Source organism: Phycodurus eques, chromosome 3, assembly GCF_024500275.1.
Source record: "Phycodurus eques isolate BA_2022a chromosome 3, UOR_Pequ_1.1, whole genome shotgun sequence".
Taxonomy (NCBI): Eukaryota; Metazoa; Chordata; class Actinopteri; order Syngnathiformes; family Syngnathidae; genus Phycodurus; species Phycodurus eques.
The window spans coordinates 33,610,430-33,729,298 of NC_084527.1; the positions used below are offsets into that span (position 1 = coordinate 33,610,430).

The following is a 118,869-nucleotide window of genomic DNA, read 5'->3' on the forward strand; positions in this document are numbered from 1 at the left end:
GGATGTGCAGCAGGTTAGGGTGATTAAGGATGGAGATGGAAACTGACTGGTGCCAGCAGTGTGCTAGCTAGATGGAAAGAATACTTCGAGGAGTTGATGAATGAGGAAAATGAGAGAGAAGGGAGAGTAGAAGAGGCAAGTGTGGTGGACCAGGAAGTGGCAATGATTAGTAAGGGGGAAGTTAAAAAGGCATTAAAGAGGATGAAAATGGTCAGGAAGTGAAGAAAACGGGTCCAAGCACATTGGAACGGGTGACGGAAGGTGTGAGGTGTGTTATGTGACAAAAGAGTCTCTGCTCGGATGAAGGGCAAAGTTTATAAAACAGTGGTGAGGCCAGCGGAAATGAAGATGTTGAGGTTCGCTCTCGGAGTGACCAGGTTGGATAAAATTAGAAATGAGCTCAGAGGTCCTCAGAGGGACAGCCAAGGTTCGATGTTTTGGAGACAGTTAGAGAGAGCAGACTTGGATGGTTTGGACACATCCAGAGGAGAAATACTGAGTATATTGGTCGAAGGATGATGAGGATGGAGCTGCCAGGCAAGAGAGCTAGAGGAAGACCAAAGAGAAGTTTGATGGATGTCGTGAGGGAAGACATGAGGGCCGTTGGTGTTCGAGAGGAGGACGCAGGAGATAGGCTTACATGGACAAGGATGGCGCGCTGTGGCGACCCCTAACGGGACAAGCCGAAAGGAAAAGAAGAAGGTGACGTCAAGGTGATTTGAAACCCAGGACTGATTGAGAATCTTGTACAAAACTTTTTTGGATACAGTACTAAAGTCAGTAATAAAGACATCCGTATATCTCCACCAACTACCTCGAGTCTCCTCTCTCAGTTCAGATGTCTCTCGTAGACTGACCTGTGAGAGGCCAATTCATGCAACAGAGCATCCAGACTGCCGGAAAATACATCGATGAGGGAAGAGGCGTCGTAAAATAAACCGGTAGCTTGGTTATCTGTTTGCTTATCTGGTTACTACATACACTTTTCTTGTCATTTTTATTATGCTGAATGACTTTCATATTACAGTCAATATTTCATATTACAGTCACTGAATCTGTGATGCATCCACATTTTTAATTTATGTATTTATTTGATGAAGTATTTGGACTGTGTACACACAAATTACATTAATCAATATCAGAAGACACGAAGAGATTGCTTGCACCAGATCTAGCAGGAAGCTCATTTCCATCTCTAGTCCAGACTTCGGTGTTGACCTCGCACATAATGGATTGCAATTGTCAATATTCAACAAGTTTAACATTTATAATTGTCGGTCTTAACCTCACTCTTTTTTTTTTTTTTTTTTTTGTTACTTTGAGAAGCGGGCCTCGCTCTCTAAACACCCCCACCGTAACATAATCAGTCAGCATAATCTTTTGGAGACGACCGACTTGCGTGCTTTTTGTGGCTTTGATCGGAACAGAGGAAAACTGCTACAATTTGTGCGTCCCGTTTCAAAGAATGAAGAACTGATTGATCCGACGATATATTTGAAATGCCATTTTCACCCCGCATTATATTGTTACTAAATCAATAAACATTTCATAAAATGGAGTCACATGATAGATCGGGGAGATTCAAATACAACAAAACACTGCAAGCAGCAGAGTGTGTTGCAGTAAAGTGAAACAAACTAATGAGGGGGAAGTATCAAGTAAAGAAGGAAGGAAGCAATTTCTTCCATAGCTGAAAGGGAATGCATTCCAGTGGTTGCAGATTGTCAGCTTGGCGATGTAGAGTGTGAGCATTCTATCTGATAAAAGGTTTTTGACGTCATTCCAATCAACGGACGACGGCCAGATGGATACTGTCCAAATCAGCATTCACCAAACGACTTTCTGATTGGGTTCCAGGGAAAGGAACAAAATATGAGAGTTATTTTTTGAAGCTTACGCTGAGTGACTGCTTCTCTAATGCACCCATTCCAATCAATCTAACGTGTAAACGGAGATCTGTCGCTTCCCTGCCCCTTCATGGCGTTGTGCCAATTTTGCCAAGTTTACTGCTGAGCGGTGCCATGTGTAACCCATGTACTTTTTCTTCTGCGTTGTGTTCTGGTTTATCAATCAAGGCGTGTCATATTTGGTCTCATAGTGTCTATATTAATGCTCAGCCACATCAAAAGTTGGCATTTGTGTGCAGAAAACATTAATGAGCGTGGTGTGCGACCTTGTCGTCCTCGCTGGGTCTCGAAAACGACACGAATAGGCCGCGTTCTAAAGAACCGCGTGGTTTTTTAGAACGACAACCTAAAAAAATGATAGTAACTTGTAACCTCTTACACATGCACAGTTATTTACTTGAGGCAGGTGAATTTACTTCAGCCTCTCTTCCTTCTACTCCTTGCATTCATGGTGTGGTGGTATGCCGGGGCTATGTTGGCATTTTGTGATTCATGGTGGTCTCTTACAGGTAACACAACTGGACACGTTTCACAATTTGAAAACCGTCTTGCCCCGTGGTTTCGGAGTCTTCACTATTACTATTGTTGTAAGTATTAATCATCTAAAAATGCCCTCTGATACCACTGTTTCAAATGTCAGGATTCTGTAGTGATGGTGAAAAAAAAAATGAGGACCCCAATGTAGGGAAGCACTGAGGCAAGACAGGATGAATCTCAACGAAAGGATTTATTTTCAAAAACAAAAACGCCAAACAAGAAATGTGGACAATCTAAATAACTAAAATAAGAAAAGTCCCCAAAATCCAATTAACAAAGTACCAAAGGAACACAAGGAAATAAAACCCTCACCTGTCAAGATGTGAGTTGGATTGGCACAGGGTAAGGATAACAGAGGTGGGGTGGTGGACACCGGTTACCACAATAAACTGGTACTGGTGGACACCGGTTTAAGCAGAGACACGTGGAATGTTGGATGGATTTTGAGGGATTGGGGGAGTTTTAACTGAACCGAGGTGGAATTAATGAGTTTGGTGATAGGGAATGGACCAGTGTAGCGAGGAGTGATCTTACGGGATTCTGTTGGGAGTGGAAGGTCATGGAAGGAGAGCTAAACCATCTGACCCACCTTGTATTCTGGAGTAGGAGATCGATGAAGATCTGCCAGCCACTTATTTTTCACCATCGACCGAGTTAAACCATCCCTGACGTCCTTCCACACAGACTGGACCCGACGAAGATGCTCCCTCACCACGGGAACCGCCACTGTATTCTTTGAACAATGGAGGTTGGAAACCATAACATGCCATAAATGGAGTCATAACTGTGGCGGAGCTGGTGAGGGAGTTGTGGGCATATTCCACCCATAGGAGGAAGGCGCACCAGGAGGCAGGATAGCGAGCAGCAACGCAACGAAGAGCAGATTCCAGGTTTTTATTTGCTCGCTCTGTCTGTCCGTTGGTTTGGGGATGGTAGCCAGACGACAAACTGGCTGCTGCGCCCTCCGCCTTGCAGAACTCTTTCCAGACCTGGTCTGAGAACTGAGAACACCGGTCCGATACTATCTCAACAGGGATACCATGAAGTCTGAAAACATGGAGGACAAGAAGGTTAGCAGTCTCAAAGGCAGAGGGCAATTTGGGAAGGGGTACATAGTGAACACACTTGGAGAACCGGTCAATAATGTTGGGAATGACAGTGTTAACTTCAGATGGGGGTAGGCCGGTGACAAAGTCCAGGGAGATGTGGGACCAAGGGCGGCTCGGAATGGGTAAGGGCAGACCAGCTGGGTGTTAATGTGAAGCCTTGCCTCGGACACAGACTGAGCAGGCTACGACAAACTCTTGGGTGTTTTTGACTAGGCTGGGCCTTCAGAGGTGTTGCTGGATAACATGGATGGTGCGGGTGATGCCGGGTTGACAGGTGAGCTTGGATTTATGGGCCCACTGATGGACGTCAGAGCGTGCGGAATTGGGTACGAACAGTCGGTTAGGAGGTCAGGTCTTGGGATCCAGCTGAGTCTTCTGAGCCTCTTAAACCACCTGTTCGATTTTCCAAGTGGCTGCTGCAACTAAGCACGAGGAAGGAAAGATGGGTTTTGGTTCAGTCGGGCTGGAGGGGGGTGCATACATCCAGGAGAGGGCATCAGGCTTGCCATTCTGTGAACTAGGGCGGGAGGAGAGGCAGAAATTAAATCGGCTAAGAAATAAAGCCGAGACGAGCCGCTTGGCGGAACGGAGATAAGGTTCTTGTGACCAGTCCATATTATAAAGGGTGTAACGGTCCCCTCCAACCAATGTCTCTACTTCTCTAGGGCCCAAACGATGGCTAGCAGCTCATGGTTTTCAACATCATAATTTCGCTCGGATGTGGACAGGCGATGTGAGAAAAAGGCACAAGGATGAAGTTTTTGGGCGCCGCTGGGAGAGGACAGCTCCCGCTCCTGTTTCAGATGCGTCAACCTCCACCACGAAATGGAGGGAAGGTTCTGGGAGTCGCAGGTTGGGAGCACTGGCGAACAGTTCTTGGAGGCGTTTGAATGCTTGCAATCCAGCGGGGGTCCATTGGAAAGGTGAGCTGGTAGAGGTGAGACTGGTGAGAGGTACGGCAACCTTGTTGTAGTCACGGATGAAATGTCGATAAGACATTTTCGAAACCGAGAAAGCATTGAAGCTCATCGCGGGTGGAGGGAATGGGCCAGTTGATCACTGCTTGGATTTTTGACGGGTCGGGTCGGGTTGTAACAGTGATTAAAGCAAAGGGATTCCCAACCAAGTGTGGAAGATTTACCATATCGTTTTGAAAGTACCATATTTTGATTGATTTAATGTGACCCCCATTTCTTTCTTTCTTCTTTTTTAAAAAAACTGAGAAGTAAAATGGTGCTTACTTCACAGTATTACATTTTTTGAATTCGTGATTATGAGCTGTAAGCCCCAATTATGTAAAAATAAACACATAAATACTTGAAATTGTTTCAATTGCTGGCCCTGAATCTATAATCTATGGGAGTTTAACTTTTTGAATGGAATTATGGAAATAACCATCAGCACCACAATTTCGTGATGGTGAGATGAAGCTTCATGAGGCATCACAGTAATGGTTCATGTCCACACGAAACCACCTGCTGGCCATGAGTATAATCACAGGCAGCTGTCGCTTGCTCACATATTAATTATGTATAATTATTAATGACAATGTATTCCAAAACAATGTTTGACCAAATGATTTCTCAACATAAAAGTGTATAATCAATTAGTTTTTAATGTATTCCGTGTGAGCGACACGGTTCGCAACTGGCTAGGACATCTGCCACACAGTTCTGAGGACCCGGGTTCAAATCCAGCCTTGCCTGTGTGGAGTTTGCATGTTTTCCCCGTGCCTGCGTGGGTTTTCTCCGGGCACTGCGGTTTCCTCCCACATCCCAAAAAACATGCGTGGTAGGTTGATTGAAGACTCTAAATTGCCCGTAGGTGTGAATGTGTGCGCGAATGGTTGTTTGTTTTTTTATGTGCCCTGCGATTGGCTGGCGACCAGTTCAGGGTGTACCCCGCCTCTTGCCCAGAGTCAGCTGGGATTGGCTCAGAGCACGCCTAGTGAGGATAAGCGGTATGGAAAATGAATGAGTGAATGAATGAATTCTTCTTTGTGTGTCCACACGATGCCAAAGGTTTGGTGCCGCCTGATAGGCTCGGAGGTTCAGGTCATTTTGCAATGTTACAGTTTCAGTCTCCAAGATGAACGTTGCACGCAGTTGCTCAGTAATGTACAGTATGTTGTGTCCACGTTCATTAAAGGGTTGCAAATGAACAAAGCGCAAGGTTCAAGCTGACAAAGGTCACAAAACCTGTTCTCAAACTTTTGCCCAAGTCTGTTTATGACTACTTTTCCACAACTTTGTCAGAAGTCTGATTAAGCGTGGTCTTTAAGCACCATCTGCACCTTTTCTCTCTATGAATTCATTCATTTACAGTGGTAAAAATAAATTGTTGTCCCATTCACTCTGAAAGTTATGTGTTTTGTCTGACATGTTTTTTTGGAGGGGGTTATCTCAATGTCATTCTCTCCGGGAACGGTCATGCGCTACAATATGACCTTTGATTTATTTTTATTTTTTTAAATATTTAGCAAATTTAAAAAGAATAGCAACAAAAATGCTAAGTGTTTTTAATTTTTTTTTTTATTTTTTTTTATTTTTTTATAAAGAATAGCGACACACACAAAAATAAGAAGCATCGCACTGGTGAACTATTTTTAGAACAGGCTCACGGGTGATTCACAGGGTCCCACGGGCACCGCGTTGGTGACCCCTGGTTTACAGTATATCTGCCCTGCGATTGGCTGGCGAGCAGTTCAGGGGATGTACAACGCCTCTCGCCCCAAGTCAGCTGGGATTGTCTCTAGCACAGTTGTGTCCAACTAATTTTTGTCACGGTTTCCCTCAGAGGGCCGTTGACTGTGAAACCATAAAAATGTTTAGTCACCTGATAATATTATTACATCCACACAACAAATTGATGGATACCTAGTTTTGAAATCAGAAGTCAAGGATAAAAGTTTGTTCAACTATTGTTCAAGCTACTGTAAACAGAAAATGCTCGCAATGCCTCAACGATACCATTTACTGTTGTTATTTCATGAGAATTTGAGCAAGAATCATGGAAGTGGACACAGATGATTTGCTTTCGCGGGCCACATGAAATGACTTGGCGGGCCGGATTTGGCCCCCGGGCCTTGGGTTTGACAGCTTTGCTCCAGCACACCTGCAAGCAGTGCAGGTAATGGGTGGCTGCCAAGTCATGGGCAGGGAAACTCAGCGCAGGGGGGGGCGGTGTACTGGCAATGTTAATGAGCAGAATTGGGGCGTCACAATTTTCGGAACTGTATGTACGATTTGCTCACCGATGCATTTTGGGAAATGGACTGCTTTTAAAAAGAGAAACTTGAGCAGGCATTCTGTATGCTAGCAATTCAAATATGGAATTTCAAATATATGTTCCCTTTCAATAATGTTGACACTATACATATACTGTATAAACGTACATATGTATTGTGCCTATTAGCTAACAAATATGTTTTTTTTAAAAAAAAAAAGTTTTATGCCACAACGTCCCTAAATAAACAGCAGATACATTTGATATCTTAATGTAATTCATTATTTACAGCCACAACGACCATTTTTATACAGTGTACAGTATAATTGACAAAAACAAAATCTTTATAAAAATCCTCCAGAATAAAATGGACACCCATACAAATCTTTACCTGTGAAGAGAAATATCCAAGTGGTGCTTTGAGACAGTTACAGTTGTCCTGAGTTATAATATGTTTTAAAGTGAAACATTTAACAGTTAAAAACAACACCACCCCAAAACAAAACAAAAAAATCATTTCATTTCGAAAAGCATTTCCCCACTGACAGTGATGATAATCTCCAGCCACAGGGATGTAAGTTTGTGGCGACAGTTTTGCTGCCGTTGCAGACTAAGCAGCTGACAAGTTTGATCTGATGGAGTCCTCTCGTAACTGGCGGTGCTTCCTGGTGGTACACTCTTCACTGTGTGCTCGACGCTCAATGGTAATCCTGTAATGTTTTCTGCAAAAGAGTCGATCGTATTAGAGGAGCCTTGCTTTGTTTATCTGTTGCTAAAATTCAATTGTCAACAAATGTGGCTGAATAAGTACTGTATTTAACACGTCACCGGTTTTCTCATGAAATATATTTCCGCAGGCGCTATTGAGATTTTACCATATGTTGGGAACAACCCAAGTAATCTATACATACAAAGAAAGTAGAACAAATAAGACCAGAAATTAAGTTGTGTGTAGTAATGTGAAATGACACAGGGGGAAAGTATTGAACACGCCAACTGGTATTTATTTAAGCCTTTGTTTGCAATGACAGCTTCAAGACACCTCCTGTATGGAGAAACTAGTCGCATGCATTGCTCTGGTGTGATTTTGGCCCATTACGCCACACAAGCAGTCTTCAAATCTTGAAGGTTCCGTGGGCTTCTTTTATGGACCTTGAGTTTCAGTTCTTTCTATAGATTTTCGATGGATTCAAGTCAGGTGATTGGCTGGGCCATTCTAGCAGCTTTATTTTCTTTCTTTGAAACCAATTGAGAGTTTCCTTGGCAGGATGTTTTGGATCATTATCCTGCTGAAATGTCCACCCTCGTTTCATTTTCATCATCCTCGAAGATGGCAGCAGATTTTTGTTCAAGAATGTCTCGGTACATTTACCCACTGTTCCTTCCTTCAATAATGTGAAGTTTACCAGTACCATTTGCTGAAAAGCAGCCCCACACCATCATGTTCCCACCTGCGAACTTCACTGTTGGTGTGGTGTTTTTAGAGTGATGTGCAGTGCCATTTCTCCTCCAAAAGTGGTGTGCATTATGCCATCCAAAGAGTTAATTTTTGCTCATATCTGACCAGACAATATTCTCCCAGTATTTAACTGGTTTGTCCAAATGTTGTTCAGCAAACTTTAAACAAGCTTTGACATGCTTTTTCTTCAGCAATAGGGTCTTGCGTGGTGAGCATGCATACAGGCCATGGCAGCGGAGTGCATTACTCACAGTTTTCCTTGTGACAACAGTACCTGCTAATTCCAAGTCCTTTTGAAGCTCTCCACGGGTGCTCCTTGGCTCTTGTGATTATTCTTTGCACTCCTCTATTATAAATCTTGCAAGGAGCACCTGATGGAGGCACATTTATGGTGGTCTGACTGGCTTTCCACTTGCACATTATGGCCCCAACCGTGCTCACTGGAATGTTCCGAAGCTTAGATATGCACCTGTAACCAATGCCATCGCATGTTTTAGAACAATTAGTTTGCGATGGTCTTGAGACAGCTCTTTCCTCCTACCCATCATGAGATGTATCTTGACTCACACCTTGGCAATAAGACCTTTTTGTAGGTCACCAATTAGGACTGATAGCTAACAGCTGATATTCATTTGCACTGACAAGGGGCTGTTTGATTATTGATAGATTTTACATGTTGTCTTGGCTTTCAATGCTTTTTTCACCTCCTTTTTTTCATGTGTTCAATACTTTTTCCCTGTGTCATTTCACGTTTTTACACACAACTTAATTTCTGAGATTATTTGGTCTACGTTCTTTGTATGTATGGATTACCTGGGCTGTTCCCAACATCTGGTGAAATTTTCAGGTCAATAGCACCTTTGGAAGTATCTTTCGTGAGATTTGTGTTAAATACTTATTTCAGCTGCTGTAGGTGGAGAGGCCCCCGGTGGGCACAACTGAAGACCACACTTTTTTTGTTCCTCCTGTCTTGCAACCATGTCCCGAATACGTGACTTGTGAGCCCAAACGAGAGAAACGAGTGCTTTAGAAATGCTTTAAGTTTTGGAGCCGACCTACAATGCCTCGTCTATGACAATGCTATGCTATCGAACGCAAGATAAGCCAGACCGGCGCACATGCCATCATCGCGTCACTTATGTGTACGACACACGACGCTTTTTCACACTAATGTCAGTGTGTACGTCCGGATGAATGCTATCGGCGTGTGAAGATATTTGACCAATAATGAAACTGGAAGAAAGTCTATCCTCAAATACAACAAAAAGTAAGATAGAAACACAGAACAGATAGAAACAGAGAATATTGTAAAATATCAGTCAACAGCTTCAGTTAAAAAAAAGGATGGTTTGGTGGAACCCTTTTAGGATTTTTTTTCATGCGCTGCCACAACTTGTATGTTTTTGTAGGTATACATTTACAAGACAGGGAGACACCTGCACCCCTCATTCTGAAAAGTTGTAGCTTGTATGGTATGCTGAGTCAGTTGAAGTTGTCCAGATTTCCAGATGGACCTGAAAATGTATGTATGGAAATTTAAAATATTCATACCTCCTAAAAAGTCGTTTTATAAAAGCTTCATACAGTCGGGGGCGAGTCAGTGGTGACATTCTATGTCCCCGCCCCCATATACGAAGGGATTATCAGTGTCGAGTTGCATCTCACGCTCTTATGGTAGACTGCTGGTGTTGACGTCGTCATGTATTTGTCAGGATGAAACCGTTTACGATTGATCAATAAAGTGTGAGAACATTTCAAACGGTTAGTATTACATTTCCGAATTGTCATTTTCGTGAAAACCGAATTTAGTTTTTCGGAGAAGAAACCACTCTGCATCTTCTCATTGATGCGGTATGTGCACAGTTAGCACAACAAAATGAAGCAATAGCTTTGGCAGAAAAACAGGACGAAGGGAGGTGTTATTGTTCCCACCATGCTCGAAAATCATTGTGTGGACTTAACTGCAGATGGCATATTATATATAATATATGACAGATTAGACCATTGATTTACTTTTTCGGTTTAGCATGCTAGTGTCTTCTTTTCACCTTGCGAATAAAGATAATGTTCGAGTTGTGCTTTTAAAGCTGTGTTGTAGCCGGTTATCAACAAATGTCAGTTTTACTACTTTTGGTGATTATTTGTACTGCTTTACTTGCTATTTCATGATAAATGCCTTGTTTAAAATATTTTAAAGAAGAGTGGAAACTACTTTTAGTTATTTTCTATTTTGACTAACTATTTACAATTTTTGTAAGGGCCCCAGCACTTTTGGCCGTATTGTCTGCTGAGGCGTCACGACAGGTTAACCTGGAATTACCTGAAAAAATAGAATGCTGCAAGCATTGCGGTTCCAAGAACAGCTCCCACTATGACTCCAGTCAAAGCTGACACTCCTATTCCACCTGGTTAGAAGAACAGTAATTGGCCACACCATGTTACATACATACAAGTTCACAAAAATATGGCAGCCAGTGAGGTAGTGTTTCTTTACATGATGTGTCTGATATCTCTGTTTGTGTTATCTGGAGTCCTTGCAGAGTGAAATGGTCACAGTTGAAGGCTGACAGCAGTTGAAAGCTTCCATTCACACCAAAGTAATTGGCCACGACCTGAAATTACGTGATAGAAATTTTACAGGCACACATACTGATTTCAAACCTGCAAAATGTTGTTTTTATTTGATTTTGTGTCTTACCTCATATGTTCCTGTATTAACATTGGTCATTGCCATCAAAGAGAAATCTCCATTTCTGTCACCATTGACATCCATGGATACCTGGCCAGCGATTCCTGTGCACCACAATAAAAACAATCTACATTTGAGGTTGAAGACTACACACATTTAGCTGTTAGGGGTGTCCCGATCCGATCTTTGAGATTGGAAATTGGTCCTATGTCAGTAAAACAACGAGTATCGGATTGGACCCGACTGGATCTAAAATCTCAGATTTTACCACTCTTAAAAAAGCAGTCCATTCCATTCTCTGCTCTAGCACTTTTATCCAGCAGCGCCCGGACGGCTTGCAGATCCAACAATAGGTTGCTAAGGTGCTAATATACGGTACGTTCGGAAATTCTATCTGACGCTCTCAGTGCGCTCTAAGTGTGCAGCGTTCAGAGTGGCAGGGTGCGCTGCATTTTCTATGAATTTACCAACGAGCTTGTTGGCCACTGGCAGGGCAACGTCAGTGCGTCCGGCATACTGAATGTGTCGGTTTTGCCTGTAAACATCTCGTCCTGCTTGTAAACTCCAGCCGCTCTGCCTCCTCACTCAGAGCAGTGGGAGTGCGCTCCAGCACTCCCAAAGTGTGGCGCTCTGAATCGCCGAACGGCAGACTCCAACAACGGTCTGAATTTCCGAACATTCCGGAGTGTAGCGAGCGCGCTTGGAGTGAATTTACGAACGTACCCATAGTAGCAAGGAGTAAGACTGAATGTTGCTTGCTTAAAGTCGTTTAGTGACACTCCGGTTTAAGTTCATTGTAAAACTAAACTCGCATAACAAAATAATTACACCTATTCAATGTTCAAATAAATCACAAAATCGCTAGCTCAAAGCTAACACATGATGAATGAAAAACACCATTGACGAGCTAACGCAAATTAGCATTGAACTTGCGGTACTTCCATCCATCCATTTTCTGCACAGCTTCTCCTCACTAGAGTCGTGGGAGTGCTGGATGGAGCCTACCCCAGCTATCTTCGGGCGAGAGGCTGGGTGAAATGCACTATACAAATACATTTGCTTTGCTTTATGGGCAAAATTTCTCGGCGCAGCGGAGGTGTTGAGGGGGTCCAGTTTGGTGGCCTCAGCATTCCGTCTCTGCTTTTTGCAGGTGATGTGGTTCTGATGGCTTCATCAAGCCGTGACCTTCAACTCTCACTGGAGCGGTTCGCAGCCGAGTGTGAAGGGATGGGATGAAAATCAGCACCTCCAAATCTGAGACCATGGTCCTCAGTCGGAAAAGAGTGGTGTGCCCTCTCCGGGTCGGGGATGAGATCCTGCCCAAGTGGAGGAGTTCAAGTATCTTGGGGTCTTGTTAACAAGTGAGGGAAGAATGGAACGGGAGATTGACAGGCGGACCGGTGCAGTGTCTGCAGTGATGCGGACTTTTTATCGGTCCGTTGTGGTGAAGAAGGAGCTAAGCCGAAAGGCGAAGCGCTCTCTCTATTTACGGGTCGATCAATGGATGGATGAATGGATGGATGGATTATTTCTGATATCGGCTGGTACCGATATCGGTATCGGCCCAAATTCAAGGCTGCAATATCGGTATCAGATCGGAAGTGAAAAGGTTGGATCGGGACATCCCTATAAGATATACTGGTGCTTATCTCCAACTCTTTTCCGGTACATTCCTCTGGGAGTTTGGTAGCTTTTCTCACAAGAATTATATAATATGGTTTGTAAACGTCCTGGGATAATTTGTCTTAAATGAAAGTGCAATGTCATTGTGGGATGGTAAACTAATGATCATTGAGGTCAAGATAGGAGGCCAAGAAATTCAGATTTTCAAAATCAGGCTCTTTTATGATGTAAGCAACAGCTAAATCGCCATTATCAACAATTTTATGAAATTCTAACTTTGCACACCTGAACTATAATTAAAATTTTCACTGTAAAGATCGATATCACCATGTAATCTGAGACTAATTGCTAATGTAAACAATTGTAGCACCAGTTTTGTTAATTTATATTCTCAACACCGAGCTGTGGACTCCCTGCTATCTCTGTGAACCCCCCCAAATTACCATGACCCTCCACTCAGTCTCCACGGCAACCTTCACAATTGCTGTCTGGCATCCTACAACGGATCTTTCACCTAAGTCTGATGAAAGTTGCCGTTGCTATGGAAAACCTCTTGAATAGTGGCAAAGAAAGCCGCCTCATCTGGCTTCAATGACTACAACCTGTTGTGCTGACGTAACGTCATGAACATAATGGAGAGACTGGTTCTCGCCCATCTATGAAAAGCTGAAACATGCCCTAGACCCTCTGCATGCTGCCACCTAACTGATGCATCGTGCTCACTCACACCTGGATCATAGCGGAGGTACTGTGAGAGTTAGGTTCTTTGAGTTCTCTATTGCCTTCAATACCATAAAACCTTTTCTGCTGGGTGGGAAGCTGCTTCAGACGGGTGTCTCATCATCCAGCATCTACTGGATCACTGACTACCTATCAAACAGGCCCCAGTTTGTGCGTTTGGGGAGCAGCCTGTCGGATGTGGTGATCGGTGATGTTGGAGCACCACATTTACCATCTACTGTACTTTGTTGTTGTCTGCTTGGGGAGCAGTATCAGTGCCAGGTAGGGCTGAACAATTTATCATTTTTACATCGAAATCGTGATTTCAGACAACACGATCATGTGATCGCCAAAGCTGCATTTTTTTCCTTTTCTTTATTTACAGCGCTACCATTTGTCAACTATAGTATCCCGCTTGCCAATCAGAAACGGCCTGCTGCTGGTGGACAGGTCATGTGAAGCAGTCTACACCGAGCTGCTCACAGTGCTTCGCAGCGAGCCGCTCAGATAACTTGTTAAGAGTCCACACCAGCTACAGTGGGTACGGAAAGTATTCAGACCCCCTTAAATTTTTCACTCTTTGTTATATTGCAGCCATGTGCTAAAATCATTTAATTTATTACCCCCCCCCCTCCATTAATGTGCACACAGCACCCCATATTGACAGAAAAAAACAGACTTGTTGAAATTTTTGCAGTTTTATTAAAAAAGAAAAACTGAAATATCACACAGCCATAAGTATTCAGACCCTTTGCTCAGTATTTAGTAGAAGCCCCCTTTTGCGCTAATACAGCCATGAGTCTTTTTGGGAATGATCCAATAGGTTTATCACACCTGGATTTGGGGATCCTCTGCCATTCCTCCTTGAAGATCCTCTCCAGTTCTGTCAGGTTGGATGGCCCATTCAAGAACAGTTACGGAGTTTTTTCTGAAGCCACTCCTTTGTTAATATAGCTGTGTGCTTTGAGTCATTGTCTTGTTGGAAGGTGAACCTTCGGCCCAGTCTGAGGTCCTGAGCACTCTGGAGAAGGTTTTCGTCCAGGATATCCCTGTACTTGGCCGCGTTAATCTTTCCTTCGATTGCAACCAGTCGTCCTGTCCCTGCAGCTGCAAAACACCCCCACAGCATGATGCTGCCACCACCATGCTTCACTGTTGGGACTGTATTGGACAGGTGATGAGCAGTGCCTGGTTTTCTCCACACATGCCGCTTAAAATTAAGGCCAAAAAGTTCTATCTTGGTCTCATCAGACCAGAGAATCTTATTTCTCACCATCTTGGAGTCCTTCAGGTTTTTTTTAAATTTATTTTTTTTAAGCAAACTCCATGCGGGCTTTCACGTGTCTTGCACTGAGGAGAGACTTCCGTCGGACCACTCTGCCATAAAGCCCCGACTGGTGGAGGGCTGCAGTGATGGTTGACTTTCTAGAACTTTCTCCCATCTCCTGACTGCATCTCTGGAGCTCAGCCACAGTGATCTTTGGGTTCTTCTTGACCTCTCTCACCAAGGCTCTTCTCCCCCGATTGCTCAGTTTGGCCGGACGGAAAGCTCTTGGAAGGGTTCTGATCATCCCAAACGTCTTCCATTTAAGGATTATGGAGGCCACTCTGCTCTTAGGAACCTTAAGTGCAGCAGAATTTCTTTTTTAATCTTGGCCAGATCTGTGCCTTGCCACAAATCTGTTTCTGAGTTCTTCAGGCAGTTCCTTTGACCTCATGATTCTCATTTGCTCTGACATGCACGTGAGCTGTAAGGTCTTATGTAGACAGGGGGTGTGGCTTTCCTAATCAAGTCCAATCAGTATAATCAAACACAGCTGGACTCCAATGAAGGTGTAGAAGCATTTCAAGGATGATCAGAAGAAATGGACAGTACCCGAGTTAAATATATGAGTGTCACAGCAAAGGGTCTGAATACTTCTGGCTGTGTGATATTTCGTTTTCTTTTTTATTAAATCTCTCTTTTTTTCCTGTCAATATGGGGTGCTCTGTGTACATTAATGAGGAAAAAAATGAACTTAAATGATTTGAGCAAATGGCTACAACATAACAAAGAGTGAAAAGTTTAAGGGGGTCTGAATACTTTCCGTACCCACTGTACGAGCGCTTACTGGCGCGGCGGTGCAGATCCTCTCATCTAAGCAACTAATCCTCTCCTCAATGCCGCCGAACATGTTACACTTGTAACACGTACCGTTATCACTAAAGGTGGACGAGATGTAGCTAAGCATACGACACGACGTCCAAGAAGAGATAACATGCTAATCGCGAAGCTAACGTGAAATGTTGAGTATGAAACATCAGAATAAGTGCTTCGGTGTACAGTGCACTTTTAACATAACTCTGGCGGCAACCGCGTTGCAACACGGAGCAACCTGAACAGCAAATTAGCAGGTAAATTAAAAAGTGTCAAGAGAGTCACAACCAATACTCCTTGTGTTAGCTACCGTTAAGAAAACAATTTGACTAAACTGAAAAAATAAACAATCCATCAATATTAATCACTCGATAAATCCCCTCAGTGAATTTATTGCATTAGACAAAATATCTATAGAACGGAAAAATCAATGACATACACAGGTAGCTGGTCACCCTTCTTCAACATGCTGAACCTAAAGCTTTGATTCCTTTGCTTGGGTAGAGTGCCATCTGACAATAACAAGATTGTAAATGTAAAGTTTTGCTTTCTGTATACTTTGTTATTGTTGTTTTCTTTCCTTTGTTCTTTTGTCTTTATTTACTTTTTCTTTTTCTAACACTTTACACATGCATGGATTGGGATCTTCTCTTCTTGACCCTGTGCTTGTGGTGCCGGCGTCTGCGGGGGCGGGATTTTCTTTACTCCTTCCCGGTCTTTGAAGGGGGGGTGGGGGTGGGGAGTTAGGGAACGGACGACTGGGCGGGCCTCCAGGCGTGCACTGGTGGTGAATTCGCTCATCTTCCGCGAGTGCTGAGGTGGTGCCAACTGTCGTCCGCTTTGGTTCCTCATTCTGGCTGCTGGTGGTTTGTGGTAGGGCCCCCTGTCACTCCTCCAGCCGCCTCCCCCTCTTTCGTTGGGAGTGGGGGGTGGGTAGGTGATCGCTCCCTGGTCTAGGGGCACCTCCACCTCCCGCACTCTGGGGAAGGTAGTGGGTGCTGGCTGGAATAGGGTGGGGGGAGGCGGGTGTGGTGGTCCGCTCTCCCTGTGGTAGTCCCGCCGGATGGGCTCGGCCTGCAGGAGCCATGCCTCTTAATCACTCACTTAGCACACTCTCACACCATTCAGCGTAAATATCTTTTCACTAGTCACACCCCAGACCCCGTCTCTTGGGTTGGTGGGGTGGGGTCCTCAGCCCCCGCGATGGAGGCGCAGCAATTACAGGACATTTCTGAAGGTTATTGTGCATGCGAGACGGTGTCAATTCACTTGCACGTGTCCGCAGATACACACCCCTGGGACTTATTCGCTTAGCGTGGGGCCCACTCACACACTTCAGTTCTACAGCTGCCTCTTTCACACTTCAGTTCTACACTACCTCTTTCCTGCATGCTTCCCACTCCACTGTGGCACAGTAAAACTGCTCCGGCATAAAAGGGATACAGATCCTCCTTTCTGCTGCTGAACGGGACAAAAAAAAAAAAAAAAAAAAAGTGCCAAGAGGAAAAAAAACAGAACAGCTAATGCACACATCCGTAAACCAGGAATGAATCGGTTACAGCCAGGATGAGGACCTTTTAAGGTCAAAACTACATTGGTATATTAAATATTTCTATTATTTGTATTTGTTTGTAATCTTTTGCACCACAGAGTGGTCTACTTTTGCGATCTACACAATGGTAAGTCTCAAAATTACATATTTGGTTGATGGTTTGTTTGTTTTTAATCAATTTAGCATTGCTAAAGGACTATTGTTTGTAATGTTTTTTTTTTTTTATTTGTTAACAATATTTCATTCCATAAAAGAAAAACAAGACATTCACATGAAAATGGAAAAAAATAATAAATCTGCTAGTTTTGCCTGTTTTAACAGAAGGTAGCATTTCACATTTCAATAATCCATTCAGAAACATTATTATAATTTTTTACACTTAAGTAAATTAAGACTGGCATGGCCGCCGCTCCCGAAACGCAGACCACTCACTGTGCACGGGGCCTCATCCTCCATGAGGGGCCACATTTTGCTCGAGGTGACGCAATTGGTATACCCAACAATGGATGCAAATATGTGCTCCTGTGAAGTGTGCTCTGCACACGGCACAAGAGCCCGAAATTAACATGAGGAGGCAGCGAAAACAATGATCGCTGCAATGACGGCGCTCAAAATCTGACCAATCAGAGGGATGCACCTTGCACGGCACTTGCGAACTCCAGACCAAAGAGTCGTGATGGGAATTCTGGCTCTTTGTAGAGAACCAACTCTTTTGGATCGGCTCACTATAAAGAGCCGGCTCTTTCAGCTCCAGAACGGCTCTTCGGATTTTATGTTACTTAATTTATTACGCAAAAAGAATGTACAATTATGCATAATAATGTAAAAACATGCACAATATTTTCCATTATATTTATTATAAAAATATGGCTTTATTTCTTCATGCTAATACAAAAACAAACATAACTATTTAGTGTTGAACTAATCAATATTTTAAGCTTTTATTTTTTGTTCTGTTAAACAAATTCAAAGTGAAACAGCACATCATCACAACACAACAAAATAAAAATATGTCAAACAAAAAAAAAACATCTGCATTCAGATAACTTATCTATAGTTAAGATTGGCAATGAGAAGACAAGTTGAGGAGCTGACCTAGTTTCTTCTGTCGTAAATTGTTTGTCGTCTCCTGTTTTGGAGAAGTTTGTCTCAGGAAGGGACTGACATTGCTACAATGTGCAATAGTTGCATTAGACACACTGGAACCTTCATTAATACCAGGTTCAAATGCTTGTCTTTTATTCTTCTCATTGCACAGATGGGTGCCTAAAGCAGGTTGTGCAGCCAGCCCGATAGGAGATCTTTTTTTCTCCTGCAGAATTTACACTGCCTTTGTATTGTCAATAAATGTCTCCAGAGTTTACTCATTTTCCTAGCTACTCCTTACCAGCACGTTTGGGTTTTCACTGCACTGTAATTGATCCAAATGATGTTTTATTCAGTTGACGTCAGGACTATGGCCAGGCCAGTCAACTTTATCCACACCAAAGTCTCATGGTTTTCATGGACCTTGCTTTGTGCATTGGTGCACAGTCATGTTGGAACTTGTGGGCGGCGTGACTCAGAGGGTAAGAGTACACGCCCTGCAACCGGAGGGTCGACGGTTCGTAACCCCGCCCAAAGTGCATGTCGTCGTCGTGGCCCTGGGCAAGACACTTAACCCTCATTGCCTCGTGGTGGTCGGAGGGGCCGTAGGTGCGGAACGGCATCCACACTTCAGTCAGACTGCCCCAGGGAAGCTGTGGCTACACAGGTAGGTTTGACTGAGGAGTGATTGAATAATGCATGAAATTGTAAAGCGTCTTTGAGTGCCAAGAAAAGCGCTATGTACCCGTAAGTGTAATGTATTATTATTATTAACAGAAAGGGGCCTGGGGTTCAAATCCCAGCCTCTGCCTGTGTGGCGTTTGCGTGGGTTTTCTCCGGGTACTCCGGTTTCCGCTACTGTGCAATAATGTGTACATTTTCCACATGAACAAACGTTTGTACAACAAATATTATTGAATGCGCAATATCGTGCATACACACAATGCATATTAAGAGTTCATTTGCATGCTAAATGCATACCAGTTGCATTTAAATCAAGATGTACATTTTTTCCACTGGTACTACAACACATTTATATTTCACATCTATTAGGTGCCCAGACAATGTAGAAATGTAATGTAATGAAATGTTGTCAATGAAAGTGCATTTTACCTTCAAATGTTCTGTTCCACATTTGTGATGTGATTTCTGATCCATTTTTCTTACTGTATCCACTTTTCATAGCTTCCTTCAAAGCAATGGCATAAAGCAGCAAGGCGTCATGGAATCCCTCAACGAACACGTTGACCTAAAATGGAAAATCCAGGCAAAAATTAAAATGAGAGAGAAAGATTTAGAATCGGGATTTCTAATTTATTGTTTGGGTTGTCAGTGGGGCCCACGAGGACAAGACTATCCCATTTAAGTATAGGAAGTTGTATAAATGTTATTGCAGAGATGACATCAATATGCATCCTCCTTTTTTCCCCAACTGAGCAATAGGAAACCCTGTCAAGTTTCCAGGGAGCAACTGCACTTCTTTCTGCCAGTGCCCAAGTCCCTAATATACAGTATTTCGAAACTTAAGATTCAGTCCATTTTATGAGAATAAAAAGCGACTTCAACAAGGCTCTAAAGACTCTCAAGCAGGCTGGCCCAAAATGCTTGTTGGACAAGTGCTAACTAGAACTAGTACCGGTTCTAGTTTCTCGCTGACAAGTTGAAATGAAACACAGCACTGGCCACATACATTTATTGTCTGCCATTTTTTTACATTTTTTTTTTATTTCTGGCTGTCAGGGGTGTGTGAGCCTACCCGAGCTTACTTTGCTCCCTAGTCTGGTCGACAGCGAATCACAGGGCACAACAATTGACTTATTTCTAACAGTCTCTCGTATTCATTTCGTAGCATGTGTCTTGGCTGAGCAGCCTCCAGTCGTGTGTGGCTTAATTGTTTTGTTTTTTTTGAGGGGGGGGATCAGATTTCAGTTTCTATGGGTGTTGCATAGGAACGTAATCTTCTTCATTGTTTCGCCCAAGATAATCCTATTTCTTTTCAGATTACTTTGTCGGCGGGACGGCGTACGACCGGTTAGCACGTCTGCCTCACAGTTCTGAGGACCCGGATTCAAATCCGGCCTCCGTGGGGTTTCGCCGGGTACTCCGGTTTCCTCCCACATCCCAAAGAAAAACAGCTTAATTGACGATGAAATTGCTCATCGTTTGTTTATATGTGCTGTGCGATTGGGTGGCGACCAGTTCAGGGTGTACCCCGCCTCTCGTCCAGAGTCAGCTGGGATAGGCTCCAGCACGCCCGTAACCTTAAGTTTAAGTATTGTAGTATTGTAACACAAAGGCAAAATGTACACTCTATTGATCCAAGTGGCTATTTCAATATCAAAATCACAGATTCCGCGATGTGGCCAAATGCAGACATACATCGTGGCCACATAAAGTAAAGAAATGCATGGAATTTAGGTCTCTTCCAAGTGTGGATGAAAGCAGATACAGTATGAACTGCACGCTGTGTAAAACAAATAAAAATAGAATACAATGACTTGCAAAACCTTTTCAACCTATATTCAGTTGAATACACGACAAGGACGAGCTATTTAATATTCAAATTGACGAACATTAGTTTATTTTGGTTTCTTTGTTTGTTGTTGCTTTTTTTTTTTTTTTTTAAATGTTATTGATTTAATTTTGTTGTTGTTGCAAATATTCCCTTATTTTGTTCCAAAAAAAGCTGGGACATGACTGCGTATCAAAAGACCATCCTAGAAAACGGTTTAAGAACAGCGTTGCTCAACGTACAATTGCAAGGAATTCAGGCATTTTCTCATCTCCGGTCCACAATATAATCAAAATATTCCGAGAATCTGGAGAAAAGCAGCAAGGCTTGAATACAACATTGAATGCCCGTGATCTGTGAAAGAGGAAAGGACAGTCTGCATTGCTCTCAGCGCAAAGTTCAAAAGCCAGCATCTATGATGGTATGGGAGTGTGTCAGTGTCCAGGTACATACAGGTTGAGGAGCAATATATGCATATTCTCCCCGTGCCTGTGCGGGTTTTGTTTCCGGTTTCCTCCCACATCCCCAAAACACACACGGTAGATTAATTGAAGAGTCTAAATTGCCCATAGGTATGAATGTGAGTGCCCTGCGATTGGCTGGCGACCGGTTCGGGGTGTACCCCGCCTCTCGCCCGGAGATAGCCGGAACGGCTAGGACATCATACCCGCGACCCCAGCGAGGATATGCGGTGTAGAAAATGGATGGATTGATGAATATGATACCATCCAAGCCAAGTCCTAATTATTTCAGCAAGTCAATGACAGGCCACATTCTGCACGTTACAGCAGCGTGGATTCATAGTAAAACAGAACGAGATACTAGACTGGCCTGCCTGCAGTCCAGACCTGTCTCCCATTGAAAATGTGTGCAGGCGCATTATGAAGAACAAAATTGGACAACGGAGACCCCAGACTGTTGAGCAACTGAAGTCGTCCATCAAGCAAGAATGGGAAATAATTCCAGCTATAAGCTTCAACAATTGGTGTCCTCAGTTCCCAAACGCTTATTGAGTGTTATTAAAACGAAAGGGGATGTAATGTGGTGATAAATATGTCTTTTTTTGGAATGTGGTCCCAAGCATCAAATTCAGAATTTGTGAATATTTGCAAAAAAAAAAAAAAAAAACACGCTTATCAATTTGAACATTAAAAAATCTTGTCTTTGTAGCGTATTCAATTTAATATAAGTTTAAAAAAGGATTTGCAAATCACTGTATTCTGTTTTTATTTACATTTTACACAATGTCCCGACTTCATTCGATTTGGGGTTTGTACATGAAAAATATGTATTCTCTTGTAGATATACGTACACTTCCACAGTCTTTGCAGTTGTGCAGTCCCATACTTTCACTGGCCGCTTTAATTTCCATTGAGAAGTTTTCAAATTCCGGTTTGACTGTTCGAAGCAGTGTCACAGTGTTCAAATATGCATAGGCTTGCCTTGCTTCATTGTCAAATTTGTCTCCTCTCCTCCAAGAGCCATTGCCTGAAATGCAGTTTAATGACATGCACAAAACAATCTAAATTCAGATCAACATAAATTGGAAATTTAATTCATCACACAAACACTGGTCTCGAAAATGAACTGCGTGAATCACTCAGACAAGATGTTATAGTTGTTATATTACCATAAGAGGATGCATTGAAGAGTTCAATATTGAAGAACATGTGAGTTCCACTGGTCAATTGATGCCTGTGTGCAGCGAGCATAATTTCTCGAATTTTGCTGGCTTCCATACACATGATCACCACTGCAAGAAAATACAAAGTCAGAGACATTGATAATGTGTGGGGAGTCTATTATTTGGTGGGGTTATAATAACATTTATCTGTCTGGTGCTACTGACAGTAAACACGGCGGCACATGTTATTCAGCCCGTGGCTGACACAACAGACATTTGAGCACATACTTCCTGCCAGTTCTACAACCCCAATTCCAATGAAGTTGGGACGTGGCGTTAAACATAAAGAAAAACAGAATACAATGATTTGCAAATCATGTTCAACCTATATTTAATAGAATACACTACAAAGACATGATATTTAACGTTCAAACTGATCAACTTTATTATTTTTTAGCAAATAATCATTCACTTTGAATTTTGTGGCTGCAACATGTTCCAACAAGGCTGGGACAGGTGGCAAAAAAGGCTGAGAAAGTGGAGGAATGCTCATCAAACACCTGTTTGGAACATCGCACAGGTGAACAGGCTCATTGGGAACAGGTGGGTGCCATGATTGCTTCCCTGAATTGCTCAGTCATTCACAAGCAAAGATGGGGCGAGGTTCACCTCTGTGTGAACAAGTGCGTGAGAAAATAGTCCAACAGTTTCAAGACAATGTTCCTCAACGTACAATTGCAAGGAATTCAGGGATTTCATCATCTCCGGTCCATAATATCATCAAAAGGTTCAGAGAATCTGGAGAAGTCACTGCATGGAAGCGGCAAGGCCGAAAACCAACATTGAATGCCCGTGACCTTCGATCCCTCAGGCGGCACTGCATCAAAAACCGACATCAATGTGTAAAGGAGATCACCACGTGGGCTCAGGAACACTTCAGAAAACCAATGTCAGTAAATACAGTTCGGCGCTACATCCGGAAGTGCAACTTGAAACCCTACGATGCAAAGCAAAAGCCATTCATCAACAACACCCAGAAACGCCGCCGGCTTCTCTGGTTTCGTAGTGAAAGAGTGCGGGTACTGGACTGGCCTGCCTTTAGTCCATACCGGTCTCCCATTGAAAATGTCTGGTGCATTAAGAAGTATAAAATACGACAACAGAGACCCCGGACTGTTGAACTGCTGAAGCTGTACATTGAGCAAGAATGGGAAAGAATTCCACCTACAAAGCTTCAACAATTCGTGTCCTCAGTTCCCAAACGTTTCTTGAATGTTGTTCAAAGAAAAGGTGATGTAGTGCTAAACGTGACCCTGTCCCAGCTTTTTTGGAACGTGTTGCAGCCACAAAATTCTAAGTTAATGATTATTTGTTAAAAACAATCAAGTTCATCAGTTTGAACATTAAATAGCTTGTCTTTGTTGCGTATTCAATTAAATATACACAAAATACAAAACACTTGCGAAATGAAATGACGACAGAGAGATTTTCTGTAAATTGTCGCATCTTGGGAAGATGCACGCCGTAGTGGTAAAATAGGCCAAACAATTTCAACTAAAGTAACTCGCAATTGTGCCGGATAGCCACAGATGGAACAAAGCCACTGAGTTCTTATATCATGGGTGGATGGGTGACTCATGCTGGATGTCCAAGTACGTCACTGGGCGTTGTTTTAGCCATGCCCCCAAACATCAGGAAAACTGAAATGGTAGAAAACAGTTTAACGCTCTATCTCTACAGATAAGTACTACATAGTTCTCGGTCTTTGCACGTTTTAAGCAATTATCTAGTATGTCTAATGCATTTAGAAGCAAACTCAGAATTCACTTGACAGGGTCTTTAAGTTTCTTTGGATGTTGAGAAAAGCGCTACAGTAATCCTCTGCTAAAGTATATCACGATTCATGCTTTGCGGTCCTGCTGTATCGCAGAGTTTAGTGTTAGTACAGTTCTTACTCAATCTTATAGACTGTTTGTACACAATTTTTGTGTTATCGATTGCTCTTGCTGTGTTTGTATTGTTTTAAATGTCTTTAGAGACTGTAGAAAAAAAATAAGTGCCATAAATACTATAAAAACATGCCCAGGGTGCATTTAAATGGGGTGTTTCTATTTCGCAGATTTAATTTACTGTGGGGGTGATCCGGAAGGTAACCCCAGCGATGGAGGGAGGATTACTTGATACAAATTTGGTTTTATACATTTTCTTTACCGCTTATCCTCACTAGGGTCGCGGGCTGCTGGAGCCTATCCCAGCTACCTGAACTGGTCGCCAGCCAATCGCAGGGCACATAATTATTATTATTATTATTATTATAGATTATCTTATGACATTGCAAATAGAAAATAGTATGTGCAGTTAAATGAAGTCAAAACAGATTCAACGCAAATAACTGATGGAGTTCCTCAGAGATCAATCCTTGGACCAATATTATTTATTTTGTACATACATGATATAAGTGAGGCATCAATGTCCCTAAAATGTGTACTTTTTGCTCATGACACTGCTCTGCTTAGCTCTGGAAAAGATCTAACTGAGCTTCTGCACACAGTTCAAGAGGAACTGACCATCTTGAAACGATGGTTTGACATTAACAAATTATCTTTAAATGTAAATAAAACTACATTCATATTATTTGGATACCGTCAGAATATCAACGAGGCTCAAATTGAGATCAATAATATCAATCTGGGCAGCATGGTGGACGACTGGTTAGCACATCTGCCTCAAATTTCTGAGGACCCAGGTTCAAATCCGGCCTCGCCTGTATGGAGTTCGCATGTTCTCCCCTGTGGCTGCGTGGGTTTTCCGGCCTCCTCCCACATCCCAAAAACATGCATGGTAGATTAATCGAGGACTCTAAATTGTCCGTATGTCATGATCCGTTTCCCGCAACTCCTCTGCGAGGCGTGGGTGGCGCCTTGTGCCTCTTTTTTCCCCCTCTCTCTCGCTCCACCACTTATTATCTCCTTGTCTCCGCACCTGGTCCCAATCAGCACTCATCACAGCCTGTCCTTAAGCCTGCCTGTTCCTGTGTTCCAGCGCCAGAGTATTCTTGCTCCAACGCGCTACACCGGCCGAAGCACTGCTCTCGATCGTAAGAATAGATTCTCTGATAGTCGTGCTTGAACTTACTCCCTGGTATTCCTCCTCGTCCAGTGCCCTCCTGTGTCTCCTGCCACGAAGCTCGCTCCAGCCGCATTGCCAAGTTCATTCACCTGCTCATACTCCAGTCTCCCGCACACTCCCTGTTCCTATGGCCCACCATCACGCCTTGGAATTCCTGAACTTGCGCTTCATCCTAATAATCTTCTTCCTGCTGCTTCCTCCATTTAGCCTTCTTTTGGGTCCCGTCCAATACCGTTTGGTATAAACCGTGACACCGTCAGTGTGAATGTGAGTGCGAATGGTTGTTTGTCTATATGTGCCCTAACATAACATAACATTGCTTAATAACACTATTGCTGGCAGTTTTTTGCTTGTACCGAGGGCTAATTCTGAGCAAAAAACAAAGATACCTGCAGTGTGTGACGCATGCAACCAAAGAAGTTTATTTGGTGTGAGAAAAAGACACCTGAGCCTTTTCATGCATTCATACTACCACTGGTGGCAAACCAAAAATAGTGTGTGAACCGAATTGTTTGCAAACCAGGTCATTTGTAAACAGGTTTGACTGTATTGAAACAAGGCTCTGAATACTCGTTTGATGTGCGTCTCGCTTCTCAGAAGCACAAAATTTAACAGGGACGCATAAAGTACGATCAATCTGCATCTTCAGAAGCGTGGCTAAGTACCCTGGCATGGTGCTGGAAATCCGGCGTATGATTTTTTTTTGGGGGGGGGGACAAGACAGGACTCTGGAGTGCGATTAATTTGGTCGCATATACATACAAATTTCTGATTGGTGCAGCAAAAAAAACACAAAAAAAACAACAACAGGTGCGTACAGGTGCCCAGTCATTTGAGGAAGAAAAATTGGGTTTCATCGTGGTCCCTAAACCAATCAGAGATCGTGAAGAGCGGGCACCCTCAGTGTGATTGGCCGTGTGCATCTCTGTGGATGTGTGCGTGCGTGTGTGTGTGTGTGTGTGTGTGTGTGTGTGCGGGCGCTCGGGTACACAAAGTTAAGTTTCCTGAAGACGAACCGGTAGCTGCACAGGTCATGGAATTAATGGAATTAGTTCCAAAGCGCCACCACGACAATGTGAGAACATTCTGGATTCTAGCCAGTTGGACGCGGCCATCCCGCTAACACCAACGAGCTGGTATATCGAATTTGTATGAAGTTGCAACAAAGTCAACATAACTTAAAACCTCAAAGTGACAAAATCAATTTCAAACACAACCCATCCATCCATCCATTTTCTGTACCGCTTTTCCTCATTAGGGTCACAGGCATGCTGGAGCCTATCCCATCTATCTTTGGGCAAGAGGCCGGGTACACCCTGAACTGGTTGCGAGCCAATCGCAGGGCACATACAAACAAACAACCATTCGCACTTACATTCACACCTACGGGCAATTTAGAGTCTTCATTCAAACTACCACACATGTTTTTGGGGATGTGGGAGGAAACCGGAGTACGCGGAGAAAACCCACGCAGGCACGGGGAGAACATGCAAACTCCACACAGGCGGGGCCGGGATTTGACCCCCAGTCCTCAGAACTGTGAGGCAGATGTGCTAACAAGTCGGTCACCGTGCCACCTCAAACTCAACCATCCCACCCAATTTCTTCAGTTGGGGGGGAAAAAAAAACATCTCTTCTTTCCCGTCAGTTTGCAATTATGGAACCCTTTGCCTTTTAAGGCATTGATGGCCTAAGAAATTTGCTATCATGACAGGCATAAACACATATTATACTGAGAGAGAACAAGAACAATGGATAAGACAAAGATATTGTACAAACAGTATAAAAAATGCCTGTGATAAAAATCTGCAATATAGCAGGACCGCAAAGCAAGAACCCTGAGCCCAGGATTACTGTATCTGTATTTCATGATGATAAATTCCAGGGTCTCATTTTTCCTGGTTTGAGACTCATTGTTTCCATGACATGTGCATCCTGGGACTCACAGTCTCAAGTGTAAAATGATCTGTGCTTACTGTATGTACAATTTACCGCTCGACTCTAAATCAGTCTGGCATGCATTACAATCGCTGACCAATTACAAGCGACGATACCCCCAAGCTGAGGACAATAAAAGACTAGCCAACGACTTGAACACCTTCGATTGCAGATTTGAAAAGGACACTTTCACACTCCACACCCACCCAGCCTCACCACCGACCCCATTACACCTCTGACTTCCCCTCCTGCATTGACCAGCCACGAACAGGAGTTTGAGACGCATCTTCAAACTACAAAAGAGCAACAAAGCGGTCGGCCCAGACCATTCTGCCTCTCCAGCTCGCTCCAGTGTTCACACAGATCTTCAATACATCTCTGGAACTGTGTGAAGTACCATCATGTTTTAAACGCTCCACCATCATCCCAGTCCCCAAGAAAACTGCAAACTGGGGTCTGAAATGACTACAGGCCTGTCGCCTTGACATCTGTGGTCATGGAGTCCTTTGAACGCCTCGTGCTGGACCACCTCAAGAGCGTCACAGGTCCCCTGCTGGACCCCCTGCAGTTTGCCTACCGAGCGAACGGGTCTGCGGATGACGCCTTCAATACCGGACTGCACTTCATCCTCAAACACCTTGACGGCGCGGGGACCTACACGAGGATCCTCTTCGTGGACTTCAGCTCAGCGTTCAACACCATCATCCCCGAACTCCTCTCCTCCAAGCGTCTCCAGGTCAGTGTCTCGCTTGCCATCTGCCAGTGGATTTATAGTTTCCTGACGGGCTGGACACAGCAGGTGAGACTGGGGGACACCACCTCATCTACACGCACCACCAGCACCGGGGCACCCCAAGGTTGTTATCCTCTCTCCGCTGCTCTTCTCTATCTACAGGAATGACTGCACCTCAACGTACCTGGCTGTCAAACTCCTGAAATTTGCAGACGACACCGCAGTCATTGGCCTCATCAAAGACGATGACTAGCCTGTGCATCAGCAGGAAGTCGAGCGGCCGGAGCTGCGGTGTGGCCGACACAACCTGGAGCTGAACACGCTCAAGACTGTAGAGATGATCGTGCACTTCAGGAGGCATCATTCGGCACAGCTGCCCCTCACGCTGTCCAGCTGCCTTGTGTCAACCGTCGAGACCTTCAAGTTCCTAGGAATTACAGTCTCTCAGGACCTGAAGTGGGAGATCAACATCAACTCCATTCTCAAAAAGGCCCAGCAGAAGATGTACAACCCCAATTCCAATGAAGTTGGGACGTTGTGTTAAACATAAATAAAAACAGAATACAATGATTTGCAAATCTTGTTCAACCTATATTTAATTGAATACACTACAAAGACAAGATATTAAATGTTCAAACTGATAAACTTAATTTTTTTTAGCAAATAATCATTAACTTAAACCTTTATGGCTGCAACACGTTCCAAAAAAGCTGGGACAGGGTCATGGTTACCACGGTGTTACGTCACCTTTTCTTTTAACAACATTCAATGTTTGGAACTGATGACACAAATTTTTGAAGGTGGAATTCTTTCCCATTCTTGCTCGATGTACAGCTTCAGCTGTTCAACAGTCCGGGGTCTCCGTTGTCGTATTTTACGCTTCATAATGCGCCACAGATTTTCAATGGGAGACAGGTCTGGACTTCAGGCAGGCTAAGTCTAGTACCCGCGCTCTTTTACGACAAAGCCACGCTGTTGTAACACGTGCAGAATGTGGTTTGGCATTGTCTTGCTGAAATAAGCAGGGGCGTCCATGAAAAAGACGTTGCTTGGATGGAAGCATGTTTCTCCAAAACCTTTACCTTTCAGCATGAATGGTGCCTTCACAGATCTTTAAGTTACCCATGCCATTGGCACCAACACAGGCCCATACCATCACAGGTGCTGGCTTTTGAACTTTACGTCCATAACAGTCCGGATGGTTCTTTTCCTCTTTGGCCCGGAGGACACGACGTCCACAATTTCCAAAAACAATTTGAAAGGTGGACTTGTTGGACCACAGAACACTTTTCCACTTTGCATCAGTCTATCTTAGATGAGCTCGGGCCCAGAGAAGCCGGCGGCATTTCTGGGTTGTTGTTGATATATGGCTTTTGCTACGGTTTCAAGTTGCACTTCCGGATGTAGCGCCAAACCGTATTTACTGACATTGGTTTTCTGAAGTGTTCCTGAGCCCATGTGGTGATATCCTTTACACATCGATGTCGGTTTTTGATGCAGTCCCGCCTGAGGGTTCGAAGGTCACGGGCATTCAATGTTGGTTTCCGGCCTTGCCGCTTCCATGCAGTGATTTCTCCAGATTCTCTGAACCTTTTGATGATATTATGGACCGTAGATGATGAAATCCCTAAATTCCTTGCAATTGTACATTGAGGAACATTGTCCTAAAATTGTATGACTATTTTATCATGCACTTGTTCACAAAGAGGTGAACCTCGTCCCATCTTTGCTTGTGAATGACTGAGCAATTCAGGGAAGATCATTTTCTGCCCAATCATGGCACCCACCTGTTCCCAATGAGCCCGTTACCCTGTGGGATGTTCCAAACAGGTGTTTGTTGAGCATTTCTCAACTTTCTCAACCTTTTTTGCCCCCTGTTCCAGCTTTTTGGGAACATGTTGCAACCATAAAATTCTAAGTTAATGATTATTTGCTAAAAACAATAGTTTATCATTTTGAACATTAAATATCTTGTCTTTGTAGTGTATTCAATTAAATATAGGTTGAACATGATTTGCAAATCATTGTATTCTGTTTTTATTTATGTTTAACACAACCTCCCAACTTCATTGGAATTGGGGTTGTATTTCCTGCAACTTCTGAGGAAGCACGGCCTGCGACAGGATCTGTTGAGGCAGTTCTACACAGCAGTCATCGAATCACTCCTGTGTTCATCCATCACAGTCTGGTTTGGTGCTGCTAAAAAAAAATAAAAAATAAAAAATAAAAAAAGGACAAACTCCGACTGCAACGGACAATCAAAATTGCTGAATAAATTGTCGGTACCCCCCAACCCATCCTTGAGGACTTGCACGCTGCCAGAACTAAGACAAGAGCATACAATATCCTCTTGGATCCTCGACATCCTGGTCACCACTTCTTCAGCTCCTTCCCTCAGGTAGGCACTATCGATCAATACAAAACAAAAATTAGCAGACATTCCAACAGCTTCTTCCCTCTTGCCATCAACTTCTTAAAAAGTTAACTTACAATTCCATTGTAACATGCTTCCAATTTTGTCTTGAGATTGTAGTCACAGCTCTGTCGGGCCAATTACACATTACTCGTGCACTCACTGTAGTCGTCTCTCCACCCCGCACTACTTGCATATCTGTTGTTGAGTGTTCTCTGTCAATTGACTGTCTGTTGTCGTACTCGAGTAGCTCCAGACTACCGGAGACAAATTCCTTGTGTGTTTTTTGGACATCCCTGGCAAATAAATATGATTCTGATTCTGATGTGATATATTTCGAACGAATTAACTTCATATTGAAACTTTTTCATGTTTTCACTATGGTGTTTTTTGAGGAGAATTTTGAGAAACCAGCCACTAAGGCTCACAAGCCAGGGTATTTCTCGTGCCAGTCTTAAGCCCAGGTAAATGGTGAGGGTTGGTGTCAGGAAGGGCATCCAGCATTAAATACTCTCCAAAATTAAATCACCAACTTGACTTCCATACCGGATCGTTTGGGTGCCGAGTGAACGACGACAACAAACAGTGCCGTTGACCTACAGGTTGCTGGTGGAAATTGGTCTGTTGGCGGTCGAAAATGAAGAAAACTATCCTAACCAATCTACCTTTGCTTAGCAGACAGAGAGAAAGAGAGACAAGGAAGGTGCGCTGCAATCACACAAGTAATCACAGTCATTGCCCACCCGTTTATTTGTTAACTACACTGTAAATCTAGATAAGAAGAATATACTTATTCTACTAATTGAACTCAGCTTGTTAAGTAGACCGTGAATCCTGGATAAGTAGAACTGAAACTGGCCATGGATAGCGTAAATTGTAGTATGCGCTGGAACAGCGCGATGGCCATAAAGCGTCTCCACTTTTGAAACCCAATAAATTCTTGAATAAGCGGGGATGAACCACGACTAAGCGTGTTCGGGGTTGGTCCCCCCCCCCATAAAAGGAAAAACCAGAAAGGAAAAATAAATGAAAACGGACATTGGAAATACAGTACTGTGCCTAAGTTTTACACCACTAGCTTTATTTTTAAGAGCCTTTTTCACAGTAGTCGGTATGACTTGTAAAACAAAGTAATAGAGCACAGCGGTTTGACACAAATGAATACACAAAGAGGACTGGTGCGTGAAGGAACAGCCAATGACATTTCACCAACCAATTATATTTCAGTGCATCCTTTCTGGTAACGATCTGGATCGGGGTGCACTATTAATATTTGTTTTTAGCATGTGAGTTAATATTGACCATTATTAACGCTTAATTCGTGGTGGAGGTCTGCGCTCTACATAATGGTATTCTAGCTTTGATTGTCCTTGTGGCATTGCTTAAACAGCAGTGGCCCAAGACATTTGCACAGTACGATATACTGTATTTAACTGACGAGAAGCACATTTTCCCAAAATATGAAATGTAAAAAATGTCGTTCGATATAAATGTTATCTTTGGTGTGTCAGTTGTAAATGAATGAATGAATGAATAATACATACTGTTACATACTTCATACATACGTAGTAAATTGTCGCAGACAAGCCAAGCAATTGAAAACACTCACTCCCTAGCATTAATAAGGAAGATTCAGACTCTGGCTGGAACATTCCTCACAACTCTGTCACTTAAACACACCTCCTGAAATATGCCTTGAGTCAGCGGGACAAACTTCACCTCAGTCCTGCCAGCACTACAGCACCTTTAATTACGCCGAGCTGTCCACACACTGCTCGCCCTGTGTACGCTCTGTAAGATATTCCACAGGCCAATGTTAGCAACCAGCAATATTTCAAAACCTTTAGATTTTCCTTTTACAAGGGGACTAACGCCAGTTAGAAACTGTCAGAGGGCTGCAGATGGTCCACCGATTGACTGTGTGCCCTGTTCGCTAACAACTTGTAACACAAGAGTTTCCTGAGATAAAGGGCTGTTGTACTCATTTATAATATCGTTAGTCCTAAAACAAGGATGTACAGTGTGTTGCTGAATTCCTTATGAACAGGGTACAGAAAAGACATTTAAGCAGTGCAAACCTTTTAAATTATTCCGTCTCAGTTAGTGTTGACCAAATGACTGCTGGATAAGTTGACTGATGCACTTCCTGTTTATCATTACTGTATGCGCAGAATGATATTGCTCTCTTTGCCCTGAGGCACTACCGTTTGATGTTTGGTGTTCACCGTAAAAGTAAGTCCCTGGTTTTACCTCTGCAGGAGCCCAAGGGAGTTCTCTCCAAAGAAAAAGATTTCATACGGACTGTATATTCGATTTTGGAATTTGAACATCAGAAGAGAGAGGGACACTCTGTGTTTGCATCATGCCTTTACATTTAGTTAGAGTTGAACTGTAATTGGAGAGCTTTACTTCATACGCAGGAGTCATAAATTTGACCATCAAATAATTACGATCCAAAGGGCAATGGGAATAGTTGGTTGCACGAATTATTCCGTTTTATATCTAAATTGTGTAAATCATCTCTACCATCTTGAGCGTGTTTTTACGCTCAAGATGTGGACTTGAGGAAACATCCTTCGGAACATCTGCCACTGATGCTGTCCAACTGCAGAGTAAATATTTGTTTGTCTGCCCATTTGTGACAATGTGTCTGTTCCGAGCACACCCGCCCCACTTTTAACGAAACATTGGGTCGAATTAACAAAATAACCACCTCTACGCCGTGTTTGTAGGCTGGTTGAAGTTCTGCAGTTCCTTTAACAAGACAATCCATCTAAGTTCTCGACGTAGGTGTGGGGGTATTTGTGTTTGTCGATGTCATGCACCACACCACTACATTGATTGACAAGTGTACTGTAACTTGGCAGCTTGGTACTACATGCTGCCTCTATGTGTAAAAATACAATCGAATCCTAATAGCTGCTCACTTCATGGGTGGGTGAGGGGACATGAGGGGCTTTCCCACCGCAGGAACCTTTGCGGCAACGTCCCTAGCTACCCTGGTAGCTTGAGATCCCCGTGTCCCCACCGAAAAAAACTACCAGGGTACGAAAGGTTCCCCCTGGATTATTTAGTTCCTCCTGGCAGGTCAGGTCTTCCTAGAGCTACCAGGAACTCTGAGGGGGCGGGCTGTGCTGACAAACGTTGATTGCTTGACAGACCTCTGTAGGCATTTACTGTTTCATTCACAGAGCCGGCATTGCTGGATGCAGCGCTATGCAAGCCTCCAAATGAGAGGACTAAAATGCATTGAAAAGCCAAATTTCGAATCACCGATCAACCGTGGCGGCAGCGGCGCCATGGGCTCGCGCCAAGCTCTGCTGCCACCCCAGCAGTAAGGTCCACACCGCTGGCCTACTCGGAGGTCCGAGCCCAAGCAGGCGTACATGAGAGAAACTTTTTTCAATAGATTAATACATGTAGAAGCCTGCAGATGACGGTAGATGTGATTTCGTGTTCTCAAATTTGAACTATGTGAGGCTTCAGGCTCACGTCCTGCTCAGCTCATAAAAAAAAACAACATCTTTTGTCATCTGGAGGCTTCTGTTGCACGATCTATTTAGGTATGTCATCTCAATAAATTACAATCAATATATTCTAATTGGCTGGCACGGTTGACGACTGGTTAGCACATCCGCCACACAGTTCTGGGGACCGGCGTTCAAATCCTGGTCCCGCCTGCGTGGAGTTTGCACGTTCTCCCCGTGCCTGGGTGGGTTTTCACCGGGCACTCCGTTTACCTCCCACATCCCAAAAACGTGAATGGTTGGATGGATAAGCGGTAAAGAAAATGGATGGACGTTAACTACTTTCTGCGAGGGGGGAGGATATCGGTTTTGTTCAAAACCACGATTGGTTTGCACTCACAGTGTTACGTTTTGTTTGAAGCAATGTTCCTTGCAAAACAACTTGGTGTGACTGACTGTGCGGTCTGCTGATTGCTGGTGTGTTTATGTGTTTATGTATGCGTGTCGTGTTTGAGAGACGACTAGTGGAATGTTGGCCACGTGTTTGACGCAAGTCCATTGTTTCTTGATTACAGGAAGATCTGTTGTTCACTGTGGATACAGTATGTATCTGTGTGTGTGTTATTAATTACGTAATGTGTTGTGAGCTGTTGCCGCAGGTGGGGAATAACGTGTGGGAAAATGTTTTCGGAGGGTCGGTGGTTAACGTGGCACGCTGTGATATTGTACAGCAAGAGAAAAGTATTTTGTTTTATGAAGTAGTAAGAATGAGGCCGAAGGACCCGAAAGGGAGTAGCCTCCTGATAACAAGACGCATTCCATTGCGGAAAAAAAAGGATAAAAGGAGGCTACTCAAAGTGTCACAATAGTACAACTCAACGTTCGCACAAAGCCATAATATTGATTGAATGAAATTATTCGTTTGGGATAATTATCAGTGTGCATTCAAAGTTAGATATTTAATCCTTAAAAGGAATGTGATATGCTCCAACCTGATTTTTTTTTGATTTTCCTTTTTACAAGCCAGTCAATGTCGGCAATTTTTGATTTTATTTTTTTCCTCCAGTCATGACTTTGCGCAGCAGTGGGTTTTGATGTCGTGTTGTCTGTTCTCCTAACTAACCAAAACACTGCACATTTCTCTGGCGGAGCAAACTTCAGGGCGATTAGCGAACATCTGAACTGGTGCCCTGCAGTTCTCCCCCACTCTTGGGCTTCGTGATTCATCCAAGCCCTTTTTCGTTGCGACTTCCTCACCGCTCCCTCGTCATTACTCGCCGGCAAGCGGCTGAGTTGATAGCACTCGCTGAGGCCTGCCGCCGACAGAAGGTAAATCTGTCACAATCTACACAGACTCTCGTTATGCCCTCGGAGTGGTTCATTACTCCGGCGCCCTCCTGCGCCATCGCAAACCTGCTCTTCACCAGGACAAGGTTGCTGCTCTCCTCGCCGCCATCCTTCTCCCTTCTGTGATCGCTGTCTGCAAATGTACAGCACACGGCAACATGTTTGACCATCTCTCAAGGGAATGCACGTGCAGATGCCGCAGTCGAGGCTGCATCGCACCGACCTCCTCCAACTTTCCACCTCTCCTCTTCCCTCTACTCTGCTCACTCACTCCTTCCTCACATGCGCCTCTTCTTCTCACTGACTTTCACTGACTGTCTACTCCCACTGAATGCGCTTTTCGGCGACTGCGTATTTTGTGGATGGTGTTTGGATGGGCCCAAATGGTAAGCCTTGTCTCCCTCCTTGTCTGTTTTTTGTTATGCAAAATTGAGACCATGTGTCAAAAGGGGTGTTGATTGCTGCAGTTCGGAGTCAGTGGTTTACAAAGGGCTTTTGCAATCTCGCAGCTGACTTCTCACATTTGCCCGACAACCCCGGCAGACCACGTCCACTCGCTCACGAGGCAGCACATCCGCCACCTACACGATCATTTCAACACGTAATGATGGATTTTGTAGAATTGACACCCTGTGAACGCAAAAAAGATTTATGGAAGACATGTTTTCTAAATGAAGTATTTCCGACAAAACATGCATCTGCATCCATGGTGGCAAAAGCACTATTGACCAAAATTATTCCCAGATGGGGAATCCCTGAAAATCTTTCCTTTGATAAGGGCACTTCTTTTCCTTTGGGCTTGTCCCTTAAGGGGTCACCACAGCGCGTCAGCCTTTTCCATGTAAGCCTATCGCCTGCATCCACCTCATCTAACACCGACTGCCATCATATCTTGCCTCACTACATCAATCAATCTTCTCTTTGGTCTTCTTCCAGCTCTCTTGCCTGGCAGCTCCATCCTCATCATCCTTCTCCCAATATACTCACTATTCCTCCTCTGGATGTGCCCAAACCATCGAAGTCTGCTCCCTCTAACTTTTGTGTCCAAAACATCGAACCTCGGCTGTCCCTCTGATGAGCTCATTTCTAATTTTATCCAACCTGGTCACTCCGAGAGCGAACCTCAACATCTTCATTTCCGCCACCTCCAGATCTGCTTCCTGTTGTCTCTTCAGTGCCACTGTCTCTAATCCGTACATCATGGCTGGCCTCACCACTGTTTTATAAACTTTGCCCTTCATACTTGCAGAGACTCTTCTGTCACATAACACACCTGACACCTTCCTCCACCCGTTCCAACCTGCTTGGACCCGTTTCGTCACTTCCTGGCCACACTCACCATTGCGCTGGACGGTTGACCCCAAGTATTTAAAGTCCTCCACCTTTGCCATCTCTTCTCCCTGTAGCCTCACTCTTCCTCCTCCACTCCTCTCATTCATGCACATATATTGTGTCTTACTTTGGCTAATCTTCATTCCTCTACTTTCCAGTGCACACCTCCATCTTTCTAACTGTTCCTCCAGCTGCTCCCTTCTTTCACTGCAGATCACAATGTCATTTGCAAACATCATGGTCCACGGGAATTCCAGTCTAACCTCATCTGTCAGCTTATCCATCCACACTTCAAACAGGAAGGGGCTCAGGGCTGATCCCTGATGCAGCAACACCTCCACCTGAAACTCCTCTGTCGCACCTACAGCTAACCTCACCGCTGTTCTGCTGCCCTCGTACATGTCCTGTACTATTCCAACATACTTCTCTGTCACACCAGACGTTTGCAGGCAGTACCACAGTTCCTCTCTGGGTACTCTGTCATATGCTTTCTCTAGATCTACAAAGACACAATGTAGCTCCTTTTGACCTTCTCTGTACTTTTCCATCAACATCCTCAAAGCAAATAATGCATCTGTGGTACTCTTTCTAGGCATGAAACCATACTGTTGCTCACAACTACTCACTTCTGTCCTGAGTCTAGCCTCCACTACTGTTTCCCATAACTTCATTGTGTGGCTCATCAACTTTATTCCTCTATAGTTCCCACAGCTCTGCACATCACCCTTGTTCTTAAAAATGGGCACCAGCACACCTTTCCTCAGTTCCTCAGGCATCTTCTCACCCGCTAGAATTCTATTGAACAAGCTGGTCAAAAACTCCACAGCCACCTCTCCTCGATGCTTCCATACCTCCACAGGAATGTCATCAGGACCAACTGCCTTTCCATTTGTCATCCTCTTTAATGCCTTTCTAACTTCCCCCTTACTAATCATGGCCACTTCCTGGTCCACCACACTTGTCTCTTCTACTCTTTCTTCTCTCTCATTTTCCTCATTCATCAACTCCTCGAAGTATTCTTTGCCACCTCGACCTTTGCCCTACATCACATCTCAATGTATTCCTTTCGCCTCTCCTCGGTCCTCTCAGTGTCCCACTTCTTCTTAGCTAACCTTTTTCCTTGTATGATTTCCTGTACTGTGAGGTTCCACCACCAAGTCTCCTTCTCTCCTTTCCTGCCAGAAGATACACCAAGTACTCTCCTGCCTGCCTCTTTGATCACCTTGGCTGCAGTGGTCCAGTCTTCTGGAAGCGCCTCCCGTCCACCGAGAGCCTGTCTCACCTCTTCCCGAAAAGCTGCACAACACTCGTCCTGTCTCAGCTTCCACCACATGGTTCTCTGCTCTGCCTTTGTCTTCCTAATCTTCCTCCCCACCACCAGAGTCCTTCTACACACCACCATCCTATGCTGTCTCGCCACACTCTCCCCTACCACTACCTTACAGTTTGTAACCTCCTTCAGATGACATCTTCTGCACAAGATGTAATCCACCTGTGTGCTTCTATCTCCGCTCTTGTAGGTCACCCTATGTTCCTGCCTCTTCTGGAAAAAAGTGTTCACGACAGCCATTTGCATCCTTGTTGCAAAGTCTACCACCATCTGCCCCTCCAAGTTCCTTTCCTGCATGCCGTACTTACCAATCACATCTTCATCACCCCTATTACCTTCACCAACATGCCCATTACAATCTGGTAAAAAAATAAAATAAACCCTGGCCCTAAACTTCTAGCCTTACTGACTTTCCACCTGATCTCCTGGACACACAATATATCAACCTTTCTCCTAATCATCATGTCAACCAACTCCCGAGATTTTCCTGTCATAGTCCCAACATTCAAAGTCCCCACATTCAGTCCTAGGCTCTGTGCTTTCCTCTTCTCTTTCTGCAGAAGAACCCGCTTTCCACCTCTTCTTCTTTGACTTCAACCCACAGTCGCTGAATTTCCAACGGCGCCCCGCAGGTTGACGGCGCCGGTGGCGGACGTTGTTAACCCGGGCCACGACCGATCCGGTATGGAATTCTTTGGATGAGCGCTCATATTTGTTTGGCAAAGTTTTAAGCCGGATGTCCTTCCTGACGCAGCCCTCTGGATTTATCTGGGCTTGGGACCGGCCTACAGTTTGCACTGGCTTGTGCCCCCCATTCCTCTGATAATGGCACACACTTTGTAATTGAAGTGATGACCCAGCTTCCAGATAGGTTACATTTTTGCCTCAGAACACTTTATAGTTAATACCCTCAATCTGGTGGTGCAGTAGAGAAAGCCAAATTGGATAAATGTTGTGAAGACACTAAATTAAATTGGAATAACCTACGTCGAGAACTTAGTTGTGTTGATGTATATGAGAATGCGTGTGCGTCCTAGGCACAATTTATCTCCCTTTGAGATCCCCTTTGCAGGGCTTCCAAATGTCGGATTGAACCCTCCAGGCTTGCCGACGGACACGCATTTTTGCGAAGACAACATGACCAGGTATTACACATCTTTGCCTAATTTGCTCCACAAGTCTTCTCAGAACTGCCCAGAGGAGCTGACGGACCCCTGCACAACATCAATCCTGGCGACTTCGTGTTGGGCCCTTTCAAGTACTCTTGCGCCTCCTATGGTCTCAACTCCCCCTCCTCCTCCTTCACCTTCTCCAACGGATAGTCAGAAAGCCCGGCCTGACAAAGCTAAATACTGACCGTGACCGGAAAGGAGCATATTGCTGCATAAGTATGTTTCACTTTTGGTATACACTTTTAGATACAATCAGTGCTGGTAACTGATTGCAAGGCGACACTCGGCAAAGGTAGGTCATAAGATGAGCCGAAGGTAGGACCTCCAAGCCGGTCAACTGTTGCGCGCACACTACACGCACTTGAGCACTTTCGACCAGCAACCCGGCAGAAGAAAGACGATGACGACTTCTCCCGGGGGTTTCAAACCCCTCCTCTGCGGTTTAACATTAATTGCCATAATTATTGTGATCAAGATGTGTATTGATGCTCCCACTTTGACAGTTGACACAATTTTGCAACTTACGAGACGTGACAACTGTGACGAGCTTCTTTGGGTACATGCGATCGCCACTACCTCTGCTAATTTCACATCGACAGTATGAATGTTGGGTTTCTTTACGCTCTTCACGTGGCAAGCTCTCAAAATCAAAAAATGTGTTTTTTCATGCCGCATGCCGCTGCAAACCCACATGTGGTGCCTTCCCCACAACCCAATTCGTGCTCACGCTTTCCTCGCACCCTAACTTCTTTTATCAATCCACAGTACCTTCACCAAACCGTTCTTGATTCTAGCTGGTTCACTGGACTCGGTCGGCAGGCTTGGCTATATCGTACTGCACTTGTTTTGTGTGTCCCTCTCCTTGTGCATGGTTGACTCTGCGTTTGTCCAGTATACGCGTGTGGCCCCCATTGACCCTCTAACACTGTCCTCTCCTACCTCCTACCTAACGTTTTCCTCATGTTGACAGTTTAGATGGCATGACTGACCCGGACACGTATTCTTCGGTCTACCTTTTTTGTGAGACTGAATTGCAACCTGCTTATGTAGGATTTTCTTAAACCTGCATTACGGTGTGAAACTCTGGATGTTTTTGTTTTTCCCAGGTTATTTGTTAAACACAGAATTTTATTTCTTTCATCGCAGGGCTAGCTTCGGCCTAAGTCATCGGTCGTTTTGTCGTTCCTGACAAAATATTTCGGGCCTGAATCATCCGCAATAGCAAATCGGGCCGTTAGCAGAGCTGAGTTTTTCCTCTATGCACAGATTAGCATGAGCTAACAGCATTCGTGTCTGATAAGCAGCACTCATTTGATTGCTTGCTAAACCTTTCCACACGGTTGGAGTGGGGGTATATTTGTGTTTGACGATGTGTCCGGCGCGACATGCGCAGTCCACACAGTAATTGGCGCAGCAATTTGGCGACTCGGTTGAGCATCCATGTGGGGAAAAAGTGCAGCCACACCGAATGCCAGTCCCTGTCATCATTTTAACAAAATCCTGACTCGCCATTCGCCCAGCAAGGGCGAGATGAGGGCTGGATTTAGTGCTGGCTTGCAAAACTCTCGAAACAATCTGCACGATAATTGACGATCCTTGAGGTATGTTGCGGACGTACGTGTTATTAAGACTCCTGGGAAGGGTTTGAAATTGTGAAAACATACACAACGTGTCTCTTTTACGTCAAAGCAAACCATCGGAATCGATTTCATCTCCTCTTCAGTGTGAAATAATTCAAATAAAGTGTAAAAGTGTACAAAGGAGTTGTATTGGCATCTCCATAAGCATTCTGTGGTTTGCTGATGCCACCACAAACACAAGAGCCGAGGCAAAAAAAAGTTAAAATCAAAAAGACCATGTGCCAGAGCTATAAATGTATCTCTGGAAACAAAAGGCAATAAAGCAAGTAAGGAGCCACACTTCCTATTTTAATCTGTTTTCAAACTTGCAGGTGACCTAAAAATAGGATTTTGAACGTTCATCTGACGGCATGTGCGCGTTGTTCTCCGCGTCTCCTCTTTGCTTCCCTCACCTGTGACTTGCAAGCTCTTACGCAGGTGTTCTGTAGCCGCCAACCGCCGTGGGCTTTAGTTAGGTGACTGCGAGTTGCTTCGGAAGGCAACACGACACAGTACTTTGAAGGTGTTGAAATTGAATGTGACTCAAAGGCCAAGTCCAGTCGGTTGAGGCGGTTCCAATAGTTCATGCTTTGTGCGTAAAAGGAAAGCAAGAAGAACCACAAGCAGGCAACAGCTGAAGGTGACTCCAGTGAAAGGCGTGGAACCTCGAAGAACCTCACAGGAGCATTTGGAGATGCGCACGGGACAGCAAAAGGCAGCCTGCGACTGACTGCAAAGGATTTCCATCCAAAATGTGCAGATATGCCGGCGCAAGCTGAAAGACGGGTGAAAACGAACCAAGCACACTGGCGCGTGCAGATGCAGTCGCTGGTTTGGAAGAGGGAAAGAACCTTTTTTTTCTGCGTTACCTTGTGCGTCGTACACGCTTTGGATGACGTCGTCAGTGTCCAGCGGGTCCTCGCGGGAAAAGGCAGACGTCTTGACGGTCAGGTCGCTCATCAGATGGTAGATCCCCTCCGCGGTGAAGTAACAATTCCGCTGCTCCTTGTCGTCTTCGTAGATGAGGAACGCGGTCTTCCACGCGAAGTGCTCGAACATCGCGCCGAAGCTCTCTGCCATCTTCACGTAGGATGGCGCGATGCGCGTCAGATGGGAGAATTCGGTGCCCTTGTTGCCGAAGGCGGCGGCCAGGGCACCTGCCGAGATGACCGGAATGTTCCAGTGCGACGCCAACCTCACCACCGCCGCCGCCTCGTACTCGCGCACCGGACCCAAAATCAGATCGGGCTTCTGCACGCGCGCCCTGTCCACCAAGCGGAAGAGCGCATCGTTGACGCGGTCGGAGCTCTCGAAGTGGATGTTGAAGCGGAGGTCGGAGTAGGGGGCTCCGCCGGTCTTCAGCTTCAGCTGCGCGGAAATAATCGCCGGGGCCACCCTGGCGTGGGAAAACAGGTAAGTGTCGTTTCGGGGCAAAAACACCACCACGTCGATCTCGTCGGTGGTGCCGTGCGTCGCGGCTTGCTCCCAGAACACCAACGCAAACAAGTACACCCGCAGCGCGTTCGAGAGGGGCATGGTGCGACCCGGGAAGCAGCAAAAAAGCAGCACTTTAATGACCATTGATGAGAGGGCCAAAAAAAACTAAAAACCCCCCCAAAAAACCCAAATCTTCCAAAGTGCAGCTTTTTATTTGGAGATGTCCTCGAATGAGCTCAAGTGTTTGCCAGCTCGGACGGCGTCGGCCAGTGGTCACCACACCACCCGCGTTGACTGGGGCCTGCGGAGTTTTGAAGCATCTTCTTGGGGGGCGGGGGGGGGGGGGGGCGCGCGCCTCCGGCCGTGCGTCATTGGAACGCTCCCCACCTCCTTCTTAAAGCGACAAGGCAAGTGCACGGGATGTGTACGCCCAGGGCCGTCGCTAGGTGTTGCGGGGAGGGGGGAGGGGGGGGGGCGCGCACAAATTTCACAAACAGCTAGATAAAACATTGAGAAACTGTCATTTTTATTTTTATACAGATTGAATGAAGATACTATTCTGTGTCAACATTATGATTATTATTATCAATGACAAAAATACCTGCGCTCCTCTATGACGGCGGCACGTAGCGATGCGCCAACGTCCTTTTCGATCCGTTTTTGATTGGCGGTTTGCTGGTTTTTTTTTTGTTTGTTTTTTTTGTAAATGGTGTGCCTCGGCTCAATAAAAAGGTTGGCAAACACTTATCGACTCATGACTCTTATTAATAAAAGCATGAGTTGGGAAAAAAAAAAAAAGTCTGACATGATTCATATTGACTGGAATCTTTCACATACTCCATTAGCATATGTATTAGCGTTAAGGCGTATTTAATTTTGCCCCCAATTGACCCTTCATTTGAAAACCCCTCTGTGACGCCCAGTTATTTACCAAATTGGACTTACGCAATGCCGATCATCTCATCTGTATCAGGGAGGGGGACGAATGGAAAACCGCTTTCAATACCCGCCTCGGACACTTCGAATAGCTGGTCATGCCGTTCGGATGAACCAACGCCCCCCCCCCCCCCCGCCCCCCATCCTCCGCGACATACTGACCCGGTTTGTTTTCGTTTACTTAAGACTACATTCTCATTTTCACCCGCTCCCCCGAAGAGCACTGCAGACATGTCCGCCTAGTCCTCCAGCGCCTCCTTGAGAACCGCCTGTACGTCAAACCGGAAAAGTGTGAATTCCACCTCTCCTCCGTACACTTCCTGGGCTATATCGTTCCCAAAGATCAATTACAACCAGACCCAGCCGAGATCCAAGCAGTCGTCGACTGGCCCACTGCCGCCACCCGCGAAGAACTATAACGCTTCCTGGGATTCGCCAACTTCTATCGCCGCTTCATCCGCAATTACAGTCAAGTTGCGACTCCCCTCACCAGCCTCACCTCCGCCAGCTCCCCTTTCCAGTGGACCCCGGACGCATCCCAGGCCTTCGACCAGCTAAAGACCCTGTTCACCAGTGCTCCCATCCTAGTCCGGCCTGGTACAGGACACCCGGGAATTCGTCCAAGCCTGCTCCGTCTGTGCCTGAGGGAAGACCTCTCATTTGCCCCCAGTTGGTTCGCTGCACCCCTTACCTATCCCGAGCCGCCCTTGGTCCCACATTGCCTTGGACTTCGTTCCCGGCCTACCTTCCTCTGAAGGTAACTCTATCATCCTTACTATCGTTGATCGATTCTCCAAATATGTCCGTTACGTAACCCTCCCCAAGCTACCCTCTACCTTTGAAACCGCTAACCTCCTTGTCAATCATGTCTACAAACTCCACGGAATTCCCATCGACATCGTCTTGGACCGAGGTCCTCAGTTCTCCTCCCTAGTTTGGAAGGAGTTCTGCAAAGAGGTGGGCACAGCAGCCAGCCTGTCTTTCCGTTACCATCCTCAGTCCAATGGCTAGACGGAGCAGGCTAATCAGTCCCTGGAATCGGCCCCACTTCCTGGAGCACATTCCTCCCCTGGATTGAATATGCCCGCAACTCTCTCACCAGCTCCGCCACTGGTATGTCCCCATTCATGGCCTGTTATGGTTTCCAAACTCCGTTGTTTCGGGAAAAAGAGCATGCGGTGGCGATCACCTCCAGGCCATTTGGAAGGACGTCAGGGTGACTTTAACCCGGTCCGCCGAAAGGAACAAACGACTCGCAGACCTTCGTCGTGCCCCTCCGCCTGAGTACAAGGTGGGTCAGACGGTTTGGGGTTTCCTTCCGTGCCCTCCCACTCCAAACCGAATCCCGTAAACTCACTCCGCGCTTTATTGGTCCCTTCCCGATCACCAAAATCCTCCATCCCACATCTGTTCAGCTAAAACGTCCACAATCTCTCAAGATTCATCTGACGCTCCATGTGTCGCATCTCAAGCTCGTCTCCACCTGCGCTCTTAGTGCTTAGTTCTTTTGCTGTAGCTCAACATTGAAATAATCTTCATCAGATATGATGGTTTAGTCTCAGACCCAATAATAATCATAATTATTATTATGATGATTCTTATTACCCACCGATGACAATCATACATTATGTGAATGAGCTCAGCTCACTCTATAAACCTCTTCATCTAAATAACTAGTACCTCCACCGTACATTTCAGACTAACTAGCTCGCTAAGGAGCATGGGACTTTCTGCTGTTAGCTGGCGCTAACTAATTGTGACTAGTAGCATTGATGTATGTTCATCCTTCCAACTGTTGCTTCCAGTCATCTGTTATAATAATTACCGTCGTTATTATCAGGTGAACCACACAAGCCGCGGGTCGAAACTGCAAGACCAAACCTGGACTCGATAAATAACGGCATTCTCTACGGAACGGATTGGATAACAGAACACCAGGGCTACGATGAAGTGAAGGGCGACCGACAGAGTCATGTGAATAATAACAGGTAATATGATTGTTTTATTTCAACTTAAATTCTGGCCACCTTATTTTGAAATTGCCAATATCTTTTGTTATATACACAGTGGGTATGGAAACTTTTCAGACCCCTTACATGTTTCACTCTGTTATATTGCAGCCATTTGTGAAAATCATTGAAGTTCATGTTTTCCTCATTAATGTACACACATCACCCCAGATTGACAGAAAAAAAAGATGTAATTGTTGAAATCTTGCTGATTTATTCAAAAAGAAAAAACTGAAACATCACAAAGCCATAAGTATTCAGATCCTTCGCTGTGACACTCATATTTAACTCAGGTGCTGTCCGTTTCTACTGATCATCCTTAAAATGCCCCGATTGGCTGGCAACCAGTTCAGGGTGTACCCCGCCTCCTGCCCGAAGATAGCTGGGATTGGCTCCTGCACGCCCGCGGCCCTTGTGAGGATAAGCGGCTCAAAAAATGGATGGCTGGAGCCTTAAAAGGGTTCCACACCTTCATTGGAGTCCAGCTGTGTTTGATTATACTGATTGGACTTGATGAGGAAAGCCACACCCCCGTCTGTATAAGACCTTACAGCTCACAGTGCATGGCAGAGCAAATGAGAATCATGAGGTCAAAGGAACTGCCTGAAGAGCACAGAGACAGAATTGTGGAAAGGCACGGATCTGGCCAAGGTTACAAAAACATTTCTGCTGCACTTAAGGTTCCTAAGAGCACAGTGGCCTCCATAATCCTTAAATGGAAGCCGTTTGGGACGATCAGAACCCTTCCTAGAGCCTGGCCAAACTGAGCAATCGGGGAAGAAGAACCCAAAGAAGAACCCAAAGATCACTGTGGCTGAGATCCAGAAAGGAAGTCGGGAGATGGGAGGAAGTTCTAGAAAGTCAACCATCACTACAGCCCTCCACCAGCCCGGGCCTGATGGCAGAGTGGCCCGACGGAAGCCTCTCCTCAGTCCAAGACACATGAAAGCCCGCATGGAGTTTGCTAAAAAACACCTGAAGGGGACTCCAAGATGGTGAGACATAAGATTCTCTGGTCTGATGAGACCAAGACTTTTTGACCTTAATTCTAAGCGGTCTGTGTGGAGAAAACCATGCTCATCACCCGTCCAATACAGTCCCAACAGTGAAGCATGTTGGTGGCACCATCATGCTGTGCGGGGGTGTTTTTCATCTGCAGGGACAGGACGACTGGTTGCAATCGAAGGAAAGATGAATGCGGCCAAGTACGGGGATATCCTGGACGAAAACCTTCTCCAGAGTGCTCAGAACCTCAGACTGGGCCGAAGGGTCACCTTCCAACAAAACAATGATCCTAAGCACACAGCTAAAATAACGAAGGAGCGCCTTCAGAACAACTCCGTGACTGACTATATATATATATATATATATATATATATATATATATATGACCCTCATATATATATATATATATGATATATATGACCCCAGTGACCCTAAGCCGAACCAGCGGTACAGGACACGGATGGCTGGACCGTTTCATGCGACCCTTTATTCTCCGGTATCCGAGCTCCCTCTTGTGGCCACAACGGATTGAAACGTCTCAATTTCAAATCTGTTCATTCAGGTATTTAATCTGATTAAATTAGGACAGAAACAAACAGAATTTGCAACTAAAGCTGTGTTTATTCCCCCCCCCCCCCCAATGAAATCACTTCTATTATTGGCATCACTCAGTTGAGCAATATAATATGGCAGGTACCCTAGGAGATGAAGTAGTCACTGGCATCAGTTGGGAATTGGAAATTCATTCATTTCATCCACAACGTTTTCATTCATTTAGTTAATTTAGTTTTTCGACATTTTCCCTCCAATTTGGTCAGGCTCCCATGAATAAATCTCATATTGTCTCTGTTTGTTTCAGCACGTGAGCCATTAACCCTACAGTTCTGCTGGTACAAAGGACACTAAAGGACCTTCCTTATCTAAATTTTACCGTAAATGATCTTCCCATAGCCGCCCGTGTCATTGTTTTCAACCAAGCGCTCGTTAGTGTAAATAGTCTGAATCTACTTCATCTGTTCTTTCAATTTGTCCATTTTTGTAATTTCTCATTGATTTATTTGTTTTTCTAAATCTTAAAGGTGGCGGGCGGCACGGTGGCCGACTGGTTAGCACATCTGCCTCACAGTTCCGAGGACCCGGGTTCAAATCCGGCCCCGCCTGTGTGTAGTTTGCATGCTCTTCCCGTGCCTGCGTGGGTTTTCTCCGGGCACTCCGGCTTCCTCCCACATCCCAAAAACATGCATGAATTGGAGACTCTAAATTGCCCGTAGGTGTGAATGTGAGTGCGAATGCTTGTTTGTTTATATGTACCCTGCGATGGGCTGGCGACCAGTTCAGGTTGTACCCCGCCTCTCGCCCGAAGATGGCTGGGATAGGCTCCAGCTCCAGCCTTAATAATTGGAACACTAATATTATATCTATACAAAGGTATAGATATAATCATACACCAGGCAACTCAATGTGCTTTCCGTGATTAAAAAGCATTGAAAAACAAAGAAGAAAGAAAAGGTTATAGACATTTAAAACAAGAAAAAAAAAAAAATAAATACAAGTACAATTAAAACAGAGTACAGTGCAATAAATATTTAAAAGTCCAACTGCATGAGAAAAAAGAATCGTTTTTAACCTGGACTTCAAAACATTCACACTTGGGGCTGACGTCACTTCTGTTGGCAACTTATTCCATTTGTGTGCAGCATAATAGCTAAATGCTGCTTCACCATGTTTGCTTTGGACTCTGTAAACCGGTTAGTGATTTATAGACCAGTAGCAGAACATTAAAATCAGAATCAGAATCATCTTTATTTGCCAAGTATGTCCAAAACACACAAGGAATATGTCTCCGGTAGTTGGAGCCGCTCTAGTACAACAGACAGTCAATTTACAGAACACTTTGGAGACATAAAGACATTGACAAAAAACAATTGTCCAAAAAGATGCAGAGTCCTCTAGCACTTAGAGCAGTTTGAATGACTAATATTGCAATAGTCCGGTGCAACGACCATTGTGCAAAGGACGCCGAGACTTCAAGGAGTGTATGCGGTTTAAAGTGACGAGTAGTGCGATCATCTGGGACAATGTCGGTGGTGCAAATGTTGCAGATACTCCTCAATCGGTGTGCAAATGGAGCAGATGCTACTCTGGCATGAGTGGCCAGTATATGCAAATAGTGCAGCGTGGCGAGACTACTACAGTGAGTGCACGAGTAATACATAATTGGCCCCACAGAAATGTGACAACGAACTCAAGTCTAAAAATTGCCAGCTTGTTGTAATGGAATTGTAGGTTAGGTGTTTAAGAAGTTGATCGCAAGAGGGAAGAAGCTGTTGGAATGTCTGCTAGTTCTAGTTTGCATTGATCGGTAGCGCCTACCTGAGGGAAGGAGCCGGAAGAGCCGGTGACCGGGGTGCGGAGGGCCGGAGGGGACTTTGCACGCCCTTGTCTTAGTTCTGGCAGCGTGCAAGTCCTCAATGGTGGGTAGGGGGGTACCGACAATCCTTTCAGCCGTTTTGATTGTCCGTTGCAGTCGGAGTTTGTCCTTTTTCGTAGCAGCACCAAACCAGACTGCTGTCTAGAACTGCCTCAGCGGCTCCGGTGGCAGGCCGTGCTTTCTCAGAAGCCGCAGGAAGTACATCCTCTGCTGGGCCTTTTTGAGGACGGAGTTGATGTTGGTCGCCCACTTCAGGTCCTGAGAGATTGTAATTCCCAGGAACTTGAAGGTCTCGACGGTTGACACAAGGCAGCTGGACAACGTGAGGGGCAGCTGTGGCAAAGGATGCCTCCTGAAGTCCACAATCATCTCTACCGTCTTGAGCGTGTTCAGCTCCAGGTTGTGTCGGCCGCACCACAGCTCCAGCCGCTCCGCTTCCTGTCGATATGCAGACTCGCCACCGTCCTTGATGAGGCCGATGACAGTGGTGTCATCTGCAAACTTCAGGAGTTTGACAGTCGGGTTCGCTGAGGTGCAGTCGTTCGTGTAGAGAGAGAAGAGCAGCGGAGAGAGGACACAACCTTGGGGCGCCCCGGTGCTGATGCTGCGTGTGGATGAGGTGGCCTCCCCCAGCCTGACCTGCTGTGTCCTGCCCATCAGAAAGCTGTAAATCCACTGGCAGATGGCAGGTGAGACGCTGAGCTGGAGAAGCTTGGTTGAAAGGAGTTCAGGGATGATGGTGTTGAACGCTGAGGTGATGTCCACGAACAGGATCCTCGCGTAGGTCCCTGCACTGTCGAGGTGTTCTAGGATGAAGTGCAGTCCCATGTTGACTGCATCATCCGCAGACCTGTTCGGTTGGTAGGCAAACTGCAGGGGGTCCAGCAAGGGACCTGTGACACTCTTGAGGTGGTCCAGCACGAGACGTTCAAAGGACTTCATGACCACAGATGTCAAAGCGACAGACCTGTAGTCATTCAGACCCGAGATTGCAGGTTTCTTGGGGACTGGAATGATGGTGGAGCGTTTGAAACAGGATGGAACTTCGCACATTTCCAAAGATCTATTGAAGATCTGAGTGAAGACTGGAGCGAGCTGGTCCGCGCAGACTTTGAGGCAGGATGGGGACACATGGTCCGGGCCTGCCGCTTTGTTAATATTTTGTTGTTTGAAGATGCGTCTCACATCCTGTTCATGGATGGTTAACGCAGAAGTCAGAGGTGTGATTGTGGTCGCGGGTGCGGCCGGGTTGGTGTGTGGAGTGAAACTGTCCTTTTCAAATCTGCAGTAGAAGGTATTCAAGTCGTCGGCTAGTGTGCTATTGTTCTCAGCTTGGGGGGATCGTCGCTTGTAATTAGTCAGCGATTGGAATGCATGCCAGACTGATTTAGAGTCGTTTGCGCTAAACTGTTTTTCCAACTTTGCTGCATAGTTCCTCTTTGCAATGTTAATTTCTTTAGTAAGCTGGTTTCTAGCTCGATTATACAGGGCCCTGTCCCCGCTCTGAGATGCATCTTCCTTAGTTTGGCGAAGCTGCTTAAGTTTAGCAGTGAACCACGGCTTGTTGTTGTTGAATGTCCGAAATGATTTTGTTGGTACACAAACCTCTTCACAGAAACTGATATAGGATGTGACAGTGTCCGTATATTTATCCAGGCTGCCAGCTGAATTTTCAAAGACACTCCAGTCTGTGCAGTCTAAACAGCTTTGAAGTTCCATCTTGGCTTCATTGGTCCACTTTTTGACTGTTTTCACTGTAGGCTTCGCACATTTAAGTTCTTGCCTGTACGTCGGTATTAAGTGAATTAAGCAGTGATCAGACGAGCCCAGGGCTGCACGAGGTATAGCACGGTATGCGTTTTTTACCGTAGTGTAGCAGTGGTCTAAAGTATTATTTTCCCTGGTAGGACAGTCGATGTGCTGCTTGTATTTAGGGAGTTCGTGGTTGAGTTTAGCTTTGTTAAAGTCCCCGAGAATAATGAGGGGTGACTCCGGGTGTTTTTTTTTCAATTTCGTTGACTTGTTCGGCGAGCGTTAGCAGTGCGGCGTTCGTGTTAGCTTGAGGCGGTATGTAGACTCCAGCCAGTATGAATGATGCGAACTCCCGTGGCGAGTAGAATGGTTTACAGTTTAAAAATAGCGACTCCAAATGCGGGCTGCAGTGTGTGCTGAGCACCGTGACGTCCGTACACCATTTTCCGTTGATATGGAGGCATATCCCGCCGCCCTTTGTTTTCCCCGACGATTCCATGTCGCGGTCCGCTCGATGAATGTGGAAGCCGGGAAGCATGACGGCGCCATCGGGTACGGCGTCGCAAAGCCAGGTCTCCGTGAAGCACATGGTCTTTACTGGGCTTTAACAGAAGATGAAGCTCGTCCATTTTGTTGGGTACATTCGCGAGGTGGATCGACGGGAACGCCAATCTGTGTCCTCGCTTGTCTGCTGATTCAGTTTGGCCTCATATTTGCTGTCAAATTACTGAATGCCACAATCATTGCCTATCCTTCTGTTGAAGCCTTCCGAAAGCAATGATTGTAAGTTAATTTCATTATGTGCATATTTGGGCATTTTTATGCATATTATGAGATGATAAGTTTGTTAACTTGAGAAAAATGGGATTTACTATGTAAGATAGGCCTTTGATCTTTTTATTGGATGGATTTATTGGATACTCCTGTTTACATTTAATATTCAACAGCTGTATTTTCTTTCCTTTCACTCTTAGTAATTTGTTGATGATATTTGAAGAAGTCATTAAATCTCTGAGTCAGAGTACGCTTGCTGCCCATCTGTGTTCCACACCTCCGGGAAGTAAACATACACAACAGTTAAACATAGACAATCCAACTACACGTGCAGGAATGGAAATCCCAGAGGACGAAAAAGTGGAGTCATCGCTGGAAGAAACCGCACACAGGTATGATAAATTTGTCACGGTTAGGGTTGTCGAAGGAGAGGAAGGGCAAGGCAAAAACGTGGAGGACCCAAGTGCAGGGAAGCAAGGAGGCAAGAGTCTCAAAAAATTATATTTAATTCCCAAAAAAAGGCGAACATGGAAAAAGCAAACTAAACAAAGTCCCACAACAGATCATCAAAGTAACAAAGAAACACTTGAACAAACCTAAAACTGGAAACAAAACATGACTTGGTAACTAAGACGTGGCACAGATAGAGAAAATGACACCTGAAAATGACAATGAACCGAAAAGAACTGAAAGAAACCAGGGAACTAAATACAAACAGATTGACGAGACAATAAGGAACACCTGGACAAGACACGAGTGGCTGGTGAGAGCTGATTGGTCGACACAAGGCAGAAGGTAGACGAGAGCAGGTGGACACAGTAACTAAATGAGCACACGACAAACATGGAACAAAACTAAACGCAACCCAAACCAAAACACAGACCATGACAAAATTCCTGACATTGTTTCCCCAAATATGAAATCATATCAGTGGTGAGTCGAGTTGCAAGTGCCGCCACGACACCATCCATCCATCTCTTTGTTGCTTGTTCTCCTCGTCAGTGTCACAAGAAAGCTGGAGCCTATCCCAACTGACTTCATACACTCTGGACTGGTTGTCAGTCCATCGCTGGGCATGTTAAGAGACAGCCACCCACACATCCACCTATCAAAATCAGCTGTGTGAATGTTTTAAGTTTCAGATGTTATCCAAATTTACCACGCAGGTGTGCTTGGTCATGTTGACACTGTTGATGTAGTGTACTCATGATAGGTGAGTCGCTTTCATGAGCCGCCAGGAATTAATGTGCTTCCTAGTTCCAAATCCGTTGCCAAAGGCGCGAATGGCTTGACAAAAAAACAAAAAACAACAACAAAAAATTACTGTATCAACAATTGCATGTTCCAGACTCCAGAGACTTTTGTTTGTACTCCTCAGAGTTCACACTGCCGACATGCCGCTCTCTCTCTGCGCCGTGAGTCTATGTCCAATAGACAATTGATATATCCATCACGACATGGCCGCCACGTCACTGCCCCACATTCAACATGGCCGCCATGTAGGCACAGGAGGCAAGTCTTTTGGAACTGGAGCTATTTTTTTCCCGTGACCTGGAAATATGTCAGTCCCATTCGCTGCTTGCATTGCACCACAGCGCCAGTTAACAACAGTGGCCAATTCTAGAATTGACAGATTGTCAACAGCAGTTTAAGTGACAAATGGAAACTATTTTTGGACACATTGTTCAGTCCAGACGGTCCGTTTTGTCGAGATTCCACTCTCCCATGAAGCCTTAACGGTAGCAGGGAGGATCACAAATTCCACAGATGCTGGCACCAGTTCCTGGTACATCACTTACGAAGTCACAGATGGAACTCACAACCCACTGCAAAGCTCTTCCAGCCAAACTCCCATTTTAAACACAGCATTTAAGAGAATATTTATTTTAAGTGCCTCAGGCCTGCTGCACACTGCACGATGCCGTCGAACCCGATTGGACAAGACCATTGCATAAAAATGAGGGTTGTCTTGCGCGATTAAAACCCAGAAATGTATTTCTGGCGTGAGTGAACGCTTATGTGCATTTGATTGGCTATAAGTTGCGACGGTGCGCGCTGACGATTCAAATTTTGAATTGCAGCAAAACCAGCGGCAGACTTTTTGGCCACTTATGGAAACAGTTGCCAAACCACGACAGTTCAGTCGGATTCAGCCGTGTCGCTCGGTGTGCGGCAGTCTTTATGCATCTCAAAATAAATGCTAAAAATTAATTTAGTTAACGATGTGCATTTATTGTTCCATGATTTTACAAGACCTCAATTCACATGGGGGAAAAAAAACGGTGGACATGGTTGAAGAGAAACAGAACGCAGCGTGAGCAGACTAAATACTTGTTGTTTTGAAAACACAAAGTCTGCAATCATTTCAGTGCCTAACTGATTCAGGGCTCACGGAGGGGAGCAATGGTGCCTTCATGCTCTCAGGATGCTTGCTTGGTGCAGGTTCCCACACTCTCTTGGAGGTCCACCTTGGATCTAAAGACAGAATTCAATTTTTTTAAACATCACCTTTATAATAAGTTTAGGATTTAGCTAGTTGATGCCTTGTGATGTACTTTCTCTAAACAATCACTCTCAAATCAAGAGTTACAAGCTCTTCACCATTGGATTTATATTGCAGATTTTTATTACAGTTGTTACTCTAGTTTTTATACTGTTTGGACAATATTTTTATGTTATCAATTGCTCTTTCTCTCATTAGGCGTTTAGTTTTTTAATAAAAACATTTTTTTGGACAATGTATTTTCCAGCGGCACGGTGAGCGACTGGTTAGCACACCCGCCTCACAGTTCTGAGGACTGGGGTTCAAATCACGGTTTCAAATCACGGCCCCGCCTGTGTGGACTTTGCATGTTCTCCCCATGCCTGTGTGGGTTTTCTACAGGCACTCCAGAATCCTCCCACATCCCAAAAACATTAATAACAGCACAACAAATAGATTAAAGCAACCTGTTTTGATCCAAGATGTGTCCTACCTTTCAAAAGTCTGCAGCCTTTCTTTAAATTCTAACCAACCAAATTCATGAATTCAAATGAAAAAGGAATTCATTAAACAGTTATTGTTACACATTGCATCTATTGAATAGCCATTTTGCTGCTCCTTCTGGTGTGTCCGCCGAAGCTACGTGGGGGTAGTATAAGACAGAAGACGGATATACTGTTGTCTTAGCTCCCTGCAGAGGACGTGAATATATGACTGTGAGTGGGGAGACTGGGGTAAGTTGAGCCACTTTTCTTTTTCAGGGTCACTACAGGAAAGGAGTTTCACTTTTGGGGGGAAACTAATCTTCTTTTCCTTTCAGCTTGTTTGGCTAGGGGTAGACACAGCGCGTCATCCTTTTCCATGTAAGCCGATCTCATCCTCCTCTCCAACACCAACTGCCCTCATGTCTTCCCTCACGACATCCATCAACCTTCTCTTTGGTCTTCCTCTAGCTCTCTTGCCTGGCAGCTCCATCCTCATCATCCTTCTACCAATATACTCACTATCTCTCTCCTCTGGACGTGTCCAAACCATTGAAGTCTGCTCTCTCTAAATTTGTCTCCAAAACATCGAACCTTGGCTGTCCCTCTGACGAGCTCATTTCTAATTGTATCCAACCTGGTCACTCCGAGAGCGAACCTCAACATCTTCATTTCCGCCACCTCCAGCTCTGCTTCCTGTTGTCTCTTCAGTGCCACTGTCTCTAATCCGTACATCATGGCTGGCCTCACCACTGTTTTCTAAACTTTGCCCTTCATCCTAGCAGAGACTCTTCTGTCACATAACACACCTGACACCTTCCTCCACCCGTTCCAACCTGCTTGGACCAGTTTCTTCGCTTCCTTACCACACTCACCACCCGTCTCATTCATGCACATATATTCTGTCTTACTTTGGCTAATCTTCATTTCTCTACTTTCCAGTGCACGCCTCCATCTTTCTAACTGTTCCTCCACCTGCTCCCTGCTTTCACTGCAGATCACAATGTCATCTGTGAACATTATGGTCCACTGGGATTCCAGTCTAACCTCATCTGTCATCTTATCCATCCACACTTCAAACAGGAAGGGGCTCAGGGCTGATCCCTGATGCAGCAACACCTCCACCTGAAACTCCTCTGTCGCACCTACAGCTAACCTCACCGCTGTTCTGCTGCCCTCGTACATGTCCTGTACTATTCCAACATACTTCTCTGTCACACCAGACTTTTGCATGCAGTACCACAGTTCCTCTCTGGGTACTCTGTCATATGCTTTCTCTAGATCTACAAAGACACAATGTAGCTCCTTCTGACCTTCTCTGTAATTTTCCAACAACATCCTCAAGGCAAATAATGCATCTGTGGTACTCTTTCGAGGCATGAAACCATACTGTTGCTCGCAAATACTCACTTCTGCCCTGAGTCTAGCCTCCACTACTCTTTCCCATAACTTCATTGTGTGGCTCATCAACTTTATTCCTCTATAGTTCCCACAGCTCTACACATCACCTTTGTTCTTAAAAAATTGGCACCAGCACACCTTTCCTCAGTTCCTCAGGCATATTCTCACCCGCTACAATTATGTTGAACAAGCTGGTCAAAAACTTCACAGCCACCTCTCTTTGATGCTTCCATACCTCCACAGGAATGTCATCAGGGCCAACTGCCTTTCCATTTTTCATCCTCTTTAATGCCTTTCTAACTTCCCCCTTACTAATCATGGCCACTTCCTGGTCCACCACACTTACCTCTTCTACTCTTTCTTCTCTCTCATTTTCCTCATTCATTAACTCTGCAAAGTATTCTTTCCATCTGTCCAACCACTATTGGCACCAGTCAACACATTTAAATATTTTTCCCTAATCACACCAACCTGCTGTTTCCCATCTCTATCACTCTGGCCAACCTGTATAGATCTTTCTCTCCTGCTTTAGTGTCCAACCTGGCATATATGTCATCATCTGTCTCTTGTTTGGTCTTTGTCACCTCTTCCTTTGCCCTACGTCACATTTCCATGTATTATTGTCTCCTCTCCTTGGCCCTCTCAGTGTCCCACATCTTCTTAACTAACCTCTTGTATGATTTCCTGTACTTTGAGGTTCCACCACTAAGTCTCCTTCACCCATTTGCTACCAGAAGATACACCAAATACTCTCCTGCCCGTCTCTCTGATCACCTTGGCTGTAGTGTTCCATTCTTCCGGAAGCTCCTCATGTTCACCAAGAGCCTGTCTCACTTCTTCTCAAAAAGACACTCACTCTTGACACATGCTTCCTTTCTCAGCTTCCACCACATGGTTCTCTGCTCTGCCTTTGTCTTCTTAATCTTCCTCCCCACCCCCAGAGTTATTTTACACACCACTATCCCCTATGTAGTCTCCCCACACTCTCGCCTACCACTACCGGTAGTCGGTAACCTCCTTCAGATTATATCGTCTGCACAAGATGTAATCCACCTGCGTGCTTCTACCTACGCTCTTGTAGGTCACTCTATGTTCCTGCCTGCAAGGTCTACCACCACCTGTCCCTCCAAGTTCCTTTCCTGTGTGCAGAACGTAACAGTCACTTCTTCATCACTACTGTTTCCTTCACTAACATGTCCATTACAATCTGCTCAAATCATGACTCTCTCTGTCTGAGATGCTCAGAACTACTTCATTTAGCTCATTTCAGAATTTATTTTTCATCTCTTGGTCACATCCTACCTGTGGGGCATAGCCACTAATTACATTATACATAACACCGTTAATTTCAAGTTTCAACCTCATCACTCGATCTGACACTCTTTTCACCTCCAAGACATTCTTAGCTACCGTATTTTCCGCACTATAAGGCGCACTTAAAATCCTTTAATTTTCTCAAAAATCGACGGTGGGCCTTCTAACCCGTTGCGCCTTATGTGTGCAATGAGTTCCAAAATCTGTAAAAATGTTGTTGTGCGATTTTGGTAAGCGCACCACTTGATTGACTGTCGGACCATTTCCCGCCGACATAGGGACGTAATACGTACACTATGTACGCTGGCAGCGATAAACCAATTAGAGTACATTACGCAAAGCTACGAACAGTACGTACGATTACCTCCGCCACGGCTCCGGTAGGTATATTGTTCTACGGGTATGCTGCAAAACAAAATTTTTTTGGCTAAGGACCCCCGAAAATGGCCGGGAGGATTAACAACTCCAACCGCTGGACATTGGTGTAAACAGGGCGTTCAAAGTGAAGTTGTGAGCGGCGTGGGAGCGATGGAGGAGAGACGGCGAACATACCTGTACTAAGTCTGGGAAGCAGCGCCGGGCGAGTTACGCCACCACATGTGAATGGATTGTGGATACCTAGGCGACTGCTGTCCAAGCTATAACGAAAGCCGGCATCGTTGCTGAACAGCCACCCAGCAATGAGACTGACTCAGATAATGATGAGAGGGAACCCGGCATGTTTGATGGAGAAATTGCCCAGCTGTTCAATTCAGATACAGAAGATGAGGACTTCGATGGATTTGTGACAAAAAATGTATCAAAAAATAATGTGTGTATTTTTAAATACGTAGTAAAATAAAGTTCAACCAAACTCACTGTTCTGTTTCTGTTACATTGTTTTAGCATGCGCCGAATAATACAGTGTGCCTTATGTATGGCTTAAGTACAGAAATAGACCCTATAATTGAGACTGCCCCCCTCCTTGAGCCGTCACCTTATCGTGGTGGAGGGGTTTGTGCGTCCCGATGATCCTAGGAGCTAAGTTGTCTGGGGCTTTATGCCCATGGCAAACTGGTCCTAGGTGAGGGACCAGACAAAGCACGGCTCAAATGCCCCTTATGACGACGACAAAAAATGGACTCAGGTTTCCCTTGCCTGGACGCGGGCCACCGGGGCCCCCCTCTTGAGCCAGGCCTGGAGGTGGGGCTCGAAGTGGGCACCCATGAGGCCTAGCCGGGCACAGCCCTAAAGGGTAACGTGGGTCCCCCTTCCCATGGGCTCACCACCTGTGGGAGGGGCCATACGCGTCGGGTGCAGCGCGAGCTGGGCGGTGATCAAAGGTGGGTACCTTGGCGATCCGATCCCCAGCTACAGAAGCTGGCTCGAGGGACGTGGAATGTCACCTCTCTGGCAGGCAGGGATCCTGCCCCAAGTGGAGGAGTTCAAGTATCTTGGGGTCTTGTTCATGAGTGAGGGAAGAATAGAACGGGAGACCGACAGGTGTATCGGTGCAGCGTCTGCAGTGATACGAACTTTGTATCGATCCGTTGTGGTAAAGAAGGAGCTAAGCCGAAAGGCGAAGCGCTCGATTTACCGGTCGATCTACGTTCCTACCCTCACCGATGGTCACGAGCTGTGGGTTGTGACCAAAAGAAAAAGATCCCGGATACAAGCGGCTGAAATGAGTGTCCTCCGCAGGGTGTCCGGGCTCTCCCTTACAGATAGGGTGAGAAGCTCTGTCATCCGGGAGGACCTCAGAGTCGAGCCGCTGCTCCTCCATATTGAGAGGAGCCAGATGAGGTGGCTGGGGCATCTGATTCGGATACCTCCCGGACGCCTCCCCGGTGAAGTGTTCCGGGCACGTCCCCACCGGGAGGAGATCCCGGGGACGACCCAGGACACGCTGGAGAGACTACATCCTTCGGCTGGCCTGTGAACGCCTCGGGATCCCCCCGGAAGAGTTGAATGAAGTGGCTGGAGAGAGGAAAGTCTGGGCGTCCCTGCTAAAGCTATTGCTCCGCAACTCGACCTCGGATTAGATTTGGATGGTCATATATATTGGATGGATGGATGGACTGAAACTGCGCCTTACAATCCGGTGCGCCTTATGGTGTGGAAAATATGGTAACTCTTCCTTTAAAATAACTCAGACTCCCTTTCTCTTCCCATCTAAACTATGGTAAAATCATTTGAACCCTGCCCCTAAGCTCCTCGCCTTACTGCCTTTGCACCTGCTCTCCTGGACACACAATATATCTATCCATCCATCAATTTTCCCTTCCGCTTCTCCTCAATTGGGTTGCGGGCGTGCTGGAGCCTATCCCAGCTGACTCTGGGCAAGAGGCGGGGTACACCCTGAACTAGTTGCCAGCCAATTGCAGACCACGTATCTACCTTTCTCCTAACCAACTCATGTCAACCAACTCCAAGCTTTTCCTGTCATAGTCCCAACATTCAAAGTCCCCACATTCAGTTCTAGGCTCTGTTTTTTTCCCTCTTCTCTTTCTGTCTAATAACCCACTTTCCACCTCTCCTTTTATCTTCGACCCACAGTAGCTGAGTTTCCACCGGGGCCGCTGCCGGATGTTGTTAACACTGGCCACGACCGATCCAGTATGTAATTCTTTGGATGTACACTCATATTTGTTTGTCCAAGTTCTAACCCGGATGCCATTGCTGACGCAACCCTCTGCATTTATCCGGGTTTGGGATGGCCTACGGTTTGCACTTACTTTAAAACTATACTTTGGTCTTTACACATTCATCATTACGTTTATGATGGAGTAAATTTACTTTAACTTCTGCCATTTTACTCTTACCTTCATATACATCCGTCCATTTTATGGCACACCTGTGCAATAATCATGCTGTCTAATCAGCATCTTAATATGCCACACCTGTGAGGTGGGATGGATTAGCTCAACAAAGGAAAAATGCTCACTAACACAGATTTAGACAGATTTGAGGGAAATGGCCTTTTGTGTATGTAGAAAAAGTTTTAGATCACGAAAAATGGGAGCAAAACCAAAAGTGTTGCGTTTATATTTTTGTTCAGTGTACGTGTACTTCTAGTATTATGTTTAGTTTGACAGTAAACTCGTATCTCAAGTCTGCGCTCGCAGGTCAAAGAAAGAAATTGGCCAAACGACGGCTCGTATCTCAAAATCTCCGAAATCGGGTCACTTTTATCTCAAGGCACCACTCACTGTACAACTAAAAACCTTTAAATGTCAGCTGTTAACTACCCATATGAAAAAAAAACCCAAAACAAAACACCTACCTGTTATGCGTCATGTGACTCTTGACCAGGTGGCCAGCTGCCAGAGCAGCCATGAGTGACAGCTCTCCAGCCAGCACAGTGGCACACACCACCTTGGCGAGCTGCCTGGCATTCTCCCCTGGACAAGCCTCACTGGGCCCCTGTACGCCCAGCATCTGGACACGCACAAATTTCCTGACTCAAGATTTTTAACGACTAAATTGGCCAAATAATGTCAATTAAAAATGACATTTTCTTGAACGAAAACAATCTGAAAATAATTTCAAGTGATAAAATGGCAATTTGAGCTGCCCAAAATTCTATATCATCGTCGTGCTTCTGATCATCTGATACCTGGAGGCAAGCTTGCTGGGGAAGCAGGTTTGTTCCACCACCTACAGTGCCGAGCTCTATTGAGGGCATGGTGCAGCTGATGTAAAGGTCTTCAGCTGTTGGGCCTGAAACCTCCATCAGGGTGATGCAGTTACTGCTGCTCACTGACTGGGCAGGATCCTGTGGTGCACACACACTATGAAGCAAGGAATGCAATTGGAATGAGCGGCGATATGATCTCATTAGTATTACCTGTCCACAGGCAATGTATATGGCTGCTACCAGGTTCGCTGCATGTGCGTTAAATCCACCGATGCTGCCTGCCATAGCCGAGCCCACAAGGTTTTTATTGATGTTCACCTCCACCAGAGCTTCTGTCGAGGTCTTCAAAACCTATGATACAGTGCTCAAGGTAAGTAAACACCCCAAAAAACTGTGATAAAACCTACATACAGATAGAAGCACTGATAATGTCAGAGCCAAAAGGTAAGCAGAGGTGCAGTGTTGGCACTGATTCATGTTAGCTTACATTGTTAACCAGCACATACTCCAAAGACCAAAGACCTTTTATAACGACACCTTGGAGCTGTTTAAATGGTAAAAATTAATATCACAGTTTTAAGTTTATCCTTCTCGAGAATCCAAAATACATGCAATAATAATCAGCGATCATGCTCCAATTTAGCTCTGCCTTAGAATTGATAAAAACATGATACCTCCTCCAACCTGGCGCTTTAATACTTCTCTACTGAAAGATTCAGAGTTCGATATATTTATAAGGAATAGAAAGATTCTTTCGACATGAATGATTCCACAACTATATCCCCATTCTTACTTTGGGAAACAAGAAAAGCTACAATTAGAGGCAAAATCATTTCCTCCAAGAAAATACAAGAACAAAAATTAGAATGGAAATTGGAGACGAAAATCAAACAACTCGCAGAAGAATATATATATATATATATATATATTATATATATATATATATATATATATATATATATAAATAAGAATTGACACATTTCCTGAGTCAGTAGTCAACCTTATATCATTTCATGAGTAATGAGTTCGGAAACCTGATTGAAATTTGTCAAAAAGGCAATTTAAGTTCAAGACATTGCTGAGTTGATTAAATATAACTTTCTCAACAATCTTGGCCAATGAAGGGAGATTTGAGATGGGTCTATCGCTTGCTAACATGGAAGCGTCCAGGGATCTATTTTTTAGAAGAGGCTTAATGGCGGCTACTTTAAGAGATTTAGGAAACTCGCCTGACTGAAGTGAGCAATTGATTTGCTGCAAATCAGCTGACACAGACTTAGCAATAGCTTTGAACAAGTCAGATGGTATTGCGTCAAGACAGCTCGATGATGGTTTCAGCTGCTGCACCGTTTTCTCTACAGTTTTTTGGTCAACTATCAAATTCCATCCATCCATCCATCCATTTTCTACCGCTTATCCGAGTTCGGGTCGGGCAGTAGCTTTAGCAAGGACACCCAGACTTCCCTCTCCCCAGCCACTTCATCCAGCTCTTCGGGGGGATCCCGAGGCGTTCTCAGGCCAGCCAAAGGATGTAGTCTCTCCAGCGTGTCCTGGGTCATCCTGGTGGGACGTGCCCGGAACACCTCACCAGGGAGGCGTACGGGAGGCATCCGAATCAGATGCCCCAGCCACCTCATCTGGCTCCTCTCAATGTGGAGGAGCAGCGGCTCTACTCTGAGATCCTCCCGGATGACCGAGCTTCTCACCCTATCTCTAAAGGAGAGCCCGGACATCCTGCGGAGGAAACTCATTTCGGCCGCTCATATCCGGGATCTCGTTCTTTGGGTCACGACCCGAAGCTCGTGACCATAGGTGAGGGTAGGAACGTAGATCGACCGGTAAATCGAGCGCTTCGCCTTTCGGCTTAGCTCCTTCTTTACCACAACGGATCGATACAAAGTTCGTATCACTGCAGACGCTGCACCGATACACCTGTCGGTCTCCCGTTCTATTCTTCCCTCACTCATGAACAAGACCCAAAGATACTTGAACTCCTCCACTTGGGGCAGGATCTCATCCCCGACCCGGAGAGGGCACTCCACCCTTATCCGACTCAGGACCATGGTCTCAGATTTGGAGGTGCTCATTTTCATCCCAGCCGCTTCACACACTGCTGCGAACCGCTCCAGTGAGAGTTGGAGATCACGGCTTGATGAAGCCAACAGAACCACATCATCTGCAAAAAGCAGAGATGCAATTCTGAGCCCACTAAACCGGACCCCCTCTACGCCTCGGGTGCGCCTAGGAATTCTGTTATGAACAGAATCGGTGACAAAGGGCAGCCTTGGCGCAGTCCAACCCTCACCGGAAACGAGTCCGACTTACTGCCGGATATGCGGACCAAACTCTGACTCCGCTCGTACAGGGACTGAACAGCCCGTATCAGGGGGTTTGGTACCCCATACTCCCGAAGCAATCCCCACAGGACACGGTCGAACACCTTCTCGAAGTCCACAAAACACATGTAGACTGGTTGGGCGATCTCCCATGCACCCTCGAGGACCCTGCTAAGAGTGTAGAGCTGGTCTACTGTTCCAAGGCCAGGACGAAAACCACATGGCTCCTCCTGAATTTGAGATTCAACTTCCCGACGGACCCTCCTCTCCAGCACCCCTGAATAGACCTTACCAGAAAGGCTGAGGAGTGTGATCCCCCTTCTTAAAAAGGGGGACCACCACCCCAGCCTGCCAATCCAGAGGCACTGTCCCCAAGGACCACGCGATGTTGCAGAGGCGTGTTAAACTTTGCTCTGTAATTGGCATTTTAGGACACAAACAACCCTTCAAAATAATAATTTTGTACTGTACAGTAATATTGGTGCATGGCCTCAAAAAAACAAACAAAAGTGCTTCAATGGTCTCTATTACTCTACTATAACTATCTACAACTATAACTGCAAGAAATTTTATTTCTTGGCACTGATCTTTTCTTTTTAGGAAAGAACAGCCTCAATACTTTGTGTTCTTTTTGGGAAACTAACAGTTTTAACAGTCTGAATTATGCTATACATTTTTTACTACCGGTCTGGTAGTAAAGGTCTGGTACCCCACTCAAAATAGGGATGGGGAGAGGTGGGCCAGGGGTCCTCCAAATAGAATTTCGCCCAGGGTCCCAATTTGGTGAGGAGTGGCCATTACTGTATGTCCCTGAAGGGGCTAATTTACCACACACAAAATGTCTCGTAAACAAGGTGCACTTAAACCTACCTCTCTGACTACATTAGCAGGGATGGTGGCCTCACAGACGGCTGATTTTCCTCTGCCTTCTATCCAGTTGACTGCAGATGGTTTCTTATCTGTACAGTAGTTTCCACTGACAGCCAAAACATCCAGCTCTGGAAAGTGCTGCTGAAGTTTGTTCAAAGCCTGCTCTGTACCCTGCAGCAGGATAGGACACACTTTCAGTATGTGTGGTACACTTTGTTCATGTTTCATGGCATACTGCTCTAGAAATGTCAGGGACAAAATGTGATTGACACTGTCATAATGACTCTCACACACTTATTTGACAATTACCTTTGAGATCATATTCATTCCCATTGCATCCCCCGTCTTAGAATGAAAACGAATGTACAGGTTTCTTCCAGCCAGACCAACCAGCAGCTTCTGGAGCCGAGCAAACCTGCCACAACGTCAATCACTTATCATGGCAAACACAACATGTGGACCACGCATGTAAATGTCAACAAGCGTGGTCACAGTTTACCTGCTGGTGTTGTCAAAGGCTTCTTTGATGGCCTGGAAACCATATCTGCTGTCGAGCCAAGCTTTAACCTCAGCAGCCTGGCAGGCAGAAGGCAGCCTCACCACAGGTCCTCGGGTCATGCTGTCAGCCAGGATGCGACTCCTGGCTCCACCTCCAAGCTAAAGAGTACAGAAGACAGAGCCATTCAGATACACACAAGATGATAACAGCAATACCTGTTGGCACTTTCAAAACTACAAAATTCACCGCAATTGCCCGACATCCCCGATTGGTGCTAGCTACAAGGCATCCCTCCGTAGTTGCCATAGGAACTTGGAACTGCGTCCCATCCAGATGTAGTGGCCCAGCCACACCCACCGGCACAGGCATATATCCAATCACATTCTCACAGCAGGTGCCTACAACCTGGAGAGCACATTCACAGCTTTGTAAAATATGCAGTAATGACGACTTGTGTTGATTGCATGTGAATGACCTGACCTCACCTTGGAGTAGTCGTAATCAGTGAATGGCAATGACGAGAGTGCAGAGGGAGAGGGAAGCTTTGCTGATATCATTTGTCTCCGTATGGCTACACCTCGCTCAGGCCTCTCCATGATGGTCTCCAGTTTGTAAGCAGGAATGTGTTTAGAGTTGACCAGCATCATCACCTCAGCATCACTCAGGAAACCAGGCCCTTGCTGCAAAAAAATGGGTCGCGTCAAGGGTCTCAAGATCAGATGTCAGAAGTTGTGCATTCAGTGACAGATTGTGGTTTCAGGAATTTTAATTGTGAAGAATAATAACAAATACCTATCTGGAAGTTTTCACCTCCTACTTAGCTTCACATTTGCTACCTGTATATATGTCCACTTAGGCTACCACTAAATCTTCCATGGCTAAATTGAACTGAACTGAATATTAGTGTATTGACATGATCAAGTTATGCTGCTAATGCCTTCTTCTTCTTCTACTTCTTTTCCTTTCGGCTTGTCCCTTTAGGGGTCGCCACAGCGTGTCATCCTTTTCCATGTAAGCCTATCTCCTGCATGCTCCTCTCTGCCCTCATGTCTTCCCTCACGACATCCATCAACCTTCTCTTTGGTCTTCATCTAGCTCTCTTGCGTGGCAACTCCATCCTCATCATCCTTCTACCAATATACTCACTATTTCTCCTCTGGATGTGTCCAAACCATCGAAGTCTGCTCTCTCTAACTTTGTCTCCAAAACATTAAACCTTGGCTGTCCCTCTGATGAGCTCATTTGTAATTTTATCCAACCTGGTCACTCCAAGAGCGAACCTGAACATCTTCATTTCCGCCACCTCCAGCTCTGCTTCCTGTTGTCTCTTTAGTGCCATTGTCTCTAATCCGTACATCATGGCTGGCCTCACCACTGTTTTATAAACTTTGCCCTTCATCCTAGCAGAGACTCTTCTGTCACATAACATACCTGACACCTTCCGCCACCCGTTCCAACCTGCTTGGACTCGTTTCTTCACTTCCTGACCACACTCACCATTGCTCTGGACGGTTGACCCCAAGTATTTAAAATCCTCCACCCTGGCTATCTCTTCTCCCTGTAGCCTCACTCTTCTCCCACCACCCCTCTCATTCATACAGTGTATGGGCCATAAAAGTTGTCTAATAATTAGACTTTACACCAATCTGATTGGCTTGATCGGTATCGGCTGATAATTAGCATTTTATGCTGATCGGCTTTGTCATAATTCGCCGATACGATCAATGACGCCATTGATGGGCTCCGCAAGACATTTACTCCGCATCGCCATCGTGTGCAGTATATTATATTCCAAAAGCTGGTTTATTTTTATCCTTGTCTTTAGACGTAGTACTGTAAATATCAGACCGCCAATAAAGTTATTTTTAAAAAAACGTCGGCTGTGTGGGACAGACAACACGTAATACCTGGATCAGACTACAAAACAAATTTGGTCTTTCCTGATTGCACTATGTCAGATTACTGCAATTGTATTCCGATACCACTGCGTCCCATCTTTTACGATCACTGGGCTTTATCTTGTCAACTCAAACGCGACCGGATACACTCGTTACCATGGCGACAACAACAACGGATCACGTCGTGTGTATTATAAGAACAAAATGGGGGGAAAACGTGTGCTGGTGATCACCGGTGGTTGGGAGAGGATTTTCATTCAAAGATTGCTTGAGGTTTGTTCACGTACCTTTAATACGATACACCTTGCAAGCAGGCAACAAAACGTTATGTAGCCTAGCAAGCTAGTGCTAGCACTAACGGTGGTACGTAAACATGCCAGCGTTATGTCGAATCATGCTCTAAAATTTCGGTGTGTGTGAAGTAATTTAATTACAACAAAGTAATTTAATTACAATAAGTTAGCACCCATATTATTTCTGTCATGTTGTAATGTTGGTTTGACCTGACTAATTAGAATAAATAACCTGAATAGCAGGTATTTTTTAAGATACTCAGTATACAGTACACAAGTATATACAGTAAATGAACAAGTCATTTTGATAGACAGATTGCTCCATCTTGTGATCGGATCGGTTATCGTTTTTTTAAACTCGCTGATTGGTGATCGGCCCCAATAATACTGATCTTGTAAAGCCTACTAATAACCCAATCTGTTTCCAATCATGCCCGCAACAATTTCCATTGATTTGGTTGTTCGTTCTTACATACTGGACTGGACACAACATTTGACCATTTGTTATAATTGAATGAGATTTAGAACATGATGAGAACAAAAAACAATATCTCAAATGTTCTTCCTTTATAAAAAATAAATAACAATAGTGTGATTTGTTCATTTGTTTAACAAGCAGCACAGTGAACCAACACAGCGAGAACAATTTCAATAGGACCCAACTAATATGACAAGTACATTATCTTCTGAAAATCTATAAAATCTAAGTAGTAAATAGTTTGTACATTTTGCAAATAAGATAAAAGATGCCTGGAACTACCTACAGTATATAGTGTTCCCTCGCCACTTTGCGCTTCAAGTTTTGCGGCTTCAGTGCTTCGCGGGTTTTTCCCAAAATAGTCATCAAAAAAAAAACATTCATCCAAAAATAAAAATGAAAAAATACAGCCATATATATATATATATATATATATATATATATATATATATATATATATAATCGAGCTAGAAACCATCTTACTAAAGAAATTAACATTGCAAAGAGGATCTATGCAGCTAAGTTGGAAAAACAGTTTAGCGCAAACGACTCTAAATCAGTCTGGCGTGCATTCCAATCGCTGACTAATTACAAGCGCCGATCCCCCCAAGCTGAGAACAATAGCACACGAGCCAACGACTTGAATACCTTCTATTGCAGATTTGAAAAGGACAGTTTCACTCCACACACCCACCCGGCCGCACCCGCGACCACAACCACACCTCTGACTTCTGCGTTAACCATCCATGAACAGGATGTGAGACGCATCTTCAAACAACAGAAGATTAACAAAGCGGCAGGGCCGGACCATGTGTCCCCATCCTGCCTCAAAGTCTGCGCGGACCAGCTCGCTCCAGTCTTCACTCAGATCTTTAACAGATCTTTGGAAATGTGCGAAGTTCCATCCTGCTTCAAACGCTCCACCATCATTCCAGTCCCCAAGAAACCTCCAATCTCGGTTCTGAATGACTACAGGCCTGTCGCTTTGACATCTGTCGTCATGAAGTCCTTTGAAGGTCTCGTGCTGGACCACCTCAAGAGTGTCACAGGTCCCTTGCTGGACCCCCTGCAGTTTGCCTACCAAGCGAACAGGTCTGCAGATGATGCAGTCAACATGGGACTGCACTTCATCCTAGAACACCTCTACAGTGCAGGGACCTACGCGAGGATCCTGTTCGTGGACTTCAGCTCAGCGTTCAACACCATCATCCCTGAACTCCTTTCAACCAAGCTTCTCCAGCTCAGCGTCTCACCTGCCATCTGCCAGTGGATTTACAGCTTTCTGACGGGCAGGACACAGCAGGTCAGGCTGGGGGAGGCCACCTCATCCACACGCAGCATCAGCACCGGTGCGCCGCAAGGTTGTGTCCTCTCTCCGCTGCTCTTCTCTCTCTACACGAACGACTGCACCTCAGCGAACCCGACTGTCAAACTCCTGAAGTTTGCAGATGACACCACTGTCATCGGCCTCATCAAGGACGGTGGCGAGTCTGCATATCGACAGGAAGCGGAGCGGCTGGAACTGTGGTGCGGCCGACACAACCTGGAGCTGAACACGCTCAAGACGGTAGAGATGATCGTGGACTTCAGGAGGCATCCTTCACCACAGCTGCCCCTCACGTTCTCCAGCTGCCTTGTGTCAACCGTCGAGACCTTCAAGTTCCTGGGAATTACAATCTCTCAGGACCTGAAGTGGGCTATCAACTCCGTCCTCAAAAAGGCCCAGCAGAGGATGTACTTCCTGCGGCTTCTGAGAAAGCACGGCCTGCCACCGGAGCTGCTGAGACAGTTCTACACAGCGGTCATCGAATCAGTCCTGTGTTCTTCCATCACAGTCTGGTTTGGTGCTGCTACAAAAAAGGACAAACTCCGACTGCAACGGACAATCAAAACTGCTGAAAGGATTGTCGGTACCCCCCAACCCACCCTTGAGGACTTGGACCCTGCCAGAACTAAGACAAGGGCGTGCAAAATCCTCTCAGACCTTCCGCAACCCGGTCACCAGCTCTTCCAGCTCCTTACCTCAGGTAGGCGCTACCGATCAATGCAAACTAGAACTAGTAGACATTCCAACAGCTTCTTCCCTCTTGCGATCAACTTCTTATACACTTAACCTATAATTCCATTACAGCAAGCTGGCAATTTTTTGACTTGAGTTCGTTGTCACATTTCTGTGGGGCCAATGATGTATTACTCGCGCACTCACTGTAGTTGTCTCGCCATGCTGCACTATTTGCATATACTGGCCACTCATGCCAGAGTAGCATCTGCTCCATTTGCACACTGATTGAGGAGTATCTGTAACATTTGCACAACCAACATTGTCCCAGATGATCGCACTACTCGTCACTTTAAACCGCATACACTCCTTGAAGTCTCAGCGCCCCTTGCACAATGGTCATTAACCGGTCTATTGCAATATTAGTCGTTCGAACTGCTCTAAGTGCTAGAGGACTCTGCATCTTTTTGCACAATTGTTTTTTGTCAATGTCTTTATGTCCCCAAAGTGTTCTGTAAATTGACTGTCTGTTGTACTAGAGCGGCTCCAACTACCGGAGACAAATTCCTTGTGTGTTTTGGACATACTTGGCAAATAAAGATGATTCTGATTCTGAAAATGAAGAGACAGGACTGCCCCCTGGTGGCTGCCGTTTGAGTGCGCAGTCTTGTACTGTATCTGAGAGTGGCGGGGCACTGCTGTTGACATCAGTTGCCCCAATAGTGGCAAAGCTGCTTCCCTTACTAGTTCTAAGCGCACGGACACACTTTTGGGCTGACCCGTGGTGTACTGCTCAAGAAACTAAAGCCTATCCTGACCGCTGCTTGTTTTATCTTCGATTAGATGATTGAAAGCTCGAAAAAATGACTTGTATTCAAGCGGATCACCATCAAATACTGGCATCTCCATGGTTGGCGGCATGGCTAATTTCTATTGCGTTATTATGCTCCGAGTGATCGTGGTCTTTGGACTGCATCTTGAACATCATGCATCCTTGGGAGGATGCTGAGGAAGCCTTGGATCCTTTCGTCCTTTCAGACACGTTGGAAATACTGTCGTGAGACTCAAGACTTTGTCCTCTTTACCACATTTTGACATCCCTCAACCTCTGCTCGTACCAGTCCACATTATACTCTTCTTTTTCCTCCTCTGATAAGAGCCTTTGCACTGACCTGTGAACAGCGCGAAATTCCACCACAGCTTCATGAAATGACTTCAAGCACTCATTAACATGATCAACACTTCCACCATCATTCATCCAAGCTTTGATTTCATTCATCTTTCTCGTCCACGCGTCCAGTCTTCCCTTGCGGTGCGCTTTAAGCGTTCTTTCTGCTTCATGTACATTTGTTGGGACATCCTTTTTTTTTTTTTTTTTTTTTTTGTGATAGTTTAGGAGAATATGCTTACTTGGCTAAAGTTAGTTTGTTTGCTAATGGCACAACGTCTCTAGCTTTGTGTTAGCTCGCCACATTTCAGAGTCCAAAATTTGCGCCACTCATGAACAGATGTTTGCTGTATTTGTCAACCTGCTTATTGATAATGTTATCAGGTCGAAAATCAACCTGGTACTGCCTTTAGGCTGACTCTGATACTAAATTAATATGAATGAATGGTTTATGCCCCATCCTGGCATCATCAGGAGACAGACACCACATCATTCACTAATAATATTCAAGTGTGTATTTGGCCTGCACAACATGAAGAAAAACAATATTGCAATGATATGACTTTAAAATAAATAAATAATCGAAATAAACACGTATGGCTGCCTGATATAATTTGTTACCACGTCCTAAATCACTTTTTATTTTGCTTAGTTCAGGTTGTCTTGGCAATCATTGAGTCAATATAATAACATAATAATTATGATCAAAAATATGAGAAATTGTGCAGCCCTTATGTGTATATTAAACCTGTGGGACTATCCTTTTTTGTGTAGATACAGTCGGTTGTTGCTATATTCCAATATTTTCTGATACCCTCTCACCATTGTGTGAGCGTGGCCTGCTAATTAGAACAAGAACAAGATCCCGGATACGAGCGGCCGAAATGAGTTTCCTCCGCAGGGTGTCCGGGCTCTCCCTTAGAGAACGGGTGCATCGCTCGGTCGCCCCGGCGAACATATGATGATGATTATAATTATAGCTATCCTAATACTCTGAAAAGATTTGCCACCACTACCTTGGGTTTGAATCTAAGCAGTAGCGTCTTACCTCTGGATTTTTGAGAACGGCCACACATTCAACGAGGCCTCTCGGCTTCGAGGGGAGGTGCGGCTCTGTGATTTCAGATTTGATCTCTTCCTCTCGTTCACCAAGAATGAAGACATGACTTGAACCAGAATCAGTCACGGGAACAAGCACGGGCCGGATAACCTCATCTAGAGAAGCAATGATCAAAAGTGAAGTTTGAAGAATTGGGATTCAAATTTGACTGACAAACTATGATAAAGGTTCGTTACATATTCAAATTTGAATTATCACTGGTACCGTATTGAGCATAATGGGTTGTTTATCTTGTTTTGTTTTCTTTAAGCTGGTTAGGCAGCGTTGCCAACTTAGAAAACTTTGTCGTAGAACGAGCATCCAGGCCTCACGAGCAAATCTTTCTTAAAAACTAAAAAGCAACTAGCGATGTTGTGTTATTGTCGATGCAGTCAGACTGGGAGATGGTCACCCCTCCTTGTGAATGACCAAGCATAACTTCAGGATCGCTACACTATTTGATCGCTTTCAAATTCATCCTGCAGGCTGGATTGGACCCCTGAGCGGGATGGTTTTGGCCCACCGGTCGTATGTTTGACACCCCTGAGCGAGGAGCTTTTCGACAGTCAGCTGGAAATTATACACCTGTAATTGCATTTTGTTAAAGCACTTACCTGTTTTTGTACGAAGTAAAATAAATAAATAAATAAAACACATTTGTCATTTCAAGTACATTTTGCGCGGTCTTCACAGAAATTCACTTAAGTCGTTGCTCTTTACAATTTCTATTGTCAAAAAGCAAATATGATTTTGGACATATTTTAGATTTTGTATTTGCTTACATCGAACATGGTTTTTACGTGAACATCCATTTGAGTGATATTGTCATATTACCAATAATTGTGCTAATTTGGTCTCGATAATCTGGATTTTTTTTGCGAGCGTACAATCCCGATCAAAAAAGTGCGACACGATTGCAACTGAGGACAGACATACCCATTTCTTTCCTGTTGGCTGGCGTGGTGGGAGGCAAACCAGGAAAGCGCGCACGGCGTCGGAGGAGATCAAGCTCCTTCGTGCAGCAAGTTTTGTTGGCCTGTCGCGCAGCAAGGGGCGCTGCGGACATCGTGACGGGGTTCCTTATCGATAGCGTAGATTCCATCTCCGCTTGTTCAAAAAAGATGTACTTGATGGCCAGCAGCAGAGCCAAGGCCAGGCAGACCACCTGCTCAATATCCATGGTGATCATTCTGTCGGAAAACATTGTTTCAGCCAAAAGCATTTTTGTCGCGCACTTTTGTTCATCGCTTCAAAGACGCGATATATATATTTTGAAAACACACAAACATATGCAATTGAGCTCAAGGGAATGTATTTCCTTGGAATGTTGTCGAGGTGATCATTTGTGCATGTAAACACTCGCAGATATTTCTTGAGATAACGTGTTACGTACATATTGTGGGCGGCATGGCGCAGATGGCATGAGTACACGCCCTGCAACCAGTCTGCCTCACAGTTCTGAGGTCGCGGGTTTAAATCTGGCCTCGCCTGTGTGGAGTTTCCATGGTCTTATCTTACCTGAGTGGGTTTTCTCCGGGTACTGCGGTTTCCTCCCAATTCCCCAAAACAGGCATAGTAGGTTAATTGAAGAGTCTAAATTGCCCATAGGTGTGAATTTGAGTACGAATGGTTATTTCTTTATATGTGCCCTGCGATTGGCTGGCGACCAGATCAGGGTGTACCCCGCCGCTCGCCCAGAGTGGGATAGGCTCCACCACGCCCGCGACCCTAGTGAGGATGAGCGGTACGGAGAATGAATGAATATGTCACAGTTTTCAGTGCAAAATGAATCTTTAAATAAGAAATGATCGATAAGAATAGAACATGAATGTACCCAAAAAACTTCAAAATAAAAGCTCCGTATATGACGACATTGGACATCAATTCCATTTTAAACTTTTATTTTGACGTTGACGCGACCACGATTAAAATTCGATTAATTGTGGAGACCTAGGCCACTCGATGTACATGCTGGCTTCCCAAATGCGGCCAGTTCAAAAGTGAAATGAAGAGAATGGAGAATTGATGGTGCTGCCCCAATCGTATATGCACTGAAGGATTTATTTGCAAAGAAAACTGTGCGCTGTCCTGCCGCGGCTGCCCCGCCTGAGCCGGTCTGCGTACGCAAGACATCGAAGGAAAGCCAGGTCTACTTATCAAAGGAGAAGCAGGGGAGATTTAACTTCGCACACGGATGCGAAATGAATTACCAGCCAGTCCGAAGGAGCTCCTCAAACCTGAGACACGGACAACTGGTTTCTCACTCAGACGCTAAGTTAATTAACTTTCACGCTAAGCCTGAAGTCTCACTAACAAATACTTCTTTTTTTGGGACACTGTCTTGATGAGCAAGAAGGTGAGAAACCCGCTGTTCGGTGGCTCCCCATGAAGACACAGTGACATTTGTTCCGTCTGTCTGGGAAAATGGAAGGAGCACTCGCGACACCCACAGGCGGTGGAAAGCTACTGCAACTCCGGAAGAACTAATCACAATCTTCACCGAATTTGAATGTTGCATGATATTTTTACATTTTGAACTTTGTATGAACGTTCCCAGTGTTACCATCACAACAGCGCCACTAGTGATTGTATTTCTGCAAATTTGTATGTCTGATGTCAAATCTGTTGGTCAACTGAACTGGATGAGATGTTTCAACCTACACAACACAAATGCCACATTGCAAATATTAACTGAAACTTAAAATCACGCTAAACCGGAAATGTTTTTATCCAAACCAATATACGCTACAACACTGTTACCAATTATGTTATCATGACATCACATATCCCCTTCAGCGTAGGTAACTGTATTGGAATACGTTCCTTAAGTAACCCTCCCAATCCTGAGTATGAGGAATACGTAAAAGACGAGTCTTTTGCCACAAGCATGACTACTGCTAAAGAATAGATAAGTAAATCTGCACAACTCGTAAAACCCTCGCCGAGTCATTTAGCAAACACGTACCACATAACAAAGCAAGCAAACGTCGGCAAGACAACTACGGTTCTTTCTGCAGTGTTCTAGCCAAATTTGTAGGCCAATGTGTGCTGTAGTGACAAACAAGAATCTATTTGGTTTACATTTGTGATGTCATCTTAATTGTTTTTATTTTGTTTTGTGACAAAAGCTTCACTAAAATAAAATAAAATAAAATAACTTGTGTGTGACAAGAATGTGATGGAGCCAAATCTCAATTTCCATCACTAAAAGCTAAATTACCAACAAGGTTGTTTTTTGCCAATAATTTGAACACACACTCATGAAACACTGTTGTTGACGGAGAAACGTTGATTTTCGTCCTGGTGTGTTGTTTGACAGAGGAATGTCGATGACCACGTACCGGGTGAGGTAAAAGTGCCACAGAGGTATGTCTGGCTCGATTCTCCTGGGGGACGGGTGTTCTTCCGCCATGCCGTTCTGTTGAATTCCCGCTGTAGCACTGAACAACAGGGGCTCAGCAATCCACCTACTGTGAGCGTGCACCATAACAAGTCCCAGAGACTACAGAAAAAGGAGATACACAACACGTCGCGTACATTCTCAGAATGAAGACAAAAAACACACAAGGGACAGTAAATAAAACGCAACAAAATAAGGATGCGGGAGAGGTGTTACCATAATTATTTTGACTCTCTGGGTAACGGGATTCGGTTTGTTATCCTGCTCTTCCTCCAGCACCTGAGAGAAGTGGCTCAGCTGCCAAATTGGATGGCCTACCTGACTCTCACGGGACAGCTGCAAGAAAACACAGCTATCATAAATAGAACTGGAAACTCTTTGAGTACTACTACTGAGCTAAAGTCAACTCTTACCTCGAGCACCAGTGACACACATGCAGGGAAGAATGTCATGAAGACAAAATAGTTGGCCAAAATAGACATACAGCCAAAGCAGCACATTATTTCTAACTGTCGAACACCTGAAATACACAAAGTAGCCAAGTATTTTACGATTTGAAATGTTGAAAAAAAATTAGATTCACAGAATAAACGGCTTTCTTGGTGTTTTTTTTTACTCCTGACTCCTTATACACTTAAAAGCCTCAAGCCACCCATCCCAGACTGATAACACACGATGATTCCGAAGCAAATTACGTAACACCAGTTGTCAATTGCGAGTCCTTAATTATGCCTCATTTCTTCTCCGCACATAGTCTAACATGAAAATGAAGAAAAACTAAATAACGCTACCTGACATAGTTCCCACACCGATCACTAAGCACTCCACCAGGGCATCTAAGGTGAACGTAGGTCCCAGTACTGCCATACCTCGAGCAATATTCTCCCTCACCTCTTCCTGGGGGGAAAAAAGTGAAAAGTGAAATCCCCCCCAAAAAAATCAATCAGTCCTTCATTTTATATGGGTTCCACTGCATGTTTTGTACCTGGGAACTGGAGCTTAGCGCAAACTTGGCAAGAGCACATGCTTTGGAGAGGTCGATCAGAAGTAGAAAGAAAGGTAGAGCCTCACTGGAACACGCGCCAGAACAATCATTAACCTCTGAAGTTTCTCAAATGGTGAGAGTGATCGTAGTGTGTGTGTGTATATATATATATATATATATATAAACTTACTTCAGGCCGGTTAGCTCTTTATCAAGGAAGTGGATGACCACTGTGCTGAATACGAAGCTGGAAAAAATTGTGAAAAGTCCTGCAATTCCTGAAAAGAATGGATAATAATGGAGTTAAATATCCAATGCAGAACTCATTTTAGTTATCATCCTCCTGTGTGATGTCGGGGTTGGCACTGGGTCGTGAAACCTCTCAGCCAATGTGGTTAAACAGCATGAAAAGGCCATTTCCCTCCAATATTGTTCACAAATCCGCATGAGTGAGCATTTTTACTTTGTCGAGAAAATCCATAGGCACACCTGTGCAATAATCATGCTGTCTAATCAGCATCTTGCTATGCCACACCTGTGAGGTGGGATGGATGATCTCGACAAAGGAGAAATGCCCACTCGCACAGATTTAGACAGATTTGTGAACAATATTGGAGGGAAATGACCTTTTGCGTATGTCGAAAAGGTTTTAGATCTTGGAGTCGCGCTCGTGAAAAATGGGAGCAAAAACAAAAGTGTTGCGTATATATTTTTGTTCAGTGTAAAAGCAGTCGCATTAAGAGCTTAATATCGAGCTATCACTTCACCAGTGGTCAAACTGGCAACTTTACGTCACAGTGAATTGAGACAAAATTCACAAAAACAGTGTCTCACAGTATCACAGACACGAACCTTGTGTCTCATCAGTAGGTCGGTAAAGGAATCAACGTTTTACCTCTGGCTCCAATCATTACTCTTGTCCTTGTGTCTTGTTTTACTTTCGTTTTTACCGGTATCGTGTGGCGTTATTTTCCGTGCCAAAATGTCGAGTTCCGATGCGTAACCTTCAAAATTATAGGCTACATGCTTTAAACAGGAAGTCAAGGTAAAACTTAAACATATAAACCATTTGACGTGATAAAACAGTTGAGTGTAACTCTTTTAACAATGCTCTATTTCCCTTTTACCTGAAACTATAATGAATTCATATTAGATCAATTGGGTTAGTTCCACACACATTGCCTTTTAGTTCATAGGTTTGATATTGATACTGGTTTTCAAGAGCCCTGAGTCAAATGTTCATTTTAGTTTATGCTGCTGGCTGGCTGCTAAGAATACTTTGGACAACCTCTATTTAAACCATGCAAACTTTTTTGACCCAGCCCCCTAAAAGAATCGTAATCGAGAATCGTTCGGAACCGGAATCGGGACCAGAATCGCTCAAATTCACACGATGCCCAACCCTAAGTATGACCAGCACAACATTGGATATAGCCAACAACTCGACAACTCTTTTCTGTAGGCTAGGACTAAATGTTCCGATGAATTTGTATGAATAACAAATCTTTATTACACTATTGAATTGCAAAAAGAATAACGTTCCATCGCAGTCGTATATTGACGAATTGATTTCCCATAATTAATTACCCACTGGCGAAGTGGCAAACGGGCAGCGCGAAACCCTGAATATCAACAACTTTCCTACCTAAAATATATTTGGATCCCAGTTGTCTTAAGCTCTGGAACTGGAAGTAAATGTAGACGATGGCAATGCAGCGTGTGATGGTCAGGATGATGATGTCACTGCTCAGAATTTGCTATTCAAAGAATGAAAGAGCAATTGTTATACAGCGCTCAAAAAGAACATGAAGATGTTCACATTCTGCTGTATCATACAAATGGATGACTTGGAACAAAAAGCTTTTGAGGCTAATCGTTGAATGTGGGGGAAGGATATAGGGCTTTGTTGTAGCACATCAAATTGTCATAACTCCATTCAACAAGTTCATCTTCAAATCCATACGGTGGGTAGGCGTCAGTGTCTCCTCCGGACTAAGCGTTCACAATTGTTTCAGTGCTGCCCCCCTAAATGGCAGAAATGAATAATGTGCTGCCGCAGTGTTTGATATTTTCAGGTAGATTGCTGGGAGAGGCGCCAGCACGCCCGCAACCCTCGTGCGGATAGGCGGTGCGGAGAATTGGATGGATGCAAAATTTGCATGGACTCACCTCATCTGTTTTGGGGCAGTCAAAGTTCCAGCCACAGATCTGGTCATTCCCAGTGAACATATTCATGGACATCATACAGACCGTGAGGGTGACAGTGCCCACGATGACCTCCCAAGGATGGGAGGCCACCACAAGGCCGTGAATACGGAACAGATGGGTCAACATGGTGGGAGAGGACTGTCGAAAACCAGAATAGGAGAACCAAAATACTCTTTGAGAAAGGAATCAAGTACAATTTTCCATACGCTATATAAAAAGAAACTATTGAGAAACAACATCTGAATCGATTAAAGTCGTGCCTTGAGATCGTATAGGCTATGCGTTGCCCCCGCTAACCCACTGTGTGATTCGCCACCGTTTTCATTCAGTTTTTCAGGACAGTCGGTTGGGGGGAGATACATTCTTCAAAAGAGGTAATTATTGGATAATTATTTTCTGCAACAGAAACGCAAAATAATATGTTCATTAGCTTTTTACAAACAGGAGACAAGGGGCCAAGCTACACCCATTGCTTGGTAACTTGTGTTATTTCTGGTCCATCATTTTCGGAGTGTGGGAATGTGGTCGGTGGAAGGGAAGGTGCTTGAGCACCACTTCATTACTATGTGTGCATGTGCCTGTTGAAACCGCCGACTGCATCTCTGGAGTTCAGCCACAGTGATCTTTGGGCTCTTCTCCCCCGATTGCTCAGTTTGGCCAGGCTCTAGGAAGGGTTCCGCTCGTCCCAAACGTCTTCCATTTAAGGATTATGGAAGCCACCATGCTCTTAGGAACCTTTAAGTCCAGGAGCAATTTTTCTGTAACCTTGGCCAGATCTGTGCCTCGCCACAATCCTGCCTCGGAGCTCTTCAGGCAGTCCCTTTGACCTCGTGATTCTCATTTGCTCTGACATGCACTGTGAGCTGTAAGGTCTTGTATAGATAGACGGGTGTGTGGCTTTCCGAATCAAGTCCGATCAGTATCATCAAACACAGCCGGACTCCACTGAAGGTGTGGAACCATCTCAAGGATGATCAGAAGAAATGGACAGCACCCGACTTCAAAATATGAGTGTCACGGCAAAGGGTCTGAATACTTCTGGCTCTTTGTGTGATATTTCAGTTTTTCTTTTGTCATAAATCCGCAAAAATGTCAACAATTAACGTTCTTTTTTTGTGCTGTGTGTACATTAATGAGGGACATTTTTTTTTTTTACTTCAATGATACTTTCCGTACCCACTGTATATTTCATTGAAGAACGTGCACACTTTGGACAAATGTAATGCAATTGTTACATTGCACATGAAACGTTTATATAGTGTTCTGTTATTACAGGGGTCTCCCCATCTTTAGTTGTGTTATTGAATTTAAAAAAAGCAAATTTGAGTCAAGAGCTTTTACAACTGCTGAATTTTTTTTTTTAAAGGGTGCTCATTGTATCGTATGCACACAGTTATGTTAAGCTTTGTAGTTTGGTACTGGAGCACGTCAACGTTCTCTAGCCTGCGATATGTAAAGTGCCACACGAATATATCAAAGGTGGACTCACCTGTGAGGGTAAAGAGCGTGGAATGTGACGGAGGTCTGGCGAGAATGGCTCCGGGAGTCGAGTGGGCTGGACTTGAGTCTCCCAACCTCAGCTCCATCCACAAGTTGAGCGGATTCTGCAATGACGTGAGGCCACATGGAACCATAGCGCGCAAGTGCATCATACGAGGTCTGAGCCAATCAGAGCACCCGCGCGCGTATTCCACGCCCCGTTTCCAGCCGTGTGGGCGTGGCCAGCGTCAGCGAAGACGCCTCACTCGCTGGCTGATGTCAGAGACGGTCAGACAGCTCAACGGGGTGCTTTTAGAGAACGTATTATGTGCGTACTCTGCACACAGATGCAATTTTGAAACATGGAAAAAAAATACGGAAATAATACAATCACGACATAAAGCAATACAAGTCTCAATTTAATTTGTTAAGGCGTGATCCTCGCCCATGCTATATGCCACCAATTTGTCTCGCAGTTTAACGAGACGACGTGTTCATCTGTGTTGTTGTTGTTGTTGTTTTTTTTTTCCCCAAGCAGTTGATTCGACAGATAACCTGTGAATATTTCCATAACCACGGGTGGAATCGCTCTCATTCTCTTCACAGTTCTCCGCCGGTTCTGATATGATATGAACAATAGGTAGATAATTTCCTCAGGTACAAGTATTTTTTTGTTGTCTCTTTCTTCAAATGTTCTGTATTGAGAGCACGAGTTTTAGCGTTGACGAAAAAGTAAGCCTCATGAAAATGAGCCACTTATGAATTATCTCCAAAACACATGCATTGTCATGGACGGGAACGTTGCCCCCACAAATATGGCCGCCACGTAGGCACGTCGCTTAGTAATTGTATATTTAATTCTACCCTGCGTCAACGCAGCTTTGCATTTACAGTTACGTTCGCGATCAACGCGTCAGGACAGACGAGACTCAGATTGAGAGCGCCGTTGATAAACTAAATGTAAACAAAAGTGTAAAAATCATCTCACATCCGTTTTTGTATGGTTGGAAAATCAGTGTTCCTCTGTGGTCATGCGCAGTAAGTACTGTACTGTACAGTGAATTCGCGCCACACGATTGACGTCACTGTCCAGCAGTCATCATACGCTCACTTTTATTTACAGTCTTTTACTTGGACACTTCCTAGAAGGTGGGAGACAAGAGTTTTTCAGGCAATTTTATCGTATAGTCTGCCAATTGTTTCTAATACACGAGGTGTTGAAATGTAAGAGAGGTTTAGCAACAGCAAACCAGGAGTGAAGGTTCAGCTAGCAAGCTAGCTTGTGTGCACAGTAAAATGTACGTAGCTATTACATATCGGCTATGGAAACATAGCATTGTGGTTTTTCAAAAAGGAAGTCTATGAATCAGTGGATATTACTGTCGATATAACAATGCCCAACATGGTAACATTTTGTGAGAAATAGATTCAATGTTCCTCAACTTCCAGTCAGAACATTGTAATTTCCTAGCGTACGGTCCGTAACTAGCCGGTTCGCACATCCGCCTCACAGGTCTGGGGACCGGGGTTCAAATCCCGGCCTCGCCTGTGTGGCGTTTGCATGTTCTCCCCGTACCTCCCACATCCCAAAAACATGCATGGTAGGTTGATTGGAGACTCTAAATTGCCCGCAGGTATGAAGGTGAGCGCGAATGATCGTTTGTTTCTATGTGCCCTGCGATTGGCTGGCGACCAGTTCAGGGTGTTCCCGTCTCTCGCCCGAAGATAGCTGGGATAGGCTCCGGGACGCTCGCGACCCTAAGTGACGATGAGAAAATGGAAGGATGGATGAAAGAAAAGGTTGAGATGAGGCCTTATTCATTTAGTTTCAGTAATCCATGCATGAAGAAAAGAGAACACCTGCGCAGACAAAGCTTTTCCCGGCTCTATTCTGAATGACGGTTCACATGGCGAAAATGTACTTCTGATCAGTTTGTCAAAAGGAATATTCCACATCTGTGAAACCGAATGAAATTCCATTCGGATTCGGCCTCTTTATTCTGACTGATATGTGTATATGGAGCATTTTCACTCGGTTTGGGCTTCTAAACCGATTATAATTGGAATGGAAGGCTCGATGTAAACCAGGCTGGTCTTGCAGCTCTTTAGTCTTTATTTCAGACCCAGGGGCATCCATATCAGAGTTAAAAAAAAAAAAAAAAATTAAGAGAAAAAAAGAAAGGAAATTATAATAATAACAACAATAATCATTTAAAAGCAAAAATAAAATAATGAGGGCGAGCCTTATTTTTCACAAGTTCAGAAGCATTCAAAAAAACAACATTGTTTATCGCGATAGTTTTGGGGAAAATATGTCGTCTTTTAAAAATTATTATCGTGACAGGCCTAGTTGATTGTCTTTATGTGCCCGTTCATTGACCAGTCCAGGGTATACCCCGCCTCTGCCCAAAGTGAGCTGGGAGAGGCTCGAGCTCACCCACAACCTTAATGAGGATAAACAGTCAGTGTAGAAAATGGCTGCATGATTGAAACGAAACTTTCGTGATGTTTGTAAGCACCTTAATCTGACCATGTTCGTCATTTTCCATTCCTCTGGCATGAAGAGAAGAAGGAAGTATCAAACGGGCGTATTTTAACAATGAAACTGATATTTTATAGTCACAATGAATTCAAAAAATACTCAACTTTCTTTGAGTTACAGGACTGTACTGTACATAAAACATGAAAGACAATGAAATGATGATAATGCAATCATAAATAACTCAATAAAATATGATTTTCCAATTAATATATACAAGTGCTTCCTTTACATTTAGCATACAAGATTTTTATTCCCTCTTGTGTCGCATGTTGTGCTTCACATGTCAATCGACAAGAGAGAGAGCAGTAAGATTGAAATCTTCAACGCCCAATGCGAGGGCACCAGGATCATAGATGCCGATGGCCGCGACACTGAAGTTATAATCTGGCAATCACAGCGTGCATGATGTCACACATATTTACTATAAACTGAGTTTGAAAGTAAACAAGCAAGTGTAGTTTTCTTACAGCCCGTAGTTCGTCTGCTGGCGAGGAACACACTTTCAGAAAGATTCTCCTGCCCCATTTAGTCCTCTATTGCGCTTCACGGCAATATTCTCCATTCAATAAAAACAGGGCTGTTGTTAACCCGCTGCCAGTGAAGGCAAAACGAAACAACAAACGGCGATATTCTCCGCCAATTAATGTCAGGGCCAAAATATTGTACTTTACTGTTGCTTGACAATAATCTGACTCAAGTAAAAGTAAAAAGTATCCATCCATCCATTTTCTGTACCGCTTATCCTGGGCACGGGCGTGATGGAGCTATCCCAGCTATGTTCGGGCGGGGTACACCCTGAACTGGTCGCCACCCAATCGCATGGCACATTGGCTAATTGGGTGACATGATGGGGTATAAAAGGAGCTTCCCTGAATTGCTCAGTCATTCACAAGACATTCACAAGCAAAGATGGGCCTCTTTGTGAACAAGTGTGTGAGAAAATAGTCGAACAGTTTAAGGACAATGTTCCTCAACGTACAATTCAAAGCAATTTAGGGATTTCATCATCTACGGTGCCTAATATCATCAAATGGTTCAGAGAATCTGGAGAAATCACTGCATGGAAGCGGCAAGGCCGAAAACCAACATTGAATGCCCGTGACCTTCGATCCCTCAGGCATCAAAAACCGACATCAATGTGTAAAGGATATCACCGCATGGGCTCAGGAACACTTCAGAAAACTAATGTCAGTAAATACAGTTCGGCGCTACATCCGTAAGTGCAACTTGAAACTCGACTATGCAAAGCAAAAGCCATTTATCAACAACACCTAGAAACGCCACTGGCTTCTCTGGGCCCGAGCTCATCTAAGATGGACTGATGCAAAGTGGAAAAGTGTTCTGTGGTCCACATTTCAAATTGTTTTTGGAAATTGTTGACTTCGCGTCCTCCGGGCCAAAGAGGAAAAGAGCCATCCGGACTGTTATGGACGCAAAGTTCAAAAGCCAGCATCTGTGATGGTATGGGCCTGTGTTAGTGCCAATGGCATGTGTAACTCACACATCTGTGAAGGCGCCATTCATGCTGAAAGGTACATACAGGTTTTGGAGAAACATATGCTGCCATCCAAGCAACATCTTTTTCATGGATGCCCCTGCTTATTTCAGCAAGACAATGCCAAACCACATTCTGCACGCGTTACAACAGCGTGGCTTCGTAGTAAAAGAGTGCGGGTACTAGACTGGCCTGCCTGCAGTCCAGACCTGTCTCCCATTGAAAATGCGTGGCGCATTATGAAGCGTAACATACGACAACAGAGACCCCGGACTGTTGAACAGCTGAAGCTGTACATCAAGCAAGAATGGGAAAGAATTCCACCTACAAAGCTTCAACAATTCGTGTCCTCAGTTCCCAAACGTTTATTCAATGTTGTTAAAAGAAAAGGTGATGTAAGACAGTGGTAAACATGACCCTTGTCCCAGCTTTCTTGGAACATGTGGCAGCCATAATATTCAAAGTTAATGATTATTTGCTAAAAACAATTCAGTTTATCAGTTTGAACATTAAATATCTTTGTAGGGTATTCAATTCAATATAGGTTGAACATGATTTGCAAATCATTGTATTCTGTTTTTATTCATTGGAATTGGGGTTGTATGATGTTCGTCAGTGAAATGCAGTTTAGATAAATATTTAGCAGGTCTGTGGAACGTGATAACTCCGAATAGTTGAGTTGAGTATGAGCTACTGCTGGGCAGGTCTACCTTTACATTTTTCTCCCTCTAGTTGCATGTGTTCTTCTGAAATATTTCCGCTTCCTAATAGCTCGAAAAGGCCACAAGCCTTCTGCTTACTTTAGTTTTACCAACAGACTCCAACTGTATACTCTATGTACTGTATGTATGTATGTACTGTATATGTTATGTATATATATATATATATATATATATATATATATATATATATAGTGTTGCCTCGTTTTTCACGGTTAATGGGGACCAGAACCCCCCCCGTGAAAGGTGAAAAACCGCGAAGTAGGATTTGACCCCCCCCCCCCGTTGTTTGCTTCCTCTTTCTTTATGTACCGCACTGTAGATTCATTCACGCCATATTGGCGTGCCACAGATGCATAACGTCTGCCCTCTTTGATCATATCTAAAAGTGGACATCATCATTTTCTTCTTCCTCTTGGGCGCCCCGGAGGAAGCTTTCGCAGGTGCACAGCGCTTCGACGGCATTGTAAGGGCTTGCTTAACTAATCAAAAAAAGTCTCGCTTAAACAAAAAAAAGGTTATTGCAAACACAACAGCGTGGACGGGACTGGTGAGACACAACAAGGGAAGATGCTGGCTGAGGCTGCGATTACAAAGCCTCTGAGACAACTCATGTCTTTGTTTGGCATGCAGGGAAACCGTCTCTCGCACGCATCAACATGAAACAACGCGTCTTTCCGTAATACGGCTGCCGATATGGCTGTATTTATTTATTTATTAATTTTTTCTGAATATTTTGGAAAAACCCGCAAAACGTGAAGCACGAAGTGGCGAGGGAACACTATATGTATATATATGTTGGCCCCTAGTGACCAACCAATAAACAACCTGAGCAACTGAAAATAATCTCTAATACTTGCTGATAGATTTTCAATTAAAAGGTATCATATATTTAGAGTAGCGATTCTTTTTCCCACACCCTAGAAAAAAAAATCTACCACATCAAACAAGAGTAATATGTCTGAGTAACTTCTGTTTGAACAAATTTGAGCAAAAGAGGAAAAAAATGTTCAGTCGACTAAAGTGCAAAACCCTACTTTCACATCCTTTGAAATGATCTCATGTTCAGTTTGGAACTTTTCATTTAAGTAGTAAATAGGAAAATGTTTTGGGATTTTACACAAGTTGACTTCCACAAAGGTCCCTCCAGGTCAGCAACTAAGTGTGGGCCATCATCTCACAAATACCACTGGAGTTCATTCACGTGCCAACATTCTGCAAAAGAGCATGACTACAAAAGCAAGGTACATGTTTAATGTAATCTTTGTCTTTTGTCAAATTCAGGCATGTAATGAGGTGGAAAATATGAAACATTTTATGGCTTACTGTATGAGTCATGGTATGTCTCTGGATCAAGCTAATAATTCATGTTTGGCATTTTTATTAATGAAATCATTTTTCTTTCAACAGAAAATTTCAAAAGAATATGAAGACCAGTGCTAGTGCTTGTAGGAAAATTCTCCCGACATTGAAGAAATCTTCGACAGGTATACATTGTCATTGTTCATTTGTCATGTAGGGGTTTTTTTTTTTTTTTGAAGGCAAAGAAAAAAACGTGGAGGACCCAAATACAGGGAAGCAGGGAGGCAAGGCAGAAGTCTCGAAAATGATATTTAATTCTAAATCAAAGGCAAACAAGGATCATGGAAAAAGCAAACTAAACAAAGTCCCAAAACTGATCATCAAAGTCACAAAGAAACACTTGAACAAACCTAAAACTGGAAAGAAGACATGACAACTGAAACTACAGGCGACTGACACCTGACAATGACAATGAACTGAAAGAAACCAGCGAAGTCAATACAGCTTGCCGAGACAACGAGGAACACCTGGACAAGACACGAGTGGGTGGAGGGAGCTGATTGGTCGACACAAGGTAGAAGGTTGACGAGAACAGGTGGACACAATAACTAAATGAGCACACGAGACATAAAAAACATGGAACGCAGGAAAACATGGCGACAAAACCAAACACAACCCAAACCAAAACACAGACCATCACACATTTACAGTGTTTTGCATGTTATTGAGTGTTCCTACATGTTAATTATCCTTACACTGTATTTGCAGGCAGCTCAGTAGTTCCCCAAACCATGTCAGTATGTGATATGAAATTTCCAGGAATGTGAGAAGAATATTGAAGAGATTTTACTGGAGCAAATGGATACCTTTGACGATTTCTCTTCCCTATCCATTGACATGACACGCACAGGCACAACTCTTAAACTCCAAGTTGTGAACCGAAGGAATCGCTTTGGTGAGACTTTGCTCCATGAAGCTGTACTTAATGGAGATATTCAGCTGGTGAGAGACATCCTAAAGCTTAGACCAAATGTCAACATGGCTGACCATACAGGTAAGGTGCAGTGTAAATTCAGGCTGTTCAAAGCAGTGCATTTTGTTCGACTTTATTTTGATCATGGTTATATCTTTCTTGCTTCTAGGACGAACAGCCCTACATGAAGCTGCTCTCCGCAATCAGTATGAGGCTTGTTTTTGTCTGATTAATGCTGGAGCTCTGGTCAACATTGCAACACGAAAGAAAGTTACACCATTGCATGAGGCCATCACATTTGGCAATAAAAGGGTACTTTAAAAATACTTAATACTTAAAGTAGGTATGGGCAAGTACTGATGGCAGTTGCCTTATTTCAAGGTATTGGATATTCATGAAGGCTGCCGATAACAGCCACAGATACATAAGGTAGGGAGAAAAAAAAAAGATCTGTCTTCAAGTAAGTCTTTTCTTTGCCAGTAGTTGGCGCAACACTGCAGCGGTTTGAAAGCGTTATCATGGTGTCCTTCTGAAAGAAAGAAAGGTTCAATGTACTTTTATTGTCAATTCTTCAATATGCGTAACACATACAGAGGATTGAAATTACGGGACTCAAGGCCCCGCGGTGCTACAAAAGACAGTACAAATAATAATATCAATATAAAAGCTAAATAAACTCTAGTATATACAGTATAAAAAGTATTAATTGAATGTGCAAATATCAAAGGTCAGGTGACGTGTGCGGCATAGTGAAGGTCAGAGAACCAAGGCAAATAAGACATTTATAAATTAGATAACAAAACCCCAATACTGCTCAAGTGGCTGGCGCGACACTGAGTGTGGTGTGAGTGTGTATTGTTTTTGTGTGTGTCAGTGTGTGTGCATCTACATGTTTGCGGGGCGTCAGAGTTCAGGTGGGCAGAGGACAGACGAGCTAGAGGGGGCAGAGCGGGCAGAGTTCAGATTCCTGATAGCCTGATGAATAAAACTGTCTTTGAGTCGGCGAGTCCTGGCCCGCGGACTCCGCAGTCACCTGCCTGATGGCGGCGGACTGAAGAGGTTGTGTGACGGATGGGTGGCATCCCCCGCTATGCGGAGGGCTTTGCGGGTGAGGTGGGTGCTGTAAATATCCTACAGGGAGGGAAGAGAGGTTCCGATGATCTTCTCAGCTGCCCTCACTATGTGATGGAGAGTCCTGCGGAAGGATGCGGTGCAGGCTCCGTCCCATACACTGATGCAGTTGGTCAAGATGCTCTCTATGGTCCCTCTGTAGAACAAGCACATGATGAGGGTCAGGGCTCTTGCTCTTCTCAGCTTGCGCAGTAAGTAGAGATGCTGGTGAGGTTTCTTGGCCAGTGATGAGGTATTGCTGTTCCAGGAGAGGTCCTCGGTGATGTGCACTCCCAGGAATTTGGTGCTGCGCACCCTCTCCACCGCTGTACCGTTGATGTTCAGGGGGGCACGCTAGGAGTGTGCTCTCCTGAAGTCCACAAAAATCTCCTCGGTTCGTTTTCCACATTCAGGGAGAGATTGTTGTCCATGGACCACGCGGCCAGGCGGCTCACCTCACTCCTCACTCCCGGCTCACCTCACACACATGGGGACAACACTCTGACTCAAGGTGGTGTTGAAAATGTCAGTGAAGACATCTGTGAGTTCAGTTGCACAGTCCCTCAGAACACGACCAGATATGTTGCCTGGGCCCGGGGCGTTTCGTGTGTTGATCCTATCGAGAGATCTTTTCACACTGTCCCGGGTCAGTGTCAGCACTTGGTCACCAGGAGGGCGTGGAGTCTTGTGTGTAGGGGTGCGGTTGTGTGCCTCAAAGCGAGCAAGGAAGTCATTCAGCTCATTTAGCAGCGAGGTGGAACTGCCACAGTTCTGTGGTGAGGGTTTATAGTCCGTAATGGTCGGAATACCTCGCCACAGACTCCTGGTGTCACTGCTGTCACTGAAACAGTGAGCGATCTTCCTGGAGTACTCCCTCTTGGCCTCCCTGATGCCACGGAACAGATGGGCCCTGGCTCTCCTCTGGCCTCCTCTTCCCCATACCTAAAAGCCACGTTGCGGACCTTCAGTAGTCGGTAGACCTCCCCCGACAGCCATGGCTTCTGATTGGCATGGACAGTGATGGACTTAGTGATGGTGACATTATCCATGCACTTGCTGATGTAGGCAGTAACAGTCTCTGTGCACTCCTGAAGGTCTGTGACGGAGTTGAAGGTGGCAGCCTGTTTGAACATGGTCCAGTCTGCAGTGGCAAAACGGTCTTTAAGTGCCTCAAGGGACCCTTCTGGCCGCACTCGTACCTGTTTCCTAACTGCTTGGGAGCCTTTAACCAGTGGTCTGTAAACTGGCATGAGCATAACAGTAAGATGGGGATGTGCCCACTCTGGGCGCGATGCAGGAGTGGGGGTCGCAGCTGTTGTCGGCACCCACAGTTCCGTAGCGCCTCAGTGAGTGTAGAGTTTAACTCCGTGAAATTAGTTCTGCCAATGTCGAGCAGAAGCTTGTGACTGTATCTGCGTCTTGGAACACGTAGACACGACGAAGACAGACTAAAACTTTGTTTGACTACAGGTAGAGGAGCTGCTGCTGAAACATGGCGCACATCCACTGTTGAAAACCGAGGAGGAAGAAACTATATTTGGCATTCCTGAAGAAGGTTCTGGTCAAGTACAAGTGGCTAAAATAAAACCTAAAGGCAACAGGCTGGTTGACACTGGAGGAGAAATAATGGGTATGATTTAACCTTCTTTTAATGACTGTAGTTCAGACTAAGAACATCATACAAGTTGAACAATCAAACGGTGTGTATGCATAACATATGAACTGGCATTCATCAAGTTAATAAATGTGTGAGAATTTCCAGTTTCATACATTTGATGTAATTCGTATGTGTGAGGTGTGTTATTTATGGTATAGTAGGAGACATACTACTAGTAGACAGTAGTAGTAGACATACTAGTAGGTCGACATTACAGCCACAACCAACTATGAGTCATTTCTTCCCTCTAAAACTAACTTTCCGTAGTGGCAGAGATGAAGAACGACCCACAGCTTTTTACTTTTTAATTGTTGTTTAATTGTGTATTTTGTTTTGTCAAATACAAATACAAAGAAAATATTTGCGTTAGTTAGTTAGTTTTTCTGGTTGGTGTTTTTGTTAGCTGAGAAGCAAATTTTCCTGACAAAATCCAAATGTTCCTGACAAAATATCCGGAATGTATCCAGATTTGATGATTGGGGTTGGCATCTCTGTTACACACAGCCAAACACGAGTGAGATGCCTTTAAATGATTTAAAAGTGGCTTTTTGGTGAATTCCTCCATTATGAAAGTCAAGATTGTTGGCGAGTTGCAGTATAATAAGCAACATTGTCAGCCGAGCACATATTGAATAGCATTGTGCATGATTGCATTACCTGTACACTGTATATAGGATAAGATGGGAAATCAGTGTTATTGATGACCGCATATGCAATCGTAATTGCAAATATTTTACAATCATACTATCATCGTATACTGTATAATAATGAATATGTGGTTAATATTATATTACGCCGGGTTACATTCTACTACTTAGAGTGGAGATACATCAGTAAAATGCAAACTCTGAAAACTGATCCAACCTGGAGAATATTCCTTTTTTCAATCAATCAAACTTTATTTGTAAGTGCTTTTCATACACAAAAATAATGCAACCCAAAGCACTTTACAAGAATAAAAACAAAATACGTGAACCCACCCCCCACTGCTTGTCCACAGGACACAGACACACACACACACGTACGCATGCACACACACACACACACACACACAGGTTTAAAAATAATATTGTGATGACCTCATCTGGCTCCTCTCGATGCGGAGGAGCAGCGGCTCTACTCTGAGATCCTCCCGGATGACCGACCTTCTCACCCTCTCTCTAAGGGAGAGCCCGGAAACCCTGCGGAGGAAACTCATTTCGGCCGCTTGTATCCGGGCTCTCGTTCTTCAGAATCAGAATCAGAATCATCTTTATTTGCCAAGTATGTCCAAAACACACAAGGAATTTGTCTCCGGTAGTTGGAGCCGCTCTAGTACAACAAACAGTCAATTTACAGAACAATTTACAGAACAACAAACAATTGTTTTTTGTTGACAAAAAACAATTGTGCAAAAAGATGCAGAGTCCTCTAGCACTTAGAGCAGTTCGAACGACTAATATTGCAATAGTCCGGTGCAATGACCATTGTGCAAAGGGCGCTGAGACTTCAAGGAGTGTATGCGGTTTAAAGTGACGAGTAGTGCGATCATCTGGGACAATGTCGGTTGTGCAAATGTTACAGATACTCCTCAATCAGTGTGCAAATGGAGCAGATGCTACTCTGGCATGAGTGGCCAGTATATGCAAATAGTGCAGCATGGCGAGACAACTACAGTGAGTGCACAAGTAATACATAATTGGCCCCACAGAAATGTGACAACGAACTCAAGTCAAAAAATTGCCAGCTTGTTGTAATGGAATTATAGGTTAGGTGTTTAAGAAGTTGATCGCAAGAGGGAAGAAGCTGTTGGAATGTCTACTAGTTCTAGTTTGCGTTGATCGGTAGCGCCTACCTGAGGGAAGGAGCCGGAAGAGCCGGTGACCGGGGTGCAGACGGTCCGAGAGGATTTTGCACGCCCTTGTCTTAGTTCTGGCAGCGTGCAAGTCCTCAATGGTGGGTAGGGGGGTACCGACAATCCTTTCAGCAGTTTTGATTGTCCGTTGCAGTCGGAGTTTGTCCTTTTTTGTAGCAGCACCAAACCAGACTGTGATGGAAGAACACAGGACTGATTCGATGACCGCTGTGTAGAACTGCCTCAGCAGCTCCCGTGGCAGGCCGTGCTTTCTCAGAAGCCGCAGGAAGTACATCCTCTGCTGGGCCTTTTTGAGGACGGAGTTGATGTTGTTCGCCCACTTCAGGTCTTGAGAGATTGTAATTCCCAGGAACTTGAAGGTCTCGACGGTAGACACAAGGCAGCTGGACAACGTGAGGGGCAGCTGTGGCGAAGGATGCCTCCTGAAGTCCACGATCATCTCTACCGTCTTGAGCGTGTTCAGCTCCAGGTTGTGTCGCCCGCACCGCAGCTCCAGCCGCTCCGCTTCCTGTCGATATGCAGACTCGTCACCGTCCTTGATGAGGCCGATGACAGTGGTGTCATCTGCAAACTTCAGGAGCTTGACAGTCGGGTTCGCTGAGGTGCAGTCGGTCACGACCCACAGCTCGTGACCATAGGTGAGGGTAGGAACGTAGGTCGACCGGTAAATCGAGAGCTTCGCCTTTCGGCTTAGCTCCTTCTTTACCACAACGGACCGATACATCGAGAGGAGCCAAATGAGGTGGCTGGGGCATCTGATTCGGATGCCTCCCGGACGAGTGAGGTGTTCCGGGCACGTCCCACCGGGAGGAGACCCCGGGGACGATCCAGGACACGCTGGAGAGACTACGTCCTTCGGCTTGCCTGGGAATGCCTCGGAATCGCCCCAGTAGAGCTGGATGAAGTGGCTGGGGAGAGGGAAGTCTGGGCGTCCCCGCTAAAGCTACTGCCCCCGCGGCCCGACCTGGATAAGCGGTAGAAAATGGATAGATGGATTGTGATGACCTAATAACCTGACGGCGAGTACGGAGCATCTAGGTAATAAAAACACGATCTCAGGGAACCGTCTGTACCAGGATCAGACCATAGACCATGGGCACAGGCCACCCGGATGGAGCCCTCAATGTAGCTGCGCAATGAGCTGTACGCCCGGCAGTTGGGGGTCAGACAGGACTGTGACCACAGCCCACCACAGATCCAGGTGCAGAGGGCTCCCTCTGAGGAAACACTGTAAATAGTAAAATATTACTTAAAGATATGAAACAAACCTAAAATATAAAGACTAAAATGATAAAAAGATAAAAGCATAAATAATTGACGTAACGATATGATATAAGACAGCATAAAGATAAAATGTAATAAATATAATCACAGAATGATCCTAAAAGTAAAATAGAACTAAGATAAAAAGAAGAAGAGAAATAAGAAAGATAGCATTCGTTAAAAGCTAAATTAAAAAGGTGGGTCTTGAACCTGTTCTTAAAAACAAGAACATTCTCTGCGGCTCTGAGGTTCTCCGGCAGGCTGTTCCACAAACAGGCCATAAAACTCAAACGCTGCCTCGCCGTGCGCGTGCGCCAGAGCCAGAGGACCTCCGGGTCCGCGAGGGTTCGTACGGTAAAATGAGTTCTGAAAGATAAGAAGGCCCAAGACTGTGAAGACATTTAAAAGAACTTCAACTCAATCTTGAAACACACGGGGAGCCAATGCAATGATTTTAAAATCAGTGTAATGTTATGCCTTCTGATCTTCGTCAGGACACATGCTACTGAGTTCAGTAGCAATTATAAGCTTGAAATACTCCCAATATTTATTTTTAATTTTATAATTCTTTTTTTCTTTTTCCATTTGATTATTATTTTCAAGTTTTGTTTTGTTTTGTTTTGTTTTGTTTTGTTTTGTTTTGTGTGTGTGTGTGTGTGTCCAAAATCAAGAGCCTGGCTCTTTGGTGTTGGGGTCAGAATAGCAGTTTTCCAACCAAATAGACCTTGAGATTTGTGTTGAGAAAAAAAATTTCCTCCTTGTGGTTGCAGCAGAGACCACCAATACCGAACAAAACCAAGATGTGGGCATGGAAATTCATGAGGATGTGCAGCTTCATAATGTGAGTAGTCAAAATATCAAACTGAGAACAATAGTAAAGGAATGTATTCTTGTAAAGTGACTACAATAATCCCCCGCTATTCTCGGGAAGTACGGACTGAGCCCTGCCGCCAATAGCGAGCCCCCATTCTACCCCCTCGGCACACAAAGAGTTTATAATTGTCTATACCGTGTTACCGGTAATTGTTTAAACTGTACATGCACCAGGAACTATGATCCCAAAACAGTTTATCATTTCAAACTCATTTTACAAAAATACCTCCCAGTCGAAATGTGTCAATTTAACATACTGCAGCTCCTTGGCACAAGCCCTGTCTAATCGAAAAGCAGTCTTAGTTTTCTATACTAAACAAAAATATAAACGCAACACTTTTGTTTTTGCTCCCATTTTTTGTGAGCTGGACTCAAAATCGAAACCTTTTTCTACGTACACAAAAGGCCATTTCCCTCAAATCTTCTTTTCCTTTGGGCTTGTCCCTTTAGGGGTCGCCACAGCGCGGCATCCTTTTCCATGTAAACCTATCTCCTGCACCCTCCTCTCGAACATCAACTGCCCTCATGTCTTCCCTCACGACATCCATCAACCTTCTCTTTGGTCTTCCTCTAGCTCTCTTGCCTGGCAGCTCCATCCTCAACATCCTTCTACCAATATACTCACTATTTCTCCTCTGGACGTGTCCAAACCATTGAAGTCTGCGCTCTCTAACTTTGTCTCCAAAACATCGAACCTTGGCTGTCCCTCTGATGAGCTCATTTCTAATTTTATCCAACCCGGTCACTCCGAGAGCGAACCTCAACATCTCCATTTCCGCCACCTCCAACTCTGCTTCCTGTTGTCTCTTCAGTGCCACTGTCTCTAATCCGTGCATCATGGCTGGCCTCACCACTGGTTTCTAAACTTTGCCCTTCATCCTAGCAGAGACTCTTCTGTCACATAACACACCTGACACCTTCCGCCACCCGTTCCAACCTGCTTGGGCCCGTTTCTTCACTTCCTGACCACACTCACCATTGCTCTGGACGGTTGACCCCAAGTATTTAAAGTCCTCCACCCTTCCTATCTATTCTCCCTGTAGCCTCACTCTTCCCCCACCACCCCTCTCATTCGTGCACATATATTCTGTCTTACTTCGGCTAATCTTCAATCTTCTTTCTATCGGTTCCTCCACCTGCTCCCTGCTTTCACTGCAGATCACAATGTCATCCGCAAACATCACGGTCCACGGGGATTCCAGTCTAACCTCATCTGTCAGCCTTTCCATCACCACTGCAAAAAGGAAGGGGCTCAGGGCTGATCCCTGATGCAGTCCTACCTCCGCCTTAAATTCATCTGTCACACCTACAGCACACCTCACCGCTGTTCTGCTGCCCTCGTACATGTCCTGTATTATTCTAACATACGTCTCTGCCACTCCAGACCTCCGCATGCAGTACCACAGTTCCTCTCTGGGTACTCTGTCATAGGCCATTTCACTCAAATATTGTACACAAATCATTTGTCCCTTGTCGAGATAATCCATCCCACGTCACAGGCGTGGCATATCAAGATGCTGATTAGACAGCATGATAATTGCACAGGTGTGCCTTAGGCTGGCCACAGTAAAAGGCCACTCTGAAATGTGTAGTTTTGCTTTATTGTGGGGGTCTGGGGGTGTCAGAAAACCAGTCAGTATCTGGTGTGACCACCATTTGCCTCAAGCAGCGCAACGCATCTCCTTCGTACAGAGTTGATCAGGTCGTTGATTGTGGCCTGTGGATTGTTGGTCCACTCGTCTTCAATGGCTGTGCGAAGTTGCTGGATCTCGGCAGGAAGTGGAACACGCTGTCGTATACGCCGATCCAGAGCATCCCAAACATGCTCAATGGGTGACATGTCCGGGGAGTATGCTGGCCATGCGGGAACTGGGATGTTTTCAGCTTCCAGGAAATGTGTACAGATCCTTGCAACACGAGGTGACGGTCGTGGATGAATGGCACAACAATGGGCCTCAGGATCTCGTCACGGTATCTCTGCGCATTCAAAATGCCATCAATAAAATGCATCCGTGTTCGTTGCCCATAAGATACGCCTGCCCATACCATAACCCCACTGCCGCCGTGGGCCACTCGATCCACATCCTAAGGCACACCTGTGCAATATTTTGTGTATGTAGAAAATGTTTCAGATCTCGGAGTCCAGCTCACAAAAAATGGGAGCAAAAACAAAAGTGTTGCGTTTATAGTTTTGTTCAGTGTATTTGACACACATAAAACATCATTAGTAAAAAACAAATCCATGAATAGGTGAAATCAAACCAAGTGCAGGGCAACATTGTATGTCAAACTTGTACCTAACTAATGTGAACTCATTCTATAAATATACAATTGTCTGCGACAGGGAGAAGAGGTCCAAAATGGAGAATATTATCAAACACATCACAACAAGGCTTTGGTTCCAAAAAAGAACCAGAGAAAGGCATCAACTATTGGTAATTATATCGGCAAATATAATCAAGTTCTTGATTTGTCATGTTATAATTTGTACAAATAATAGTGGTAATGCATGTGTGTGTATGACATGTAGCACCTTTACAACCCAGCGACCCCTCCTGGTTTCCTGGGAAAAAGGAGCTTCCTCATCCGGCAAGCCAGCATATTTCGACACAAGCTGATACCAGCTTCTTTTGGGGTCTTCCAGAAGAAGAGGCAGACAGTTACAGTGATCAAACGGTTGACTACCTTGGAGAGAGTTCTGATGAGTTAGTGGACTGGGCCATTAAAGCCACACAAGATTACTCATCTTCCAGCATTGTAGAATTGGCAAATTCTTATATCTTCCCCACTGAATGGTTTGAAAACAGAGCTGTTTTACAAGAAAATTAGCCTTGCTGTAATTTAATTATACGTACAGTATACGGAATATTAGTTGCCCTCTGTTGTCACATTTTACTGCATGCATTGTAGAGGGTACTTGTTGGGCAAATCTAATTGGTTCGTGTTAATTGGAGTTCTGCCATAATTGAGGTAAATTTCACTACAATAACTTAGTTTGACTAGTTTTATTGTCGCTGTATTGTGTTTATTGTAATATTTGTTGTTTTCCAATCAACACTTTTTGAAGGTTGATAATTAAAGAATTCCTCACGTGATTATATGGTCCATGTGATGATTTAAACACATCTGAAAGAATCTACGCAGAAATTTAAAGCATAAAAATGGGAAAATGCTATTTTGGCTAGTGATTCCTGCTCTGCAAAGTATAATCTCCATCATCTATAATCATGGTTTCATGGACACTGATTAGTCTGATTTTGTACATGGAGAGAACCATAGATGGCAGTGTTTTTGTAGAAACTGTTTGCAGCTAAAGTTAACCATATTTGTTTTCTAGGGGACAAAGTGCAGATGGAAACTCTGGACATGTTTGACCCAGTCAACAGTATTTGCTTTGCCATTGGGTGAGTGTGATGTTTCAGTGGCTGTAACTGAGATCAGCAAAATGTTGCATTCTAAAGTATTCAGTGAGTTGATCAGAATCAGAATCATCTTTATTTGCCAAGTATGTCCAAAACACACAAGGAATTTGTCTCCGGTCGTTGGAGCCGCTCTAGTACAACAGACAGTCAATTTACAGAACACTTTGGGGACATAAAGACATTGACAAAAAACAATTGTGCAAAAAGATGCAGAGTCCTCCAGCACTTAGAGCAGTTCGAATGACTAATATTGCAATAGTCCGGTGCAATGACCATTGTGCCAAGGGCGCTGAGACTTCAAGGAGTGTATGCGGTTTAAAGTGACGAGTAGCGCGATCATCTGGGACAATGTCGGTGGTGCAAATGTTGCAGATACTCCTCAATCGGTGTGCAAATGGAGCAGATGCTACTCTGGCACGAGTGGCCAGTGTATGCAAATAGTGCAGCGTGGCGAGACTACTACAGTGAGTGCACGAGTAATACATAATTGGCCCCACAGAAATGTGACAACGAACTCAAGTCAAAAAATTGCCAGCTTGCTGTAATGGAATTATAGGTTAGGTGTTTAAGAAGTTGAACGCAAGAGGGAAGAAGCTGTTGGAATGTCTACTAGTTGTAGTTTGCATTGATCGGTAGCGCCTACCTGAGGGAAGAGCCGGTGACCGGGGTGCGGAGGGTCCGAGAGGATTTTGCACGCCCTTGTCTTAGTTCTGGCAGCGTGCAAGTCCTCAATGGTGGGTTGGGGGGTACCGACAATCCTTTCAGCAGTTTTGATTGTCCGTTGCAGTCGGACTTTGTCCTTTTTCGTAGCAGCACCAAACCAGACTGTGATGGAAGAACACAGGACCGATTCGATGACCGCTGTGTAGAACCGTCTCAGCAGCTCCGGTGGCAGGCCGTGCTTTCTCAGAAGCCGCAGGAAGTACGTCCTCCGCTGGGCCTTTTTGAGGACGGAGTTGATGTTGGTCGCCCACTTCAGGTCCTGAGAGATTGTAATTCCCAGGAACTTGAAGGTCTCGACGGTTGACACAAGGCAGCTGGACATTTAGCGTGTCATACAAGGCAGTCTAAACGGATTGATACTATCAGGCCATGAAATTGAAACAGGGGCCCTTCGGTCACAGGACACATTCTTATGGACCCTGTGAAGTCATTTTAATGATTTGTTTCTAAGTACATAAAATATGCTTGAAGTGCTGAAAATATGTGCAAAGACTGAGAAGATGAATACAACAGTACTGAATTCGTGGGATATGACGTCAAAACCGTTTTGCCCCATTTTTTTGTTTTCCTGAGATGAGGAGGTTAAAAACAAGCCCAATTATGCACTTGGCCTTGGGCGTACATTCTGGCCATGAGTCGCCCCCTACCCCGCTATATACAGTGGGTACGGAAAGTATTCAGACCCCCTAAAATTTCCCACTCTTTGTTATATTGCAGCCGTTTGCAAAAATCATTTATTTTTTTCCTCATTAATGTACACACAGCTCATAGTTCTGAGGACCGGGGTTCAATCCCCGGCCCCCCCTGTGTGGTGTTTGCATGTTCTCCCCGTGCCCCGTGTTTTCTCCGGGCACTCCGGTTTCCTCCCACATCCCCAAAACATGCGTGGTGGGTTGATTGAAGACTCTAAATTGCCCGTAGGTGTGAATGTGCGTGCGAATGGTTGTTTGTTTGTATGTGCCCTGCGATTGGCTGGCAACCGGTTCAGGGTGTACCCCGCCTCCTGCCCGATGATAGCTGGGATAGGCTCCGGCACGCCCGCGACCCCAGTGAGGAGAAGCGGCTCAGAAAATGGATGGATGGATGGATATTATTACATTGGGTAGCACTCATGAGCTCGGGTCGTTTAAAAAATCAACACCTCACTTGGTGTTGTTGTGTGTGGGTTCCCACATAACAGAGACACTTAAGAGAAAGTTAACTGTTTTTTTAAACACAGCGGCACACGATATTCAGCCGGTAGATGACTACAGAAGCGAGTAGCTGACTACTTGAATAGAAACTGTACGCACAAATATATTTGACTGACAGGTGAAGGTCGAGCAGGCTGTGTTTTCAGCGTATTCAGTGGACTTATTTTATATAGGCTCTATGCTGCGATTATTTTTTTACATTATTATTCATTCAAATTTGGCAGGCTTGTTAACAATAACAAGCCATAACAATCTGTGGTGTGTCAAATTTACAAGATATTTGACCCTGTGACCCTAAACAGAATAAGCATTTTACAAAATGGGATAAATCAGATATTTCTTTTCAATGTATAGTATAATCAAAGACAAGAATTGTTTCGGAAAAGGGTGACTGTACATTTTACATTTTTCTTTTGAAGGGAAAATATCGACAGCTGCAATCAGGAACATGAGACGTCTGATGATGACTCCATAAGCCTGTTACATGGTTTGGATCCCATCCAAAGCGGAGGGACAATGGCAGGCTTGGAAAGACATCATTTAGCTTTCGGAAGCTCGAGCAAGGAGCAGAAAAACAAGATGGAGATAAGTCCACAAAAGACTGCTTCAGGGATGGAGCAAGGAAACTTGGCAGCCTACGTAGCAGACAATGGTGAGTGATGACCTATCAGGCACACACTATATATATATATATATATATATATATATATATATAAGGCGGGGCCCAAAGGGGTGGGGGGGTCGGACCCCTATCTCTCCGAGGCGCGCACAGGCCCCAGGAGTCAAGCCAAGAGAAATGTGAAAACCCACCACCCACCCTATTACAATGGTTACCAGGTCCCCCGACTGGCAACCGTTATCCCTGTACCGTGATTGTGTGTTGAGGGCTGTGGTGAATTAAAATTGGAGAGACTGGTGGGGGTGAGCCGACCGTCACCCCCCCCCCAACACCCCATTTGCTTATTACGTTTTACAATTTTACCCAAATTCTATCTTCTCAGGTGAGACTTCCACAGAGGCTTACTGCCATAAGCAGCCACACTGCCATTTGAGCATCGCTCCCACCCAAAGTGACACGGCAACAAGTGTACACGCCAGAGAATCAGCAGATGAGGGAAGAGCCGTAAAAGCTGCAGAAATTCAGAAGAGAACGAAAGACACCATGACTGATAATGTGAGTGTTAGTTTAGATAGATAGATTCATTCCATGAGGTAACTTAGACAGCAGTATTATTAGTACAGTGGACGCCCACTATTCGCGGGGACCGGACCCGACTATGAATAGCCAAAATCCGCAAATAAATGATGCCCATTATAATTGCATTAAAAAATTATTTATAATAATTGTTTTTTTGTTTGTTTTTTTTTAATCCCAAAAATTCTTAAATAAGCGGTGATGTACTGGCATAAAGTGTTATCCATGAAAAATGGGGGTTGGGTACCCCCCAAAAATACATATTTGTTAAAAATTCACCAATAGCGGAATCCGCATGTACTGTACCGCAGGTATGCGGGGGTCCACTGTATTATTATTACATATACTTTATTAGTGTTAGAGTGTTAAGAATGAATGAATCAGTTATTACAGTTATGTGGGGATGTTTGCTGACCAAAATTCTTCCCGTTTTTTTCCTATAGTTGAAACAATCAGTGGCCATTCAGGAGATTTTGAAGGGAATAGAGGAGAAGCAAATGGAAACGTCGACTTGGCCTCTGACACAAACAGAGGATGGAGGTAGACCTGCAGCTTCGCTGAAAGCAATGATAATATTCATCATCTTTATTTGTAAAGTAAACTCCAATAACCAACACAATCAACTTGTTTGCAGCTGAAGATGCTAATAGGAGCTTGATAGCTTCTGTTTGTTGTTTTACAGTCAGCTATTATGCAGCACTAACAGAGATTCTTAAGGCACTGACTGAGGTCCTCGTCAGGCAACGCTTGGAGAAAGATCATCTCACCCACAAATGCAAGTAAGTCATTGTCATTTTAAACATTTGCTTCACAATAAGTCTGCTCCATTTTCATTTTTTGTCATTATTTTTTTTTCTGATGGTATACATCTTATAAATAGCAACAAATGTTTCTCTTGACAGATGTATTTATACACCGAATCTTCAACATGGGCTGAAAATTCAACTTATCTCCCTTGCTTCACGACAAAGGAACATCGTGGGCATCCTTCAGAGGCAAATGGATTTGGTACAGTTGCATGGGAGTGCAAAATTCACTCGTCATATCAATCAACCAGTGCGAGACCCATCAGGCCAGTTCTGCGCTCCATTACTCCAATCCCCCTCTTCTAAAGGGAGAGCAATGGAAATGGGTTCCCGAGACAAATGGTACCAAGGCGTTCCAGAAAAACAAAGCCACAGTTCAGTTGCACAGGCCAGCCAACAGAGAGTGGGGCCATCAGTCCAGAAGAACCTTGCGGTCTCCAGACCACGTGCTCCATCAGCAACAAAGAATACAAAAGTCAGAAGAATTTCTCAAGAAAACAACAGCAAACATTTCTCTCGGTTCATGCCAAAAGGAACGACTCCCATTGGACATGTTCCAAAGTTTTTTTTAAAGGTGAGGACTGTAGAGTATAATGAAACAAAAAAAGAATCTAAAATGTCGGTGTGATTGCTGCTATTGCACCGTGTTCCTCTTTGCTCACTATCAGTTGTGCGCTGCACAAGTTTCGGTGTCCACTAGGGAGCGCTTTGACATAAACGTGTGTGGTAATGGTCTGACGGAAGATAGGAGGCTTTTTCAAAACATTTCAAAAGGTTTGGTCCTTATTATTAGGGTCACAGTAAATTTACAGAAACGTTCTCCCTCAAAATTGAAATGACATTTTTACTTTCCTTTGTGAGTAGTTCCGTAAGCAATTATTGAACTGAACATGAAAAACTTTGGGGCGGCACAGTGCCTCACAGTTTTGAGGACAGTGGTTCAAATCCGGCCTCACCTGTGGGGAGTTTGCATGTTCTCTCCGTGCCTGCGTGGGTTTTCTCTAAGTACTCCGGTTTCACCCCACGGTAGGTTCATTGAAGACAAAATTGTCCGTAGGTGTGAACGTGAGTGTGAATGGTTGTTTGTCTATACAGGTATATGCCCTGCGATGGGCTGGCGACCAGTTGAGGGTGTACCCCGCCTCTCGCCCAGAGTCAGCTGGGATAGCCTCCGGCACGCCCGTGACCCTAGTAAGGATAAGCGGTGTGTAAAGTGGATGGATGAAAGAAAAACATTGTTTCATTGAATAATCATACGCAGTGGAATTGACTTACCCGTTATCATATCACATCTCTTTCCAGTATTCCCTTTGCTCACCCATGCCACTGATGGACTAGGGTACATAATGCAAGCAGATGACGTGGCCTTTATAGTGCTGGAGGAAATAGTGTGTGGGTTGTCTTCATGGGACTGCAGGATACACACTGCAGGGTATAGAAATTGCACATGATTTGTAGAGAATGTGACCTGTAACCTACAATTGATTACTGCCTTTCATTCAAAGCTTGGCATTTTCAGTTTAGTATTTGCTGTTGTCACCCATCACTGGCCCTTGATGTTGTCATGACAGCAGTACTATGAAGTTGTTGTTGTTCCTCTTCAGGGTTTTCTCCATCCACCCATCCATCCATTTTCGACCGCTTATCCGAGGTCGGGTCGCGGGGACAGTAGCTTTAGCAGAGACGCCCAAACTTCTCTCTCCCCAGCCACTTCATCCAGCTCTTCCGGGGGGGATCCCGAGGCGTTCCCAGGCCAGCCGAAGGATGTAGTCTCTCCAGCGTGTCCTGGGTCGTCCCCGGGGTCTCCTCCCGGTGGGACGTTCCCAGAACACATCATCGGGGAGGCGTCCGGGAGGCATCCGAATCAGATGTCCCAGCCACCTCATCTGGCTCCTCTCGATGCGGAGGAGCAGCGGCTCTACTCTGAGATCCTCCCGGATGACCGAGCTTCTCGCCCTCTCTCTAAGGGAGAGCCCAGACACCCTGCGGAGGAAACTCATTTGGGCCGCTTGTATCCGGGATCTTGTTCTTTCGGTCACGACCCACAGCTCGTGACCATAGGTGAGGGTAGGAGGGTAGGGTTTTCAGATTTGTATTTTATTTAGTTTTTTAGTTTTTTTTTGTTTGGTTGTTGTTTTTTCGTGCACTCTATGCTTTTTTTGGTGCAAACCTCCCATTTGTTCAGGCTTGAGACTTGGGCACTGGGCAGGAGTCAAACCCACACCATCTCCATGAAAGACAACAGCATGTACCCCTACACTACCAGAAAATGAAATGTTTTATGTTTATTTTTTAATTAACTACACACAAATGTATGTTTCATTTTTCAGGGTGAGCGGCACTTTGCCTCTGTGCAAGGGGATAGATTGATAACGGGCAGCAAAGGAAAGTTACATCTGTCTCAAGAGTTCTGGGGTAACAACATCCCAGTCAGTTCTACGAATATCCACGACGAGGATAGCCAATGTACTAACTGACTACACTGCACTATACTGCATCCATCCACAGTGAGAGGAATAAGTAAATGAACCATTGGATTTAATAATTGGTTGACCCCTCCTTTGGCAGCAATAACCTGAACCAAACGTTTTCCTGTAGTTGCAGATCAGATGTGCGCAACGATCAGTTTGAATTTTGGACCATTCCTCATTATAAGACTGAAAATAATTCCTGGGATAGCTGGTGTATATACCTCTTGAGGTCATGCCACAACATCTCAATCAGGTTGAGGTTAGGACTTTGTCTGGGCCACCCCAAAACATGCATTTCCTTCTTCTGAAGCCATTCTGTTTTTGATTTGCTTCTGTGTTTTGTATCATTGTCCTGGTGTAACACCAATCCTAATTTGAGCTTCAGGTATTTGACAGATGGCCTCAAGTTCTTCTGGAAAATATCTTCATTAACTTGTGAATTGATTTTTCCATTCACGACAGCAAGTTGTCCGGGCCCTGAGGGAGCAAGGTACACCCCTACCATGATGCTCCCTCCACCATGTTTCACAGCTGGGATAAGGTTTTGATGTGCGTGTGCTGTGCCGTTTTTCCTTTCACACATGGCTTTGTGCATTCCGCCCAAACATTTCAACTTTGGTTTCATCTGTCCACAGAATATTTTGCCAGTAGTGCTGTGATGCATTCAAGTGCTCTTTACCAAACTTAAAACATGCAGCAATGTTTATTGACACAGCAAAGGCTTCCTTCTTGGTGTTCTCCCAGAAAGCCCATTCTTGTTTAATGTTTTACATATGTTCGATTTGTCAACAGATGTTGGCATGTGCCACTGATTTCTGAAGTCTTCAGCGGACACTCTTGGGTACTTTCCGTACCGCTTAATCCTCACAAGGGTCGGGGCCGTGCTGGAGCCTATCCCAGCTATCTTCAGGCGACAGGCGGGGTACACCCTGTACTGTTCGCCAGCCGATTGCAGGGCACGTAGAAACAAACAACTATTCACACTCACATTCACAGAGTCTTCAGTCCAACCTACCATGCATGTTTTGGGGATGTGGGAAGAAACCGGAGGGGTTTAGTTGGCTGGCCAGTCAAGCGCTGTGATGGCATGGGAATCAAACCAGTGCTTTGGTGCTTCCGGCGGAATGGGCAGGGACCGGGTCCTGCGAGAACATGAAATCGGCATCTCCATACAGTTCCTCAGCAGAAGGAATCATGAAGTCCTCTAAAAAATTCTGGTAGACTGTTGCGGTGACCTTGGATTTAAGAAAGCAGTTTACCAACATCTGCACTGGACATTGCACCCCAAATCATGACTGACTGTGGATATTTCACACTGGACCTCAAGCAGCATGGGTTCTGTTCTTAGTATTCACACCCCTTCACCTTTTCCACGTTTTGCTATGTTAGACTTATTCTAAAGCTGATTTGAGTATGGTTTTCTTTTTTAAAAAAAATCTACATAAAATATCCCCCCATAATGACAAAGTAAAAACATATTTTCAGACAGTTTCCCAAAAGGTTCTATTTTGGTTTCATCAGACCAGAGAATTGTGTTTCTGCAGGTCTGAGAATCCTTAAGGTGCCAAGCGGGCTCCCATGTGCCTTTTAGTGAGAAGTGGCTTCCATCTGGCCACTCTACCATAAAGGCCTGATTCGTGGAGTGCGTTAGCAATGGTTGACCTTCTGGATGGTTTTCCTATCTCCGCAAGGGAACACTGGAGCTCCGCCTTAGTGACCATAGGGTTCTTGTTCACCTCTCTGATCTTCTCCGGTTACTCAGCTCGGTCAGATGGCCGGATCTAGGAAGGGTCCCGGTGATTCCAAACTTCTTCCATTTGCGAATAATCGAGACCTTCAATGCTGCTGAAATTCTTTTGTATCCTTCCCCAGATTTGTGCCTTGACACAATCCGGTCTCGGAGGTCTGCAGACAATTCCTTCGACTTAATTGCTTAGTTTCTTTTCTTTTCTTTCGTTTTTACTTTGTCATTATGGGATATTTTATGTAGATTTAACGAAAACTATAGTAAAATCAGCTCTAGAATAAATATAGCAAAATGTGGAAAACGTGAAGGGGTGTGAATACTTTATGGTGGCACTGTAAATATGTAAACGCGAATGAAGCCTAATCATCGAATAGTGCAATCTTTAGTTGCTCTCTTCTGACATCTTGTGGCAAAAGACATTGTAGACGTTTCATTTTATTATTGATCTAATATTTTGCAGGTAAATTCGGCAAGCTCGAGACGTTGCGTCATCAATACTCGCTGCCGCGCGACGACGTTGGTTAGGAAAAGTGGAGTCAAACTCCCTTGAAACAGGGCTGTCCTTTCCTATGTTCGGAAGGAAGCACCTTTTCATCTCTCCTTGACCCGATGACCTACTCCAAAAAAGGTTAGGAGATTGGACTTTCCGAAAAGCGCCCTTGGGATTTCGATGATCAGACTACATTTGATGACCAATTTATGTAGACATTTTGAAAATTCCAAACGTTTCACATACTTTTTCCTCCCACTGTTTACTTTATTAACCCTGTGAGAGAACCGACTCCTTACAAGACTTCAAACATAAGACTTGAGGAAAAAAGAAATGCTCATTTAGTGTAGCCTCAGTGGTTTGGCCGTGTCCTGGGGGGTTCTGTAAATCCCAAACCCAACGAGTTGAAAAAAATGTCATTGACAGTACTGTACATTTAATGTTAAAAATGAAGCGCGTTTCTATTCAATCCATTCACATTGTGCTAGTTTACAACAAAAGTTATCCCAAAACACTTCTTACACTGCAGTTATGATTTTTGAACGGGTGTCCCTCTTATTTTTCTCTCATTTGCCAGGGGACGTTCCAAGAAAAAACGTTCTCTCACCTTCACAGGGCCGAATCAAGATACTCTGAGACGGCTGTGCAACATTACACCGCGAGTTCTATTCAGGAAACACAGATCCCAGGTCAGTTGTCAGTAACTGCTGACATGTTTCATTCTGACTGCTCCACTCACTTCCTGTCTTTGCCACTTCCTTATGAGCAACTCAAAATGATTAGACTGGTAACTATTAAGCAACCACTGATGTGAAAATGTCAGTATGTCAGTTCTAAATCATGTCTCCCTTCTGGAGGTTCCGTCGACCGTTGCATTATAATTGCGTCTTTTCTTTTAGGTGGCGTTCATGGCTCTGGTTTGTGTCTTGCAGTGTCAAGAAGCCCGAATCATGTCATGAAAATCGAGACAGTCCATTTGGTGGCTGATGAAGAGCTGATACCAAATGCTATACTCGACAGCTACTGGGAGATGCTCTTACAGAGTAACCCACAATTCGGATGGTAACCTCTCCGTTATCTCCAAGATTTGATTGGAGGCGTCTCAAAGAATGTGCAGGAATTCTCGTGATTTGTTTCCTCACCTCTACGCGTGAATTTATGTCACTCTTCTTTTCCAGGTTTGACATTTTCTCTGTTTAATGTCTCATGTATTTTGTTATAAGTTCTGTGAGGCAATCGGGGGGGAAAATGACATTTTTGGTCACTTTTCTTTCATGCAGCCAACTAAGGAACCCAAATTATTAGAAACGGAATGATGCACTAATAACTGATTCCATTGCAAATACTGCAACACATGGGCAGAATAAAGAAAAACTTAACCTCACTGAATTTTGGATGTAGCTTTTCTTTATTGGTTCTCCTACGTAGGTATTCATAACGCTTTGTAGTCTCGCAGTCTGCGATGATGAATTTATATATTTACCAGTATAAATAAGAGATGTGTGTACTTAAAGATAACGGAAGGCTTACTGTACATGAGCAGTGTTAATCATTAAGATACCTGCGTAAAGTTGCACTTGGATTGACACGCGAAATAATCTTGAATAACTCCAAAACGATAGCAGCACAAACGAACAATGTAATGTTATAAACCAACTGAGACCATTTTCCCAGAGTTTTCCGTGTGGTGAGGGGCCAACTTTACGCCGGTTGAGAAAGATAGAAAGAGTGTGATGAATGTGTCGTAATAGTGTGGGACACAGTTCTCTGGTTGTGAGGGCCAGTGGGCGGACTGTTGCCAGGACTCCTTTCCAACCTTCCCCCCTCCCCCTCGCACCCCACTCCACTCCGCCCTAAACAGCTTCCAGTCCACGATGGAGCTGCAGACATAGCAGACAGGACACACAGTCGCCCTGTTCTGTCGAAACTTTCTTCACACATGGGGAACTTTGCCTGCTGGTTCGCCTCCCAGTGTGGTGTCACACCAACAGACATCTTTCAAGGTAACAGTACAAGACTCACTCTGTTATCCAATATTTTACAAATGTCTCTGTCTGGCACTGAGACTTATCATGTGACACGTTCGTCCCTTCAAGTTCAGTATGTTGGTCCCAACCGAGAAATCCCTGTCTCTTTTGGATTTCCTATTTCAATGAATTTAAGTTTGATTTACTGATGGATCCCCTCAATTTCTTTTCATGATTCTGTTGTGTCGTTAAAGGTTGTACAGCTGCAGCCATACTCGTTGAAGGCGTTTGGATAGCACTCTCCAGGAAATCTTTACAGAGCAAGGCTAGTCTACTATTTTTCTTTATATACAGTATACACTGTAGATAGATAGATAGAAAAATAAATATTGCACATTTTCATTTTATATATTCAGTTTTAGGTGCTGAAAAAGCAAGAGTGCAGGGAAAAAATAGTACTAGCTTCAAAGGTTGACACTACTCCTTTTGACATTCACTAAGTAAAAAGTGACTCTATATCTATATATATATATATATATATATATATATATATATATATATGGTGGCTGGTGAGGCCAGCCATGATGTACGGATTAGAGACAGTGGCACTGAAGAGACGTCAGGAAGCAGAGCTGGAGGTGGCGGAAATGAAGATGTTGAGGTTCGCTCTCGCAGTGACCAGGTTGGATACAATTAGAAATGAGGTCGTCAGAGGGACAGCCGAGGTTCGATGTTTTGGAGACAAAGTTAGAGAGAGCAGACTTGGATGGTTTGGACACGTCCACAGGAGAGATAGTGAGTATACTGGTAGAAGGATGACGAGGATGGAGCTGCCAGGCAAGAGAGCCGGAGGAAGACCAAAGTGAAGGTTGATGGATGTCGCGAGGGAAGACATGAGGGCAGTTGGTGTTGGAGAGGAGCATGCAGGAGATAGGCTCACATGGAGAAGGATGACACCTAACAAGCCGAAAGGAATAGAAGAAGTATATATCTATGTAGACAATATATTCAAGCTCTCAAAGTTAAAGCGGTAACTCGCCAAAAATGACTGCATTAATCATGTATTAACTCAGATTAATCACACAATTTCCATTCACTTAACTGTGAATGGATATCTGAAATCCGATGCGGGTTGCTTTGAGGTCAGTGCAAAGATAAGTGAGTAGACTCCGACTGGTGTGCTCGGTGGCGAATTTTGCTTCAAAAAGTCGACTCCGATGGGACTTTTCAAAGAAGCTTAGGTCATTTGCATATAGTGCAACGCTCTTTTCATCGAAGCACAACAAATTAAAAATACAATCTCAAATCAAAATGTGGCACTATGTGTTGTATATTTGGCACCGAATTCAGAAGTGTGATTAGTCTGATTTACAAAATTGCTAATATATGTATGTCACAACAGCAATGTAAATTGGCTTTTAGTGTATTGTATGTCAGTGACTGTGATCGTCACTTTATCCACTCAAATGCTTATCTTTTTGTCTTTTTGTTGTTGTTTTTTACCTTTTCTAGAATGAAAATAAGATGTGGCTGCTACATACATAGATTGAGACACAGGTGCTTCCTGTTTCTTCTGTGTCTGGTGGCCGTGTGCTTGCTCAAGCTGGTCTACCTCAAAGTAACGGTGAGGGAGGGGGCCTATATTGACCCTTATGGACTCACTGACAGGCTATCTGGAGTTCACAACCACACGTACGATGTCAACTGCACCGCCATCTACGAGCTTGACCCGGTGGAAATAGGCAAAGCTCTTGAGATTGAACAAAAAGTCATTGTCGCCGTGGTTGATGAGAGCACTGTGAGTCTAACCTCGGACTGTCCGTCATTTATGAAAACAAGACGTTATGATGGTGTTCTGATATCAGAGGTAGAGCGCAACTTTCCGCTGGCTTACTCCCTGGTGGTGCATAAAAATGCACCCATGGTGGAGCGTATTCTTCACGCCATCTATGCACCTCATAACATCTACTGCATTCACTATGACCAAAAGTCTTCTCCAGCGTTTATTAGGGCCATGGAGAACCTCGCTCAGTGTGTGCCTAATGTGTTTGTTGCCTCAAAACTGGAGTCTGTTAAATACGCCCATATCAGCAGACTTAATGCCGATCTCAACTGCCTCTCTGACCTGCTGAGGTCAGAGGTCAAATGGGAGTATGTGATCAATCTCTGTGGCCAAGACTTTCCTCTCAAGTCCAACTATGAACTAGTGAGGGAACTCAGGAAGCTGAGCGGCAGTAACATGCTTGAGTCGAGTCGCCCCAGCGAACTGAAGAAACAACGCTTCAGCTTTCATCACGAGCTAAAGAATGTGCCGTATGAGTACCAGCGTATTCCTGTGAAGACTACTTTGGCCAAGGATCTTCCTCCACATGGAATCATGGTGTTCATTGGGAGTGCATACTTTGTCCTGTCGCGGGAGTTCGTGAATTACATAAGCAGCAATGGAGTGGTGAAGGACTTTCTGGCATGGTCAGCAGACACTTACTCACCTGATGAACACTTCTGGGCCACCCTTGTCAGGATGCCAGGCGTGCCAGGACACATTTCTAGGTCAGAACCAGATGTTACCGACTTAAAGAGTAAGACGCGACTTGTTAAATGGAACTATTTAGAAGGGAATTTGTATCCACCCTGCACAGGTACACACATGAGAAGTGTCTGCATCTATGGAGCTGCAGAACTTCGTTGGCTCCTCAACGATGGTCATTGGTTTGCCAACAAATTTGACCCCAAAGTTGACCCGGTCTTGATCAAGTGTTTGGAGGAGAAGCTGATTGAACTGCGGCACTATGTGTAAAGATTAAACAAACTTTTAATGAACTGAACGTGAAAGCTTGGGTGAAAATGTGCCTTTCGATTTTTAAAACTACTGTCACTATAAATGTTCTCGTCATCTTTGATACATGATCACAAAATTGAAGTTTCGAATGCAACTTTCTGTATGTAGTGCTGCCCCCCTTTTTGGCAATAAAAAAAACACACAATAAGTCACATCCAGGTAACATACTGCAACTTTAGTCTCTGAAAGACAAAAAAAAAAAAAAGGTCCTTACCCTATTCATGATCTATTGGTTCATGCGTATTGTGTGTGGCAGTGATGTGTCTGTAGCCAATCTGAACATGGGACCGTTCATTTGGATTTTCTAAAATCCAAGGGCCTTGCACAGGAAAGGAAAAGTGACGTACTGAATCACAGTCCAACGCCTGCATAACCTCGACCCCGCCCCAGCCCCCGGGCCCATCCGAGGGGGACAACCATAGGCAGAGAGGACCGCCACACCCAGCCACGCAGTACCGCACCCCGAAACCCCCGCCCCCTCCTCCCAGCCTGTGCCCGCTACCTGCCCCGGAAAAGTGCGGGAGGTGGATCCACCCCCAGACCAGGCTGCAACAAAAGCCGGACGCAAGGACCAGAGAGAAGAGGAGGAAGCAAGTCCGAGGAGCGACAGGGGACCCCACCGCCCCCCACCAGCAGCCGGAACGGGTAACCAAGGCGGACGGCAGTTGGCACCACCACAGCACCCACGGAAGAAGAGCGTGTCCACCGCCGGTTCACACCGGGAGGCCCCGCCCAGTTATTCGTCCTCTCCCTCGGCCAGGAAGGAGTAAAGAAAATCCCGCCCCCACAGACGCCGGCAACGCAACCACAGGGTCAAGTGATCCCCAATCCATGCATGTGTCCTTTCATTGTGCAAATCAGTCTTAAGTGTGAGAAAATGTAAATAAATAAATGAGGAAAAAAGACAAATAAAACAACAGCAACAACAAAGGATACAGAAGGCAAACTTCACTTTTACATTTACAGTATAATATTGTTATTGTCAGTTGGCATTCGACCCAGGCACTCAAGGACTCAAAGTTCAAGGTTTGTTGAAGAAGGGTGACCAGCTATCTTGTGTAATTATGTCATTGATTTTATTATATTATGAATTTGTTTTGAATATACAGAATCTCCTTATTTTTAAAATGATGTGCCAGCATTTAGCAGCATTGTTTTTTTGTGTGTTTTTTTTATTTTGCGATCGCTAGAATTACAAGTATTGGTTGAGCGTGTTTATTTGGAAGATCTATCCCTTTTAAATCATCCAGCAGACAAAGATGAGGAGAAATCGGAATCCTACAGTTCAAAACTGAGGAAAGTTTCTGTGTGACTCGTGACCAGAAGCGCTGTACGGGTGTATATTGTCAAAGAGCATGCAAATAAGTGTCTGGAGCGTTTTCAGTACAATTGGAGCATATGTTTGATTTTTGAATAGTCCATTTTATGCATACTATATTGTGTAACGTGTGATGTATGGAGTCCTTTGAAGCTGCAAATGACTGTTTTTTTTTTTGTCATTGAGAAAGTGTTTCTACAGATTTGTGGCCAGTAATCAATCTCAAGTAGACACCGAGAGGTCTTGTTCCCATTTTGCGATTGGTAAGTGTATTAAATGAGTGCTTGAGATGAATTGGTGTACTTTTGAAAGGATTTTGTTGTTGTTGGTTTTGTGGGAGTAGTTCAACTATTTTCTGAACTAAAACGCGTAGTTCTAAAGTATTTGCGTGTGTTGAGAATCTGGACTCCTGGGCCCGACCCCGCCTCTCGATTGCATAGGGTGGGTTCCTCAGCCCCCGCGGTGCAGGCACAGGCAATTACTGATTACTGTGCGTGGGAGATGGTGTCAATTCACTTAGATGTGTCCGCAGACTCACACATTTAATCACTGGGTGTGGGGCCACTAACTCATTGCGACAAATAACTTAGAACTATGCACATTTTTGGGGGTATCCCCTCTCTCAGAACTCTCATCCTACAGTTATTTATAATTTACAAAGCCACTCCCACCACACTCCAGTTGTACAGCCAGGCCCACGACCACTGTCCTGCATGGTTCCCCTCCTGTCCCTGTCCTGTGCAGTCCTGTCCTACATTGTTCTGTCCTTCCCTCAACAGGGTGTACCACTACTGACCCATACAACACTCGAATCCAATGTGTCATTGGACTTGTGATATCATGCTTTCCTTTCCTCATCTTGTTTACAGATAGTGCTTTGTCTTTTGTTGTCTTCTTATGTATGTTAAGTAAGTGAGATCCCAACGCAGACAACAGATATGAATTGAATATTTTTATGAACAAAAGGCGCACGTAAGAACAAGGGAAGAAAAAAGGAAAACCAAAGTACAACAAAGTCAAACTACAACGCCCGAAGGGCATCGCGTGATCAGCGAAACAGAAAAGAGAAATAACTAAAAATCACGTTGGAGTATGTACAATAACGTACAATGCCAAAGTACTTAAAGCAGAGGTTTACACAACATCACAAAGTACTTACGTTCAGTTTTTTTCCTTTACACTTTCTGTTATACGTTTCAGTTTTTCTCGCTGACTTTTGGCACAAACCTCTCGGGGGGGTGGGCCTTATGAGGAATGCGTCCTCATTGGCTAATTTGTTTTGAGTGACAGCTAATCTCCCTGGATGTGATTTTTTTATTTTTTATTTTTTTAATTCGTGTCGCTGAGCAGCAGAGCCAACGTTAAGAATGCAAGATTCAATTTTCGATCACCTTAAGAAAGTGTCAATATTTATCGTACATGTTGTCAAAGCTGTACTAGGAAGAAGTGATTGAGAATCATTAATCATTCAAACAGAACAAAGTTTCTCGAAGGGAGAGAGAAACAAAGACAAAAGACAAAGCACTAATTGTAAACAGGATGAGAGAAGTAAATCATTACATTATCTACAGCAATGAAACATTAAATATGAGTGTTGCATGGGCCTGTAGTGCTACACCCTGGGAGGGAAGGACAGGACAAGATAGAACAGGACAGGAGCAGAAGCATGCAGGACAAGGGTCGCGAACCCGGCTGTACAACTGAAGTGTGTTGGGATTAATTATGTAAATTATAAAAATCTACAGGACGAGAGTAGAAGTGAGAGGATACACTAAGCGATTTTGCATATTCATGAGTTATTTGTCGCAGTAAGTGCGTGACCCCACACCCAGTGCCCGGTTGGTGCCTGCGCATACATGCAAATTAATTGACATCGTTTTACATGCGCAAAGACTGACAGAAGTGTCCTGTAATTGCTGCGGCCACACGGCGGAGGCTGAGGACCGCGCCCAATCAGTCGAGGGGCGGGATCAGGCCCGGGTTGTCTTCCCCAGTCGGCTTCTTCTGCTGTGAGAATTAGCAAACGGTCCACTATGTATCCCAAAAATTCATAGTGAATGGTCCCGGCTTCAAGCCTCGGTTTGTTTGAACAGTTTTTATTGGTCAACTTAGACCTCCATCAATTTACCGTCAAGTAATATCATATCTCTTTCTTTTTGTGTCCCACAGTCTTGATTGTAGAATTTCTCCAGATGGAACAGCTGAGGATGACGATGCATCCAATGTCCCTGGAGTGATAAAGTGGCTGACTGGACAGGAACAGCAGCATGCATCTTCTCAATGCAGACGGACAAAACTTGTAGGATAACAGTCTACTTTGACCATAAATGTAACAATAAAGTAACAATACATTGTTTATATATATATATAAAATGACACCGCAGAATCTGTAGTAGTTCAGTGAGGAAATGTCATCGCCACCTGCTGGTTACATGTCAGGCCGTGACAGGCTGATGTGTCCAAAATGTGGGGGAGCGCAAATCTGGCTGGAAATCAAATATTTCATCAGAAAACAAGCCTAAAATTACTCCTGGGAATTTTTTTCTGCAGACATTACTTGTAAATCCAGGACTATGGACTATAAGTGCCAATGTTCACAAGATTAGCTAGGTCCTTTAAAGTGCGATGTACTGTGAAAGAACAGTGATGTACTGTAATTGTCATCTGTGTATTTGGACCCAAAAAATGTCAAAAAACTTTCATTAAGAAATTGTTGGGAAATATTTGTAATATGGCGGCACGGTGGATGACTGATTAGCACATCTGCCTCACAGTTCTGAGGACTGGGTTTCAAATCCCAGCCCCGCCTGTGTGGAGTTTGCGTGTTCTCCCCGTGCCTGCGTGGGTTTTCTCCGGGCACTCCGGTTTCCTCCCACATCCCAAAAACATGCAGGGTAGGTTAATTGAAGATTCTAAATTGCCCGTAGGTGTGAATGTGAGTGCAAATGGTTGTTTGCTTATATGTGCCCTGCGATTGGCTGGTGACCAGTTCAGGGTGTACCCCGCCTCTCGCCCGAAGATAGTTGGGATAGGCTCCAGAACGCCCACGACCCGAGTGAGGAAAAGCGGTCAGAAAATGGGTGGATGGGTAGTTTTAATTGTGGAAAAAATAAAAGACAGTTTGTTTCCTTTAACGGGTCTCTATAGGTATATGAACAGTAAAATATTATTAGAAACTATGGTTGCCACCGGCGCCCCCCTCTGGAGCCAGGCCTGGAGGTGGGGCTTGAAGGCAAGCGCCTGGTGGCCGGGCCTGCACCCATGGGGCCCGGCCGGGCACAGCCGGAAAGGGTAACGTGGGTCCCCCCTTCCCATGGGCTCACCACCTGTGGGAGGGGCCATAGGGGTCGGGTGCAGTGTGGGCGGTGGCCAAAGGCGAAGACCTTGGCGAGCCGATCCCCGGCTACAGAAACTGGCTCTAGGGACGTGGAATGTCACCTCTCTGGCAGGTAAGGAGGCTGAGCTGGTGTGGTTGAGAAGTTCTGACTAGATATAGTCGGGCTCACCTCTACACATGGCTTCGGCTCTGATACCAGTCCTCTTGAGAGAGGTTGACTCTCTTCCACTCTGGAGAGGCATGGGCCTCTCAGCTGTGTGTATACTTATTGCCCCCCGGCTCACATTGGGGTTCACCCTGGTGGATGAGAGGGTAGCCTCCCTCCGTCTTCAGGAGGGGGGACGAGTCCTGACTGTTGTTTGTGCCTAAGCACCAAACAGCAGTTCAGAGTACCCACCCTTTCTGGAGTCCTTGGAGGGGGTTCTGGAGAGCGCTTCCGCTGGGGACTCCGTTGTTCTGCTGGGGGAATCCAATGCTCACGTGGACAATGACAGTGAAAGGTGTGATTGAGAGGATGCCCCCCCCCCCCTCCCCTATCAAAACCCAATTAGTGTTCTGTTATTGGACGTCTGAGCTCACCACAGATTGTCCATAACGAACACCATGTTCAAGCATAAGTGTGTCCACAGGTGCACTTGGCACCAGGACACCCTAGGTCACAGTTCAATGATCGACTTTGTGGTCGTGTCATCGGACTTGCGGCCGCATGTCTTGGACAGTCGAGCGAAGAGAGGTGCGGAGCTGTCAACTGATCACCACCTGGTGGGGAGTTGACTCAGATGGTGGGGGGAGATTGCCGGTCTAAAGTGGCAGGCCAAAACATATTGTGAGGGTCTGCTCGGAATGTCTGGCAGAATCTCCTGTCAGAAGGAGTTTCAACTCCCACCTCCGGCAGAACTTCACCCATGTCTCGGAGGAGGCGGGGGACATTGAGTCCGAGTGGACCATGTTTCGCACCTACATTGCCGAGGCGGCCGACCGGAGCTGTGGCTGTAAGGTAGCCTGTCATAGCGGCAATTCCCGAACCCGTTGGTGGACACCAGCGGTGAGGGATGCCGTCAAGCTGAAGAAGGAGTCCTTTTTGGCCTGTGGGACTCCTGAGGCAGATGATGGGTACCGGTTGGCCAAGGGGAATGCAGCTTTGTTGGTCGCTGAGGAAAAACTCGGACGTGGGAGGAGAAGCCATGGAGAACAATTTCCGAACGGCTTTGAGGAAATTCTGGTCCATCATCCGGCATCTCAGGAGGCGGAAGCAGTGCACCATCAACACGTGAGGATGGGGCACTACTGACCTCGACTCTGGATTGGCAGACTGGTGTGGTGGTCCCCCTTTTAAAAAGGAGGACCGTATGGTGTGTTCCAACTGCAGGGTGATCACACTCCTCAACATCCCTGAGAAGTCGAATCTCAGATTCAGGAGGAACAGTGTGGTTTCCATCCCACCTGTGGAACAGTAGACTAGCTCTACATCCTCGAGGGTGCATTGGAGTTCGCCCGACCAGTCTACGTGTGTTTTGTGGACTTGGAGAAGGCGTTCGACCGTGTCCCTATTTTTTTCTATTTTATTGAGGTGACATAGCTAAATAGATTGTGCACCATAAGCTTGCAGATGACTGTAGACGTGATTTATCAGCTGGAAAATGCAACAGGGACATGAGCCTGAAGCCTTACACAGTTCCTCTACAAATTTGAGAACAATAAATCATATCTATGGTCATCTGGAGGCTTCTTTTATATGAGCAGTGCGCGGGGTCGTGTGGCGGCGTGTATGACCGGTGATTAAGAATCTCCTTGGAAGATGGAAGCTTGGGAAGTGCCAGGATCAGTGTGCTTCTTTGGAAAACCTGTCCACCACAGTGAGAATGACTGTGTTCCCATTTGACGGGGGAAGCCCAGAAACAAAGTCCAGGGCGATCTGCGACCAAGGGCATCTTGGGAGTGGGAAGCGGACGCAGTAAACCGGAGCTCGGTTTAGAGGATGTCTTCTTTCGAGCAATTACTGTGCATGCAGAGACAAAAGACCGGGCGTCATCTTCCATGGTGGGCCACCAGAAGCGTTGACGGAGGAAGGCCAATGTTTCTGGGGTTTCCAGGGTGTCAGGTAAATCGCGATGAATGGGCCCACTGGGGGGCGGACCGAATCAGGGACAAACAGGGAGTTCCGGGGACCCCACCAGGATCGGCTTGTTCTTCCTGGGCCTTCTTTACCAGCGCGCTCTCCTACATGGGTTATACCCAGACCGCAACTTTTCTTTGTTCTCTTTCCCTCACCTCTAACAGAACGAGTCGGCCGGCGGTGGACCTTGCCATTGGCGAGCACCGAGTTAGTCTCGCCTGCTTCTTGTTCATCAATTATTTTTTGAGCAGTTGAGTAAAATGTGATCATTTCCCACGTCACACCTGAAGATCGCTCATGGCACACTGGCTGGGAATCACCGCTCGAGGAAGATGCCAGTAGGAAGGAAATAATCCAGGGGGAACCTTCTGTACCCTGGTAGTTTATCGGAACTATAGGAATCATGTGACGTCTTTCAACTTGCTACCTGACGTTTGGGCAACATTAACAGTGAGTCACGAACGTGATTGGCAAAACAGCTATCTGTTGAGGTGTTGTACCCACTAGCACAAACAGCACAAAGCTCTTTTAAGGTCCCAGTTCTGCTGGGATTGACTTCAAACATCACCTAAAAGTCATTGAGCGAGAATCGTCGACGTCAGGAGGCTGCCTTCCAGATAGCCTTTCTATTCTTGCCTGCTTCTTACAAATGGACTCAATTCATGGCTGCGGGATTTAGGAAGGCAGGTGAAATCTGAATACACCTCCCCCCGTCGTGTTCTGCAGGCATAAAGTGAACAATAACCACCATTCATTCTCTGTCGTCTGGTATTTGGGGAAAAAAAATTCCAAGGTGTTTTCTTTCCCTCTTCCAACTTGATGAAGTCCTTCCAAGTTGGTCAATGTGTGATTTAACTTCAGTCGGATTCAAGACAATCCGTCATTTCGCTTTATTACGAGTGGCAATTCGAGACGAATGGTGGCAATAATCTACCGGATGAAAGACTTCATTATGGAATATTAATTAATATGCAGATTGAGGGCATTGTATTCACGTTTGATCAACATCATCATGTGTTAGGCATTCCTGTAAATTCTATCGGTACTTACCGCATACCAGACAGTAAAATACTTTAAAGTGATGATACAGTAATTAACTGTAGTTTCCACTGCATCATGGGCTTTTGGTTGAAGTCACACAAAGAACTACGGTATTTTTTTAAAAATATATAATGTTACTTAGTCTAAAATAAAATGAAAACTTTGGCGCAAAAATACAGTAATATACTGTGAATCAATATGAAATGTCCTTCAAGCTGGATTTGTAAAGCCCGCTCGGAAAAGCTCAGTTAAGTGCAATATCAAGAATTGAATTGTGAAATCGCCTTTGTACTGTGTTATTTCACAATAAAATATTGTATGCCAAAATGTTCTGTGACCGTAAAAATGTTCTTGACCGTAAGGCGCACTTAGAAGTCTTCAATTTTCACAATGAACAAATACATTGATTAAAAAAAAAAAAAGGGACAGTAACTATCATTTCGGTGTCACGAACAAGACAGGCGATCGTACAATTATATGGATGTTCGATACCAGCGGATAATAATAATAATGATCATAATTATAACTAGAGCTGCGCGCAGCGATAATCTATCATATAATATGTGATTTAGGTTGCAATTACAATTTTGTAGAACCTTACGATTACGAAGTCGCAGGTCACTTCCTTGTTGGGGGGTTAGGGTACGCGTGCCTTTGAGGTTTTTGTTTTTTTCTGAGGTCAATGCAGGTGTCCGTCGAGTTTGCTAGCGCGACGCGAAACGTACAACGAATTCGACTTTGACGAAAGTTCGGCATTTTCGCTTTTGTGGCGAAATGCGGAATGAAAAGTTTGAAGGCCCCCCCCCCCCCCCCCCCCCCGTCATATACTCCGTCGGATTAAAAAGCTTTTGATAACTTTGAACGTCCCATGTCTTGAGGTGATACACACCAAGTTTGAAGTGAATCGGATGAAAGCTGTAGGAGGAGTTCGCAAAAGTGTAACCCCTGAAAACAAATGCGAATATTTTGCACTTTTTTTTCCTTCAGAAGGTCATAGGTCACCTCCTGTTGGAGTTACGATATCGGCCGCGCTGACTTTTTTATGCGTACCGATTTTCAGATTTTCGCAGGTCATACGGAGCAGCGCGTTCGCCTTTGAAGTACTTTCGGCATCGTTCTAGGTGGCGCTGTGGAGCCATTTTTCAGGAAATTGTGATGAACACGTGAAATTATCCGCTTTTTTTCACCAGGCCTGTATGTTTTCCAAAATGTGCGGGAATTATAATCCATTACATTACCGGGAGGAAAATATCGCATTAAAATACACAATTTCAATTATTACAATTTTAGTTACATTTTTTTAATTTATTTTTTTAATTGATTGAACATCCATTTTTTCTGGTTTGTCATATGAAGAAATATGATTGGCTAAATTGTGCACATTTGTCATCACATCATGGTATC

At 44.7% G+C, this 118,869-nt stretch overlaps 4 protein-coding genes and 2 long non-coding RNA genes across 14 annotated transcripts; 4 read left to right on the forward strand and 2 right to left on the reverse strand.

The window, feature by feature from the left end:
* Positions 1 to 6,201: 6,201 nt before the first annotated feature.
* On the reverse strand, positions 6,202 to 42,392 carry npr3 (natriuretic peptide receptor 3). 3 transcript variants are annotated; one of them, XM_061671086.1, is made up of 8 exons: positions 41,530 to 42,392; positions 22,187 to 22,309; positions 21,869 to 22,044; positions 19,158 to 19,293; positions 10,936 to 11,030; positions 10,732 to 10,849; positions 10,558 to 10,642; positions 6,202 to 7,500 (listed from the first exon to the last, which is right to left on the reverse strand). In XM_061671086.1, exons 1-8 carry the CDS (start codon positions 42,239 to 42,241, stop codon positions 7,389 to 7,391), a joined length of 1,557 nt encoding a protein of 518 aa, XP_061527070.1. In that variant the 5' UTR covers positions 42,242 to 42,392; the 3' UTR covers positions 6,202 to 7,388. The 3 variants fall into 3 exon arrangements, with proteins under 3 accessions (XP_061527070.1, XP_061527072.1, XP_061527071.1); XM_061671088.1 differs by lacking the exons at positions 6,202 to 7,500; positions 10,558 to 10,642; positions 10,732 to 10,849; positions 10,936 to 11,030 and adding an exon at positions 18,580 to 18,703; XM_061671087.1 differs by lacking the exons at positions 6,202 to 7,500; positions 10,558 to 10,642; positions 10,732 to 10,849; positions 10,936 to 11,030 and adding an exon at positions 18,580 to 18,721.
* A 9,100-nt stretch (positions 42,393 to 51,492) lies between these two features.
* Positions 51,493 to 79,119, reverse strand: LOC133400465 (3-hydroxy-3-methylglutaryl-coenzyme A reductase-like). The gene is made up of 20 exons (XM_061673176.1): positions 79,022 to 79,119; positions 77,494 to 77,670; positions 76,970 to 77,081; positions 75,515 to 75,602; positions 75,325 to 75,409; positions 75,131 to 75,236; positions 74,753 to 74,859; positions 74,556 to 74,675; positions 74,281 to 74,441; positions 71,876 to 72,129; positions 70,889 to 71,055; positions 64,490 to 64,684; positions 64,251 to 64,409; positions 64,005 to 64,162; positions 63,815 to 63,920; positions 63,506 to 63,676; positions 60,510 to 60,650; positions 60,279 to 60,437; positions 59,946 to 60,100; positions 51,493 to 53,479 (listed from the first exon to the last, which is right to left on the reverse strand). The coding sequence occupies exons 2-20, from the start codon at positions 77,656 to 77,658 to the stop codon at positions 53,425 to 53,427; spliced, it is 2,664 nt and encodes an 887-aa protein (XP_061529160.1). The 5' UTR covers positions 77,659 to 77,670; positions 79,022 to 79,119; the 3' UTR covers positions 51,493 to 53,424.
* Positions 79,120 to 80,105: 986 nt separating this feature from the next.
* On the forward strand, positions 80,106 to 85,252 carry LOC133399589 (uncharacterized). The gene is made up of 3 exons (XR_009768229.1): positions 80,106 to 80,160; positions 84,908 to 85,011; positions 85,178 to 85,252. It is a non-coding gene; the product is annotated as an uncharacterized LOC133399589 (long non-coding RNA).
* A 232-nt stretch (positions 85,253 to 85,484) lies between these two features.
* Positions 85,485 to 95,895, forward strand: ankrd31 (ankyrin repeat domain 31). 2 transcript variants are annotated; one of them, XM_061671089.1, is made up of 6 exons: positions 85,485 to 86,123; positions 86,212 to 86,354; positions 88,623 to 88,782; positions 92,698 to 92,768; positions 95,145 to 95,235; positions 95,331 to 95,895. In XM_061671089.1, the coding sequence occupies exons 1-6, from the start codon at positions 85,928 to 85,930 to the stop codon at positions 95,627 to 95,629; spliced, it is 960 nt and encodes a 319-aa protein (XP_061527073.1). In that variant the 5' UTR covers positions 85,485 to 85,927; the 3' UTR covers positions 95,630 to 95,895. The 2 variants fall into 2 exon arrangements, with proteins under 2 accessions (XP_061527073.1, XP_061527074.1); XM_061671090.1 differs by having other exon boundaries at positions 95,347 to 95,895.
* A 3,316-nt stretch (positions 95,896 to 99,211) lies between these two features.
* On the forward strand, positions 99,212 to 100,104 carry LOC133400467 (uncharacterized). The gene is made up of 3 exons (XR_009768358.1): positions 99,212 to 99,312; positions 99,777 to 99,873; positions 100,016 to 100,104. It is a non-coding gene; the product is annotated as an uncharacterized LOC133400467 (long non-coding RNA).
* Positions 100,105 to 100,679: 575 nt separating this feature from the next.
* On the forward strand, positions 100,680 to 109,873 carry LOC133400466 (beta-1,3-galactosyl-O-glycosyl-glycoprotein beta-1,6-N-acetylglucosaminyltransferase 4-like). Of its 6 annotated transcripts, XM_061673182.1 has the most exons (4): positions 100,680 to 100,713; positions 105,425 to 105,536; positions 105,780 to 106,850; positions 107,069 to 109,873. In XM_061673182.1, the coding sequence occupies exon 4, from the start codon at positions 108,136 to 108,138 to the stop codon at positions 109,609 to 109,611; it is 1,476 nt and encodes a 491-aa protein (XP_061529166.1). In that variant the 5' UTR covers positions 100,680 to 100,713; positions 105,425 to 105,536; positions 105,780 to 106,850; positions 107,069 to 108,135; the 3' UTR covers positions 109,612 to 109,873. The 6 variants fall into 6 exon arrangements, with proteins under 6 accessions (XP_061529166.1, XP_061529163.1, XP_061529167.1 ...); XM_061673179.1 differs by lacking the exons at positions 100,680 to 100,713; positions 105,425 to 105,536 and adding an exon at positions 105,581 to 105,634 and having other exon boundaries at positions 105,747 to 106,850; XM_061673183.1 differs by lacking the exons at positions 100,680 to 100,713; positions 105,425 to 105,536 and having other exon boundaries at positions 105,623 to 106,850; positions 107,069 to 107,139; positions 108,327 to 109,873.
* The last annotated feature ends 8,996 nt before the right edge of the window (positions 109,874 to 118,869 follow it).

Bases quoted from the DNA above. Each gene is read 5' to 3' on its own strand.
- npr3 (XM_061671086.1), bottom strand. From the start codon at position 42,241: ATGGTCATTAAAGTGCTGCTTTTTTGCTGCTTCCCGGGTCGCACCATG. The intron at 22,310-41,529 runs GTAACGCAGAAA...ATTTTCTTGCAG, and splicing joins AAGCGTGTACGACGCACAAG to TGGTGATCATGTGTATGGAA. The intron at 11,031-19,157 runs GTAAAATGCACT...TGTGGTGCACAG, and splicing joins GTGGAACAGAACATTTGAAG to GAATCGCTGGCCAGGTATCC.
- LOC133400465 (XM_061673176.1), bottom strand. From the start codon at position 77,658: ATGTTGACCCATCTGTTCCGTATTCACGGCCTTGTGGTGGCCTCCCAT. The intron at 74,676-74,752 runs GTAAGAGTTGAC...GTTTTCTTGCAG, and splicing joins GTGTGTCACTGGTGCTCGAG to CTGTCCCGTGAGAGTCAGGT. The intron at 64,685-70,888 runs GTAAGACGCTAC...ATTTTTTTGCAG, and splicing joins CCGTTCTCAAAAATCCAGAG to CAAGGGCCTGGTTTCCTGAG.
- ankrd31 (XM_061671089.1), top strand. From the start codon at position 85,928: ATGGATACCTTTGACGATTTCTCTTCCCTATCCATTGACATGACACGC. The intron at 92,769-95,144 runs GTGAGTAGTCAA...TGTCTGCGACAG, and splicing joins AGGATGTGCAGCTTCATAAT to GGAGAAGAGGTCCAAAATGG. The intron at 95,236-95,330 runs GTAATTATATCG...TATGACATGTAG, and splicing joins GAGAAAGGCATCAACTATTG to CACCTTTACAACCCAGCGAC.
- LOC133400466 (XM_061673182.1), top strand. From the start codon at position 108,136: ATGTGTTGTATATTTGGCACCGAATTCAGAAGTGTGATTAGTCTGATT.